Source organism: Phyllobates terribilis, unplaced genomic scaffold (assembly GCF_046119375.1).
Source record: "Phyllobates terribilis strain yellow unplaced genomic scaffold, ASM4611937v1 Scaffold_13__5_contigs__length_258822181, whole genome shotgun sequence".
NCBI classification, from domain to species: Eukaryota; Metazoa; Chordata; class Amphibia; order Anura; family Dendrobatidae; genus Phyllobates; species Phyllobates terribilis.
This window is the reverse complement of record NW_027362773.1, coordinates 94,237,860-94,382,038: the sequence shown is the minus strand read 5'-3', so window position 1 is coordinate 94,382,038 and position 144,179 is coordinate 94,237,860. Positions and strand designations below refer to the sequence as shown.

Sequence of the window (144,179 nt, the reverse complement as noted above, 5' to 3'; positions counted from 1 at the left end):
AACAGGGACCTGAGTTAATCTGCCCAGGGGTGCTCGACCGGTCCGAGATGTGGGACGAGCGAAGCTCTCTGTTGGTGATATATACAGCGCCGAGGTAAGAATAACTGTTATATTCTACCTAAATTATATCACTACATAGAAGAGACTCCCTCACCCCCGAGCGGTCGGCTCCCAGGTAATTCATAGATTGTTGTCTGGCTCAGGTCCCTTTGAACCAGTAGAATCCCCTCAGATAAATTGTCAGTCTTGCCTTCTATCCTTTGGAAAAACTTAAGAATGACAGCATGGGTCCGATGATTGTGTTGTGGGTGTGTATCGGGATCGGTGTTTTTGGTCTGTTTTTCTGGTTGGCGTATAAGTCCTGGAGGGCAAGTAGTGGCGTAGTTCAGAAATCTTTGTGGCCCATTGTCTAAGTGATTGAGAAGTCTATTCTGAGTGAGGAGAACCGAAAGAATGGGGAACCAAAATGCCAAAGAAGGCATTACTGCCAAAGACTTAGTAGTACGCAGAGAAGGGAAACAGGCACTGATTGGAATTGACAAAATATTGTGTAAGGAGGGAATGAATGAAAATGGAGAGATGAACGGAGAGAAATGGAAATCCTTCTTTAACTCCTATCATGGATGGCTGAAAGATAAGGGTCTGTTGGAGACAGTGGATGTATGGATGAATGCATGTGCTCATTTTGAAGGAAGAATTGAAGAATTAGGAAACGGATGTTACAGACTGACAAAAACCGGAATGACAGATTTTCCTCCCTGTCCGCTCCCGACGTCACCCCCACCCCAGTACCAGAATTCCCAGGAACCCAATTGCTGGGTTTGCCCCAGATGTGGACAGCAGAATCCCTTGACTGTAGATATCTGTGTGGCATGCGGAGGACCAAGACCCCACCCAGCTAGACTATTGCCAATGAGGACGGTAGTTGTGCCAGGAGCACGGGGAGCAGCAGCAGCAGTAGGGGACGCAGTTGTTCCAGGTCAAGAAGCCCATACAATGTTAATGTATAGACCATGGAGTCCCTCAGAACAATTGGCGTTGATTTCCCAGTTGCCAGATCCGTCCCTGTCCCCGATGGGTTTTGCCAGAATGCTAAGAACCATACAGGATACGTACAATGCAACTAGGTTGGATTTACAAGGGGTAATTAAGGGAAAATTGGCAGATGAAGCCCGCTATGATAGGTTGACAGACGAAACGTACAAGCAGTATAACAATAGGACCGGACCCGAAGACGCAGAACCCAATAATGCAGCGGCCGGAGTCCTGTTCACAACAGCATTGGTAAAAGCATGTAAAGACAGGCAGGGAGAAAGGCAGGTTACACTAGAAGACCGAGTTCAGGGTAAGGAAGAGGACCCCAAAGACTACTTTTGGGCTCTAAGGAAGACTTGGTCGGAAATGGGGTTCATTCCTGAAAATAAGACTAGTGAGAGGGTATTAGCAAGTGCTTTCATGAACGGACTAAAGAAAGAGATTGCAGAAAAGGTAAAAGCAAGTAGACCAGAGTGGAGATCAGTGAAGGCAGAGGATTTGGCCAGGATAGCTCAGGGGGCACAACATGACATAATGCAGGCAAAGAGAGCTGCCAGAATACATATAGTAGAGACGACCCCCAGAAACAACAGAGGCAGAGGACGGACTACAGGAGGGGGACAGAGACTATGTTACGGATGTAGAAAGCCAGGACATTTTAGAAAGGACTGTAGGACCAACCCGTATCCAGATGCTCAGAATACGGGTCCTCCAGCCAACCAAACAACGCCCCCATAGGATGAGGGTAGCTTGCACATAAACCCCCTCATCTCCTTACCCCCAACTCCCAGTTGTATAGTGCAGGTGAACCTACCAGGGGGACATGAAATCGATTTCCAAGTAGATACGGGGGCCGACAATTCAGTAATTACGCGAGGTGATTGGCCATACACTGACACTGATTTTTCACATCATGTCATTGCCACCCCTTTCAATTCCCCGTCTGTCCTGCTCCCTGTCACTAAAAAAATTCCCCTGCAAATTCAAGGAGCTACTGTACATAGTCAGCTCATGGTATCGCCCCGAGGCCAATGTAATCTTTTGGGAAATTATGTGTTGTCCCAATTACAAGCACATATTGAATATCATCCTGATGGCACCGTCACCATGACCCCAGGTTTAAAACCAAGTACCCTTTGCAAAATAATGTCACTAGATATTGCCAGCATAGAAGAGACAAACGATTTTCCCCTGATATTGGAGCAGGCTGTACCCTACGACTTTTGGGCCTCAGATAACACAGATGTTGGTAGGTTAAGAGTTCAACCAGTAATGGTGAATCTAAAACCAGGAGCCATCTTGCCTCAACAGAAGCAGTATCCCCTTAGCTCGGCTCAGGAGAATGCCATAGCCCAGCAGGTCCAAAAATTACTACACAGGGGAGTCCTAGTCAAAACCCAGTCCCCTTGCAACACTCCCCTGTTCCCATTAAAGAAAAAGAGCATGCCAGGACAACCAGCCGCATATAGAATGGTCCATGACCTCCGGTTGGTTAACAAAGCCACAGAACTTCTAACACCAGTTGTGCCCAACCCGCATACTCTTCTGTCACAGATACCTTCTAACTCTCTTTGTTTTTCAGTGGTCGACTTGGCAAATGCATTTTTCAGTGTACCATTACATCCTGACTGCCAGTACCTGTTTGCTTTCACGTTCCAGGGCAGTCAATATACATGGACAGTGTTGCCACAGGGTGCCCAGAATTCACCCAGAATGTACACTGCAAGTCTGCAGGAAATACTGGAGGGATGGTCTGAACCACATATCGTTGTTCTGCAATATGTCGATGACCTGCTGATTTGTGCCCCCTCTAGGAAACTATGTCATAACGCAACTATATCACTTAAGTTGTTTCTCTATCACGCCAGAGGCTTTCCCGATTGCCAAAGCCACGGCTGCGGCAACCGCAAAGAAACTGCTTGCGGAGGTGGTCTGCAGGTATGGGGTACCAGAGGTAATTGAGAGTGACAGAGGTACACACTTCACGGGTGAAATAATGAATGAAGTCATGTCAGCTCTAGGAATTCAACAAGCATTCCATACCCCATATCACCCACAAAGTAGTGGTAAAGTGGAAAGACTGAATGGGACAATGAAATTAAAAATTCAGAAAGCCATGGCTGAGACAGGAAAACCATGGCCGGATTGTTTACCGCTTGCTCTGTTTTCAGTAAGATACACGCCCATTAAAAAGACTGGACTCTCTCCATATGAGATATTGTTTGGCAAAATTAAAATAATTCAAACGTCTGATTATTCATGAAAAAAAATGGATGAACCATAAGTGTCCCCTATGTGTCCACCCAAAAGTTGGGAGTTATGTACACCTGACCTCATAAGACTGCACCATGGGGGTCCCCAGCCAAGGATGGAGCTGATATAGAGATGGCGGAGAACTCGTTCCATAATATTAAAGTTCAGGTAATTTTTCACTTCACAGCTCAGTTCACGTCGGATTGGTTTGGGGTAAAGTCTCAGAGTCTAAAAGAATTTTTTTTTTCTTTTTAAATTTGCACCCCTAAGAAACAGTGTCGCTAGTGTTGAAGATTCAGGGCAGTGCACATGCCCCAGACGTCTGACCGGGATCTCCAGGTGAACGCCACTTGAACTGTATCATCAACATGACACTAATACAGTTGGATACTGTGGTAGATCCAGGAGCCACCATTCTCCGTCCTGAAGGCTGCAGGCTGCGGTAGACCTATGGTCAACACAACGTCAATGTCCTGGCACAAGCGGCTCCATAACATCACTGCAATGTGCCGTCTGTGCTGGCTGCTCTTTGTGCAGGGAGAAGACCTGCTCGGATTAGGTGAGTATAAAGTTTATTTTTTGCAGGAGGTGGAACACAGATGGAATTGTTTTATTATTACTGCTCTGGGGGGGTGGGAAATACTTACTTGCCCCAGGCGCTGGCAATCCAGGCTATGTCATTGTACAGTAGATTCCTTTAAGGTTCACACTAATACATTATAATACAGAAATAGATAAATAAAGAAAATAATTATATTCTAAATAAAATACATGTGCATATGAGTCTGCCCCCAAAAATCAATGAAGGTGGGCATTGTACAAATATATATATATATATATATATATATATATATATATATATATATATATATATAGTACAGACCAAAAGTTTGGACACACCATTTCATTTAAAGATTTTTCTGTATTTTCATGACTATGAAAATTGTACATTCACACTAAAGGCATCAAAACTATGAATTACCACATGTGGAATTATATACTTAACAAAAAAGTGTGAAACAACTGAAAATATGTCTTATATTCTAGGTTCTTCCAAGTAGCCACCTTTTGCTTTGATGACTGATTTGCACACTCTTGGCATTCTCTTGATGAGCTTCAAGAGGTAGTCACCGGTAATGGTTTTCACTTCACAGGTGTGCCCTGTCAGGTTTAATAAGTGGGATTCCTTGCCTTATAAATGGGGTTGGGACCATCAGTTGTGTTGTGCAGAAGTCTGGTGGATACACAGCTGATAGTCCTACTGAATAGACTGTTAGAATTTGTATTATGGCAAAAAAAAAGCAGCTAAGTAAAGAAAAACGAGTGGCGATCATTACTTTAAGAAATGAAGGTCATTCAGTGCGAAAAATTGGGCAAACTTTGAAAGTGTCCCCAAGTGCAGTTGCAAAAACCATCAAGCGCTACAAAGAAACTGGCTCACATGAGGACCGCCCCAGAAAAGGAAGACCAAGAGTCACCTCTGCTTCTGAGGATAAGTTTATCCGAGTCACCAGCCTCAGAAATCGCAGGTTAACCAAAGCTCAGATTAGAGACCAGGTCAATGCCATAAAGAGTTCTAGCAGCAGACACATCTCTACAACAACTGTTAAGAGGAGACTTTGTGCAGCAGGCCTTCATGGTAAAATAGCTGTTAGGAAACCACTGCTAAGGACAGGCAACAAGCAGAAGAGACTTGTTTGGGCTAAAGAACACAAGGAATGGACATTAGACCAGTGGAAATCTGAGCTTTGGTCTGATTAGTCCAAATTTGAGATCTTTGGTTCCAACCACCGTGTCTTTGTGTGACGCAGAAAAGGTGAACGGATGGACTCTACATGCCTGGTTCCCACCGTGAAGCATGGAGGAGGAGGTGTGATGGTGTTGGGGTGCTTTGCTGGTGACACTGTTGGGGATTTATTCAAAATTGAAGGCATACTGAACCAGCATGGCTACCACAGCATCTTGCAGCGGCATGCTATCCCATCCGGTTTGTGTTTAGTTGGACCATCATTTATTTTTCAACAGGACAATGGCCCCAAACACACCTCCAGGCTGTGTAAGGACTATTTCACCAAGAAGGAGAGTGATGGGGTGCTACGCCAGATGACCTGGCCTCCACAGTCACCAGACCTGAACCCAATCGAGATGGTTTGGGGTGAGCTGGACCGCAGAGTGAAGGCAAAAGGGCCAACAAGTGCTAAGCATCTCTGGGAACTCCTTTAAGATTGTTGGAAGACCATTTCCGGTGACTACCTCTTGAAGCTCATCAAGAGAATGCCAAGAGTGTGCAAAGCAGTTATCAAAGGAAAAGGTGGCTACTTTGAAGAACCTAGAATATAAGACATATTTTCAGTTGTTTCATACTTTTTTGTTAAGTATATAATTCCACATGTGTTAATTCATAGTTTTGATGCCTTCAGAGTGAATGTACAATTTTCATAGTTATGAAAATACAGAAAAATCTTTAAATGAGAAGGTGTGTACTATATATATATATATATATATATATATATATATATATACGCAAGAAGTGGTAATGCCGGCAATAAAAAATTGCTGCAAAAAGTGTTCACACACATATTACTTTCTCTACTGGGATTACGAGGGATTATTTTCAGCAATTATCTCAGCATGGTAAATGGGTAAAACTGCAAAGTTCTTATAAAAAAACAAGTGATATTGCAATTTACTTGTTTCTAAAAATCCTCTTTGTCCTGAGGAACGAAGGGATTTTTAATTTTTTGAGTTACTGCTTGTTGCCTAGATTACCGGCCACCTCTGCAGTCTATCAGCGGTGGCCAGTCTGTTAGACATAAGTGCGGCTTCAGTGTCCCAGGACACGGCCAGCTTCAGTGCCCCAGGACCCAGCCAGCTTCAGTGCCCCATGACCTGGCCAGCTTCAGTGCCCTAGGACCCGGCCAGCTTCAGTGCCCCATGACCCAGCCATCTTCAGTGCCCTAGGACCCGGCCAGCTTCAGTGCCCCATGACCCGGCCAGCTTCAGTGCCCTAGGACCCGGACAGTTTCAGTGCCCCAGCACCCGGCCAGCTTCAGTGCCCCATGACCCGGCCAGCTTCAGTGCCCCAGGACCCGGACAGTTTCAGTGCCCTAGCACCCAGCCAGCTTCAGTGCCCCATGACCCGGCCAGCTTCAGTGCCCTAGGACCTGGCCAGCTTCAGTGCCCCATGACCCGGCCATCTTCAGTGCCCCAGGACCCGGCCAGCTTCAGTGCCCTAGGACCCAGACAGTTTCAGTGCCCTAGGACCTGGCCAGCTTCAATGCCTCATGACCCGGCCAGCTACAGTGCCCTAGTATCCGGCCAGCTTCAGTGCCCCATGACCGGGCCATCTTCAGTGCCCCAGGACCCGGCCAGCTTTAGTGCCCCAGGACCCGGAGAGTTTCAGTGCCCCATGACCCGGCCAGCTTCAGAGCCCTAGGACCCGGCCAGCTTCAATGCCCCATGACCCAGCCAGCTTCAGTGCCCTAGGACCCGGCCAGCTTCAGTGTCCCATGACCCGACCAGCTTCAAAGCCCTAGGACCCAGACAGTTTCAGTGCCCTAGGACCCGGCCAGCTTCAGTGCCCCATGACCTGGCCAGCTTCAGTGTCCTAGGACCCGGCCATCTTCAGTGCCCCATGACGCGGCCATCTTCAGTGCCCTAGGACTCGGCCAGTTTCAGTGCCCCATGACCCGGCCAGCTTCAGTGCCCAGGACCCGGCCAGCTTCAGTGCCCCAGGACCGGGCCACCTTCAGTGCCCCAGGACCCGACCAGCTTCAGTGCACCAGGACCCGACCAGCTTCAGTGCCCCAGGACCCGACTAGCTTCAGTGCCCCTGCATTTCTCCGATGCTGCAGAGGTGATGCTGCCTCATATGGTAGTATTGGAGAGCAGAGAGTTCCGGCCAGCGGCTTAGTCATGGTGCCCACCCAAAATGTCTTCAGAATCGCACTGATCTAATAGTCTAATCTTCTGATCACATTGAAAAAACTTAGAACAGGTGATGGATCCCCTTTGTCAGATCAAAACCTTGTAGATAGTTTAGTACTGGGACATGCCAGGTGGGTGATGCCACCATACTAACCTCCCCAGTCGTCTGGTTATAACGGGTGAAGAAGTTGCAATTTCAACTGGACCCTAATGCCCAAAAACCTTTCCACCAAATATAAGAGCAAAACTATAATCCACCTCTGCACTTATATGTGAAGATACTGGTTTATAATGAACAATCAATGGTGCCAGTAATGTACACAACAACTATAAATGACAAGTAATGGTTGGTAGAGCCGGGCACAGGTTTATCATAAGGGACTCTTTTTGGTTAGAAGTGATCACCATCATCAAACGGGACTTTTCAGGATTATAAACATAGCTGTCTTCTTTCAAAAACAGCGCCACACCTGCCTACAGGTTGTGTCTGGTATTGCAGCCCAGCTCCATTAACCCCTTTACAACCCAAGGTGGTTTGCACGTTAATGACCAGGCCAATTTTTACAATTCTGACCACTGTCACTTTATAACGTAATTACTCTGGAATGCTTCAACGGATCCCCCTGATTCTGAGATCGTTTTTTCGTGACATATTGTACTTCATGATTGTGGTAAAATTTCTTTGATATCACTTGCGTTTGTTTGTGAAAAAAATGGAAATTTGGCAAAAATTTTGAAAATTTAGCAATTTTCAAAATTTGAATTGTTATTCCCTTAAATTAGAGAGATATGTCACACAAAATAGTTAATGAATAACATTTCCCACATGTCTAGTTTACATCAGCACAATTTTGGAACCAAATTTTTTTTTTATTAGGGAGCTATAAGGGTTAAAAGTTGACCAGCGATTTCTCATTTTTACAACAAAATTTACAAAACCATTTTTTTTAGGGACCACATCACATTTGAAGTGACTTTGAGGGGCCTTTATGACAGAAAATACCCAAAAGTGACACCATTCTAAAACTTCACCCCTCAAGGTGCTCAAAACCACATTCAAGAACTTTATTAACCCTTCAGGTGCTTCACCCCAATTAATTGAACGTGAAAGGAAAAAATGAACATTTAACTTTTTTTCACTAACATTTTATTTTAGACCCCATTTTTTTATTTTCACAAGGGTACTAGGAGAAATTGGACCCCAAAAGTTGTTGTGAAATTTCTACTGAGTACGCAGATATCTCATATGTGGGGGTAAGCCATTGTTTGGACACACGGCAGGGCTCGGAAGGGAAGGAGCGCCAATTGACGTTTTCAATGTAAAACTTGCTGGAATTGACAGCGGACCCCATGTCGCGTTTGGAGAGCCCCTGATGTGCCTAAACAGTGGAAACCCCCACAAATGACCCCATTTTGGAAACTAGACCCCTTAAGGAACTTATTTAGATGTGTGGTGAGCACTTTGAACCCTCAAGTGTTTTGCAAAAGTTTATGATGTAGAGTCAAAATCATTTTTTTTCCACAAAAACGATCTTTTAGCCGCAATATTTTTATTTTCACGAGGGTACTAGGAGAAATTGGACTCCAAAAGTTGTTGTGCAATTTCTACTGAGTATGCTGATACCTCATATGTGGGGGTAAACCATTGTTTGGGCACACGGCAGGGCTGAGAAGGGAAGGAGCGCCAATTGAATTTTTCAATGTAAAACTCGCTGGAATTGCCAGCGGACCCCATATTGCACTTGGAGAGCCCCTGATGTGCTTAAACAGTGGAAACCCCCCACAAATGACCCCATTTTGGAAACTAGACCCCTCAGGGAACTTATTTAGATATGTGGTGAGCACTTTGAACCCCCAGGTGTTTTGCAAAGGTTTATGACGTAGAGCCGTGAAAAAAAAAAAATAATTTTTCCACAAAAACGATCTTTTAGCCGCAATATTTTTATTTTCACGAGGGTACTAGGAGAAATTGGACTCCAAAAGTTGTTCTCCAATTTCTCCTGAGTACGCTGATACTTCATATGTGGGGGTAAACCATTGTTTGGGCACACGGCAGGGCTCGGAAGGGAAGGAGCGCCAATTGACATTTTCAATGTAAAACTCGCTGGAATTGCCAGCGGACCCCATGTTGTGTTTGGAGAGCCCCTGATGTGCCTAAACAGTGGAAACCCCCCACAAATGACCCCATTTTGGAAACTAGACCCCTCAGGGAACTTATTTAGATGTGTGGTGAGCACTTTGAACCCCCAAGTGTTTAGCAAAGGTTTATGACGTAGAGCCGTGAAAAAAAAAAAAAATTTCCACAAAAACGATCTTTTAGCCGCAATATTTTTATTTTCACGAGGGTACTAGGAGAAATTGGACTCCAAAAGTTGTTGTGCAATTTCTACTGAGTACGCCGATGCCTCATATGTGGGGGTAAACCATTGTTTGGGTGACGCTTTTGAACGCAGACTTTGATGGAATGGTCTGCGGGCGTCATGTCACGTTCTCAGAACCCCTGATGTGCCTAAACAGTGGAAATGCCCAACAAGTGCCCCATTTTTGGAAACTAGACCCCCAATGAATTTATCTAGATGTGTGGTGAGCCCATTGAACCCCCAGGTGCGTCACAGAAAATTATAATGTTGACTTGTGAAAATAAAAAAAAACATTTTTTCCACAAAAATGCAAAAAAAAATATTTTCACAAGGGTACCAGGAGAAATTGTACCCCATAAGTTGTTGTGCGATTTCTCCTGAGTACGCAGATACCCCATGTGTTGGAGAAAACTACTGTTTGGGCGCATGTCAGGGCTCGGAAGGAAAGTAGTGAGGCTTTAGAATGCAGACTTTGATGGAATGGTCTGCGGGTGTCAAGTCATGTTCTCAGAGCTCCTGATGTGCCTAAACAGTGGAAATGCCCAACAAGTGCCCCCTTTTTAGTAGTGGTAGTTGATTTTTGAATTTTGTAATGTAGTGTTATACGTCAGTTGTGTAGGACAACCTGACGAACACTACAACAACTGACGTATGACAACCTGACGAACACTACGTCAGCTGTGTAGTGTTCGTCAGGTTGTCATACGTCAGAAATTAATTCAATAGTCCATCGAAGTATGTTACCTTTTGAAGCAGTCTTTCATTCACAGGCCAGGTTTGTCAGGGCAGGTGTCACATTGATAAATGGTGTCCTTGCGTATTCCACTTTTATAACACACTCGGCACCTCTTTTGTGACTTTCCTTTTTTTCCGCTGTGAGGGATCTGCCATGGGAAATGCTGGCCTGGTACAATTCTTGGTCCTTCAATTCCGGAAGTACTGGGGCCTGCTCCGTCACCGCTGCCAAATTTAAGGGCCTTGATAACGGTCTCCTGGAAGTGAAGATATGACGTAGAAGTCTGGCCTGCACATTGTGACAGAAGGAAAGCGTTGTGCATTGCCATCTGAACAATGTGCATGGCCAGCTTCTTATACCATATCTTCACCTTTCTCAAAGCACTGTACGGCTGGAGGACTTGATCGGAGAGAACAACTCCCCCCATGTACTTGTTGTACCCCACTACACAGTCTGGTTTGGCGACCTGTGTAGTGGAACCTCTTACAGTGGTGAGAGTGCTGCCATCACCATGTATGGTGGTCAAGACAAGGACATCCCTCTTGTCCTTGTACTTGACCACCAACAGGTGGTCGCTACATTGGGCTCTACTCTCACCCCTTCTGAGCAGCTGCCCAATTAGCGTCTTTGGGAGGCCTTTCTGATTTTTGCGGACAGTACCACAAGCTGCGGTATGTCGTGCAGAGAGGGACTTGAAGAGCGGGATACTTGTATAAAAGTTATCCACGTACAGGTGATAACCTTTATCCAGCAGTGGGTGCACCAAGTCCCACACAATTTTCCCACTCACTCCCAGAACAGGGGGGCATTCAGGGGGTTCAATCCGGGAGTCCTTCCCTTCATAAACTCTAAACTTGTGAGTGTACCCTGAGGTACTCTCACAAAGTTTATACAGCTTGATCCCATACCTGGACCTCTTACTGGGCCGGTACTGCCAGAATCCAAGCCGCCCCTTAAAAGAAATTAAGGACTCATCCACGCAGATGTCCCTTTGGGGCACGTACACTTCACCAAACTTGTTGTTGAAGTGCTCGATGACCAGCCGAACTTTGAAAAGACAATCAAAGTTCGGGTCATCGTGTGCAGGACACCTTGCATTATCTTGGTAATGCAAGAACTTTTAGATGGCCTGAAAGCGTCTCCGGATCATGACCATTCGGAACACTGGAGTGTTATACAAAACGTCAACACTCCAGTATTGCCGAAGCTCGGGCTTTTCAGGATCCCCATAAAAAGGACCAGGCCCCAAAACTTCATCATTTCTACTGTGTCTACAGGAGACCAGTTAGAAAATGATGACGTATAAATTAGTTTGGCCCACCATGAGGTTAACAAAATCCTCAGAGAAAAAGACTTTGAAAAAGTCTATTTCTGTGAGGCCGGTGGTGTCAAACTTGATTCCTGATTCCGCTACGAAATCAGGAATCAGTGGCTCATAATTTTCGGGGGGTGAGGTCCATATGGGATCAGTAGTGGGGAGCGCTGGATCATTGTCTCTCCTGCGACGACGGCGGGGCGGTCCAGCAGAACCGGAGGAAGAGGAGGAGGAAGAATAGGAAGAAGAGGAAGACGACGAGGAGTCGGAAAAATAAAGAAATGTGGGATCCTCGCCCTCACTGTCAGTGTCGGTGGCAAGAATAGCGTATGCCTCCTCCGCTGAATAGCGAGTTTGGGATGAGGGGGACATTGTTTGTTATGTATGTGGTGCGTGTGTGTCAATACTTTATTTAGAGTGTGTGTGTCAATACTTTATTTAGAGTGTGTGGAAAAAGGAAATACTGTATGTGGTGCAAACAGCGAGCACGAATATGGATTGGTGAACTATGTCACCGATCAATACTCGGCGGCTGCTGGATGTGCGCATGGATGTGTGGGGAGTGGGAAGAGGGGAATTGGGGTGGATGAGGGGAGATCAGGGATGACTTACCAAAGTCCTCTCTGTTCTTCTTTCAGGAGCAGGAGCCCGGCGCTGGTGACCGGGAGCCCGGAGCAGGAGACCGGCGCTGGTGACCGGGAGCCCGGAGCAGGAGACCGGGAGCCCGGAGCAGGAGACCAGGAGCCCGGAGCAGGAGACCAGCGCTGATGACCGGGAGCCCGGCGCTGGTGACCGGCGCTGGTGACCGGGAGCCCGGAGCAGGAGACCGGGAGCCCGGAGCAGGAGACCGGTACTGGAGCTGGAGAACAGAACCAAGAGAATTAACAGGGACACTGGGGTGAGGCGGATTGGGGTGGGAAGGGGGGTAAAAAGACAGGGGAGTGGGAAGAGGGGGAATGGGGTGGACGAGGGGAGATCAGAGATGGACTTACCAAAGGGTCAGCAGGACTGGAACAGAAGACCCAGAGCAGGAGACCGGGAGCCCGGAGCAGGAGACCGGGAGCCCGACGCTGGAGACCAGGAGCCCAGAGCAGGAGACCGGGAGCCCAGAGCAGGAGTACGGTACTGGAGCTGGAGACCAGAACCGAGAGAATTAACAGGGACACTGAAGTGAGGGGGATTGGGGTGGGAAGGGGGGTAAAAAGATGGGGGAGTGGGGAGAGGGGGATTGGGGTGGATGAGGGGAGATCAGAGATGGACTTACCAAGGGGTCAGCAGGATCAGCAGCAGGACCGGAACAGGAGACGGAGCCCGGAGCAGGAGACCGGCGCTGGTGACCGGGAGCCCGGAGCAGGAGACCGGGAGCCCGGAGCGAGAGCCCGGCGCTGGTGGCCGGGAGCCCGGCGCAGGAGCCCGGCGCTTGTGACCGGGAGCGGAGCTGGAGACTCGGACCGGAGCCGGAGACCGCTGCAGGACGCAGAAAAAAAAATGGTGGTGGGGGGGGGGGGTAAAAAGAGGGGGGAGGGGGGATTGGGGTGGATGAGGGGAGAACAGACTTACCAAAGTCTTCTCTGCAGGATCAGCAGCAGGATCAGCAGCAGGCTCTGGAGCAGGAACCACAGCAGGTCAGGAGCAGAAGATCCAGGAGCAGCAGCAGCAGCGACTGGAACAGGTGAGAAGATGGTCTTGTGGTGTCACAGAATATCCTGTGGCACTACAAGGCCCAGCACAGTCACATCAGATGTGACCGCTCTGTAGAAATCCTCACCAAGTGTGAGGGTCTGCAGGGCGGTCACAGGGTGATGATGGGGTGGTGACAGGTGGAGGTAGTCAGGTAATCTGATTGGAGCAATCATTGATGACATTGATTGCTCCAATCAGAGTTCCTGAATACAGGTGACCGGGCGGTCACAGGGAGGTGTCACCTCTCTGTGACCCCCTGTGGTGCATGCTGTGCCCCAGCCATCCTACAATGGTTGCACCAATCAGACATGGCTGGAGCAGAGCACGCTCCACAGGGGGTCACAGGGAGGTGACACCTCCTTGTCACCACCCGGTCACCTGTATTCAGGAACTCTGATTGGAGCGATCGATGTCATCATCGATCGATCCAATCACAGCAGTCGGGGGGCTTTGATTACATTACAGGGGGTCATGGGGCAGTGACAGGCAGGTCACAAGCCGGTCACCGACCCATCACCGCGCGGTTGCGCTACGATCGGTGCGATCGATGTGATCGGCGATCGCACCGATCACAGCAGTCTGGGGCCAGGGCTGGGGTGTCCTAGCAACAGCCTAGGATCGGTGCTCTTAGGAGCACCGATCCTAGGCTGCAGATCACTGTTTCCGGCATTCACATTGCCGGAAACAGTGAGAAATGCTGTGATTGGCTGTTCAGATTTGAACAGCCAATCACAGCGATCACTGGTGCGGGGGGGCGGCGACACACCCCGGGATGACGGAGCCATCTACCCAGAGGTAATATGGCACCGGAACTTCAATGCGATCTTCAAAGCCGAACTTCAAAGCCGCATTAAAGATATGACGTACTAATATGGGTCAGGCTCTTAAGTCCCAGGGCACAGACGTGTATTAATTCGTCATGGGCTGTAAAGGGGTTAAAGTCAGAGGGATTGCATTCTGTGGAACCGATGTGGCACTGTTTGGGAAAAAAAACAGCTACTACAATTTTTTTGTGTTCCTGGACAGCCCCTTTTACCTGGTTAGAGGGTATTTTACTGTTTGGACTCCCAACAATTTTCTGCATTTGTAAGGAAACCAACCCCTTCGTAACCTTGGGTTTTGTCGTTTTTGCTTTTTCGTTTTTTGCTCCCCTTGTTCCCAGAGCCATAGCGTTTTTATTTTTTGGACAATATGGCCGTGTGAGGGCTTATTTTTTGCGGGACAAGTTGTACTTTTCAAGGCCATTACTAGTTTTACCATATCGTGTACGGGAAAATGGGAAAAAAATTCCAAGTGCGGTAAACTTGCAAAAAAAGTGCAATACCACAGTTGTTTTTTTATTTTTTTACCACGTTCACTGAATGCTAAAACTCACCTGCCATTCTTATTCTCCAGGTCATTACGAGTTAGTAGACACCAAACATGTATAGGTTATTTTATATTTAAGTGGTGAAAAAAAATTCCAAAATTTGGTAAAAAAAAATAAAAAAAAATAGCCCCATTTTCCGAGACCTGTAGCGTCTCCATTTTTCGTGATCCGTGGCTGGGTGAGGGCTTATTTTTTGCGCGCCGGGCTGACGTTTTTATTGATAACATTTTGGGGTAGATCCGATGTTTTGATCGCCCGTTATTGCATTTTATTGCAATTTTGCGGCGACCAAAAAACGTAATTCTGGCGTTTAGAATTTTTTTCTCGTTACACCGTTTACCGATCGGATTAATTCTTTTTTTATATTGATAGATGGGGCGATTCTGAACACGGCGATACCAAATATGTCTATGTAGGGTTTTTTTTATATATTTTATTTTGAATGGGGCGAAAGGGGGGTGATTTAAACTTTTATATTTTTTTTATTTTTTTTATATTTTTAAAAACTTTTTTTTTCACTTACTGCATGCTTCAATAGTCTCCATAGGAGACTATAAGCAGTTGTCTGATCGTCTCTGCTACATTCAGGGGATCAGCAGATCCCATGCATGCAGCAGAAATGGTCCTGTGCTATGAGAGCCGACCACTAGGTGGCGCTCATAGCGACCAGATCATGACAACCACAGGCGTCAGCTGCAGACCCAGAGTTGTCATGCCCACCCATCGGCGAGCCGCGATCACGTGACGTGGTCGCCGATGGGCGGGGCTTATGACGCGCAACACGGAAGCGCATGTTAAATGCCGTTGTCGGAGATTGACAGCGGCATTTAACATGTTAACAGCCGCGGGTGGATCGCGATTTCACCCGCGGCTGTTGCGGGCACATGTCAGCTGTAAGAATCAGCTGACATGTGCTCGGTTCAGTGAGGGCTCAGCGCAGCAGCCCTCACTGAACGGGCAGTACGCAAATGTGCGTACTAATATGGCAAGGGTTGGAAAGGGGTTAATATCATATGTGAAACACAAGATTACATGGCGTTCAGTGAAACTGATAGATTTTGTGTGTAATGCAATGGATGTGCTGGGTCCTCCAGAGCTAGAAACGCCTGTGGCTAACACAAATGGGCAGTGGCATTCTGTGGGTCGCCCGGGGCAAGGAAAGAAATTTGTGCCCCCTAACTCGTGGACCATTAGCATTCCCTGAGCCCCTTCCACCAGTCCAGAAATGAAGAGGACATGGTGGGTACATGATGGGTTGGGTTTCCGGTACACCTCTACTCTGCTCTTGCAGATTATTGCACCTCGTACCCCAGATATCTTATTTCTGCTCCTCCTTCAGGTTTTGTTGGCCTCGGAGAAAGTCAGCGGACATCACCTCGCAATTAAGATTGTAAAGAAGAGACGGCTATTAAAGGAAAGGAGGATGACAGTGGCAACTAAAGAAAAACTGTTGCTGCAGATTGCAGAGCGGAGCCCCTTCCTTTGCGCCTCATAAGCCACGTTCCAGACATCGGTAAGAGCTCGCGCTTCCATCATTGACTCTTTAACCTCTTAGCCCATTTATATATAATCAGCACAATTCTAGTGTAGTATTATATGATGTAGTATTATGTGATGGACATCACCTGTCCGATATCCGCAGGCTCCGGGATAGAACAGATCTCAGATGTGCAGCAACGTGTTCTCCGTATCAGTGCGGATGAGGAACGGGGACCAGGTTGTACATGGCAGAACTTATCTGCGGCCTCCAGTTCCTCCATTCCAGAGGCATTACACACCGGTAATGAATTCTAGGATATTCTCTTGTAACATAGATCGTTATATAGAGTCTTCATGGGGTATTGTGGGTGGAAGATTTACCTCTTCCCGATGTGTATATATATATATATATATCTATACGACAAAAAAATGATGATTCGCCCTATCGGTGATTCCGGTGATGCATTTTTTAATTTCTTTACACTGTTTTCCATATGGGTTCAATAACTTTATATTTCCATAGGTCAGACATTTCCAGACGCGTCTATTACAAATATATTCATATTTTGCTTAAGCATTTATGGGGGCGGACGGTTCATATAATTATTTTTTTTCAACTTTTCACTTGTGTGATATACAGCAGTACTCCAGGATTGCTGTATATAGTAAAAATCACCATTTCCTATCATGGGAATAGAGAGATGGTAGCAATGGCGGCCGATAGACATAATCAGCAACCTGCAACGCTTGTGAAACTACAACTCCCAGCATGTGCTGACAGCCACAGCAGGCTGAGTGCTACATACAGATACACACCTATATATACAGCAGTACACATACATAAAGATACATTCACAATATTTCTATCAATTTATCCACATTCCTCTTTCTAGTAACTACATTTTCTTCTCTTCCAGAGACCTGAAGCCGTCAAACATTTTTATAGACAGCGACAGCCACGTCAGGATCGGGGACTTTGGCCTCGCGGAAATCAATGTCTATGAGGGTCAGAAAGTTTCTGGATTTGCCGGAACCCGAGCATACATGGCTCCTGAAGTAAGGAACACATCATCATATCACATAGTGATTACTGGATTTCCTATTAATTAATACCAGATCATCAGGTTAAGAACGCAGACGATCCCCCCCCCCCAACCACACTTTATACAGGGGTACTCATACACTGGACACATACCACATACAATGGACACCAGTAGACCCCTACAGTATGCACAGACCCCCACTCTTGCCAGCACACTGCACCCCCTACATTACCTGTAGTACTGGCACCTGTTTGAACTTGTTATCAGTATAAAAGACACCTGTCCGCAACCTCAAACAGTCACACTCCAAACTCCACTATGATGAAGACCAAAGAGCTGTCGAAGGACACCAGAAACAAAATTGTAGCCCTGCACCAGGCTCGGAAGACTGAATCTGCCATAGACAAGCAGCTTGGTGTGAAGAAATCAACTGTGGGAGCAATAATCAGAAAATGGAAGATATACAAGAGCACTTGTAAGGGGGAAGACCGGGGTGTAAGTACTTTCAGAGCAAGGGATCCGGAACTGCCGGGTCCGTACCTCTGGTTGCAGGGGGAAGATAGACTTCCAGCACAGGAGTCAGGTGACTGGGAAGCTGGGGGCGTGTCCAGAGTGAGAGCTGGGAGGTCAGGTGACCAGGGAACTGGTAGCGTGGCTAGAGAGAGGAAGAGACGAGGACTTTGCGCGGAAAAGTGGAGCTGGGTCCTGCTCAGCAGAGCAGTGTGAGAGGGTCCAGGCTCCTGGCTACAGTACTTGGAGCAAGATCCGAGTGCAGTGGACCGGAGGAGTCAAGCTGACTAGAGGGAGAAGAGACGCAGGGTCCGTGGAGCCGAGCATGTGAGGTGCTGTGTTATGGACTAGGGGCTCAGCCGGTAAAACCAGAGACCGCCCGCTGCCGCCAGAAGACGGAGCATTGTTTGGGCGGGGACGCCTGAAAAAATCAACACCGGCATCAGCTGGCAACTGCCTTGTGAGGAGCAAGAGTCAGCTAAGTGAAAAAATTGTCGATTACAACCGGTTCAACTATGCTACATCTAATTAAACTGTGAACTGTCAGTAATAGACTTTTACCTGCTGCTTCCCTTGTTTTTCCCCCCATATTTTCCCCTGTTACTCCCTGCGTGGAGGTTGACCCTGTTATCATAAACCTCCCCTGTTTATTAACCCCGTATTGGCTGCTCTGTGTTTCTGTGTCACAGCATCTAAAGTACCCGTGTTACACACTGATAATCTCCCTCGACCTGGGGCTCCACACAAGATCTCACCCCGTGGGGTCAAAATGATCTCAAGAACGGTGAGCAAAAATCCCAGAACCACACGGGGGGACCTAGTGAATGACCTGCAGAGAGCTGGGACCAACCTTACACAGGCTACTATCAATAACACACTACGCCGCCAGGGACTCAGATCCAGCAGTGCCAGACGTGCCCCCTGCTTAAGCCATTACATGTCTGGGCCCATCTGATGTTTGCTAGAGAGCAAATAGATGATCCAGAAGAGTATTGGGAGAATGTCATATGGTCAGATGAAACCAAAGTTGAACTATTTGGTAGAAACACAACTCGTCGTGTTTGAAGGAGAAAGAATGCTGAGTTGCATCCAAAGAACACCATACCTACTGTGAAGCATGGGGGTGGCAACATAATGCTTTGGGGCTGTTTCTCTGCCAAGGGACCAGGACAACTGATCCGTGTACATGAAAGAATGAATGGGGCCATGTATCGTGAGATTTTGAGTGCAAACCTCCTTCCATCAGCAAGGGCATTGAAGATGAAATGTAGCTGGGTCTTTCAGCATGACAATGATCCCAAGCACACCACCAGGGCAACGAAGGAGTGGCTTTGTAAGAAGCATTTCAAGGTCCTGGAGTGGCCTAGCCAGTCTCCAGATATAAACCCTATAGAAAACCTTTGGAGGGAGTTGAAAGTCCATGTTGCCCAGCGTCAGCCCCAAAACATCACTGCTCTAGAGGAGCTCTGCATGGAGGAATGGGCCAACATACCAGCAACAGTGTGTGCCAACCTTGTGAAGACTTACAGAAAACGTTTGACCTCTGTCATTGCCAACAAAGGACATATAACAAAGTATTGAGATAAACTTATGTAATTGACCAAATACTTATTTTCCACCAAAATTTGAAAAAAATTTCTTTCCAAATCAGACAATGTGATTTTCAGGATTTGTTTTCTCATTTTGTATCTCATAGTTGTGGTCTACCTATGATGTCAATTACAGGCCTCTCTCATCTTTTTAAGTGGGAGAACTTGCACAATTGGTGGCTGACTAAATACTTTTCCCCACTGTAGGAGTAGGGCTTGGGTTAGGGTTCATTAGTATTAGGGCTAAGATTAGATAAAGCATTAGGGCTAGGGTTATGGTTCATTAGTATTAGGGCTAGGATTAGATATAGGATTAGGGCTAGGGTTAGGGTTCATTAGTATTAGAGCTAGGATTAGATATAGTAGTAGGGCTAGGGTTAGGGTTGAATCTGACAAAAGTAATAATAAATTAAAAATCTATGAAAATTAACAAATGAAAGTCAGTCATTGCTTTTCAACCCTGCTTCCACAGATTAAAAAAAAAAAATAACCTCATGAAATAGGCCTGGACAGAAATGATGGTACCCCTGAAAATAATGTGACAAAAGGGACATGTTAAATCAAGTTATGGCCACTAATTAGCATCACAGGTGTCCACAATCTTGTAATCAGTCAGTGGGCCTGTATATAGGGCTACAGATACTCACTGTGCTGTTTGGTGACATGGTGTGTACCACACTCAACATGGACCAGAGGAAGCAAAGGAAAGAGTTGTCTCAGGAGATTAGAAAGAACATTATAGACAAGTATGTTAAAGGTAAAGGTTATAAGACCATTTCCAAGCAGCTTGATGTTCCTGTGACTACAGTTGCACATATTATTCAGAAATTTAAGATCCATGGGACTGTAGCCAACCTCCTTGGACGTGGCTGCAGGAGGAAAATTGATGACAAATCAAAGAGACGGATAATACGAATGGCAACAAAAGAGCCCAGGAAAACTTCTAAGGAGATTAAAGGTGAACTTCAAGCTCAAGGAACATCAGTGTCAGATCGCACCATCCGTCGTTGTTTGATCCAAAGTGGACTTCATGGGAGACGACCAAGGAGAACACCATTGTTGAAAAAAAATAATAAAAAAGCCAGACTGGAATTTTCCAAACTACATGTTTACAAACCACAAAGCTTCTGGGAGAATATCCTATGGACAGATGAGACGAAAATGGAAGTTTTTGGCAAGGCATATCAGCTCTATGTTCACAGATGGAAAAATGAAGCATATCAAGAAAAGAACACTGTCCCTACTGTGAAACATGGAGGAGGCTCTGTTATGTTCTGGGGCTGCTTTGCTGCATCTGGCACAGGGTGTCTTGAATCTGTGCAGGGTACAATGAAATCTCAAGACTATCAAGGGATTCTAGAGAGAAATGTGCTACCCAGTGTCAGAAAGCTTGGTCTCAGTCGCAGGTCATGGATCTTGCAACAGGATAATGACCCAAAACACACAGCTAAAAACACCCAAGAATGGCTATGAGGAAAACATTGGACTATTCTGAAGTGGCCTTCTATGAGCCCTGACCTAAATCCTATTGAGCATCTTTGGAAAGAGCTGAAACATGCCGTCTGGAAAAGGCAACCTTCAAACACGAGACTACTGGAGCAGTTTTCTCATGAGGAGTGGGCCAAAATACCTGTGGAGAGGTGCAGAAGTCTCATTGACAGTTACAGGAATCGTTTGATTGCAGTGATTGCCTCAAAAGGTTGTTCAACAAAATATTAAGTTAAGAAGAACCATCATTTCTGTCCAGGCCGATTTCATGAGGTAAATTTTTTTTTTTTTAATTCTGTGGAAGCAGAGAAGCAATGTCTGACTTTCATTTGTTCATTTTCAAAGATTTTTAATTTATTATTACTTTTGTCAGATTCAAGTTATTTCTGTGACCATTGTGGGTTTTTCTTTCATTAAAAGAGGGGTACCAACAATTTTGACCACGTGTGTAGGATTAGGGCTAGGGTTAGGGTTTATAATTTATTAGGGATAGTATTAGATATAGGATTAGGGCTAGGGTTAGGGTTCATTAGTATTATTTATTTATTTATTTTACTCATTTATATAGCGCCATTAACCCCTTTACCCCAGGCCACTTTCCGTTTTTGCGTTTTCATTTTTTGCTCCCCTTCCTCCCAGAGCCATAGCCTTTTTATTTTTTGGTCAATATGGCCGTGTGAGGGCCTATTTTTTGTGGGACAAGTTGTACTTTTAAACGCCATCACTGGTTTTACCATATCGTGTGCTGGAAAACGGAAAAAAATTTCCAAGTGCGGTGAAATTGCACAAAAAATGCAATTCCACGGTTGTTTTTTTTTGTTTTGTTTTTTTTGCCATGTTCACCGAATGCTAAAACTCACCTGCCATCATTATTCTCCAGGTCATTATGAGTTCGTAGATGCCAGACATGTATAGGTTCTTTTTTACTTAAGTGGTGAAAAAAAAATCCAAAGTTTGCTAAAAAAATTTTTTTTTAAAAATGGCGTACTTTTCTGAGACCCGTAGCGTCTCCATTTTTTTGGATCTGGGGCTGGGTGATGGCTTATTTTTTGAGCGCCGAGCTGACGTTTTTATTGATACTATTTTGGGGTAGATCCAATGCTTTGATCGCCCGTTACTGAATTTTATTGCAATATTGCGACGACCAAAAAAACGTAATTATGGCGTTTAGAATTTTTTCTCGTTACGCCGTTTACCAATTGGATTCATTATTTTTTTATATTGATAGACTGAGCAATTCTGAACACGGAGATACCAAATATGTGTATGTGGGGTTTATTTTTTATTATTTTATTTTGAATGGGGCGAAAGGGGGGTGATTTAAACTTTAAAAAAATATTTTTTTATATTTTTAAAAACATTTTTTTACACTTTCTGCATGATTCAATAGTCTCTATGGGAGACTAGAAGCTGCAGTTATCTGATCTCCTCTTTTCCTCTGCTGCATACAGGCGACGAGCAGATCGCCTGTATGCAGCAGAAATGCTGACTTGCTACCGCTGGGTGGCGCTCATAGCAAACGAGACATGACAACCACAGGGGTCTGCTGCAGACCCTGGGTTGTTATGCCCACCCATTGGTGACCCACGATCACGTGACATGTGCCCGGTTCAGTGTGGGCTCAGCGCCGGAGCCCGTGCTCAACTGGGGGTGATGACCTGGCGCCTACTAGTACGCCCTAGGTCATTAAGGGGTTAATTCCACAGCGCTTTACAGACGTTATGGGCACTGTCCCCATTGGGGCTCACAATCTAGATTCCCTATCAGTATGTCTTTGGAATGAGGAAACCCACGAAAACACGGGGAGAACATACAAACTCTTTGCAGATGTTGTCCTTGGTGGGACTTAGGGCTAAGATTAGATATAGGATTAGAGTTAAAGTTAGGGTTCATTAGTATTAGGGCTAAGATTAGATAGATATAGGATTAGGGCTAGGGTTAGGGTTCATTAGTATTAGGGCTAGGATTAGATATAGGATTAGGGCTAGGGTTAGGGTTCATTAGTATTAGGGCTAGGATTAGATATAGGATTAGGGCTAGGGTTAGGGTTCATTAGTATTAGGGCTAGGATTAGATATAGGATTAGGGCTAGGGTTAGGGTTCATTAGTATTACGGCTAGGATTACATATAGGATTAGGGCTAGGGTTAGGGTTCATTAGTATTACGGCTGGGATTACATATAAGATTAGAGCTAGGGTTAGGGTTGGCAGGGATCAGGGTTCTGTCCAGGATAAGGGTTATAAAAGACCAAAACTCACACAGAAAATAACAAAAACGAAGTATAAAAAATATATAACAATGAAGAATTCTATATTTTTAATTTTATGTCAGATTTCAACAAAAAGCAGAAAAGAACTAGAAAGCCGAAGGGCAAACCATAATAGCATCAGTATTATTTTTAGTTACAGAATGTGTGTGTGTGTAGCGCCCCGAGGGCTCGGTTGCTACAGGGGTATTGCACCTCAACCAGAGGTGTGATATTCCACTCCCAGGTAAGGATGGAGTGTGGACCAGGGCTCAGTTAGCTGCACACACACACTCACCCCATTTCCGGGGGACAGCTCAACGGTGCTCCCAACTGCGGGCACAACTGACCATGTCCCTGGCTGGAGTGGGGAGGGGAGAAGAGAACCCAGTGGTGTAGGAGCAGAAAGGGGGCGGTTTCTGGAGCACAGGAAGGAGCTCATTGGGTGCAGGTCACCTGAGCTCAGAAACAGAGAAGCAGATAAAAGGTGGGAGCCATCTTAGTCGAGGAGTTCGGTTCAGTTCAGTCAGAGTATAAGGGAGAGAGCTGACAGGGAGCGGCGGCTCAGACTGAGCTCAGCTCCACGAGGCAGGCTTAGAGAGAAGGCCAGGGCCAGAGAGGAGAAGAGAAGAAGGAGAAGGAAGGAAGGAGAAGAGACAGAGGAGTGGAAGGGCTCCAGAAACAAGAAGGCAGAAGGGACCCTAAGAGTGCAGAACGGACAGCAACCATTGCATACCCCATTATATCGGGTGGAAGGGTCAGGCTGTGAAAAGGTACCGGATCCCTAAGTTGGTGGAGGCGAATCTACCCTCAGCCAAGAACCGGAGGTTGTGACCATTTATTGGTGCGACTCCCCGCTAAACCTGCTAGGAAGGCACCATATAGGATAGCGGGAAGTGAAGGCCAACGCTTAGCCGACACGGTCCGCGGTAGCCGGACAGAAGTCAGGACACTGGTGGGGCACGAGAGGCCAGAGAAAGGACAGAAGGGGGTCCTGTGCCATACTCCTGAATTGCCTGGGGGTTGACCGAGCTCCTCACCTGGTGGACGCAGCACGGCTCGGGCAGTCCTTGCTGAAAGAAGTGACTTGGATAACAACTGTGAGTAAAGGACCCTGGACTGCATCATTGTGTGATTTCTGCTGCGCCAGCACCATCACCCCCAGCATCCCCTTACACTGCCCTGAGGCTACACTCTTCCCGTGGGGAGTTATCCTACCCCTGTGCTGCACACCAACACCAGCCTCAGCGGTCTGCCTCGCAGCGGCGGTTATCTCTGACCGCAATCCACGGGTGGCGTAGTCGGACATTCACAAATCTATAAATAGACTGCCACAGCATTTGGTCTGACCGCCCTGAGCCACGGGATCGGGTTGCCACTACTACCCCCATCAGCACCGTACACCAGAAGGCCCGGTTCCGGGTACCCCACGGCCCAGGGGGCGAGTCATGTGCCTGGGGGATAAGGGGAGCAATGGACAACCCCTTTTACGACCACTCTTTTAGGCAAAGCCCTTTTGGGTAGCTTATTCATAGATGTGAATTTAACTCTTTCTCTTTACTCTCTATTCTTCATCTCACAGCATTTATTTTCATCCATCTGATCATCCTCCTCCTCATCATCATCCGGATCATCGTAGTTATCATCTGATCATCATCTGAATATTTTTATGGATGAATAGTGCAAACAGATGAAGACCTAAATTTGTCAAACACCTTTGCCCAAATGAAAGGAAGTCCTTCCACCACGCTTTGTAGAGTTTTTCCCCACTGTTTTTTTTTTACTCTACGATGTGCAGAAGGACGAGTCTTCATAATTTGAGGCAAATTATCATCTCCTGTAGATGATTGAGATGTGTCACCCAGGGGGATATAGGGGACTCGGTACCCGGGCCTTTTACCTTGCTTAGGATGTCACGGCAGTCGGCTCTCGGGCCCGTCCTCTGTGGTCTCTCTTGAAAAAGGGATTTTTAGTGTATGGTTTGTTTCGTGACGCCACCTGTGGTTTCTGGTAATAGATGCCAGCGCTGCTGCAGACCTCTGGGGCGGTTGGTAGGGCAGCTGAGTTGGAACGGCTCCCCACATGTGGAGCGGGCCCCAGGGCAGTGATGTATAGATGATGGTGATGCTGGGGCTTGTGGTGCAGGAGAGATGGCGCAGAGGAAATAACTGACGGAGGCAGTGGAGTGCAGTCATCCAAGTTTACTCACAGTTCTGTTCAAGTTCCTCAGGTACACTGTACGGGTGTCAGCCTCCCGCGTCGCACTGCGTCTACCAGATAATGGGTCCAGCACTTTCTCAAGTATATCAGGAGCGCTTGACGGAACCCCGCTTTCTTTATGTTCCTAACTAGACCGACTTCTCACGCCGGGTCTTCTCCCTCCTGCCCTGCGCTTTCCCACACACATTCCCGATCGGGTGCTCTGAAGTCCCTCTGGGCAACCTGGAGTTCCCGGACCTATTTGATGCCCTTCACGGTGACTATAGTGAGACTGTGGCAACTGCACCATTGAAGTGCAGAAGCCTCCGGTTTTCCAGCCGAGACCTGGAGTAACACGGCTGGTCCAGGGACCGGTTCCCTTCTTGCGGCCTGATCCCTCTGACACCTGGCAGATTCGGGCGTACGGGTGCCGTCCTGCACTCACCGTACCCTCTGGGATCCCTTCTGTCGACGGAGCCTTCCTCCTCTGCTCCCCTCCTGGGCCTCTCTTACTAGGCCCCAGTCATGGAGCAGAGCTCCTGAAGAGACTCTGCTCCCCTCCTCTCCTTGCTACTCACTCTCTGTCCTCTGCACTACCCCCTTCGCCATCCTAAGATGGATTCCCTTATATAGACCTATTATGGTGCTCCCCTACTCTACTTCCTCCACCCACACCCACTACTGGTTCCCCCTCTCTTTGGTTCCCCCCACTCCAGCCAGGGACAGGGCTCAGCAGAAACACAGTGCATCTTGCCCTTTCAGCCGGCCTGGAGTAGTGTAGTGTTGAATGTGGGTGTTGGGGTTCCGGGCAGCACTCCCTCCTTACCTGAGAGAAGGAGACACCACACCTCTGTGTGAGGTGCAGTACCTCTGTGGCGACTGAACCCTCAGGGGCGCCACAAATCCATCTGAGGATGCACGTTCAGTTGAAATCTATTGCTGTGCAGGACCCGCTTCCTGGACTTCAATAGGAGCCGCCAGCCAATCAGAGGCCGGCAGCCGAGGTCGGCGCGCACATCGCCGGTGTATGACATCACTGTCATGCGCTGGTTCATCCGCACATCAAATGGTTGAGGAAGAAGACGCCGCTGGACCGCGGCCGGGTAAAGAGTAAGGGGCCATGTTGTCATTAAATTGTGCTGGTGGAACACTGTTGGGGCTTCATATTGTGGTGTGAGGCACTGTGGAGACATCATACTGTGTTGGGGGCACTGCAGGACCATTATACTATGTTGGGGGCACTGCAGGGCCATTATAATGTATTGGGGCCACTGCAAGGCCATTATTCTGTGTTGGGGGCACTGTGGAGACAGCATGCAGTGTTGGGGGCACTGCGGGGGCATTATACTGTGTTGGGGCACTGCGGGGCCATCATACTGTGTTGGGGAACTGTGGGGATATACTGTGTTTAGGGCAATGTTAGGGCATCATACTATATTTGAAGTACTGTAGAGGCATCAAACTATGTTACGTGCACTGGTAGGGCATCTTACTGTCTTGAGGGCACTGTGGGCACGTCATACTGTGTTTAGGCAATGTTGGGGCATTTTAATGGTTTTGGGGGTACTGTAGGGCAACTTTCTGTGTTGGGGCACTTTTGAGGCATCATACTGTGTTGGGGGGCACTATGGTTTCATTATACTGTGTTGTGGGAACATTGTATGGGGCTTCATACTGTGTTGGGGGCACTGTAGAGACATGATACTGTTTTGGAGTCATTGTGGAGGCATCATACTGTGTTGGAGGGAACTGATGGGGCATCGTACTGTGTTGAATTGTAGGGGAATCCTACTGTGATTGGGGGCTGTGTAGGGCAACATACTGTGTTGGGGGCACTGTTGGAGCATCATACTATGTTGCTAGGACTTCAATTATTATTATTTTTTATTGGGGGGGTGGGAGGGACAAATTAGATTTTTGCAATGGCATTATTTCTATATATGCCCCTGATGTGGAAAGTTAAAACGCTGGGGGACCAGGTATGGGGGGCTGTGATATCATCTGTAACGCTCACTTCCTATGCATAACTGAGTAGCACCAGAAAACCCTTTGAAGTGAACCTATGCTCAAAAAGGAGCATTTCATAAACTGTCCACTAGATGGCAGAAAACAATTACAAATAAAAGTTTCCAGCAAACATTTGGGTATTCTCACATGGTTGTCTTGTGCTTATTTTGGCTTGAAAAACATCTTTTCGAAGTGAAAATTGCACAAATAACTTGCCTCATTGTTTTTGCAATTCCAAGTAAACACACATTTAGGAGGTTTATATACAGTTGCAGGTTCAGGTGGAGATCTCACCTCTGGGACTTTTATCTAAGGGGTCTTGTGACCTTTGTTTCACAACTCAGAATGGATGTTTTTCCTATTATAGGTGTCACAATGGTTCCTCTTAATTGAACTCTGTTGGAATTGCAAGTCATACATGGGTGATTGGCTGCAGCGGTAACATGCACTGTATTCATGATGTCAACACTGCAGCCTATCAAAAAAGCACAAGGAAAGCAGCAGAGAGCTTTAGTAAGAGAATAAACCTCAGTTAGTCATTTTTTACCTTTACGCCACGGCCCCACTATCAGTATTTGGTCAGTATTTTTTCCCAGGAGTTGGAGCCCAAACCAGGAGTGGGTGATAAATGCAGAATTGGTGACTTGTTTCTATTATAAGTTTTCTCAGATTGTTCTTCACCTGGTTTTGGCTCCCACTCCTGAGAAAAAATACTGACCGAATACTGACCAAATACTGATAGTGGGGAAGTGGCCTTAGGAGCAATTACATGTTCAATGTGCCTTGCAAAACTAAAAAAAAAGGGGTAAATAACTGTTTAGAAAAAAATTGTTGAAAATATGTAAAAAAAAAAATCAAAAAAATAAATTAATCCACCATCCAAAATTCATCACGTAAAAAATCTAAACAGAAAATAAACATATTTGGTAGTAACAGCCTGAACTAATAAAGCAATTATATAAGTTATCCCACATCATGGTAAACGCCACCCAAAGCCAAAAAATAAAAATGTCAGAATTAAGTTTTTTTGTCGGTCATGTTCCCCAAATAGTATAATAAGAAGCTATCAAAAGTAAATAAAAAAAAATTTGGCATAAGAAAATGGTGACATAAATATATCTTTTTAAGTTTTAAATTTTTTTTAATTAGTAAACGGTTTAAGAAAAAACATACATTCGGTATCAATGTAATCATACTGATCTGCAAAATAAAGTGATCATGTCATCTTGCAAAATGAAAAAAAAAAAAAAACAATATTGGAATTTTTGTTTTGTTTTAGTTACGTCTATTACAAATTTATGTATTGATTTTATTTTCTGTTACATTATATGGGAAATGGTGAAATAAAAAAAATTGACTTGCAAAAAAGAAGCTACAAAGTAAAGTTATTATGGCTCTTGGAAGGAAGGAGGGAATAAAAAAAAAGAATAAAAAATGGCAGCAGCTGGTATTTCCTGTATAAACATCGTCAGTAATAGAGCATCTTAGTGGGGTAAACGTGGCGGGGCGACAGCGCAGATCTGTCATTTTTCCACATTTGCTGCTCTTGGGGGTGACATAAGTCGAGGCTTCATTTCTGGTCTTAGGGACAATTGTAGGTTTGAGCTACAAGATGTAGAGCATAAGATTGTTCCTTCTAAGAACCACTCCCATCATCTCCCATGTAGATCTTGTTACTTGTCTTTATTGTGGTGAATCCATACTGAGAAAATTACAGACTACGCTGCACAGCCTGCCATTAACTTCCGGCTATATATAGTCCATGGTGGCTTATTTCTACATGTGGGCAATCACCAACATATGTGCTGTCAACGGAGCTGTGCTGGCTGCTCACTAACGGATCATACCCCCAATGGAAGCAACCATAGAGAAAAAATCCTAATCAGTGCAGGGGTCCCAACTATGCCCACGATACACGCTATGGCCAGCGATACCAATGGAGTGGATGACAGTTTTCTGCCTATGCACAATGTACTCAGAAAGTTGTCAATCAGTGGTGGGATCTTTAGTGATAGACAGTGCTGGAATTAGCCCGTGACCCAGATAATTCAGCAATAAAACTGCACAAGTTTTTTAAATGTATATTTTGAGCCATTTTTTGAAATATTATGGTCTTGTAAGGGGGGGAAGCTGCCCCTCTAAGTCTGTTCACTCGTCATTCACACCAACCAATGAAACAAATCAATCTTGTACTTTAGCGCAGCTTAAACGGGTTAGTCTATAAAGGACACAAATCATTGCTAGTGGACTCACTGGTTACTAGAATGGGGGTCCAAAGCCCCTTATTTTTCCTGGCTACAGTGAAAAGGAATGTGAATGGTGGTACTGCTCAGGACCCCAATTCCAGTAATAGCAGATTCTTAAAGGGGTGGTCCACTACTCAGACAGCCCCTTCTTAACCCCTTCATGACCTATTATGTATAGGTACATCCTAGGTCATGTCCCTGTATTTGATGCGGGCTCTGGCGCTGAGCCTGCATCTTTCCAGGCACATGACAGCTGATTTGGAGATGAAGATTTCTGCTACACAGGGCTGAAGCCTTGCTATGTGTAGCACAAGTGATTGAATGATAGCAGCTTCAAGTCTCCTAAGGAGAATATTAAAGCAAGTTAAAAGTAGAAAAAAGTGTTAAAAAATATTGAAAAATTTTTTAAAAAATATATAAAAGTTGAAATCACCCCCGTTTTGCCCCTTTCAAAATAAAACGATAAAAAAATACACATATTTGGTATTGCTGCGTTCAAAAATGTCCAATCTATCAAAATGGAAAAAGAATTAATCAGATTGGTAAACGGCGTAATGAGTTTTTTTGGTCGCCACAACATTGCAATAAAATGAAATAACGGGCGATCAAAACATCACAAGTACCCCAAAATGGTATCAATAAAAACGTCAGCTTGGCACGCAAAAAATAAGCCCTCACCCAGCACCAGATCCCAAAAAATGGAGACGCTACGGGTCTCGGAAAATGGCACCATTTTTTTTCTTACAACTTTGGATTTTTTTTTACCATTTAAATAAAAAAGAACCTATATATGTTTAGTATCTACAAACTCGTAATGACCTGGAAAATCCTAGTGCCAGGTCAGTTTTAGCATATAGTGAACATGCTAAAGAAAAAAAAAAAAAAACAATAGTGGAATTGCACTTTTTTTTAGCAATTTCACTGCACTTGGATTTTTTTTCCCCGTTTTCCAGTATGCTATAAAATCAATGGTGTCGTTCAAAAGTACAACTCATCCTGCAAAAAACAAGTCTTCACATGGCCAAAGTAAATGGAAAATAAAAACGTTATTGGTCTGGGAAGAAGGGGAGCAAAAAAAAAAACGCTAAAAATGGAAAATCGCCAGGGGTGAAGGGGTTAAATGCTATGTTCCCCCTTTAACAATAAGAATACCCTATACTCACCCTCTGTACCGACGCCGAAACTACTGAGACATTTCTCCTGCCACGTGAGCCCTGCAGCCAATCAGCGCCTGCGCCTTCAGGCGAATCTCAGACCCTTAGCCATCACTGATTGGCTGCAGCGCTCACGTGGTATATTGTCACACGAACCTGGGTGATGTCACTGGGACGGCGTCGGCACGGGAAAGGAGTATGGGGTATTTTATTTTACAAGGGAGGATTTAGTATTTAGGAAGCTCAGAGTAGTGGACGACCCCTTTAATAAAGGCTGGTTGTGGGATAGCGCCTTTAAAGGAGTTATCCCAGAATTTATTTTATTCTCACTCCCTGTAGTCTAAAGACCCCTCCACAGTAGCCCGGGGGGTCTTCACATCCTCACTAACGGCTAATTTCTGACATGACTTTGTGGCTCCTCCATACCCGAGTCTGACTCCTCACTGTGAAGTGGGCGGTCCTTCAGTGCTACTCATGTGACCATGGTAAGGCTGTGTGCCCACGATGCGTTTTTTAAGCGTCTCCTCAGCGGCAAAAACGCTGCAGAAACGCTTAAAAAACGCATGGTAGAAGGTCTGCCATGTTCTCCAATGATAATCCGCTTGTGCTGTGCACATGCTGCGGAAATTTCCGCTGCGGATTATCATTGCGGAAAATCCACAGCACTACCAATTATTTTGCGGAAGTGCTGTGTTTTCGCCGCCATTGACATGCATTAGATCACATGGATTACGCATCACTGGATAAGCACATGCGGAATACATGCGTTCAATGTGCGGATGGTACTCTGGTTTGGAGAAGAGGAGACTCTCCTCCGGACCCGGGTACCATAGAACCTGTAAAAAAAAGAACAAAATAAAAAATAAAGATTATACTTACCTTCTGATGGCCCCCGCTGCACTCGTCCTTTCAAGCCGGCAGCTCGCGATGGACTGAAGACTCTGCGCTGACGGGTCATGCGACGCTGACATCGGCAGGTCCTTCTGTGTAGCACTGCCGGCAAGGGAGAACGGAGGTAATCAAGACACCGGGGGCCATCAGAGGGTAAGTATAGATTTGTTTTTTTATTTTTTACCATTCTTTCGTTCACAGTATATAAATCCATGCCGGTTGCATGGATTTATATAGTGTGACCAAGTTGACAAGCACTTTCCAGGTGATGCTAAAATCGCTTGGAAAGCGCTTGTCAACCCGCATGCGGAAATGCATGTGAAGAACGCTTCACATCCGAATGTCCCTGGCTGGAAAACGCATGTACAATCCGCATGTACAATCCGCATGTACAATCCGCATGTACAATCCGCATGTACAATCCGCATGCGTTTTTTCTGCCAGGGAGATGCAGAAACGCTCAGGAAAAATCCGGAGCATTTCTGCATCGTGGGCACATAGCCTAACTGTGACTTTATCAGTGGACGTAACCATGGATACCTAAGGTCCTGCGATGCCTGCACATGAGGAAAGAGAGATAGTGAATCAGACAAAATATACTACATTTCTAATTGGAGGTATTTTCTATTATTACTATTATTACACCTACTATATATTGGGATAGGATCTTGGAGATGGGAATACCACTTTAACTTTTATTTTGCAGTGTCGCTTATACTAATAAAGGACTAGTACTGCCTCGGATCTTCTAATTATGCCTCCCTAGGCGAGAGCGGACGCAGAAGAACACTATATGGGCCCTCTGCAAATCTAATAGCTCCTTATAATGCACAATTCCAGCTGCACTGAAGAAAGAAGTGGCCCCCTTATCTCCTGGGCCCCTGTGCAGCTGCCCATGTTGCACCAATGGTATGTCCACCCCTGTCCCTACGCATGATTGACATCCCCATCATAGTAGGACTGCTGAAACATCAGGTGTATGAGATTTCTACCTAGATGGGGATCCCATTGAGAATGCAAGTTTCACTGAGAGAAGATCCGAGGCCGGACTATTCTGCGGGAAGTACTGTTATGGGGTACTCCCCCGTCCACTGGCACATATTCTCACCAGTGAGTGCACTCCAGTTTGGTGAATATTCTGCAGGAAAAGGCACTTCCCTGGACTGATGCCGCTTCACTGGACTCACGCCGCCTCCTCGGACTGACGCCGACTCACCGGACTGAAGCCACCGCCTCGGACTGACGCTACCTCACCGGACTGACGCCGCCTCAACGGACTGACGCCGCCTCACCGGACTGAGGCTAACTCACCAGACTGACGTCACCTCACCGAACTGACGCTACCTCATCGGACTGACGCCGCCTCCTTGGACTGACGCCACCTCATGGAACTGACGCTACCTCACCGGACTGACACCGCTGCCTCGGACAGACGCTACCTCACCGGACTGACACCACCTCAACAGACTGACGGCCCCTCACCGGACTGACGCTACCTAACAGGACTGACGCCGCCTCACCGGACTGACGCCGCCTCCTCGGACTCACGCCACCTCACCGAACTGATACTACCTCATCGGACTGACGCCGCCTCACGGGACTGACGCTACCTCCTCGGACTGACGCCGCCTCACCGGACTGACGCCGCCTCCTCGGACTGACGCCAACTCACCGAACTGACGCTACCTCATCGGACTGACACAGCCTCACGGGACTGACGCTACCTCATCGGACTGACGCCGCCTCACCGGACTGACACTACCTCACCGGACTGACGCTACCTCCTCGGACTGATGCCACCTCACCGAACTGACGCTACCTCATCGGACTGACGCTACCTCATCGGACTGACGCTGTCTAAAAGGGCTAACGCTGTCTAACTGGATTGACGCTAGCTCTCCGGATTGACACCTCCGCCTTGGACTGACCCAACCTCACCGGACTGACGCCGCCTCACCGGACTGACACCGCCTCCTCGGACTGACGCCGCCTCACCGGACTGACGCCGCCTCCTCGGACTGACGCCGCCTCATCAGACTGATTCCGCCTCACGGGACTGACGCTACCTCATCGGACTGACGCAGCCTCACCGGACTGACGCTACCTCACCGGACTGACGCCGCCTCAGACTGACGCCACCTCGCCGAACTGACGCTACCTCATCGGACTGACGCCGCCTCACCGAACTGACGCTACCTCATCGGACTGACGCCGCCTCACCGGACTGACGCTGCCTTACCGGACTGACGCCGCCTCACCGGACTGACGCCGCCTCCTCGGACTGACGCCACCTCACCGAACTGACGCTACCTCATCGGACTGACGCTGCCTCCTCAAACTGACGCCACCTCACCGAACTGACGCTACCTCATCGGACTGACGCCGCTTCATCGGACTGACGAAGCCTCCTTGGACTGACGCCGCCTCCTCGAATTGACGCCGCCTCACCGGACTGATGCCACCTCCTCGGACTGACGCCACCTCACCGAACTGACGCTACCTCATCGGACTGACACCGCCTCACGGGACTGATGCTACCTCATCGGACTGACGCTATCTAAAAGGACTAACGCTGCCTAACCGGATTGACGCTAGCTCTCCGGATTGACGCAGCCTCTTCGGACTGACGCAGCATCTCCGAACTGATACCACCTCCTTCGACTGATGCTGCCTCCCTGGACTGATGCTAGCTCACCAAACTGACGCTGCCTCACCTGACTAATGATAGCTCTCCAGATTGATGCTGCCTGTGAGCAGAAGGAAGGTGGAGGATGGGGGGAGTAGTCTAATACATACAGAAGGTGGAGGATGGGGGGAGTAGTCTAATATATACAGAAGGTGGAGGATGGGGGAGTAGTCTAATATATACAGAAGGTGGAGGATGGGGGAGTAGTCTAATATATACAGAAGGTGGAGGACGGGGGAGTAGTCTAATATATACAGAAGGTAGAGGATGGGGGGAGTAGTCTAATATATACAGAAGGTGGAGGATGGGGGAGTAGTCTTATATATACAGAAGGTGGAGGATGGGGGGTAGTCTAATATATACAGAAGGTGGAGGATGGGGGGAGTAGTCTAATATATACAGAAGGTGGAGGATGGGGGGAGTAGTCTAATATATACAGAAGGTGGAGGATGGGGGAGTAGTCTAATATATACAGAAGGTGGAGGATGGGGGAGTAGTCTAATATATACAGAAGGTGGAGGACGGGGGAGTAGTCTAATATATACAGAAGGTGGAGGATGGGGGGAGTAGTCTAATATATACAGAAGGTGGAGGATGGGGGAGTAGTCTAATATATACAGAAGGTGGAGGATGGGGGAGTAGTCTAATATATACAGAAGGTGGAGGACGGGGGAGTAGTCTAATATATACAGAAGGTGGAGGACGGGGGAGTAGTCTAATGTATACAGAAGGTGGAGGACGGGGGAGTAGTCTAATATATACAGAAGGTGGAGGACGGGGGAGTAGTCTAATATATACAGAAGGTGGAGGATGGGGGGAGTAGTCTAATATATACAGAAGGTGGAGGATGGGGGAGTAGTCTTATATATACAGAAGGTGGAGGATGGGGGGAGTAGTCTAATATATACAGAAGGTGGAGGATGGGGGGAGTAGTCTAATATATACAGAAGGTGGAGGATGGGGGAGTAGTCTAATATATACAGAAGGTGGAGGATGGGGGAGTAGTCTAATATATACAGAAGGTGGAGGACGGGGGAGTAGTCTAATATATACAGAAGGTGGAGGACGGGGGAGTAGTCTAATATATACAGAAGGTGGAGGATGGGGGAGTAGTCTTATATATACAGAAGGTGGAGGATGGGGGGGTAGTCTAATATATACAGAAGGTGGAGGATGGGGGGAGTAGTCTCACATAGGAGGGGAAGGATAGGGGAGTAGTCTAATATATACAGAAGGTGAAGGCAGGGGGGAGTAGTCTCATACTCAGGAGGCGGAGGATGGGGGGAGTAGTCTCATACTCAGGAGGCGGAGGATGGGGGGAGTAGTCTCATACTCAGGAGGCGGAGGATGGGGGTAGTTTCTTGGAGGAGGAGCTGTGCTGGAGGCCGTCAGTCCTGGTTATAGCCGCCGCTCGCTGTCGGTCTCCCCGTGTTGTGGCAGCGCAGACTTTCTCTTTCTTGTCCCGGCGATAGAGCTGAGAGAAGCCGGGAACCATGAACCGCAACGGGAAGAAGAAGGAGGAGGAGACGCTGATAGAGATGTCTGGGGCTGTGGACGGTGAGTCTGCGGGAAGGGGCGGCGGGGACCCTGCTCGGGTCTGGGGGGTGATCGGTCCCGGGTGACGCACGCTCGGGGTTTCCGGGTGACTCATGTCTGGAATGTCTCCTCCGCTCCGGGATCCCTCCTGTGTCTATACAAGGAGCAGTGTCTGCAGCAGACATAGATTATGTGTTGTGTGCAAGGAGTCCACACCAGAGATCCAGTACATACAGCACTTCATATAAGGCCTCATTCACACTTGGGTTTGAACACTTACCTGAAAAAAAAAAATGGTACTGTGTCATTAGTTTTTTGGGTCAGTGGGTCCGGCGTGGCCGCCTGTACGGTCCGGCGTGGCCGCCTGTACGGTCCGGCGTGGCCGCCTGTACGGTCCGGCGTGGCCGCCTGAATAGCACCATAGACAACAATGTGTACATGAAAATGATGGATAGAACACGGACGTACAACACAGACGTCTGAATGCGGCCTAAGGCCGTGATCTGTCCGTACTCAACATTGCAAAGCATCAGACAAGCTGGGTAACTTATTTATCCATCCGTGAAGAACACTGATTGTAAAAAGCAAAAAACAAACAAAAAAAAACACACTGATGACACCGGCACCATTTTTATTCACAGACTTGTGAGTGAGCCTAAGGCCTCATTCAGACGTCCCTTTTTTCCTGTACATATTCTGTCCGTGGTCTTCGCATATAGAACACACGCTGTGAAAAATCCAAACAGCGCACAGGTGTCGTCAGTGTGTCATCCATGATCACCGTTGCAGAACAGGGCTCAGAAATGCCCACGTGGGCCGTTGCTTCATTCATTGTCCCATAGAAAATGATTCTAGGGTCTTAGACCCCCATTCTCTTGATCGGTGGATGCCCCAGGATTTGGACCCCACTGATCAGATAGGTAATTTGCTATTTTAGGAATAACCCTTCATACTAGCAACCGCACATGGCAATGGAAACTGTGTAACCATTTTGATAATATCCCAGGAGGCAGAACTGCTCAGACAAGTCCACACGTGACCATAATAGTCCTCTGCTGAACTGTGACAAAGTTCGCAACGGGATCGTCCCATGCGGGTTTGCAGCAGACTTCACCCTTTGCATTGTTATCCTCGTTAAAATCTCATCCACTTTGCAGCTTCTGTAATGCTCTGCAGCTAATATATCCCACCTTCTGTAATGCTCTGCAGAGATCCCACCTTCTAAGGCGCACGTACGAGCATTCGGGATAATCGTGCAGGCTAAACAGGCTGCTGATCAAAAGATAATCACTCTCGGCAGCACATCGTCTGGTGTAAATAGGATCTGTGCTGCCGAGAGCGATGGCCGCCTGTGTGCACTGAACGATCGATTACTGATCATGCGGCTCTGAAGAGTAGTCTGTGTAAATAGTATATTCCATGACCGCCGGTTAGCAGTCGCTTAATGCTGCACACCCTATGTGACTGCAGACTTGTAAATCCTCACAGTGCACACATTGCACGCTGTCAGGATTCTCTGGTGGCGAGACCGAGCTATCATGTAACCGTGGCTGACTAGACGTGTGTGGTCTCACTCAATACAAGTGAATTGAGAGAGGCCACACACGTCTAGATGGAATGTGCCTTGACATTTTGTTTATCGCATACTTGGCTCACATGGACACCCAATCTTGCCACCAGCATCGGAGAATCCTGACAGTGCACACTGTGATAATTCACAATTCTGCGGTCACATAGAGCGACTGCAGACTTTAGTGATAAGCCTGAAAACTCCTTTTAAATGTGTATATTTCTATCTTTTTTTTTCCATGTCATTATCTACTAAAAATCCGTAATCTTGTAATTTTCACACTGGCCTTTTTTCAGGAAACAACACATGTACATAGCCACAATGGTCAGACCCTGACCCTAGCTGTTGTAAGGAAAAGCAGGGTCACCTCTGACATTGCCTATTCTGGTTGATGGAGCCTGTGTTATCAGCTGTGTATAGAGAGAGGTGTTACCTGTCATTGTAATCCTGCCTCTGATGATAAGGAGTGTGCTGAAAACTCTTCCTGAAAGGACATGAAGTAAGTGTTAAAAAAAAATAAATAAAAAACCCCAGTGGTCACTGAAAATTACAGAATTACTATTTTTTTAATGTAGATCCTGATATGAAAATAAAAATTTGCCAAAGTGGAAGAAAAAATGGAGCACAATAAGCCATTTCCTGATGATGACTTCCCTCTTACTGCTTTGGTGGACCAGATTTGGGTTGGTTAATTACACTTTACCTGGCGCACCATGTACTGATGCGATGGAAACCTCTGTATGACGCAGCTCAGTGCAGTAATAATAGGAGAAAGTGAGGGTTGTCATGTCGTGCCTCACCTGCCGGTAAATATACCCCGGGGCGGTGATAACTGATGTCACCTGGGCAGGTTTCATAACTTCCTGACTGCCGCAGAACTAACAGTACGTACAGTGGGAGTTGTTTGCTGTAGTTTGTTTAATGGGAAAACTCTCAAATTCCCTGTAAGATCAGTGAAGCAACCATATTGGTGATTACCCAGCTTTCCTAGGATCAGATATGACGTGACTGTGTGCATACTGGGGAGTCCCTGAAAATTGCACAAGGTAATGATTCTTTTTCAGAGTTTTAGTTTTCCAGGCTGAGAACTGGAGATTTTGTTCTGAGCCGTAGTTTGTGGAGATGAAACTTTGCTGTCATTTTCCTCTGACTCTTTGTATCTGAGTTGTATCCTCAGGTTTTGTATTGGTTCCTGTTGCAACTCACATTAGATACAATGTATCCCTTCTTAAAGGAGTAGCACACCTTATATAATATAATTTTTTTTTTTTTTTTTATATTATATATGGTGTGCTACTCCTTTTAAGAACGGATACATTGTATCTAATTTGAGTTAATATATTAATCTATCCCCTGACTGACAATTGCCAGCCGATAATTGAGTGGAGTAATGTTTCTCTGCTATGGTTATTAAAGTGGGCTACTTTAGGCTGGTTGTACGGACCAGAACTGGCCGTAGGGCTTCGGACTCAAATGTGACAGCCATATGGCTTTGTGCTTTGGTAGTCCAGCACGTGACAGACATATGGCTATGATAAGAGACCCAGGGCCGGTCCTGACTTTTGGCCTAACTTTATAGTGAATACTACTTCTTCCATTTTTTAAATATTCTTTTTCACCCTTTCTAAAAACTCAGAATCCATGTGTGCTTTAAAGGGAAAGAAAGAGTCTTCAAAAATTAAGATTGTTTCATGTTAAACATGTTTTTGGAAATTCTGGTATCATTTTTTTATTACTATTTGTAAACATCCTGAAATCTTGCAGTTTTCACTGACTACAGAGCTCCATAATAGTCTGATAGTTCCTGTTCAGTAGAGATCCCTTCTCAGCAGTCTCATTATCATCATAGACAGTGAATGGCATCACCTATATATTGACAATTGAAGTACAATACAGAATGTGTTATAATAGGGACCAGAAGTGAAATTTGAGTAATGGGGGCTGCCTTTTTAAGTAGGACAGCACTGGGGTTTTCTATGGTCCTGTGGCCTATCTGCTGTCCTCCCGTCTCGTGATGTCTATGTGACATCTGGTGCTGAGCCGTCCAGGGCGGAGGTTATCCACATACCACTGTCTGTTATTTTGGGCTTGTGGGCGTGCGAGGATTGGTGGTCTCCCTGCACATTAGGCCCCTTCTGCTTTTATAGTTATTTTCTCTATAATTGAAAGTCTGGACTGAGTTGTTCTCCTGTAATTTTGGGTCAGGGTGGAGTTCCTCGCCATAAATAGAGCTCTTCTTGCTTTAAATGAGGGGTGTTCTAGATGGTGGCACAAGGCTGATAGAGATTTTGGGAATTCAATTTATGTTTAAAAAAAACCTATCGGCGCCTATTGATCATCCTCCAGTTTAGTCTCTGTTCACATCATTCTTTGTGAACCTGTTTTCCTATATACCAAGAGTCCTTAGTGCAGTACACCTGATGGAAGCCAAAAAAAAGTTTCTTTCTTGCCTCTGCTTGCATAACTTTTTAGGGAAACAAAGGTTTAACCACTAACAGATGCCAGTGTTAGAATTTTAGTCGAGGGAATACTCACAGCATTTACTTCTGACATTTTAGACTTCCAACAAATTTGAACAGGAACCTAAAGATCCTGTTTTTCTGAAATGTGTTCCTCCAATCCTTCCCATACACCTGCACACCTAGCTTTACCAAGCGTGCATGTGTTCTTAATAGGGAAAGTGGAGCGATCTGCTGTCAGACAGCTTATATCCCATGAGAACAGAATAATTGGGCATATTAAAATTCAACATGCCCTACCCTCCCTTTCTCTTGATATCTGCCATCTTGGAAGGGTTGGGTCTCCTTATACATCAGATGGTTGATGCTGTTTAAAATTGGTAAATCCATCTGCATTAATCTAATGGGGATGGTCTCACCATGATACTTATATAAAATTTACCTCCTATTAAATATCATCTCTTAATTCTACATTTTACTGCTCCTTGCCAAGTTTTCCAGACAAGGAGGTGAGCGCTTGCAAGCTTTATAGTAAAGAGTTTGTAAGTGCTAATCTGGATCTAGCCAGCTTCAGTGCCACTGCCTTCCTCCGATACGACAGAGGCAAAGCGTACTTCCCACTATTGTGAATTGTTCGTTATTAGAGCATTGAAATATAACATTCTCCATCCTTTGCCCTGATATCCTCTATCAAGAGCGTCAGATTGACCCCTATGATCAGTCTGTTCTACTGAAAGCTGACATGTAAAATCCTATACTTTTTATGGTATTGCAGGAGCTGTCCCATATTGATCATACGAGGCTCAGATCAGCAGTATCCGGACGGTACTGATAAGTATAGATAATGGGTGTGTAGGTTATGGGGCTGGAATTATTGAAAAACTAAAAATTGGTAAATTGACATCGCAACTTTTATAATAAATGTGATATGTCCCAGAAGACTTATGATGACCTCTCAAGGGTCTTCTGGTTGTGCAGAGTGAAGTAACATTATGGCCCCCGCCAGACAAACATATCTAGAGCATGAGGCACAGAAAAGCATCCTTATTGCTGAAGACATCATCTATTAATCTGTGAAGAAATATATTTGCAAATAGATTAAATTCCTTGCTGCTCTTCTGACCTATGTATCTTCATGGTCACATGCTGTAAATGTCATCTAAAGCCTTGCATCTTGTGGAATGGGGCACAAAAAGTGACTTTAAACTACTATATTTTGCACCAAATTTAAAGGGAACCTGTCATGTGTACATTCCCTCTGATCTGTGGTATAGAGTAGAATAATATATAGGTTTATTGAGAGAGATTCAGTACCATTTGTATCTTATTCACTGAAATCTCATGTCTGTATAGGTGAGTCCAGTGGGCGGTGCTGCTCTGTGATTGACAGGTATTTCTGCATGTAAGAATGTCAGCCACTGAATAGCACCGCCCACTGGACTCCTATTCTTACAAACGCCAGGGATTTCAGTGGGTAAAATGCAATTTTTCATTAATCTTTTTCCATAAAAAATGTATCAGTCTGACCAGCTCCTCCTGCAGGTCAGATACAATTTTCAACATGACCTTTTCCCTTTAAGTCTAGGTACAAACATGTTCCTAATTCTGCCCCTATTTTTTACGAAGGGCGGTCAAGATTTCCTCTGTCACGAGCAAACCTATATTTTAGTCCATGATCTGGTGGGGAGGGAATGGGAAGCGAAAAACAGAAGTGTAATCTCCGAATCCAGCCGTCTTGTTACGTTCCCTGTGAATGGGTGGATTGTTTCTTTAGTCATTTTCTAAAACTTTTTCTGCAAAAAAAAAAAAAAAGTTACATATGATTGCAAAATAAATGTGTGAAAACCCCCAACTACAAGATGTACTGAGAGTTAATTTTTTTTATCATCCGGAAGGGAACGCCCTTTTGCTGTGTAACGGTTGTATTTTTAGAATTGGGGGCGTTGTGATAATGGAGCCCTCACTGCTGGGTGACCCGGGGTTAAAGTTTATTCCTACAGGAGCTGTGAGCCACTATTGCGCTGTGCATAGACCTTCAGTAGTAGTTAGTACGACGACTAGTCAGTGAAGATGATAGTGGTAGTAGTTAGTTGTCTGCTGGACGCAGTTTTCTTTCTGAGCTTGTGCAGACAGCTGTCTGGAAGGAAGAATTTCTTGCCAATAAACATTCCAGAAATAGAAATTGTTGCCATTCTCCAGCAAAGAGGAGACCGGGACATGTTACTTTTTTTTTTTATTTTGTATTTATTATTTGTCTTAAAACTGAAAAATATTTAACTTTTATAAGAGGGTGGAAAAATAAAAATATATATTTATCAGTGGTGAATAAATATGGAGAGTGAAGCAGCAATCCAGGGAAACTAACCTTTTATTAACCCAAGCGACTTTTCGGCTCCAGAGATCTTTTCTCAAGCACGGAGCGGAAACAATGCATGGGTTAATATATGGTTCCCATCACTGGACCTGCGGCCTCACCCTCCATATTGGTTGATTGTTGGTGACTGCTGGATCAGAGGCGTGCACACGTTCTTTTACATTGCCAACGCTGCTGCTTTCCTTTTTAGTTATCATTATTTGTGGATACTGGAATTTAATATTGTATGAAATAAAGTTAAAAAATCATGTTTTCAGGATTTTTTTTTTTTTTTTTTACATTGCCTAGTTTTAGGCTATGTTCACACATTGCGTTTTTTTTTCTGCAGCAAAACCTGATCTCTTGCCAGGAAGGTTTGTTCAGGATTTTGCTTTTTGTGCTGCGTTTTTTCACTGTCCCTTTGTCTCTTTATGAATGTACATAAAGTTCAGTGAAGGAAAAAAAAAAAAAAAAAAAAAAATTCTATTTCCGCAGGTTTTGGCACAAAAAAACATTGAAAAACCTGACACCTGCGGTTTTTTTTTTTTCTGCATTTTTTCACCACCTATTACTTCCAATGGGTGAAAAGCGCTGAAAGAAGTGACATGGTCTATTCTGCAAAAAACATGCGAAGCATAAAATACTGATAAAACAAAAACCAATGTGTGTGCATGAGATTTCTGGAATCTCATAAACTTTGCCGGTACTGTAAAATGCAGCAGAAAATGTGCATTACAAAAATGCATCAAAAAAACGCAATGTGTGAACATAGCCTTAAAGTGTGTGCACATATTGCATATTTTCAGCAAATTTGCAGCAGAAAAGACCAAAGCGTCAGCAGGGAAAAAAAATCGTCTTTAAATACACACGTGTTTTTTGCTTGCGTCTTTTTTTTCCTTAAAAAAAAAACTTCAGGTGAACATGGTTTTGGGGAGATACTTGAGGACTGGAGTTGAGCAACAGTGCCATAGTGAATGAATGAGGAGGCCGTGCTGCACCGCCGCTCCACTCATTTAGGGTCCAGAAGTCCCCCATTGTGGGGATAGGTGGGGTCTGATCCAATCACCGTGTAGCCTGTGGTTAGGTGATAACTTCATTTTTACCAGAATACCCCTTTTTTACCTAACCTCAGGCGAAGAGATGATGGCCAGAACGAGGGTCCCCAATTTGAATGGAGCGGCAATGGAACTTGCGCAGTGCCGCTACTTTCATTCTCTTCAGGAATGACCCAAGATGGGTCGTACGGTGCCCGGCTATTTCCAGCTGCCCCATAGAGTGAATGGCGCAGCAGTGCACACATCTAACCTCCTCTCCATTTAAATGGGGATAGGAGGGGCAAAAGTCCCCAATTTTGGCAATATATGAGTGCCCATTAGAGCAGTTATTGCTTGACTTTTGGATAGGCGTTTTTCTTCCTACCAGAATCCCCCTTTAAAAGATAAAGTCGGTCTTGTACTGTGCCATCACCTTCATTTATTATAGTTTTCATGTAGCCAAAGCCAGAATGGTCTCCATGGTTACATGGAAATGATACATAGTTACATCTGTCTTGTCTGTTTCCTCCCCCCTCAAGGTTATTTTTGTTAACTCTTCATTGTAATGCTGAAACCTAATAACCGCACTTCTGTACTACTAATGTGCCGCGGAGCTGACCTGCATTTCCCACACTTCTGGGCCCTGATCCCTGTGTATTATGGATTGTGACTTGTAAGAACAGGTTCAGGATCTGTATTCATGACTACTGGAGCGCTGTGTAACCTGGGCAAACATAGCGCGGGGTGGAGGAGGGTCAGTGCACCCGTGGGTGCTGTATATGCAGTATTACATTGGCGATTTCATATTGTGGAGCAGTAATGGAAAGTAAAATCCTGTTCTGCTGGGCCTTCATGGATCCCGGCACATTCTCGGGTAATGCATGATGATCTCTGACAACCATGTTGTTCCCACACTTGGTTAGATACCGCCTGACATCTGTGTAATCTGTATGTTATGTGTGCGCCATGATCACTTGGTAACGCAGCCCCCAGGTATGTGACTAGTGAGCGGCCATAGAATAAATCTCCAGCTGGTGTGTGTGTATATACACTGCTCAAAAGGGAACACGCAAATAACACATAGCCCTCCATGTGCTCGCCAGAGGTAGCCTGACTGCCATTAGGTACCGAGATGAGATCCTCAGACCCCTTGTGAGACCATATGCTGGTGCGGTTGGCCCTGGGTTCCTCCTAATACAGGACAATGCCAGACCTCATGTGGCTGGAGAGTGTCAGCAGTTCCTGCAAGATGAAGGCATTGAAGCTATGGACTGGCCCGCCCGTTCCCCAGACCTGAATCCGATTGAGCACATCTGGGACATCATGTCTCGCTCCATCCACCAACGTCACGTTGCACCACCGACTGTCCAGGAGTTGGCGGATGCTTTATTCCAGGTCTGGGAGGAGATCCCACAGGAGACCATCCGCAACCTCATCAGGAGCATGCCCAGGCGTTGTAGGGAGGTCATACAGGCACGTGGAGGCCACACACAATACTGAGCCTCATTTTGACTTGTTTTAAGGACATTACATCAAAGTTGGATCAGCCTGTAGTGTGTTTTTCCACTTTAATTTTGGGGGTGACTCCAAATCCAGGCCTCCATTGGTTAATAAATGTGATTTCCATTGATGATTTTTGTGTGATTTTGTTGTCAGCACATTCAACTTTGTACAGAACAAAGTATTCAATGAGAATATTTCATTCATTCAGATCTAGGATGTGTTATTTGAGTGTTCCCTTTATTTTTTTGAGCAGTGTATTATAGATAGAATATATATGCGTGTTTAGAGGGTCACCATATTCATGCAACCTTAATAGCCCATCCAATCATTTTTATAAGTTTCCATGTGGTTTCTTCGCCATAAATATTAGATCATCAAAAATAAGTTGCCAAGTGAGATGGGGATGATAAAGGCAGCTTGGAGCCGGCTAAGAGGTAGGTTAAGGCCACGGCCCCACTATCAGTATTTGGTCAGTATTTTTTCTCAGGAGTGGGAGCCAAAACCAGGTGAGGAACAATCAGAGAAAAGGTATAATAGAAACAAGCCACCAATTCTGCATTTATCACCCACTCCTGGTTTTGGCTCCCACTCCTGAGAAAAAATACTGACCAAATACTGATAGTGGGGCCGTGGCCTAAACTGCATTATGGGAAGGAAACAGCAACACAGAGTATTTCAGGTGATTAGTGTTCAGATCTTGTGTGAACAAGTGACTGCTGTAACTCAGATTTACGCTAGGGTCACACAACCGATTCCCCCCCCCCCCCCCCCTCCCCCCATTTATTTTAATTGGTAGTGTTTAATGGTGTGTGTTTTTTGTTTTTCATTTGGAGCTAAAAATCATTTTTGCAATTGGGCTGTCAATAAAAATGTTACGGCTCTTTGTTTCTCTGCGTATTTAATATTCATTTGGTTGTAAAATAGCAAAGAAGACCTCAGAAAAAGACAGATATTGGAGTCAGAACGAGCTCCATGACGGATTCTCCGTTCTCATTCTGGACCCAACCTATACAAATTAGAGCCTTCACACAAATGTATTAAGTATATACTGTACATGTTACACATTTTGAACACCATAGGACAATATATGTAAAATAAATACTTTTGTTTTTTATAATATAAATTTAAAAAGCCAAGATCACATTGAGGGCTCATCCACACAGAAACATGATCCGTGCATGGATACGTGGTGATACATAGTAAATAATTAATCTACACCCACAGGTATATTATAAACAGTGTGACGTAAAGCCCAGCAAAGAGCAGGAAGTGTCAAAATACCTAAAATATACATGAAATAGCTAATAAGAATAGAAATCATTGCAAAATGGTAAATGTAAACCAAGAGATGTGACAGAACCCCAAAATAAGCCATAGATGAGTAATAATGTACAGGAGTGCATATGGGGTTAATAGATGCCCCCAAACTTCTACTACTTTACACTGCACACAGGGCTGTAAACCAAAACTGCAAGGAGTGTGACACCGCCCAAAGTACACAACAAATAGCCGGCAAACACAAAACGCAACGCACAAAGGTAAATACAAACCTCAAAATGCTGCACAACGCCGACATGGCTCACCCATAGGGTTCAATTCCCATACACCTGCCTCCTGCATTACAGGTTCTTCCCCTTTTTTAGCTTGTTGTTTTTTTTTTGTTTTGTTTTTTTTTTTTGCAAACTTGTCTCCTGAAAAGGAATCGTCTTTTACGTCACACTGCCTTCTATAATATACCTGTCAGTGTAGAGTAACTATTTACAGTACAGACCAAAAGTTTGGACACATCTTCTCATTTAAAGATTTTTCTGTATTTTCATGACTATGAAAATTGTACATTCACACTGAAGGCATCAAAACTATGAATTAACACATGTGAAATTATATACTTAACAAAAAAGTGTGAAACAACTGAAAATATGTCTTATATGCTAGGTTCTTCAAAGTAGCCACCTTTTGCTTTGATGACTGCTTTGCACACTCTTGGCATTCTCTTGATGAGCTTCAAGAGGTAGTCACTGGAAATGGTTTTCACTTCACAGGTGTGCCCTGTCTGGTTTAATAAGTTGAATTTCTTGCCTTATAAATGGGGTTGGGACCATCATTTGTGTTGAGCAGAAGTCTGGTGGATACACAGCTGATAGTCCTACTGAATAGACTGTTAGCTGCTTTTTTCTTGCCATAATACAAATTCTAAGTAAAGAAAAACGAGCGGCCATCATTACTTTAAGAAATGAAGGTCAGTCAGTCTGAAAAATTGGGCAAACTTTGAAAGTGTCCCCAAGTGCAGTTGCAAAAACCATCAAGCGCTACAAAGAAACTGGCTCACATGAGGACCGCCCCAGGAAAGGAAGACCAAGAGTCACCTCTGCTTCTGAGGATAAGTTTATCCGAGTCACCAGCCTCAGAAATCGCAGGTTAACAGCAGCTCAGATTAGAGACCAGGTCAATGCCACACAGAGTTCTAGCAGCAGACACATCTCTTCAACAACTGTTAAGAGGAGACTTTGTGCAGCAGGCCTTCATGGTAAAATAGCTGCTAGGAAACCACTGCTAAGGACAGGCAACAAGCAGAAGAGACTTGTTTGGGTTAAAGAACACAAGGAATGGACATTAGACCAGTGGAAATCTGTGCTTTGGTCTGATGAGTCCAAATTTGAGATCTTTGGTTCCAACCACCGTGTCTTTGTGCGACGCAGAAAAGGTGAACGGATGGACTGTACATGCCTGGTTCCCACCGTGAAGCATGGAGGAGTAGGTGTGATGGTGTGGGGGTGCTTTGCTGGTGACACTGTTGGGGATTTATTCAAAATTGAAGGCATACTGAACCAGCATGGCTACCACAGCATCTTGCAGCGGCATGCTATTCCATCCGGTTTGCGTTTAGTTGGACCATTATTTATTTTTCAACAGGACAATGACCCCAAACTCGCCTCCAGGCTGTGTAAGGGCTTTCTGACCAAGAAGGAGAGTGATGGGGGGCTGCCCCAGATGACCTGGCCTCCACAGTCACCAGACCTGAACCCAATTGAGATGGTTTGGGGTGAGCTGGACCGCAGAGTGAAGGCAAAAGGGTCAACAAGTGCTAAGCATCTCTGGGAACTCCTTCAAGATTGTTGGAAGACCATTTCCGGTGACTACCTCTTGAAGCTCATCAAGAGAATGGCAAGAGTGTGCAAAGCAGTCATCAAAGCAAAGCAGTCATGAAGAACCTAGAATATAAGACATATTTTCAGTTGTTTCACACTTTTTTGTTAAGTATATAATTCCACATGTGTTAATTCATAGTTTGATGCCTTCAGTGTGAATGTACAATTTTCAAAGTCATGAAAATACAGAAAAATCTTTAAATGAGAAGGTGTGTCCAAACTTTTGGTCTGTACTGTATGTGCTGTGTATCTCTACTATTCGATGTCGTTTGCAGCTTATGATTCCTAGTCATCTGATCTCCTCATTATCGTGTGTTTATTATAATATTTAAAAAAACAAAGTTTATTTTACATTTACTGTTATGGCGAGCAATATCTGTAGGTGTTTATCATTCTGCAGCCAGGAATAGTCAGTGTAAGGGCTCATTCACATGACTGTATCATTCAATATAGCAGTGCAGATGATAGATATAATATATTATTATATTGGCCTTCCGGCAGCTTCACCTTTTACAAACGCCACTCCAATCCCGCAGCGCCATCTTGTGAGCGCAGCTTCTGTCTGGCCGGAAGTCAGTAGTTGCGTCACAAGAGCTCAATACAAGTCTATGAGAACGAGGCTCTCGTAGAGTCGTATTTTAAAGTGACCTCCGGCGCGCTCCATGAAACACTGGACCTATGGGAGCGACGCTGGAAAAGGATCAAGGCAGAGGCAGGTGAGTATCGGGCAAGAGACTTAAATTTAAAGCACCACTCCAGTGTTGCAATAAAAAAAACCAAAATGCTGGAGTGGTGTAAAAAAAAAAAAAAAAAAAAAAAAAAAAGGGAAAAAAAATGTTCTCCTCCCATGTCATTCCACGTCACTCCTGGTTTAGTCTATAGCAGCTCATCATATACTGCAGGTTTACACACGTTCCTAGATTTTCAGGAATCTCCCTGTTTGTGAGGTTGTCAGGGGGCGGAGAACATAGTTTTTCTGTAGAACTTGTCAGGCGGAGTCCTGGTCCCGTTTTTCGTGTTTTGCAGTGAGATAAAGAATGAGAACGTGCGAGTGTTGCTCCTCTGTGATTATGTACCTGTCAATGGAGGGAGCAGGTGAAATGTAAGAAGACGTAGAGATCATTGTGCTACATAAAAAGTGCGAGCAGCGCATGTTCTGTATGAGGCATATTTGGCAGTATTTAAAGGGGTTGTCCAGGATTTAAAGATTGATGGTGTATAGTTTTAGGTTAGTTAATCAATATCCGATCTTGGGTGTCCGACGACCCCACCAATCAGCTGTTGTTAGCATGCCCTCCGGCTGCCAGAAGTACGCAATATGCGGAGCCAGAACAGCTCGGCTTAGTACACCGTATAGTGGCCGTTCTTTATTGCAGATCACATTCACTTCAATAGGAGCTGAACCGATTTTTTTTGTTTGTTTTTTCAATCTGCAAAAAAAAAAATGGCCCCGCTCCCCTTCTTGTGTACATTTCTATAACCGATACATGAAAAATGGCTGATATATGGATAATGTTCACATGTCCTACTTTTTTGGTTTTGAGCACCAATTGAGTTCAATAGACAGGTCTCCCCTGCAGATTGGTGCATATTTGTCTGCATGGTACCATTGTTGGTCTGCGTCCATTCGCGGTCTGTTTACGCACAAAGATGCATTTGAACATCCACTTTAGGTCCAGAAATATTTGGACATTGACAAAAGTTTGGCATTTTAGCTGTTTATCAAAAACATTTTCAAAACTCAGTTTTATAATCCATATGGGCTTAAAGTGCCGAACATTGGCTTTAATTTGAGCGTATTCACATCCAAATTGGAGGAAGAGTTTAGGAATTACAGCTCTTTAATATGGAGATGCCTCTTTTTAAAGGGACCAAAAGTAATTGGACAATTATTTCAGAAGCTCTTTAATGAGCTGCATGGGCTATATCATTAATTAAGCGGGTAAAAGATCTGGAGCTAATTCCAGGTGTGGTATTTGCATTTCGAAGCTGTTGCTGTGAACCCACAACATGCAGTCAAAGGAGCTCTCAATGGAAAAACAGACCATCATTAGGCTGAAAAAAAAGAAGAAATCCTTCAGAGAGAGAAGAAATGTTACTAGTGGCCAAATCAACAGTTTGGTTCATTCTTCAAAAAAAATTGTATTCTGAGTAGTTACTTTATATCAATTATTCAAATGACTCCTTTTACTGGAGGGAATAATTAGGATAATGGAGTAAGGCAAACGAGAGGAAATAGTTAGGGACCTTAAGCAAAATACATAAATCTTTTTCATTAATAGTACAGTTATAGGGGTCGTCCTGCCAAGTACATCTACTTTATTGTGAGCACCACCCTCGTGATGGATTGATCTGCAGAGATCTGTCAGCGTCGGCTGATGACGTCGCAGTCAGCTGCTTGTTTCCTGTGTTACTACAGTAGAATGGAAATATATGCTGACCATTCTGGTGAATGGCCGCCTGGAGCCAGAGCTGCTTCTTGTTGCCCTGGTTAATGGAGACGTTCCATAGCAGGGCATATCAGAAGGGGAGCTGATGAAACAACCTTCTTAAAGGATAATTGCACTTTTAGAAAACTTTTGACATGACATAAGTTTTGAATTCTGAGGGTCTGAGTGCTGAGATCCCCACTAGAGAGAAGCGGAGAAGTGACTTGGGGTCCCAATACCGATTAGTCAGTTTATCCCTCCAATTTCTGACAAGGCTTTGTACTATCTGATGTGTATGGGTCTCCCTATCAGGCAATCTGAACTCCTATTATTTTATTTATTTTTTGTTTTCCTAAAGTATAAGCTGCTACTGATAAATTCTGGATAGGGGAGAACTGAAGGGCATCAGGAAAAAAAGGGGTCTTGCCTTACCAAACTGTATGCTGTCTGTTTTTCTCTTCTGATAGAGATCAATCTCTCCTCCGAAAAATCTAGATTTAGTAACTATAGCTCAGTCCTGTTGTCTTTTGGAGGCTAAGGTCCTCTAAAAACCACCTTGCTTTACACTGCAGCTCCTGTTTTGGCTGTCCTCTGTTTTGTATTATTTTAATGTGACGTTCTCTTAACACATACACTGTGTAATAGTAAGCATTTTTGAGACGTGCATTTTCGCTTGCTCATATCTGGCCCTGTTTTCCCTAACCAGTTGTCTGGAACATTTCATAAAGTTTCTAGTGAAACCTCTGCTGTCATTTATCCAAGTGAAATCATTGTATGTCCATCCGTATTATAAGGACTTTACGAAGCAGAAAGCGAGGTGTGGTCCCCTCCTGTGTCAGTGACTGCGGCAGAAAGGAGGACAATAAAAATAATCGTCTTTACCAAGCAAACCCATAAATCCCAGTATTGTAGTTAATGTTTTACATAAATCTATTTGCAGGATTAGCAGATTATGTAATGTTGTTCTGCCATAATACATTTTACTGCCTGTAATATTTGGAACCTGATTCATTCCTGGACAAAGAATAATCTGCAGAATTGTAATACTGTAAAATACCACATATAATGTAGTGAATAATATTGCATCTTTATAAAAGAATATAGCTATAATACTGCTCCTGTGTACAAGAATATAACTACTATAATACTGCCCTCTATGTACAAGAACATAACTACTATAATACTGCCCCTATGTACAAGAATATAACTATAATACTGCTCCTATGTACAAGAATATAACTACTATAATACTGCTCCTATGTACAAGAATATAACTACTATAATACTGCCCCTATGTACAGAATATAACTACTATAATACTGCCCCCTATGTACAAGAATATAACTACTATAATACTGCTCCTATGTACAAGAATATAACTACTATAATACTGCTCCTATGTACAAGAATATAACTACTATAATACTGCTCCTATGTACAAGAATATAACTACTATAATACTGCTCCTATGTACAAGAATATAACTACTATAATACTGCCCCTATGTACAAGAATATAACTATTATAATACTGCTCCTATGTACAAGAATATAACTACTATAATACTGCCCCTATGTACAAGAATATAACTATAATACTGCTCCTATGTACAAGAATATAACTACTATAATACTGCTCCTATGTACAAGAATATAACTACTATAATACTGCCCCTATGTACAGAATATAACTACTATAATACTGCCCCCTATGTACAAGAATATAACTACTATAATACTGCTCCTATGTACAAGAATATAACTACTATAATACTGCTCCTATGTACAAGAATATAACTACTATAATACTGCTCCTATGTACAAGAATATAACTACTATAATACTGCTCCTATGTACAAGAATATAACTACTATAATACTGCCCCTATGTACAAGAATATAACTATTATAATACTGCTCCTATGTACAAGAATATAACTACTATAATACTGCCCCTATGTACAAGAATATAACTACTATAATACTGCTCCTATGTACAAGAATATAACTACTATAATACTGCCCCTATGTACAAGAATATAACTACTATAATACTGCTCCTATGTACAAGAATATAAGGACTATAAAACTGCTCTCTATACACAGAAATATAACTACTACAATACTGCCCCTATGTACAAGAATATAACTACTATATAATATAGCTCTAATGTCTGTAATGTATGAGAATGTTCTTATCTTTAGGGATTGCTCAGCAAGGTAAAGTGTGTTGTTTTTTTTTCTGGGATTTCTTGAGAGAGCGTTTATTTCATCACATGGTATAGATAAATACTGTAGAGATAAGAAGCTTGGTCCTTATTCCCGCTTTTATCTTACTGTAATCTGTCGTGTGACGAGACTATCAGTGACTTTTACTGACCTTTGGATGTTGGAACTGGTCATCATATCCCTAAAAACCTTATGACTCTGCAGAATCCATAATGCCGCCATAGTCTGACTGATACACGTTTGTAATGCAGAAAAATCATATATAAATATTTGTCACTTATACTTTTTTCATACTTTATCATTTTCCTATTTATTTTTTTGCTTTGTTCTATAATGTCCCTGCTTATTTACCAGCGATATCCATATCCATGTGATACTGTCAGAATCCTATCTTCAATTTATCTCTTCTTGATTGGAGTTATTCATTTGCTGGAGACTAATTACAGTGTAGCAGAGAGATCGATACATTGTTGCTTATTCATACCAGAAGGGCTGCCAGGGATTTTGCTCTTTCAGATGCAGAAGAACAGGTTCTCAGTTTATGCTGCATAAATTTGGCATTTTGTTGTGGAGTTGTCACCACTTCTTCCTCCAAGATATAAATTTATAAAAGTATACAGCTCCTGTAAGTAAGTCTGGGGTCCTTTTTCAGGGCTGTGGAGTCGGTAAGCCAAACTTCCGACTCCTCAATTTCCATGACACCGACTCCACGACTCCCTCATACACGGCTCATGTTTAAGTGATAAATTCACTGTAGCACAGATTCATCTCAGCTAAAAGTCCAGACCCTTAGATCAGGAATAGGACAGACATTTATAGGACATTTCATAACTTTCCCAAATTCTTATGAAAAAATATTCCCCACAAACTGCATTGAACTATTGTACCCAATTTATTATATATTTTAGAAGTCTGAGTCGGTCCATTTTATACCGACTGCAACTGACTCCACCAAAATGGACACAGACTCCACAGCCCTGATTTTTATACCAATATCTTTCCTGTTGCCAATGCAAAATATCTGTGCAGAAATCCAGTGCTTGCCATGTTTAATAATGGGAAACTTGGTGACTTGTGGACTTGCAACAATTGGAGGAAAAAAAATGTAAATATTGCCAATGTCTTTAAGACTGACAGTCTGTATCAGTGGGAGCGCCTCCTAGTTTTACTGATGCAGGCAGTGGAGACTGGGTATTGTTACATCGGTTGAACAAAACATGAAGACGTTTAGAAAAAGTACTCTTTTAAACTTGAGTTTTATGGATTATAAATTAGCCTGATTTCTTTTATGTGCACACCATGGTTTTTTTTTTTTTTTTCCCAAGCGCTTCTACTCCACCTGGAAAATAATGAACATTTCTATGTCTGAACAACGAGTCCCCTTTTCTTTTTTTCCACCTCGTTAAAAAGTCATGTGCACCCACCCCCGAATAGTGTGTTAGATAGGATCCTTAAAGGCCTCCATACACGTTAGATATGTTAATACCTGTCTGATTCTTTGGGATCGACTGACCATGTGATGTGTATGGCGGCCTCCCGACTGTCTACAGATTGTCAGGGGACAAAAGATCTGAACGATTGAACTCTAAACACCCAATCCATTGCCGAATACTTCTGATTGGCAGTGAGAGAAGCTGCTGCCAGATGATTTTGGCAGTGGATCTTTCATAGAAAACACAGGAGCTCTCAGCCAAGCTATGCATTCCTGTTTATGGGGTTGTCAGGAGAGATTTGATGTCAACCAATAGCTATCTTTAATTTGTATGGCCAGGTGTAAACTGAATTGTAAACATACAACTTTTATGGGATTTGAGAGAGATCGTTCATACTTCTATCCTGCATGCTAATAATTTGCCAAGGGGGCAGTCCTTAGCAGGGCTGTGGAGTCAGTAAGCCAAACCTCCCAACTCCTCAATTTCCCTGACTCCAACTCCATGACTCTGACTCCACAGCCCTGGTCACTACTGAGCATGGACATGAAGTGCAGCACAGATTCATCTCCACTAAAAGCCGAGATCCTTAGATCAGGAACAGAACAGACATTTATAGGACATTTTATAACTTTCCCAAATTATTATGAAAACATTTACAGCACATCCTACATTGTACTACTGTGTCCAATGTATTATATATTTTAGGAGTCGGTCCATTTTATACTGACTCCAACTCCACCAAAATCGGCTCCGACTCCACAGTCCTGGTCCTGACCGAGCAAGTGCTCAGTTCTTCTATGCAATCTCCACTCCTGCTCATTTCACTGCTTCATCCTTCTCTTCACTAAACGGCACACTGCTGTTTTCGTTGTGGGCACCGTAGTCAGTGATGCTTCATGTGCTGTACACCCTTAGAGGGAATCTGTCAGGTAATTTTTTTTGCTACCCTACTAATAGTATCCTGAAATAGTGCTTGATCAGCCCTTTCAGGATATGCAGCCCTGTGCACCGGCATCCCTGATTGTGAGCAGTCAGCCATGTTACTCACCCGAGGATCGCATCACAATGCTCGGACTGGCCGTCTGCTCTTCTGACCTGAAAGGAACAGCTGCATAGAAATAGATGCTGTCACGCTCAGGTCAGGAGAGCCGCCGGCCAGTCCGAGGATTGCGATGCGATCCTCGGGCGAGTAACTCAGTAGTCTACCTGAATCAGTGACGCCGGCACAGAGGGGTGGGTGGGATTATGGGCGGGGGAAGGGGTGAACATTCATTTGGCATTTACATATGCTTCACTTGCTGGCGCACGACAATACGTTTTCCGGGGCTTACAGCAACACAACAGGGCAACGTACAAAAATAAGTTGCTTATCCTGAAAGGGCTGCCCAAGCCCTATTTCAGGATACCATTATTAGGGTAGGTAAAAATGACCCGACAGATTCCCTTTAAGATAGTTCTGTAACTGCACAAGATTTCAGCTCTAAACAGGGTGACTAACACAGGAGCAGTCAATCCAAACCATGTGGCAGGGCTTACTGATCACTTGCTGTGCCTGGTACTGCCAACCGTGCTCTTGCAGTTTTGGAACTTTTTAGATTTCTCTCTCGCCACAATGTTCTGATGAAGCCCCCTACTCAGCTCTACTATTACATTATTAAGCAGAGAGGAGCTGACAGACTTCATTTAACACCTGGAACTTTGAGAGGACCCCCTCCCACCCTTTTTAAAGGGGTTCTCTTGTTTTGAAACTCTGGAGATCATAGAAAAAAGGACCCCCTTAGAGTTATATTTGACACAGAACTTTCCTTTACTCCCCATATCCGATCACTCACTCGCTCTAGTCACCTGCATCTTAATAACATCTCAAGAATCCGACGTTTTCTCACCATTGAAACTGCTAAAACTCTTACTGTCGCTCTTATTCACTCTCGTCTGGACTACTGCTACTCTGTTCTGATCGGTCTCCCTCTTACCAAACTTTCTCCTCTCCAATCCGTCCTGAATGCGGCAGCCAGGGTCGTATTTCGGATTTCTGTCCAGCCACTTCACAGATTCCTCCATCTTGTGCCAGTCATTACACTGGTTACCCATTCGCTACAGGTTCCAATATAAACTCATCGCTCTCGCCCACAAAGCTCTCCACAGTTCTGCACCGCCTTATATCTCCTCTCTCATCTCTGTCTATCGCCTACACGTGCCCTCCGTTCTACAAATGACCTAAGGCTAACATCCCCCATAATCCAAACCTCGCAACTCCGTCTCTAAGACTTCTCTCGTGCTGCTCTAATTCTCTGGAATGCTCTACCCCACACTATCCGACTGATGCCTAGCCCCAATGTCTTAAAGCGCGCTTTAAAAAAACATTTCTTTAAACAAGCCTACCACCTTAACTACTCGGTGAACTAACTTTCCCCTGTTCCCTCCTTCTAAATATTATTCAGAATCTGCTCCCTCCTTCCTCTTCATCTGTCTTCACACCCTCCATGCACACGATAACTGCACTACATATTTGATAATTGCACTTTAAACATACTGACTGACGACCGGATCATGCAGCTTTATATGAAAATTCCTATTTATTATAATTGGAACCGAAAGAGGGTCAGGGCAACAATATTCATTGTGGATCAAGACTCATATTATATAACTAACCTACAACGCACCAAATAAGAGTCATAGAAAGATCCAAAAGTCAATCAATTATTAGACAAAATTCATACAAATACAGTAAAAGAGCTGGGTTCAGATGAACACCAGAACAGGAGAACAGTGCCTCCATACAGTTAAAACGAGGTCCAGATATAGGCTTCAAAAAAAATATTGCAGTGCAACTCGCATATCTGTGCATAAGAGAAGAGGGAGTAAGACCAGAATTGCTGGACCTTTAATAGCAAGCACTTTTCACCCATTGTGTCCCCCCTATTTCCTTGTAGATTGTAAGCTTGCGAGCAGGACCCTCAGGGTACGTGCACACGGTCAGGAATGGCTGCGGTTTGGACGCAGTGCATCTTCGCTGCGTGCAATCCGCTTCGTCCAGATGTTACAGCATAGTGGATGGGATTTCAAGAAATCCCATGTCCACTATGCGTCTTCGTGCTCCTGCGGATCACCCGCGGAGACGGACATGTGGCACGTCTTCACAGACCTCCGCGCGTCAATTTCTCTTGCAGAGACGCTAGTCTCCGCAAGAGAAATTCTATCAGTTCAATGTATAGGATGCCTTGAATCCATGATGAAGCATAATGTTTACTGCGTTCAAAGCGCTGCCAGAAAGGATCGTGTGCACAAACCCGCACTCCTAATGTCACTGTTTAAACTGTCTTACCTAATATTGAATTTATTGTCTGTACATGTCCCCACTAAATTTTTTATTTATTTAGCGGCATCATATTCCACAGCACTTTACAATTATTATTTTGATTGTTACCCCCACCCCCCTTCCCCTTGATTGTTACCCCCGCGTCATCACTCTGTATGAACTTGCATTGTGCAATCACCAGCACTGACCCATATTCACTCTTTCCATATAGTGTGAAGCCCATTGATCTAGTCCTAGGTCTTTCATGTGACCTGTAATCTCCGGTGTCCTCTGCTTGTGTAGCGCTGCCTGGGTCATAGAGGCCTCCTAGTATAAACTAAGATAAGAAGCAGTAACATTAAGTTTTATTGGCCTCTCGATAGACTGTACTTGAAGTTTATGACCCATATTACGCATGGTGAGGTTCAGCAATTCATACAGTCTATGCTCTTCACTACTGTGCGGGTTGTTAAAGAGACCGTAATCTGCAGTGATTCCCTATTGGCAGTATTATTCTACACAGTTTGGCAGTATAGGCAATACCCCATCTACTGGATTGAGGGATTGTGCCTAATGTACACTTTAATTAGGAGCGTTGAGGTTGATGGTCGTCAGCCAAAAGCACCATTTAGCTGAGTGTTTCAAGCTGAGATGGTGGAGCCAAGTGGCCGGACCCTCGCCCTCTTTCCCTTATGTAATGAAGCCCTTTTATTCCCTAGTGTATCAGGACCTCCCAATGTAATCGATCACATTTGGGGTGTACTTTTCAAAGAAGTCTAGAATGTTTTAGGAGGAACCTGGAAGAAAAGCATAGAAAGAGCATAATGGCCCTTGGCTGGATATGAAACCACGACTTCAAGTGCTTAGAGACGATCATGCTAACCATTAAGCCTCTTTATTCTACTTAGTGATTTTCCACTACTTCGATATTGGGATAGGTGGACAATATCCGATTGGTGGGGGTCCGACACCCCTATCGATCAGCTGCTAGCCGCTGTTGGATGTTAACATGTGACGAAGATGAACATCATTTCGCAGCACCCGAGAGTGGAGTGACGGAGCTGTGGTGGTCCGCACGGTCACATCGGTTACATCCGGCCACTGCTGAACCTCTCCCCTCTGCATTGTCTTCAGCACCACCCCCTTGGCTAAGAGAACAGGGCTTCTGTCCACTAGCTAAGGATGGATCTGATCCACAGGAGATTAACCCCTGTGTTCCCTATAGGATTGCTACAAGACTGACTGTTTCAGGATCATGCAGAAAATACTGCAGACAAATTAGAAGTGCAGTTGGCATCTTTGCTTGTGAATAGGATCACGCTTTTCTAGGTTCAATGTTCCTTTAAGAGGTTCACTTTAATAAGATGAGATCAGCCCGTGGGTTGGATGCCATAGCATACTGTAAAGGCTGCATCTTAAGTGACTCTTCCCAGAAGCCTGTGCAGGATATCGAGCGGCTAATAGACTCCAGAAATAGATGGTCTCTGGCCTCAGCAGTAATCACAACGGCGAGCAGGGCCGGCTCCTCATCGAGACGTTCATTTTATGGACTGTGGCTGTTGTGAAGGCTTCCTGGCCTCACTAGATAACATTGTGATGTGTGCAGGAATTAGGGTCACTGTGTCTTGTCGGGCGTCTCTATTCTTCTCCTTCTGCTCGGTGACTAAGTCAATAAATTCAACATCTCGATGGAGACGACTTATCCGCTGCACAGTGACCGTAAATCCCAGGGAGACGAGAACAGAAGGAACGCGGTTTGACCCACATAATCCAATCAGATGTTCAGTTCTCATGTTGTTAATGTCACTGATACAAATATTTATGAAATTCTATCCTAATTTGTAAACGTTATTAGATGTACAATGTATCCCAAGATAGAAAATACTGTTAAATGAAACATTTCTGAAATTTTAAAGGTAAACTCAACATTTTGCATAAAAACCTCTTAACACTTTGCCACGTCAATACCCCAGAAACCGGTCGCGCGTCGTTGGGGAATGGGGCTGTTGGCTTTGGCACGGCTGGGTGACCGGGTTACATTCTGTCTACATGCTTCCATATCCATGTAGACCACTGTGGATGCTCTATATCGGCTGTACAAAATCTGTGAGCCCCATGTCTATCCCTCCTTAGCCAACCTACTGACTGTCTCTTTGTGAGCCCTGTCTTATATTGCGCCCCCTGCCCGTTTTGTTGCTCCCTGCATCTACTTCTATTTCTAAGAATAATAAATAAAATAAAAAAACCTTTAGGTTTTTTTTTTTGCTTGCTGCTTTTGTTGCTAACTATTCTAACGCTCTAAATTTACCGTTTTGTTTAAAGACGACATTTCTGTGCTTACCGAAATCAAGACTCCCGATTCTCCAGGTATCGTACTAACCCGCACTGACTCGTCTTCTGTGTCTTGGCTCTTTTCTATAATAAATATTTTCTTGTCTGTCTGTAACATTCATAAAACTGTCATAATTGAACAACTCTTTCCCATAGATGTCCCTAAGACGGCACTAAGGGTGTATGACCCTTGACCTCTAGGGACTCCAAAACGCAGAGTGGTTAAAGGGCTCACCCCAGCAATGTCGCCCATGCTTTCCAGACTTGTCTTCCCTATTGGGAGACTTTTAAGTTCATTTACATGGGATCATTTATGCTGGCATAAAGATCATCCTTGTTGGAAGCAGCGGATCGTCCTGAGTAATCAGGGATGTGCTGCAGACAAGCGGGGGACTAGCCGGTCCAAATAATGATTATTCTGCCCCCATATAGATTTATTAGGCTGTGTGAATTGACCACCTTGTGCATATAGTCAATCAGTTCTTGTTTATGGGCTGAAATCTTCCTGTATAATTGGACCATTTGAAGGGATTGTACCAAGTTCAAAAACTATCCCCTTGATAGAGGATAACTTCAGTTTCTGAAGGTCCGCTGGGACCCCGACCGATCTCAAAAACCAGGCTCTTGTGACTACTTGAGCGATGGTTGATCATGCGCACCTCTGCTCCATTATTCATTCTTAAAGACCAGCCAAGTGCTGCGCTCGGTTAGCTCCAGTGGCCCCATGGAGAATGAGTGGAGGTGCGGATGATTGACTCCTGCTCCATTCAAGATTCCCGGTACATAGGACCAGTAGGGGTTCCAGCGGTCGGACCCCCAGAGATCGTGAAGTTATCCCCTATCCCTTTTAAGGGTAATGTCCCCTTGTGGCCAGGCAACCAGATCTTCTAGATACAGATAAATGCAGCATAAAAATCTAAAGATGCCCATAAACCTTAGATGACTCACGGCCAAGCAAGTGTTATCTCCTCCGACTCCCCCCATAGATATGAATGCTCAGCCGAGTGTCCAAGTGGTCTCTACGGCAAAGGCAGAGTAAACCGAATTCTACCACATTGTGCTGTCCGTCTGATCATTTGCTTTGTGCGATCATTCCGCTTTTACCTTACAGGTACTTTTGTGAAGTCTTCCCCCTTTGTCTTTGTGTCATTCTTTGTGTCTTCATGTCGTACTTTTTTGCTTTCTTTGGAATTCAGATCATTAATTCACAAAAGTGTCTAAAGATTTGATCGCGGGATGGAACAGCGGGATCTTGTATATAAATCTGCCACCTAACTCTGTTCTGTACCTTGTTCTAGGCGAAGACCTCAGTGGACCGCTGTACGAGATCAACTCTAATGCTGATTCCGAGATTGTTCCCAGTAACTCCGAGGTGAGTGCACTTTTACATTTGTTTTTATTTTTTTTCGTGTGTTTTGGAGTTTTTAAACTGTCCCGCAAATGCAGATGGAGACCTGTAATGTATGTACAGAGTGACTCCACCAGCAGAATAGTGAGTGCAGCTCTGGAGTATAATACAGGATGTAACTCAGGATCAGTAATGTAATGTATATACACAGTGACTGCACCAGCAGAATAGTGAGTGCAGCTCTGGAGGACAATACAGGATGTAACTCAGGATCAGTGCAGGATCAGTAATGTAATGTATGTACATAGTGACTGCACCAGCAGAATAGTGAGTGCAGCTCTGGAGTATAATAAGATACACATAACCAGAAAAATCCCATTAATTATCTGGTTTTCTATGGGTCTTCCTTACGCACTGACTGATGTCTTTTAGAAAGCTCTGGGTCTGGACGGCCTCCAAACATGATAGCTGTAGTTATTACCTACCTGGGAGGCTCTTCAGACTGATGGCAATGATTTATAATTGCGGCCTCCGTTCAGTAACCACAGAGTTATGACACTACCGACCAGTGATATCCGATCGGGGACGGCAGTGTTACCGTCTGCACTACCGATGTTTGTGCTTGTGTGTCTGTGGTGCTGAGAGGGTTAACGGTGGGGGCAGGATGTCCGCTGCGTGTGATGACTGTGTTTTTATTTCCCTGTGATCAGCAATTGTGAACGTTTTCTACTACAGACGAAATGTTTGAAGTTTTTGCAAATATTGACCCAAAGTGTTTTGTTTTTGTTTACATCTTCGCTACAACCACAAACCTTTCCCTTTCTGATCGCTCCAGCACCCAGGTGTCTATAAGTTCTGTCTGCTATTTGTTCTGTACACGATAATTGGATTAGTAACTCAGATCAGATTGAGGTTTATTACAAATTTTTAATTGCTTTCCAAAATCCGGCCGTGGATTGTAGATCGTTCTCTGCACTTTGCACCGGATCTGATCCCCAATTATTAAGGATTCCCTAGCCTTCCCTTATCAAAAAGTAGCAAATGTTGTCAGAAGGGGCTTTTACCTGTGTAATACACCACCCTGGAGATATGGGGTGCCAGAGGTGAGTGGAGCAAACACATATGTGTATAGCGGTCTGAACTCTGCCTGTCCTGTCTCATAGGTGAATATGAGCAGGTTTCTAGCCTAAGGCTCCATTCTTCAACCGCTATTTATTAAGCTGGTGCAAAACTACAACTCCCAACATGCTGTGAGTTCTAGTTTTTGCAAACAGCTGGAGAGTCACTGCTTAAAGATCACTCGTCTAAGGAATCTTGTGCCTGTTCTTGGCTATTGGGAGCTGCTTCTAAGCACCATATCCTCCACCAAAAAAGAAAAAAACAAGTTTCTCTCCTAATTCAAGCGACAGTCCTGATGCAGTAGAAATGGGGGCTCATCAGGGATCTAGGGCACCTCAACCCTCCATGTAATGTCATGTTAGGATATCCTGTCCCTCATGACTGCAAATCTAAAGTCCCTGCAGGAAAACTTTGAGATCTACATATAGGACACGAGAACGTAATCTGCCTCCATGGCGTTGGTGCAGAATCCACAGCAAGAATCCTCTAATTCTGCCCCAGCTGATCGTATCTGGCTCGGATACCAATGACCTGTAGCCACTCTATAATGCTCAGTGTGGATTTGATGTCGATGGTTTTTGCACTTTTAGGATAACACTCTAATGATTTTTGCATGACCTTGTTTTTATGCATCTTCCCCAATAATGTGCTTGTCCAGCATGTACACATGACTCTACTCCGATGCTTTATGTCCTGGGGTGAGAGCAGATTTCTTGCAGAATGTAGCTGCGTGGACTTTTACAGGCTTCATTCAGTTTCCCCAATTTCTGCACGAAGTCTGCCCATCGTTAAAGGGGTTGTGCCATGAGCAAAAGTTCATTTTAATCAATAGATCTTGGAATAATAATAATTTACACAATTGGATGTTTTATAAGATTATCTCAGCACAGGAAAACTTTTTTTAATGTGCCCCTGCTGTGTACTGTGTAATGGCTGTGTCTGACCGTGCAGGAACATAGTCTGATCCTCCCAAATCTCCTGGGCAGGGGGAGGAAGCAAAAGAGTATACAGACAGGACAGCAGGGGATCACAAATAATTTTTTTTTTTTTTTTTAAGGTACAACATTTTTTAAAAACAGGCAGGGAAATGCTTTACTTCACAAAAAGAATCAGCTGTAATCACCTGCTGTGCTGTCTGTATACTCTCTTTTGCTTCCTCCCCTGCCTAGGAGATGTGGTATGATCATGTTCCTGTACGGTCAGACATTACACAGTACACAGCAGGGGCTCATTTATAAGATTATCTCAGCACAGGAACATTTTATTTAAACACATCCAATTGTGGAAATTATTATTATTCCAAGATCTATTGATTAAAATCAACTTTTTGTTTGTGGGAAACCCCCTTTTAATTCTGCAAGTTCAGATGACCCTGCATAACTCTAAAAATCTTGGAAGAAAAATGTTAACTATTAAACCATCATCCTTGTGGTGCACAGCTAATCTCGCAAGGATTGTAAGCAATTCATTGACCGGCCTCCTGCTATTGCAGTCTCCTTCTTCACTTGTTATGAAAAGTTCTGTGACTTTCCAATATCCTTCATGTATCAGTTGTCTATCAGTCGGGTTATAAGATCCCTTCTTGCTGTCGTTGAATAGTCCTGGTCATACCATCACAGAGGCGCACTGACTTGCACATGACCAGGACAGATTCCCATCTTTTTGGAAGTAACCAATAAATATTTCCATCCAATGACGGCGAGAAGAGATCTTTTAAAATCTAATATTGATAAACCAAGGATATTAGAAAAGCAGAACTTTTCCTGCACGTATTTTCAGGAAGGTAGAGAATTCTGCTTTGTACGCGTTTCTGTAACGACCCCATCAGCTTCTCATCCTCTAACCTGTTTTTTATTGCGTATGCTTTAATTTGTGCACCGTTACTAACCGCATTATATTTTTCCCATGATGCCACTCTCAGGGCCTCAGCAGCACAGAGAGTACGTTCCTCATCACCAATCATCAGAGGGTAAGCGGCCGCAGCCCCCCCGTGCATGGACTGGTGTTCAGCTGGAATCGTTGGTGTCTAGTTGGGCAGAGAACACATTCCAGTCCCTATCTGCCATATGTCTCCATCCCTCTAGTGATCCTTCGATCACTGGGTCATTAAGGTCCTTGAGTCATCATTTTTTATATGTTCTATTATATTATTTCCTTATGAAAATCCCTTAAATCTCTGGCATTTTTGGGTGAACCCACCTTCCCTGGTTGTCTGGTAAGGTGGATGCCAGGTCATGCTAATGGAGAGGTGGTTCTGAATCTCCAGTCTCCCGATATCAGAGAGATGGGACATCCCGTGTCTGTGTGTAAAGTAGGAAAAAATCCTTGGAAAGTTTTTCGTTTTCCCCTCCCCCGTGGGCTCCGATACCTTCGGTATATGGCAGGTAATATTGGAATGTGTTTTTCGGCATTTGGCGAAGGGACTGTGGCTTGTGGTGTAGTGTCATGGTGTTTGGTGTTAACCTACTAACTTTTTTTTTCTTGTACTAACTATTGTAACTTTTTTCATAGGAGTTTTCCACTTTCCAAAAAAAGTAGTTCTCAAATGATTGTATACTGAAAACAACAAACCGAGATGGTTCTTGCTCTTCTTGGGTCCAGTGGTAGTTTGCCGCTGCTCCGGTCACTGTGTTTTGTCACGACTACAGCGCACATCATCCCGGAGATGAGTGGCTCTGCTGTAGACTGCAGAAGGTGCTGAGCTCAATGATTGGCTGCAGCGGTTATGCATCGCCATACAGCCAAAACTCAGAGTCCAAAACTGCAGCAGAGAACCAACGTTGGATGAAGGGAGCGTGAGTACGATCTGGGTTTTTTGTGTTTTTTTTTTTTTGGTTTTTTTATTAATAGTATCCAATCATTTGAGGACCATTTTTTGGAAATGTAAAACCCCTTTAAACTGCCCATACACAGTACAATAAAAGTTTACTGCCCTGAACCAACCAAGATCCTAGAAGGTTGGACATCTCCTTACAGGATCTCTGCAGACATAGGACAGACCATACAACGTACAGTAATCAGCATCTGCTCATAAATCCATGGGTAAAAGGGTCCAGATTAACCAATTCTTATCTGTCATGTATGGGCACTACTAAAGAGGATCTGTTCGCTCTTCGGTCTGTTTTATGTTTTAATAAATACTGTATGAGATGTTATGTCATGGCAGAAACAAATAAATCTGTGTCGTTCTGTTCCTGTGTTTTTACTCCTGAAAATGTTTCCATAAATTGACATCTGGGTGTTCGGCTCTGTTCACATGTCCACTTGGGATCTATTGGCAACGGAGCCAGCGGAAAGAAAAACGGACTTGTAAGAAAATTAATTCAGAAAGATACTAAACCAAATTTAAGTTTCCATTTTTTATACGGATCCATCAAACTGATCTGATTAGAAACGAGACATTTGGTTTCCATTTGTATCCGGTTTGTTTGTTTGGTTTTGTTTTCCCATTTTGAATGGATCCATTTTTGCTAAAGGCGTCTCTGAATACCTCCTAGTTTTCTGACCATGCGCTAGTGCCCAATAAAAACCCCAAAAAACTAAATTGGATACATGAAATGTTTTGCAGCTCAGAAAAAGGTTCCGTCACTTATTCTAAGAATGGGGTTGAGTTGGGACCGTCCCTTTAAGTAAACGTGTTTACAATGGTCCCTTATAAATCAGGACTGTTCAGAAATCCATATTCCAAACTCTGAAATTGGAGGCAGGAATGTTTATCCCGTCTTCTGAAAAATAATGAAAAGTTAATATTTCTGCTGAGACGTTAGGACTTTCTGATCTCTTGATCACTGTGACAGCGCTGGTATATGTTATCCCCCGCGAGCCGTCGGATCTTGGACCAATATATCCACTGTGGGACTTCCGGAAACAGCTGTTATCTGCAGTGGTCTGTGGCTTCCCCACAACTTCTCTGAACCATCAATCTAGAAATAGAATTTTTTTTTTCTCACCAGCTGGCGAAGTACAAGAACTTTACTCGGAGGCAAAAGGCTTAATGTTTGCACTTAAAGTCGTGGTTCTTGGCGGTTACAATTTTGGCTCATATATTACATATAGTCCAACTTATGGCAACATGTGAGACCCTGATGGGATTTGACAGTAGTCTCTCTTGTTTTCAACACTGGAGGTATGGTTCATCTAATTCACGGTTTCAGTATTTAGGATGCAACCCCGGTACACCGCACAGCGATAAAGAACAGTACCTGCCGATAATGCTCTTCTTTAAGTAACTGGCAGCTTTCTTCTCCAATCAGCGTTTGAGTTTATCACAATTTCTGTGTTTTTTTTCGTTTGTCCTCCTGCTTTTTGAGGATTGACGACAGGTTCTTAATGGGATTGAGATCTGGGGAGTTTCCTGGTCATGGACCCAAAATTTCACTGTTTTGTTTGTTGAGCCACTTAGTTCTCGCTTTTGCCTTGTGGCATTGTCTCCATCATGCTGGAAAAAAGGATTGTTCATTCCAAATTGCTCCTGGGAGAAGTTGCTCTTGGAGGATGCTTAGATCCCATTCTTTATTCAGGGCGGTGGTGTTAGGCAAAATTATGAGTGAGCCCCCTCTATGGAGGAAAAGCCCCCAGACAGCTTTTCCAGGAGCCCCAAAGTATATTTTATCATAGCACTTGCTATGTGGTAACATTGTAACCGCTAATTACATCCGATTTGTCCTGGTTTTACTCCCAATCCTCCTCGATCGCTCCCTCTTCTCATTGTGGCTTAGCATTATCTGCATCCTGGAGTTTTGTATTCAGCGTCTGCATTGGATCCTTTCTATCAGACGAGGCTGAATTGTGCTGACGAGGGGGAAGCACCAAAGCTGCAATTTTTCTTAGCAATCTGTAAGGCTCAAGTACATGGAGTCCGAGGCCGGAGGGCTTGTGGTTGGCTCGGCGCTCGATATTTTCTAGGATTCGGACACTGGATGTTTTGTAATGATATTTCCAGAGATGGAAGATAAATGTTTAGCTACAGCCACGAGCACATTCGTGGGGTAGAATCCTGAAAGAACTTTAAAGGGGCATTCCCATCTCCAAGATCCTATCCCAATATGTAGTAGGTGTAATATCAGTAGTAATATTAGCAAATAACTCCAATTAAAAATGTAGTATAGTTCTACTGATTCGCTATGTCTCTTACCCCATGTGCAGGGCATTGCAATAGCTTGGGTATCCATGGTTATGACCACTCCTATAGTGACAGTTAGCTAGTTGTTAGTGTTTGTATCCATGGATACATAATCTCCTACAGTGTCCTACATATGAGGCAAGAGACATAGTGAATCTGAAGAACTATACTACATTAGATACACCTATTAGATATTAAAATATCATCTTGGAGATGGGAATACCGCTTTTTAAGCTTTTTTTTTTTTTTCGCTTCTCTCTAATGTCCGCTTGTAGTTAGTAGATGGAAAAATTCTCATAAACACCCAGAATCTGCACAGTGTACACGTAAAGCTGAAGGTTTGTTACAATGTATCCAACAATCCAGAATGGGGGAGAGATTTGTGCGATGTATTTTAGCTCCGAGATGAATGCAGCTCGATTTTTACTCTCTGTATGTAAACGAGAAGGTTTCCATTCACTGACGGCAAACACATTTCACAAATAATCAATTCTATTCATTGGGGAATTAATCCAGGGCTCGCTACGCCTCTACAGTGGCTTAAAATAAATCCCTAATCATAAACTGATGCGCCCCACACAGGAAGATGAGATTAAAAAAAAATTCTATGGATTCAAAGAAAAGTCTGGTGATACCTTTTGCATGACCAGTCCATCCCTCCGTTAATAATCAGTGTTTGAATTGATAAAGAAATGAGACTGAAGAGCTATGGTAGATCTGAAGCCTCTGCCACTCCGGCTCTATTCCCCACCACCTACTGCTTGACTGTCGGCGCCTTTGCCTGAAATCGCACAGCAGAGAGGCCAACGTCAGGCAGGAGGCGAGGAGGTGGCGGTGGGCTGGTAAAGGAGCCGGAGTGGCAGAGGCTTCAGATCTACCACAGTCCTTCAGCCACATCTGCATATCAATACAAACACTGATTTCTCTGTTATGGAGGAATAGACTGGTCATGTACAGGTATTGCTGTATTTGTCCTTGGAAGAGCTGCATGTGCATATGATTAGTCCAGGGGAGGGAATCCTGCTGACAGATTCCCTTTAATTGCAATAAATTGCTGGGTGCTGTAAATAAGAGTTTATTTTCTCTACCTTTTATATTAGCAAGCCTCAGACATTTTAGCATCAAGTAAAGAGAGTGAAGTAATAAAATGACACGGCAAAGCACATACAGTATATGTACCAGCATGCAAGCTGCACCCAATGCCCGTTTCGCTAAACGCTTTGTCATGGGAGTATGGCTTAAAATAGTTACATATTCTGGTGTGCAATGTTTTTGAACAAAAGATCGACACTTTTTTTTTTTTCACTTCCAAAAAGATTTCAGAAAGGGGTGGGCACAATTTGATCTATCTACTATACTTTATGCTAGATAGTGGCCTAACTTATCGAGCAAATTATGGCACACAACAGGGAAAGACTAACAAAGCTAAAACCACTGTTTTCGGGATCTGAAGTTTTATTGTATGGGCTCAGAGAAGAAAATGTTACTTTGTCGTCTTTTCAATTTTTGGACTTCCCAGGGGTTCTCTGAAACTTGAGTTGTGTTATTGCCTATTTTTCTCGCACGCCCTCCGCCGCATTGCGCGCCCGCACACTCTGGCACGCCCTCCGCCGCATTGCGCGCCCGCGCACTCTGGCACGCCCTCTGCCGCATTGCGCGCCCGCGCACTCTGGCACGCCCTCCGCCGCACTGCGCGCCCGCGCACTCTGGCACGCCCTCCGCCGCATTGCGCACTCTTGCACGCCCATTACGTGCATGCAGCTTCTTTACCTCGAGAACAAATATTCTAGGAATGCTGAGATCCTCGCTCAGGCCTCCGCTGCTCTTGGTGATACCATTTCTTGTTGCTACTCGCAGACACGTGGTGGATATGTCACTGATTAACAGGAAGGATCTGACTTAACGTTGAGTCTTAATTTCTTATCCTAAATCCTTTAGGCTGAAGATCTAAATTGGATCTAAAATGATCACTACTAGGCAGACTGCTCTATATGCCGCCTCGTACACAGCGAACGTATAGTTGTTACTCTCTAGTAATGAAGAAGACAAGATTATTGCATATAATTTTCATGGCTCAGCCGCATCCATAATTGGCACAATCTTCGGTCACTTCTTGATGCCGCTTTGGACACTAGTGGCTCAAAGGTTTGGAGGATATCTTTTATGCCATCTTTATCTTTTTCTGTCCCATTTATGTTCAGGTTTAGATGTTCTCCCAGATTTAAGGTGCTCTGGTGACTATATTTCCCCCCATACACAGGACGGCTTGGCTCTGATGAGCTCCCGTGTATATGGAGAAAGCAGAGTAAGATTCCTCCACCCATCAATCTGCCTGGAGAGCTGAAGGATTGAACTGCCTGATCCTTACTCTCCAGACATCATCTGTGGGGAAATAATCAGGCGGCCCCCATACACATCAGACGATCAGCTAATCCTGACTAAATATGCAGGTTTGGCCAATTTTTAAGTTAAAGGGGTATTTCGATCTCCAAGATCCTATCCCAATATGTAGTAAGTGTAATGATAATATTAGCAAATGCCTCTAATTAAAACTGTAGTATAGTCCTTCTGATTAGCTATGTCACTTACCCCATGTGCTGGGCATTGCAGTAGCTTGGGTATCCCTGGATACGACCACTGCTATAGTGACAGTTGTTAGTGGTTGGAACCATGGATACCTAAGCTACTGCAATGCCCTGCACATGGGGTAAGCGACATGGCGAATCAGAAGAACTATACTACATTTCTAATATTATTATTACACCTAGTACATTTTGGGATAGGATCCTGGAGATGGGAATACCCCGTTTAATGTTTATGGTGGACCTTTTTAGGCCAGGTACACGCACAAGTGTATTTCACAAAGCTTTATACAGGACTGACTGCTGGACACATATGAGGCTGTAAGTTTGTCTGGAGACTTGGGGTCAGTCTGTACATTGCAGTCTGTATACAGAACTGTGATACGTGCCCTTGTGTACCTGGCCCTAGAGTGAACCTTTTAAAAGAACATTTCCTCCCAAAAAAATTAAAGAAACCCTGTGGAAATTAGTTTTTACATGCTAAACCCAGTGTTGGGCTGGGGGCGACCGAGCATGACCCAGGGATTCCAAGAACTGGAGTCACTTTTATTTTAGTCTGCCCTCGCCCCCACTAGGTATATTGCTTTGTTTCAGTCTGTCTTGGATTAACCCTTTAAGGCCACAGCCCCACTATCAGTATTTGATCAGTATTCGGTCAGTATTTTTTCTCAGGAGTGGGAGATAAAACCAGGTGAGGATCAATCAGAGAAAAGGTATAAAAGAAACAAGTCACCAATTCTGCATTTATCACCCACTCCTGGTTTTGTGTCCTACACCTGAGGAAAAAATACTGATCGAACACTGATAGTGGGTCCATGGCCTCAATATCAGTCCCTGAGTCTTCTTCATATAAGTTTTAGGCAGTGGTCGTTGGCCTTCAGTGCTACGTTTTTGTATGAGCCACTACGCCATTTTTTTTCTTGCTGAAGTTGTCTCAGCCATTACTATTTAATAATAGTTGCTGACCCTTAAAACCGCTCCAGCTCCTCTATATCCTCGGAGTCCAAAGCTGAATCCCATATTCTAGATGTGCCCTTACAAGGGATTTATAGAAGGGTAATAATACATTGCTATCACATTTTGCACTTTTTTTTTTATACACCTCGAAATCTTATTTGCTTTCGCTGCTGCTGCCTGACATTGAGCCTGCTCAGCTCATTAGTAACCAGTAATCCTGAATCCTTCTGTCCGGAGATTTATTCCATTATTTATGATATTGATGCGGTTATGGAAGCCTCAGTGCATGACTTTATCAATAATAAGATTTCTCTTCCATTTTTTTCGCCCATTTTATTATATACCGGTTTCCAAATCCTTTTGATTTTCAATAGAATTTGAGGAAAAGGGTTTTTTGTCCATGGGGGGGCTGGGCACAGAGTCCTCCATCACTCGTCACCATGTGTAATGTTACCCATCAGCTCCTTTCTTTCGCCCCAGAATGAGAGAGGTAAGCATTGGAAGATATTGTATCTCATAGGTCGAAATTCTGATATTTCTAATTGCTCCACAGAAATGGCACAAGCAGGGTCTATTCCTGAAGAGTCGACTTCGGGTAAAAAATATAAAAATTGGTTTTATTTGGTGAGGTGTGAAATGAAACCTAAAATGTGTGGTGTGAACAGCTTGTAGGGAAGATTCATCCTCTGGGAACTCTCCAATTCCCAGAACGTTACTGAGATGCCTGTTTGCTTGGAGTGGTGGCCGTGACCCTCCGCTCCTTTCATTTGGGAAGGTTGTGCACTGGACCTGACTCTTTCCAGCTGTCCCTTTAAGAATGAATGGAGCAGTGGTGCACATGCTCGGCATTTTGATTGTCAGCTCCTGTGTAAAAATGCATGTAAACCGAGGAGTCCAAAATACAACCAGAGTCCTCTCTGCTTTTACCCAGTGCATTTTTCTTGGTTGTTTGATCCATAATTTCTGCTGTATTTATCTGTACTAATAGTGTGCTTAAAGGGATTTGGATAGGTAGTCACTGGTGTGGGTCTGACCCCTGGCGGTCACAGACAGAAGGGGACCCCTGTGCAAGAACAGTACATGGACCCTTTATATACCAATATCTCATCATAGTGCACAATGCCACCAGATTTGGCGCTTGATGTGGCCCTCTTAGCAGCCGCAGGTTGCACCAATGATATGTTCACCCCTGGGTCTGACCTCTATCAAAGCTGAAAATGAAGTGCTTGTTCCCTGCACTATGGCCCGTTCATCTGTACTGTATACAGAGAGTTTCTTCGGAATGGAAAACTTCTTTAAGCACAGAGCACTACTGTCCTGAAGACCGGCTCACTAGAAGGCCTGACATTGTCTTCAGTCTCGTAAGAGCAGCGCTCAAGTGATGTGATTGATTTGCATATGCACTAGTGATGATCGAACACTAACGTGCTCAAGTACTCGAATTCAGCAGGTTGTATGCTCAGACAGGCTCGACTCAAGTACCGAATGTAATGAAAGTCAATGGGAAACGCGAGCATCTTTCCGGAAAACTCTAACAGGAGGGCTGGGGAGGCAGAAGGGAAAAAAAAATCTCCCTCTGTCTCTCCCTCTGTCTCTCCCTCTGTCTCTCCCTCTGTCTCTCCCTCTGTCTCTCCCTCTGTCTCTCCCTCTGTCTCTCCCTCTGTCTCTCCCTCTGTCTCTCCCTCTGTCTCTCCCTCTGTCTCTCCCTCTGTCTCTCCCTCTGTCTCTCCCTCTGTCTCTCCCGCAGTGCCAAGCATGCTCGCTCATTACTAATATGCACCTTTTGTTTTTAGCCATCGGTGGGGGTCTCTGCATCCTGACACCCACCAAAAAGCCATCTGACATGTTTTCTAAAAGTGCAGTGACTCCTTACATCACGGGACGTGACTCGGTTAACTCCATCATGGAACAGTCCAGTAAAAGCGAATGGAGAAAGTTTAGGTTCTATTGGAGTCCCAAGTAAATCTGCACAGAAGTTACATTGTGAGCTTCCCCGAACGTCTGACTTGTTGCTGTAATTTCTATTTAGTCTCAGCCTCGGTGAACAGTTTCCAACAAGCGGCTTTTCTTTTTACACTTACTTTGCATTTCTTTTGGCTACTGTGCTTGGAAACTTTAGTCTGGTAGTCTGGTCTTAGCAGGATAACTCTTTCATTTTTTGGGGTTGGGTGTGCGGATATGTTGACTTATATATTAAGTGTTCTTTTTTTTTTTCTCCTATTGCTCTTTACGTAACGTAACGGCCCGATCCTCTGGCGCGGCGCCCCAGCAGTTATCAGGCAGCTCATTATTTACCGGTGTCGCTGGCAGGTCCAAGGTGTTACCTTACAGGTAGTGGCTGGAGCTCTGCCCGGCTCTGCGATATCTGAGGATCGGGTGTTGGTAGTGATGCCTGTATAGCAGTCTGCAGATCAAAAGAGCAATAGATCATCCTTAAAGGGAATTTGTCACTTCCCAATAATATGTAATATATATTTTTTTCTTATTCTGCTGTAAATGCCGCTGTTCTCCTGAATCCGGCTTTGTTTTTCTTCTGTTCCTGCATCTCTCCATCCCTGAGATATGGCCGCTTCTTCCCTGCATATAAATCTAGACTTGTTAGACAAGTGGGCGTGGGCTCAAGGAGGCACCCACATCGAAGGTTTGATGACCACGCCCATGTGGCTATGTAGACTAGCATTATATACAGGGAATAGGAGGCCATATCTCAGGAACAGAGAGGCTCAGGAACAAAAGAAAAATAGCACCGGATTCAGGAGAAAGGCGACATTTACACTAGTGAGAAAAAAAATCCATATTTATGGTAAGTGACAGATTCTCGCTAAAGGAAAACTCCACCTTTTTTGGCTGTACGATTTGACAGTGTAAAAGATGTATATATTTTATTTTTCCTGCCAGGAAACAGTCAGCAAGTAGGCCTGTTTTACTGTAGATGTATTTAGCACATTAGCCACTGCTGTAGAGTCTAGTTTGGCAAATCCATTGAATGGTACAGCTGTAAAATTACAAAATTCTGGATGTCTGCTGTCACCACTAGGGGGCGCTCCTTGCCAGTGGATTTCTAAAGCTCCCATGAACTCCAATGAATCCACTCAGTAGGTTCCCAGTCACCCTACACCTCATCGCTTGCCCATCGGCGGCGGGGGCATTGGTCACCCGTATGAAGAGGACTGCTGTAAGCCAAGTCACGCCATCTTCCTTTCCGCCATCTGTACTTATTGCCTGTGTGTTTTGTGCAGGATCGCTGCATGCTCCTCCATAGGACAGTATAACCTCTGGTTTCCTTGCAGTGCGGTTTCACTTTGCTGTGCGTCCAGGGGTCTCGTCGCCCACCCCGCTCGCTTCGTCCAGTTTGTGACTTTGCCTTTTATCCCCACAGATAGATAAGCATCTCCACAGTAAAGATTCCGTCTTCTTCCGCGATGGCGTCCGGAGAATCGATTTTGTTCTTTCTTATGTTGATGAAACAACCAAAGATCTGGACCGGCGGAAAGCTGTAAGTAAAAAAAAAAAAAAAAAAGCCAATGTTGGACCCCACAAATCTGATACTGGTGACCTATCTCACCAATTTAAGTTGTTGTCTACTTCTCTGTCTGTCGTGCATATGATCTCTGCTTCCGGTATACAGTACAGACCAAAATTTTGGACACACCTTCTCATTTAAAGATTTTTCTGTATTTTCATGACTATGAAAAATATACATTCACACTGAAGGCATCAAAACTATGAATTCACACATGTGGAATTATATACTCAACAAAAAAGTGTGAAACAACTGAAAATATGTCTTATATTCTAGGTTCTTCAAAGTAGCCACCTTTTGCTTTGATGACTGCTTTGCACACTCTTGGCATTCTCTTGTTGAGCTTCAAGAGGTAGTCACCGGAAATGGTCTTCCAACAATCTTGAAGGAGTTCCCAGAGATGCTTAGCACTTGTTGGCCCTTTTGCCTTCACTCTGCGGTCCAGCTCACCCCAAACCATCTCCATTGGGTTCAGGTCTGGTGACTGTGGAGGTCAGGTCATCTGGCGTAGCACCCCATCACTCTCCTTCTTGGTCAGAAAGCCCTTACACAGCCTGGAGGTGTGTTTGGGGTCATTGTCCTGTTGAAAAATAAATGATGGTCCAACTAAACGCAAACCGCGTGACAATGACCCCAAACACACCTCCAGGCTGTGTAAGGGCTTTCTGACCAAGAAGGAGAGTGATGGGGGGCTGCCCCAGATGACCTGACCTCCACAGTCACCAGACCTGAACCCAATCGAGATGGTTTGGGGTGAGCTGGACCGCAGAGTGAAGGCAAAAGGGCCAACAAGTGCTAAGCATCTCTGGGAACTCCTTCAAGATTGTTGGAAGACCATTTCCGGTGACTACCTCTTGAAGCTCAACAAGAGAATGCCAAGAGTGTGCAAAGCAGTCATCAAAGCAAAAGGTGGCTACTTTGAAGAACCTAGAATATAAGACATATTTTCAGTTGTTTCACACTTTTTTGTTAAGTATATAATTCCACATGTGTGAATTCATAGTTTTGATGCCTTCAGTGTGAATGTATATTTTTCATAGTCATGAAAATACAGAAAAATCTTTAAATGAGAAGGTGTGTCCAAACTTTTGGTCAGTACTGTATCTAGAAGCCAGGACAGTCGAATAATACCAAGTGACCTCTGATACTATGGATTAGAATTCAGGATTATTGGATGCCGGGTTAAAGGAATATTGCCTTATTATACACCGTGCCTTATAATCTCCGTTATTACTGACCTGTAATAGTCTCTGATCTCAGTCCTTCCTCCCATCGTCCTCAGTTCCTTGTCGCTGGCTCTTGGCTGGCTGCCACGCTGCATAACGGCAGAGATGGGCGGCTCCCGGCTGATTGTAGCAACAGATGACCCTAAAGGAGGTTCGCGGTCTGTTCACTTCTATGTGACTTACATCATCACTCTTATTCTCCCAGATTTTGGTTCAGATTTTAGCTCCCAATATTGCGCTCACTTTCTCGTGAAACTACAATCCTCAGCATTCCATGATTGCTGCTGTAGGTTATCAAGGCGAGGCAGAGCGAGTGGTGTGAAGGCGGCCATACACATTGGTGGAATATTGGCTGATCCCTTTAACTTCTGGACAACTAATAATGTATCTTATGTCCTTTTCTGAAGGATTGGACATATTGGGATTCAACATGTCTGATTGTTTGTTCTATGGGAGATAAGCTACCACCATCAGAAGTATCTGACAGTCCAATTCTCCAGTCCGTGCACACTCGAGCATCCATGTACAGTGCCTACAAGTAGTATTCAACCCCCTGCAGATTTAGCTGGTTGACACATGCGGAATTAACTTGGCATTGTGACATTTGTACTGTAGATCAGCCTGGAAGGGGGAAATGCACTGCAGCAAATTTTGTTTTTGTTTTTTTTTTATTTATTTTTTTAAAACGTAAAAAGTTAATTCAGAGTGTCATTTATTATTCAACCCCTCAAACCACAAGAATTCTGTTTGGTCCCCCTAAAGTATTAAGAAGTAGTTCAGGCACCAAGAATAATGAGCTTCACATGTGTGGATTAAAGATCTCTTTTGCCAGCCTTTTCTGACTATTTAAGACCCTCCCCAAACTTGTGAACAGCACTCAGACATGGTCAACATGGGAAAGACAAAGGAGCATTCCAAGGCCATCAGAGACAAGATCGTGGAGGGGTACAAAACCCTTTCCAAGGAGTTGGGCCTACCTGTCTCCACTGTTGGGAGCATCATCCGTAAGTGGAAGGCTTATGGAACTACTGTTAGCCTTCCACGGCCAGGACAGCCTTTGAAAGTGTCCTCCCGTGCCGAGGCCAGGCTTGTCCGAAGAGTCAAGGCTAACCCAAGGACAACAAGGAAGGAGCTCCGGGAAGATCTCATGGCAGTGGGGACATTGGTTTCAGTCAATACCATAAGTAACGTACTCCACCGCAATGGTCTCCGTTCCAGACGAGCCCGTAAGGTACCTTTACTTTCAAAGCGTCATGTCAAGGCTCGTCTACAGTTTGCTCATAATCACTTGGAGGACTCTGAGACAGACTGGTTCAAGGTTCTATGGTCTGATGAGACCAAGATCGAGATCTTTGGTGCCAACCACACACGTGACGTTTGGAGACTGGATGGCACTGCATACGACCCCAAGAATACCATCCCTACAGTCAAGCATGGTGGTGGCAGCATCATGCTGTGGGGCTGTTTCTCTGCCAAGGGGCCTGGCCATCTGGTCCGCATCCATGGGAAGATGGATAGCACGGCCTACCTGGAGATTTTGGCCAAGAACCTCCGCTCCTCCATCAAGGATCTTAAGATGGGTCGTAATTTCATCTTCCAACAAGACAACGACCCAAAGCACACAGCCAAGAAAACCAAGGCCTGGTTCAATAGGGAAAAAGTCAAGGTGTTGGAGTGGCCTAGTCAGTCTCCTGACCTTAACCCAATTGAAAACTTGTGGAAGGAGCTCAAGAATAAAGTCCACATGAGACACCCAAAGAACCTAGATAGCTTGGAGGAGTGGGCCAAGATAACTCCACAGACCTGTGCCGGCCTGATCAGGTCTTATAAAAGACGATTATTAGCTGTAATTGCAAACCAGGGTTATTCCACAAAATATTAAACATAGGGGTTGTATAATAATTGACCCACACTTTTATGTTTAAAATTTAATAAAATTCAACTGAGCAACATAACTTTTTGGTTTGTAAGATTTATGCTTCTGTTCATAAAACCTACTCTCGTTTGTAGTTTGAAGGCTCTAACTTATTTGCATCTTATCAAACCAGCTAAATCTGCAGGGGGTTGAATACTACTTGTAGGCACTGTATATGGGGGTTGAATGGATATCTGGCGCTACTGAAGGTGTATGGCAGCCTTAGGCTGGGGCTACATGTGAACCTTGACCGTGACACAGGTCACTCTGATAAAGATTATCATGTGCCAATTCTAATACTGATGAATGGGGTCACATTGCTCCCCCTAGAGTACCCCATCTGCAAAATGCAAGTCGGACCCATTCTGATTTTAGTGACTTTCTTGTCCCGAAGGACTTTTATGTGACCCTATTCACCTGTATTATGCTGAGCTGTAGCAGCGGTATACCGCGATCTTTGGTGTAGCCACAGTCACCATGTTGTCCCAGCCTTATCCTTAACAGTAGCATCCAACTAATCTCAGTGTTTATAAGGAGACACCTAGATCTGCATAGGAGCTGTATACACAAAACGGGTAGTGATTTGTAATCGCTGTTTGATAAGCTGCTTCAATTGATGTGTTAGATGCTATGGGACAATAAAAACAAAGTTGGTTGCCAAAGTGTATAAACCTTCGGTCACCATTAATTACTACATATAAGGCAGACTTTTAAAGTCGACATTCAAAAGCGATAAGTTGTCTAGTAGAAATGTGTGTTGTTTTTTTTCTTTCTTTCTGATTGGACTTTGCCTAGTTTAGAGCGGATTCCACCAGGAATTTTCTGTAATGCAAATCTACTTTAAAATAAAAAAAGCAAATCCCTCCTTGTGCACATAACCCAACTGTGCCGTCACCCATCAGGTTTTATGTGACTGGTGTCTGTTTCCTGCAGCAGAGATCTCTATACACCCCGCACACCGGTGACATAAACCACAGGAAGTTCCCGACCCTGCGATATCTGTGTATTATGTTTTGTCTCTGGGTCGGGAACTTCCTGTGGTTTATTTCGCTGCCGTGCGGAGTCACCAGAGTCGGCGTTTGGTATCTACCAGCGCTGGCAGTCCCTTTCCCTCGTCCTTGGGGTGGTGTCCGATGACTTCTCGCGTCTTATTGCTGGGCTGCACCCAGTGACCACGGACCTCCGAGATTACACAAGGATCACATGGCCGCATTGCAAGTAATGAGTGAAAATCGGAAGTGACTTTTCCAGCATATTGTAACATTTTTGTCCATTTATTGTCACATAGATGTTGCAAATCTTAAATTGTAAGTAACGTGATGCCATATTTACTGGGGGGAAAAAAAAACAGCATTATTTATCCCATCAAAATAACAACCCCTCAACTATAAATCCTATAGTGGATCCCGCACACTGTCATGGATTACCCTATAAACCAAAACCATATTACAGACAAATAAAGCCAATGTCTGATATTCCTAAGACAAATGTGGCCGAATATATGGGGGAGATGCTCGGCATTGGTTTTTGCTGCTCTGCTGCCACCTGGTGGGGATCATTGTAACAAGGGAACACCACCCAAAATGCATCACAGTCCTATGACTTGGCAATAATGGGGATAATGTTTCACATGAATAAAGAAGTTGTCACATATTACAATTTCTTGCAATGGTCAGAAGTTGTCCACAACTTTTTCCCTCTAGAGAAACTTTTCATTAGTTACTTTGTTGCAGCCATCACATGATCGAGAGCCTCCGGGGAGGTCGGGGTATCTTTTAGCGTTAATAGAACCGGATAAAATCTTAAAGATTTTTATTTTTTTATTTTTCCCAGGACAGAAGACGAGAATTTGAACTGAGTTTACAGAAAGCGGGTCTGGAGCTAGAAACCGAGGACAAGAAGGTGAGCGCAAGCCACAGCGGAGTCCTGCTCACTTCTCGTAAAGATCATATAGGGAGACTTAGACTTGGGCTACACCACAATTTTGGCCGTGACACCTCTTGGGCTACCAAAGTTTGCATTCTGACGTTGCTACATCGCAGTGCCATATAAGTTAATGGGGTTTCATTGTCACCCCCAAGGGTACCGCGACAAAGTCAACTGCGTCGAATTGTTTGCGACTTGGTTGTTGCAGTCTCTGTACCCCGGTCACTTTTATGGTGCTGCGATGTAGGGAGGAGGAAGCACGGTTACTGCTCCCAGCTCTGTATACAGCAATCAGGAAAGCCGAGATGGTAATAAACCATCTCTGCCTTCTCTGTGGAGGGCCTGGAGCTGTGTCTGCGCCTATAAGGACTAGCTTTAGATTAGAGATGACCCTATTTTCCTATGTGAACATTCCTAGTGGTTGACTTTAGCCCTGAATCCTGCTCCCCGTCTGCTCGCAGTAATCTGTATCGGTGAATTAATCTGATCATTTAAGTGTCGATTATTTATATTTCTCCCTGCAGGAATCTGAAAATGGAAAAATTTACTTTGTCAAGATCCACGCTCCCTGGGAAGTCCTCACCACCTACGCGGAGGTGCTGAATATCAAGGTGCCCATAAAGTTTAATGATCTGACGGAGGCGAAGGAAAACCCTCTAAACTGCTTCCTGCGACTCTTCAAACTGCCGCACGAAGTCATGAACCCGGAGCCGGACTACTTCACCGCCCCGTTCAGCAAGCAGAGGCAGGAGCTGTTCCTCATCGACGACCAGAACACGTTCTTCTCACCGGCCACCAGGAACAGGATAGTAAGTGCCCTGACCAGTTCAGATGTAGGAGACTTTTCTGACCGGACAACCCCTTTTAAGGGATAAAAATACCGTATGATGTACAATGAAATTTTATTCACAAAACGGTTTAAAGAAAATCCAAGCGACAAAATTTTCTGTAAGAAATAAAACAAAGTAATAAAATAATACATAATTAGAAAAAACAGAATCCATAATAAAAAAAAAAAAAAAAAAATTTTTCTTGTTCCAATTTTAGGAATAGAGGCCAATATTTTTTGTTTCTCGTTATTTTTTTAAATCCGTATTTCTAAAAAAAACACTACGTTTTTTTGACTCTGTCAGTAATTGACAGCAGCATGTAAGTTGTTAAATGGAAGCGATTGGTGGTCGATGCTGCTGAGTCGGATGCGGTCTGTTTAACACAGTTGGCGCCAACTGTGTATACATTAGGCTCAGCTTCTGAGTGTGCGCATACATCTGCACCCAACCAGGACGAAAAACCCCTAAAACCTTATCCTATTATACTGAAGTTTTTTTGCCCATTAATGATTTATTTTTCAATTCCAGGTCTATTACATTTTGTCTCGCTGCCCCTATGGGGTTGGGGAGGAGAAGAGAAAGTTTGGCATTAAGAGGCTATTAACTAACGGGACGTACTCAGCCGCCTTCCCCATCCATGATGTAAGTAATGACCGACGTGAGTCCAGGAGTAAGTAAATATTCTGTATAGAAGCCATGACAGCTCCCATGCTGAAATGATGAAAATGACGAAAAAGCAGCCGCCATATTGGTTGTCACCCAGCTTTCCCAGGGAGGGATTGAAGCTCTCATCTCTTGTCATTAGAGGACGTCTTTACATATTTCTATTAATGATCGTCTTTTCCAGTCGGATTATCACATTGTTAATGTGCCTTCTCCTCCGCAGTGCCAGTACTGGAAGAAGTCCCAGGACGAGAAGTGCGAGAGCGAGCGATACACGTTGTATAAGCAGTGGGCCAAATTTGGAAAGTTTTACAAGGAGCAGCCGCTTGATCTGATTAGGTGCGTGCGGGAGAAAGTCCAGATCGACAATGGTCTCTAAATCAGTCATGAGATCTTAAGATATAGACGCCTTCTAGGGCAATTTATTTTTCTAAAATGCATGCATTTTGGCCTAAAAATAAGTTTTACAATTGGGTTTCTTTAAAACAGTGGTGAACTATTTATTGCTGGCTGCAGAACGAGTTAATTAAGAGCCAGTCAGTGACCTCTTTCTGTTCATTCTCTTTGGCGTGTTTTTTTTTTTTTTAAGTGCTTTTTGAGGCAGATTCCAGGCGCCCCATGGGGGAAGGGTGGTCAGGAGAAAAAAAAAATACTCCAATGCATCATTACTAACATAACGGACTGAGTGCATGTCCTGCCTAACAGGTCCACATCCACTGACAATTCTGTGGTTTATTTCTCTTTCCAGGAAATACTACGGGGAGAAGATTGGCATCTACTTTGCTTGGCTCGGCTTCTATACGGAAATGTTATTTTTTGCTGCTATTGTTGGATTTTTTTGCTTCCTATACGGGTGGATAACAATGGATGAAAGCATCAGTAGGTAAGATTATATAAACCGTCCTGACGGCCCGATGTACGACCTTGAAAACTGCAGGCAGTTTATTTAAGCCCTTGGTACTGCTCTGCCTCCCACCGTCCATACACCTTATTAGACATTTGCTAAAACTCAGTATATTTTGGGCCTTATTGTTTATATGCAAATTTTTTTTTGTCTGCACAAACTTTAAAAAAAATGTTCTTTATTTTTGTCTCTAACCTTTTTTGCGTCTTGTTAGCATACAAATTTGCATGTTCCGTTAAATTGTCATCACTGTGGCGGGGAAGGGGGGCTCGACTACATTTGCACAAAAATTTTGCAGCTGGAAAGCAAAAACCATTTCCACAATTGCGAACTAAGAGGAAAAAAAAAGACACAGTTAAACAAGTTGAAAATAAACTTTAAAATAGTTGCAACGTAAAAAAAGAATATGGACTGGAAAAAAAAAAATAGCGAACGTGTATAATGGGCTACAAAAAAAAATGGCATAAGTTTGGTGCAAATCAAAAACGGGCTTAAAACGCCAAAAACAGGCGCAAATGCAATAATGAATCTGGGCCATAGTGTCCAGCTGACAAAGGTGCGTAGGGCACATTGCAGTAGTGTGGATGCACTGTAACAAGCCCCGCAGCGGTACCGCCTGATCCAAATAGTTCTGGAGAGGTATGTATCAGATTGGGTTCGAATTGGCTTTATGAATGGATGTAGACTTTTTATATATATATGTATTTTTGTGTATGTGTGTGTATATAGATTGCGTTCATGTTACTGTCTCCGTTGTTGTTGTTGTTGTTTTTTATATTTATTCCTTTTTTTTTCAGTAAGGAAATATGTGATAAGGACATAGGTGGTCAGATTATCATGTGCCCCCTGTGTGACCAGCGCTGTGAGTTTTGGAGGTTAAACTCCACTTGTCAACCCTCTCAGGTAAGTTTCCTCTTCCTCTCTGCACACAGACTCTGCATGTGATCCCTAACTTCCATACTGATCCTCTGCTCCTCTCTGCAGTATTCACACTTGTTTGACAATGTGGCGACCCTCTTCTTCGCTATCTTCATGGGAATATGGGGTAAGTGGCCCAACTCATCACATCTACAAAATAGATGCATTTACGATAGAAATCATGTAATTGGGGCTCTCATGGATTCGCCGTGAGAATGAAAAATTGCATGTCCTCTAGAGGCCTCTGATGACCCTTTTGGGTACCAAAAAATATGTTCATACAAAAGTGGGAAAAAATCTGAAACCCCCCCAAAAAAATCAACAAAATTGCCACCATAGGTACACTGTATATGTTAATGTATGGAAAAAACTGAAATTAATTAAGATTTTTTTTTATTATTTTTAAGGCTACCATTCTATTGTGTCTGCCTTTTTAAAAGAAAAGAAAAAAAGACGGACATTGCAAGAAAATAGGCCAGATGTAGAATAAAAGTGACTGGCCAATTATAGTGAATGGCCCTGTTGATGGTTCTGTCTGAATCCTAATTTTGGGCTATTTAGATGGGAACCCCTGACACTGTGCTCAGCATAGAGCACAGGATAAATGTGCACCTGGGCTTACTGGGAATAAAAGGGGTAACAAAAAGAAACTGTCACAAAAACAATTGGCTTAAAAAAAAATTTTCCGTAGCCCAACGAATTAAAATAAAAACTTTAGGGCCGTTTACCCACCATATGTATGAAATCAGTAGTGTCTGGTCATTGGGAGATTAAATTATTATAAATTGTATTCATTTTTCCTTTGTCAAAATCTTTACGTTTTTGGGATAGCGGAAACCCAATGGACCGATTCAGTATTTTTAATTTTTTTTTTTTTTTCGTTTGTCTTGCGCCGTTTAGCTTTTCTTTTGCACCAATTTTCTTTTCTATAATGGCACATGTAGTTTGTGAATTTGGCATAAAATAAAAAGAAAAAGTCCCATGTTCTATTAGAATGTCGCAAAAATTACATTTCCATTTCACACGTACATAGAATCATTGTAGGAGGGCTATACTGGAGGACATTTGCATAAAATTTTTTGCACAATTGATGAATTGGCTGAAAATATCTAAAAAACCATAACCTCCTCTGCAATGACTAGCCAAAAGACAGATGAAAAAGGGCAGAAATGCAATATGAATCAGGCGCTTTCTCTGCCCGGAGAGGTTTATGCTGCGAGTTCACCGCTGTTGTAGAGGAGACTGACCCGCTCTCCTTGCAGTGACCTTATTCCTGGAGTTCTGGAAGCGCAGGCAGGCGCGGCTCGAGTACGAGTGGGACTTGGTGGACTTTGAAGAAGAGCAACAACAACTTCAGCTGAGACCAGAATATGAGGCCAAATGTACCCAAAAAAAGAAAAATCCCGTCACTCAGGTACATTTGGGGTCCTAAATTAGGCAAAGCAGTATTTATCTGCCGCGGTCATCATAGGTCCTGATTAATGATTTTGCTCCCCCCCCCCCACACTCTCATAATGGCTGCCACCAGAATTTAAAGGCTGACCGACAATTTTTTTTAATATTGTTATATATATCGGAATTATTAATATTAAAGTAAAAATCCCTTTAATTTTTAATTTGTGAATGGATGTCTGAGTATCAAATACTCTGGACTATAGGATGGTCAGAGGAAAGTATCTACACTTTTCAGGATAGAAACCTACAATAACAAAGATAAAATCCTGACATTATGTAATCTGTTCTTGTTCTAGTTTTGTCCTGGATTATCTGAATTTCTAGATTATTCAGTGTCAAATTAAAGGGATCAGTCCATATATTTTGTATTTAAGGTGACATTTTTGTGTTGTTGTGCAGCACATAATACAGTTGAACGTTCTCCTGATGTCGTTTGTGTTTATAATCCGCACTTAAAGGGGTTGTCTAGGATTAGACACCTATTTATAGGTTGTGTGTGGTATCGCAGCTTCCGTGTAGCTGAGCTGCTGTTCCACACACAAGCTATTGACCGGTTGTTTCTGGAAAGAAGCAGCCATGTTTTACTCATCGTGGTTTATTTATCCTGTGTATAAGTAAAAGACTGTTACCCATAGCAACCAATCACGGCGCAGCTTTCATTTTACCAGAGCGATTTATGAAATGAAAGCTGAGCTGTGATTGGTTGATATGGGCAACAAAGCCTGTTTTGATAAATGAGGCCTAGTCATAGTGTTAATCCTATTGGGGAGGCATTTTAATTGAACCAATATTGCTGGCCCCGTGAAGTTGTTGTTGCCAATCCATTAAATTAACTTTTTTTTTTCTTATTTGCAGCATTAATTAATTGTATCTTGAGCAGAGTGTCGCCTCATACAGTATTTTAACAGTATTAACCATTTTGTCCTGACACTACAGAGGCAGCCATCTTGTGTTCAGATGTTACAGGACGCGCATCCTGTAAAGACAACCCGTCACTCGCCATAAACATGTAATTGTTTTACCTGGCGGAAATGGCGCCGTTCTCCCTAATTCATAGTCGTTTGTTTTTCGTTCCTGCGCCTCTCCATTACTGAGATATGGCCTCCTCTTCCTTTTATATAAATCTAATCTTGTTGGCCAAGTGGATGTGGCCCACAGAGTTGAAGACCACGCCCCCTTGGCTAACAAGACTAGATTTATATACAGAGAAAGGGGGACCATATCTCAGGAACGGAGAGGCGCAGGAACAAAAGAAAAACATCGCTGGATTCAGGAGAACAGCGGCATTTACACCAGGTAAAACGATTACATATTTATGGCGAGTGACAGGTCGCCTTTAAATCACCTTTAAAGAGTATCTCAAATTCCAAACAATTTCTTTTGGGCACTAAAATTAATTATTTTCCTTTTTTTTCGATTTAGGCATTGCTAAGTTATCCATCTTTGAGAGAGTTTGGAAATGGCCAACATGGCTGCCATTACGGCTCCATGAAGGCTTTCTTTGACCTCCAAATGGCAGATCTTCATTGCTATGTCTGGGAAAGCTGGGTTACAGATTCATACTCCTAAGAAAGCTGCATTACACTCTATCTGCCTAGTTGTGGTAACATACAGGATAGATTTCTGTGCACTACATTTCATCTGGCCATTCTGGGGCTTTGGCTAGTTAGGTGGCACCCTGCGTAGTAGTTGTAGAGGTGGCCTTATTCATTTTTGCAATGCTCTCCCAAAAACTGACATACAAGATTTATTCCCATGGGAGAACGGTAACAGCAGGCATATTGGTTGTATCCCAGCTTTCTCTTAAAGGGGTTCTCCACCTTTTGGAGTCTCTATTTTTCTTTAATGCAAGTATTTTTGGCTACAAATCATTTTTGTAATTGGGTTTCATTAAAAGTTTTGCAAAGTTTTTCTTCTGTAGCTTTTGTGTTTCACGGTCTTTTCTTGGCTACAGAATGAGGTAACTGAGAATCTATCAGTAAGCTTGTTCTGAGGGTCCAATGAAAGTTTTTAACGCTCTGCTGTCTTTTTTATTTATTTATTTATTTTTTATATAAATCTTCTCAGCTGGTTTATGACCACAGACCACATCAAAGATGAATGTGCAGGAAAATAAACAACCTGTAAAATCAAAAACGTGCAAAATTTTTAATGAAACTCAATTGCAAAAATGATTTTTAGCCCCAAATACATGCATACATTTTAAGTTTTAATGAAGAAAAAAAGTGACCCCAAAGGTGATCATTTTCTAAAAATAAGCCCTAGGGCCTTGAAAATAAAATTTACAACCTTGTTGTATTATTCCTGTGCTCGGTGGACCGTCTCTGATCCGATGTTCTGGTTTGTTACACATTCAGCCTTTCTACATTTGTAGGAAATAGAACTGGTTTTAAAGCGAAGTCCGGCTGACCTCTTGGGGAAACTGTTCTTGTGCTGGTCGTCCATTGTGTTCTTGGTAAGAGGGAGACTCCGAGATCTCAGCCTCTCGAAAACCGACACTAACCACAATTAACTTTTTTTCTCGGATGGTTTTGCTACAGAAAAAAATGGGTTTCTGCACTGGTGTTCATGTCTGGTGATGTGCGGGATGGCAGAGGGAGGTGACGGAAACCATCTTGTTTCATCGTAGGATATAAACTTGGGGACAAATGCAAAAATTAGCAGATAATACTAAAGCAAAAGTATTGGCGCCAACAATGGTGAAAATTATGCCTCTAACGGTGTGACTGCTGATGGCGACCTCTGCTAATTTTGGGAAAAAGTCCAACTTTTTAAATTAGAATTCATTTGCTTTGACATTAGACATTATGGGTAATCTGCCAATGCTAGAGATGAGCGAATCCATCTGTAACACATCGAGTTTTTATGGAATTCTCAAATATGTCAGATTCCAGCAAATTTGTAATTTTTAAGATTCAATTTGCTCAAATAGTGCAGAATGGTGGCCAACCGACTGCTTCTCACTGTTTTTGTTTTATTATTTAAACCCCATTCCAACCCTCAAGAAAACACTTCTTCATACTCGCCCGTCCTGGGGGCCCCCCCTCGCCCTTCCTGGGGGGCCCCCCCTTTCCTGTCCTCGGCCCCTGCCTCTGCAGCTCTTAGACCCAGAAGAGCAGAGGACCAAAGACTACTCATTGGCCTCTAATGATCACTTGGGCAAAGTCACGGGCCAACCAGTATACAGAATAATGGGCCCCACATAGTCCTCCCATACGGCATAATGGGCCCCACATAGTCCCCCCATATGGAATAATGGACCCCACATAGTCCTCCCATACGGCATAATGGGCCTCACATAGGCCTCCCATACGGAATAATGGCCCCCCGCATAGGCCTCCCATACGGAATAATGGCCCCCCGCATAGGCCTCCCATACGGAATAATGGCCCCCCGCATAGGCCTCCCATACGGAATAATGGCCCCCCGCATAGGCCTCCCATACGGAATAATGGCCCCCCGAATAGGCCTCCCATACGGAATAATGGCCCCCCGCATAGGCCTCCCATACGGAATAATGGCCCCCCGCATAGGCCTCCCATACGGAATAATGGCCCCCCGCATAGGCCTCCCATACGGAATAATGGCCCCCCGCATAGGCCTCCCATACGGAATAATGGCCCCCCGCATAGGCCTCCCATACGGAATAATGGCCCCCCGCATAGGCCTCCCATACGGAATAATGGCCCCCCGCATAGGCCTCCCATACGGAATAATGGCCCCCCGCATAGGCCTCCCATACGGAATAATGGCCCCCCGCATAGGCCTCCCATACGGAATAATGGCCCCCCGCATAGGCCTCCCATACGGAATAATGGCCCCCCGCATAGGCCTCCCATACGGAATAATGGCCCCCCGCATAGGCCTCCCATACGGAATAATGGCCCCCCGCATAGGCCTCCCATACGGAATAATGGCCCCCCGCATAGGCCTCCCATACGGAATAATGGGCCCCCGCATAGGCCTCCCATACGGAATAATGGGCCCCACATAGGGGTGGTGGTTCTGGTATCGCAGGCCAAATAAAACCACCCTGAGGGCCAGAGTTTGGCACGTGTATCCTAAGGACTGTAGTGAACACTGAGTATAATAAACGTCTTTTCGCGGCAATCGGAAATAATTTATTTGGACCGCATCTAATCTTCCACCAAATTGAGCAAATCTGCATAAAACAAATTTCGGAACATTCGCTCATCTCTGGCCAAGACTCATGAACACTAGATAAATTAGTGAAATACAAATATAGATATATATAACCGTATATGACGCTCCTCTATTACTCATTGAGCCAAAGTCTCTTGAGCAATAGACACACTGCTTTCTGATGAAATCCTGGAGAATCAGGGGAAATAAATGACATTTAGGATTGGGACTATTATTACTTTATATTGGAGGGTCCTCCTAGTAACACAGATGGAGCAGATCCGGTGAGGCTTTGGACTCAGGAGCAGGATAGTTTCTCTGCCACTTTTGCCTCCGCACATCACTTGCCGGCGTCTTGTTTTCTCCTTATTTGGGGTGTGAGCTTCTTTACTTGATGGTGAATCGTGGCCTTGCTTGCTTTGACTGTTTCAGGAAATGGAGCCTTTCTTGCCGTTAACTAGCAAGGCGGCCCGGTTCTGCTTCTCTGGAACCACAGTGCTCTTCTGGGTGAGCATCTTTATATCTCTAATACTTAACATCGCTCTGTGGTGCTGTCTCTCACATTTTCTCTTCTCCCTCTGTGGACTCATCTTCTCTGTATCCTAAATTCAGAATTATATTTCTAAGCCAATCACAGATATGTTTGGTGACCCGGTATAAACACATTGGCCCAGTTTGTGCTGTCGTTGGGGCCCCATATGCAATACTGTCTGTGCCATAGACTCTAAACTGAGCGGCACGGCTGTGGCTTGAACCACGCTTTATTTAAACTCCTCGAAACTGCAGTCAGGCGAGAAAAACTGTTCCATCATTTTGACTGGAGGCTCCAATACAGCTTCAGTGGAATGGCTGGAGTGCCCCTTTAAGTCTCATACACGGCATGTGTATATACTGAGCCTCCATCATAGCCGCAGTATTCATATTGGAGCTGTTGGTGCCGCTGTGGAGCCACCATTCTGGTTACAAGAGCTCCATAGTGGTTGCACACAGTCCTTTGGCGACAATAGGTAAATAGTAGCACAGTGCATCCACCCCCAGTGACTTTACCCTAATCATGCCCCATACCTGCACTGCGCCCCCTACTGGTAGGAAGGTACAAGCATTAGCCTGGAGTTTTCTGTTCTTCATTCATCAGTAGTAACATCATTAGATTAGTTCACATGCAGCAGAACATCTCCACTGAGGATCTCGTCACAAATCCTTGCTGATTGTGTTGCAAAATTTGCAGCTGAATGAGCTGTGGATTAAAAATCCGCAACGTGCTGGTTTTCATTTTAATTTTTTTTTCCTCCCATATCACGCGGTTGAGGTTTTGCCCTGTCAGCCGTGGCAGTCATCACTTCTGGAGCCGGCTTCTTGGGCGCCACTGGCTTTTGCAAGGCTTGGTGACTGTATGACGTAGGGCCGAGGATGCCGGCCGCAGAAGTAATGGCTGCCCTGGTCTAGCTGCCACATACGACCAGACGTCCGACCAGGACAAGCCAAATCTTTTTGCTCTACAGCACTTTTAACCCATAGACAGACTAGTCACCTTTTACATTGCAGGGGTCAAAAATGACTCTTTCCTAGGGCAACTGATACAGCATGGCTAATGCATCATTTTTTTCTAGCCAGCGAGCTGCCATATTGTTTATCCTGGGTCCCAATACATTGTGGTGTCTGTATAGAATACATTGCCAGGATGATGATGAGGGTTATGATCTTGACTATGTATTGGAATGAATTTGTGAAAATAACCATTTAACCTCCAGACCAATCCAATCTGGACATAGATGATTGTGCTGAAATTCTTCATAATTCTCCAAATTTGTAATGTCAGACACACAAGTTTATGCATATATCACTGATCTATCTTTCTATCTGTTTTATATCTATTTATTCAGATCAAATGCCCCGAGGCCTATAATGCCTATGACAAACCTAAAATGTCTCGCCCACGTGAGCCTGGACTGACCACCGCCACTCCAGCTCTGCAGTTTTATTCCTGTATGACAGCCATGCTGCAGCCTTGTACTGGCAGTAGACGTTTGCTACCTTGTGTTGTCAATATGATCTGTCACTAGATGTATTAATGGGGTTCTCCGCTCAGATGTTAATTCTGGAGTGGAAACCATAATAGAAGCGATTCTCACCCCTGTACTCCGCTCCCTGCTCCAGCGCTGCCGCACTGATGGGAAGCAATGATGTTATTGCCCACGAGTGAACTGATCGCTGCAACCACTGATTGCAGATACTTCGCAGTCAGGTCGCTGGTGATAGATGACATAATCACTTCTGGTTTCGCCGTGCTGCAGCAGGGGGTAAGTATCGTTTCACCAGGATAGCTTATTCAGGGGGCCCTTGCTTTCTGTACCCGCCTGTACATATGCTGGGGTGTTGGTGACAGATGTTTAACCACTGATCTACTGAGCACCCAGATAAAATAATTGCCACACTCTCACCTAGCCCACCCGTACTAAAATATATCTCAAGCAATACAGGGCATAACACTAGTGCAGGGCTGCAGAGGTGGTGGTCCCTCCTTCCCGGTCAGTCCTCCAGCTATTGGCTGTATTCTGGGGTCCATTCAGTAAAATGTCTGTCCAGGCTCTGACTGTTGGTTCCCCATCAGTGATAGATTTTGCTCAGTTGTCCAGCTAGCATGAGCAAATCTAAGGAATTGCTATTTAAGTAATTCCCCGATATATTCTGCACTGCATTTCCTTCTTTTGTCACCATAAACTTTCTATCTCGTGTCCTCTGCAGATTTCTTTAATCATTGCCAGCATGATCGCAGTTATAGTCTATCGGTTGGCGGTCTATGCCGCATTCGCCAGTGTCATGGAGAACAATCACACATTGGAGCCTATCAGCGGGCTGCTGACGCCACAGCTGGCCACCTCGGTGACTGCCTCCTGCCTGAACTTCATCATGATTATGATCCTGAACTTCTTGTATGAGCGGGTGGCTGTCTGGATCACTGACATGGGTAAGAGCCGAGGGCATTGGCCATCATAGCTGACCCACACACACACACGGCCAGTCGGGTGATGGATTTTTACAGCCTTCTCTGACATCTTTATCATAGTCTGCTACATTTTACCTTCCGCTGAGAATTAGTCGTGGGTCAGTGTTAGAATCTGTGGCATGAGCGTCTGTCTGCATCTGGCAACACCGGAGAAGGCCTGAGACGGAGCAAGTTCCTGGGGTCCTATGATAAGATTGCAGATTCCTTCACACTGACACATAATCTCCTGCTCTTCTGAATATATCAAGATTTCAGATTTTAATTCAACTTTTTTATTATTCCATTCTTCTACTAATATACCTTAGGTAGAAAACTGAACTCACAAGTGAGGAAAGCCTCATAGTCCTGCACCCCCTGTACATATCCGCACTTTCCAATATGTATGGACAGGCATAAAACGCCCCTACACCTTTTAGATGGCTGTCTGACAATGGTTCAAATATTTTCTGTGGGGAGAGAGCAGTAAATGCACCCATACATATTAGATGAAAGTCAGACACACCTGACTATTTTGACAGGATTGGTCGACCATTTTATATGTATTGGGGCCTGTTGTCTGTCCTTCCTTCCCCCTCCCCAGGTCTCTCTGTCTTTCCTCCCCCAATCCCACATGTCTAGACTCCTCTATCCTTCTTCCTTCCCACCCTCCCCCTCCTCCAGGTCCCTCTGTCCTTCCATCCCCACCCACCAACTCTAGGCTCCTGTTCTCCCTCCTCCTCACCTCTATGCTTGTCTGTCTTTCTTTTCTGACCTCCCAGGACCTTCTGTCCTTCCTTTCGTCCCCACTTCCCAGGCCCTTCCTTCCTTCCGTCCGTCCTTCCTTTTGTCCCCACCTTCCAGGTCCGTCCTTCCTTTCATCCGTCTGACCTCCCCAGGATCTTTCGTCCTTCCTTTCGTTCTTGCCTCCCCAGGACCTTTTGCCCTTCCTTTCATCCTTGCCTCCCCAGGATCTTTTGTCCTTCCTTTCATCCACACCCCCCAGGACCGTCCGTCCGTCCTTCCTTTCGTCCCCACCTCCCAGGACCGTCCGTCCGTTCTTCCTTTCGTCCCCACCTCCTAGGATCTGCCGTCCCTCCCTCTGTCCTCCTAGGGGAGGGGGGACCAAAAGGATCTGTTTTAATGCAAATAGTGCATTCCTTATCTCATCTGCTGGGGAAAACTCAAGAGGCCCCATGCACATTCGATGATCAACAATCCAAATAGGCTCATCTGACTTTGTATGTATCTCGGGCTCAATTAGGCCACCAGCATACACATGTACATGTAATTGCTGATACCGATGTGATGATGATGCCTTGATGCTAAGGTTCCTGATGAGCCCAAGGGCACTTTGGATCATAGGGGTGCTCCAATACTGAAGTGCATGCCAGTGGTCTAATCCCTCTGTGTACTGCCCCCTTCTTCGAGAAGACTGAAATTTTGACGTATGTGAATATTTACGCCAGGGCACCTGTACCAACGTGCTGCGATATGATATGTGTATGTATGACCATGTAGATCTAAACCGCCAATGTGTGCAGTTTCCAATTATCCAGCAACACAATAGTCACAAAATTGCCCAATTATTGCCTTCGTTCTGTAACATGAAGCTGACGTCGAAAGAAGTAGCTGATAGTTTTCATTTAAGATGCATTATTCTTTTATTTATTTTTTAACTAGAAATCCCCAGAACTCACCTGGAGTACGAGAACCGGCTAACCATGAAGATGTTCCTCTTCCAGTTCGTTAACTACTACTCCTCGTGTTTCTACGTGGCTTTCTTCAAGGGGAAGTTTGTTGGCTATCCCGGCGACTACACCTATATGTTCAGTCGCTGGCGCAACGAGGAGGTGGGTTACGTGACAATTCCTACCGTCAACCAGAGTTGGGCAGATCTTTTGTAAACCCCTTTAACGGTGCCCAAAGGTCCTACTGAAAACTTAAGTAACATACATACATCCACATATGGATGCCCACAAATTTAAAAGGGGTTAAACGGTTTACACCAAGCTGTTAAGCTATCAATCCTCCATAGTTCACTGATCACTGAGACAAGTACCCCCTGAGAGATGGATCTTCTGCCCTCTTGGTGGTGCTGCCTTGAAGATTTTTCATTGGGGCTCACAAGATTCAACAGTGCTCACCAATCCCACGTCTTTAATAGTACTGGTCATCTCATATGGGCACCCAGTAAAATTTTGCCCCTGGCAGTCCCATTGAATGGAGCATTAGTGTCCATGATCAACCTTCACCCCAGTCAGACGGACATCTGCAGAGCCCTCGGTCTCAGGTTCAACCCTTTACGATCAGTACGTTAATATTTACCAGAATGGGTCATAGCCTTTGTTATAGCAAATTCCATAAAGTTATTGATCATCCCATTTTGGAATGCGGTCATATCCTTGATTGATAGGGTGTATGGAGTGAAATTGTTAACAGATCCCCGTAAATGTATATTGGGATTATTTGAAGATGGAGTGGATCCCGACTTTCCCCTATTCGTAGGTATCTCTCATATCTTATTTCAAGCACACAAACTTCTTGCATTTAACTGGTTAGACGCACAACCTCCATCTATGGGAGAACTACAACAAAGGATAAATAATATAGTCTGGTTGGAAAGAGGAGTCTATCATAACCGTAACTCTATTCGCAAATTCAAAAAGATATGGAGTCCTTGGTTGGATACTCCAGGGCTGCCCCCAAATCTTCTAATTAGAGATAGCATCGTTAATATTCTATCTCTTTGTTAGCCTGTGTGCCCACGATACATTTTAAATGTTTTTGCAGCGGCAATTCCGCTGCAGAAACGCTTAAACGCATGGTAGAAGGCCTGTCATGTTCCCCAATGATAATCCGCATGTGCTGTGCACATGCTGCGGAAATTTCCGCTGCTTGTTATCATTGCGGAAAAATACGCAGCACTACCAATTATTTTGTGGAAGCCCGGTGTTTTCGCCGCCATTGACTGGCATAGGAACGCTTGGATTCCGCATCACTGCATCTGTACATGCGGAATCCAAACGTTTCAATGTGCGGATGGTACCCGGGTGTGGAGGACAGAAGACTCTCCTCCAGACCCGGGTATCATAGTACCTGTAAAAAAAAGAATAAAATAAAAAATATATATCTATTATATTTACCTACTGATGGCCCGCGGTGCGCTTGTCTTCACTTGCCAGCAGATCGCGGTGTACTTAAGGACCTGCGCTGACGTCATTTAGTCATGTGACCGGTCACGCGACCGCTGACGTCGGCGCATCGAATAAAGACTCCGGGGGCCATCCATCAGAAGGTAAGTATATATTTATTTTTTTATTATTCTTTACCATTCTTTTGGTCACACTATATAAATCCATGCCATTTGCATGGATTTATATAGTGTGACCAAGTTGTCAAGCACTTTCCAAGTGATGCTAAAATCGCTTGGAAAGCGTTTGATAACCCGCATGCAGAAATGCATGTGAAGAACGCTTCACATCCGCATGTCCCTGGCAGGAAAACGCATGTACAATCCACATGTGTTTTTTTCTGCTAGTGAGATGCAGAAATGCTCAGGAAAAAATCCGGAGCATTTCTGCATCGTGGGCACATAGCCTTCCTCACTTTTTTTCAAAAAGTATAACACTACTTCTAGGAATGTTATACTCCGTTATTCTAGATCTGCTGTGAAAATTATCCTCTGGAGTGTAGGGATTTGGGTTTAGTGTGGGTTAGGGAATTGAAGTTGAGATACTTTGTTTGAGATACTTTGTTCATGTTTTATACTGTGGAACTTATGTTATTTGAAAGATGGAAAATTTGTAATTGGAGTTTTTCAATAAAAAATTATATGATTAAAAAAGTAAGTTGTGATCATGGGGATCTTGACTGGTGAAACCCCCAGTGATCCCTGTGATACAGGAACATCTTCTCAGCACCCTGCTGCATGTGTCATGAGAATCCACCCTTATTGTGTAATGAGCGGGACCCCCACACTAAACCAGTAATGAGTTGGGGGTTCCTTGTGTGATGCTCCAAATAAATTGTCTGTCGTTTTTTTTTTCCCAATTCTTAGTGTGACCCGGCCGGCTGTCTGATAGAACTCACGACGCAGCTCACTATAGTTATGGCTGGAAAACAAATCTGGGGAAATATACAGGAAGCCTTCGTTCCGTGAGTAAATCCTCAGGGAATCTGTATACTGTAAAGTTTCCTTTAATTTGGTATCAATGGCGCTGATTAATACAGAAATATAGATCATGGTTTCCTCTTTATAGTGCCAGAATTTTTCCTACATCCTTAAGTCTTTGTTTTCTAGGTGGATCCAGAATTGGTGGAGAAGCAGAAAAGCGAGAAACAGTCCAGAGAATTTGTACAGCCGATGGGAGCAGGATTTTGACCTTCAGGTCTTTGGACCACTGGGACTTTTTTATGAATATCTTGAAATGGGTAAGAGACAAAAAGGAAAAGCAAGTCTGTAGTTAGGCTATGTTCACATGCAGCCTTTGTGCAGGTTTTTTTTTTTTTTTCATGCACATAAGACGCTGTGTTTTACAGTACCAGCAAAAGCCATGAGGTTTCAGAAATCTTATGCACATGCATAGATAGATAGATCTATATCTGCTATAATACTGCCTCCTATGTACATGAATATAACTACTACTAGATGGTGGCCCGATTCTAACGCATCGGGTATTCTAGAATACGTATGCGGCCGACTGGGCGCAATCAGCAGAGCGGTATTTAAATTTGGCGCCAAAATCGCTGATTGGTCGAGGCCGGCAACCGCGACCAATTAGCAAAGCTGTGTTAAAATTTGGCGCCTATATCGCAGATTTGTCACGGCCAGCGAACGCGACCAATCAGCAGAGCGTTATTTAAATTTGGCGCCATTAATGGTGATTGGTCACGGCCGCGACTAATCAGCAGAGCGGTGTTTAAATTTGTCGCCAATAATGCTGGTTATTCGTGACCGGTAACCGCGACCAATGAGCAGAGCGTTGTTTAAATTTGGCGCCAATCTCGCTGATTGGTCGCTGACGTCAGACGCGACCAATAAGCAGAGCGGCGTTTAAATTTGCCGCCCATCTCGCTGATTGGTCGCGGCCGGCCACTGCGACCAATCAGCGTCGTATTAGTGTGGGCCCGGGAGCGGCGCTGCTTGTGCGGCTCCGTATTAGCGAGGACCGGGGAGCGGCGCTGCCTGTGCGGCTCCTTCTGCTGCGAGAAGCCGGGAAATGATCGACTGCTCGCAGCAGAAGCATCCCGACCGGCGGCGCCGCTCCCCGGTCCTCCGTTCACACTTGCTGTCGGGAGATCAGCGGGCCAAGCCCCTGATCTTCCGACGTTAGCCGCATGGAGGTCAGCGGCGCCGGTCGGGGTAGTTGTGCTGCTAGCGCCGCTCATCTCCCCGCTGCATCGCCGCTGACCTCCGTCCGCCAGATGAGCCGCTAACGGCCGCCATCTTTTTTCAGAAATCCCGCGGCGCTGATTGGCCGCTGCCGGACCAATGAGCGACGCGGGATTTCCAAGACAGACAGACAGACAGACAGACAGACAATTATATAGTAGATAATACTGCCCCCTATGTACAAGAATATAACTACTATAATACTGCTCCCTATGTACAAGAATATAACTACTATAATACTGTACTATCCCTGTGTACAAGAATATACCTACTATAATACTGCTCCTGTGTACAAGAATATAACTACTATAATACTGCCCCCTATGTACAAGAATATAACTACTATAATACTGCTCCCTATGTACAAGAATATAACTACTATGATACTGCCCCCTATGTTCTAACACGTGTAGGGAAATCTATAAGTTACTCTATTGAACTAACACTGGATGCTTTTTCTTCTCTAGTTATCCAATTTGGGTTTATCACCTTATTTGTGGCCTCCTTTCCTCTGGCTCCGCTCCTCGCTCTCCTAAACAACATCCTTGAGATTCGTGTTGACTCGTGGAAATTGACCACGCAGTTTAGACGTCCATTTGCAGCGAAGGCTCACAGCATTGGGGTGTGGCAGGAGATCCTGAATGCCATGGCCATATTATCGGTGGTGACAAACGTGAGTATACGTGGCTGGTGTTTGTTCTGGGGGAGGACATAAGCCACTGCCAAGAAGGGCTTCACTTGTGTACAATTACCCCGGACCACTTTGTGTGCTCCTATTGCACTGACTACATGGAAATGCGTGTAGGAAAGTTTTGGTCGCGGTCTTGTGCAAATATGATGAGCTCCTTCATGAATGTCATGTAGTTGTCTTTTTCCAATGGAATTTGCCACAGATGTGATCTAATCTGAGCACCTGGATGTAAGGAAGGATGTTTCCACTCACTGGCAGCCGTCACTATGGTCAAACCCTTATGCCCTTATTTTCTATAATAATGTTTCCTTGCTTCTCTGTTCCAGGCTTTTATTGTGGCTTTCACCTCTGACATGATCCCGCGCTTGGTCTACTCTTACGCCTACTTTAAAAACCCGGACTCCCCCATGTCGGGATACATTAACAGCAGCCTCTCGGAGTTTAACGTTTCCGATTTTAGGAATATCAGCATGCCGCTGGAAAACCAAATGAACGTCCTAACTTGCAGGTTGGTTGTCTTACTTCTGCATGATTTGCTGAAATCCCAACAAGTGGGTCATTTCTCTTTTTATTTTTCGGATCGTAGGCACGGTTATGCGACTCATTCTCTTATGTCCACATCACCAAAACTTTTAAACTTTTCACCCATGTACCCTATGTCAGGCCATGCCTAGTGCCCATCCTTTTATGCTTCCACCATGCCACCTGAATGTCCTGTTCAGTGCTGCAGGAGCCTCCCAAAACCTGCTGTCCAGCAGGCCCTTGACACTCATCCAAAATTCCAGGTCTACCGCTTTTTTCAGAAGTAGGCAAGAATGCTGTCAGATTTTCCAACTTGTGTACACGGCTACATGGGGCGAGACCTTTATAGTCATTGATCGAGAGGATCAAAAGCATTGCAGGAGCCCCTAGTTCAGCGGCTATGTCAATAATCCGTGGTCGCCTGACCCTCTTCCTACTGACGGAATACCCAGCGCCTCCTCCGATTCATATTCCTAGTGTCATAGTTGCAGCATGGAGTCGTGTCAGGCCAACTAATCGGAAGGGGTAATGGGGATGTTACAGGTAGGAGACACTTTGATGGCCACTGGTCCACCAACATGGCCACTGGATCAGGGTCCTGCAAATTATATTGACCAATGTATAGACCTCACCATCAGCTGGTTAGTCACTTAGGATTGAACTCCTATGTTCGGTGTCGCTGCTTTAACCTCCAATTTTTGTCTTCATTATAATTCTATGTTCACAGGTACAGAGATTATCGTTACCCTCCAGACCACGCGTATAGATACGTTCACACCATGCAGTTCTGGCACATACTGGCAGCAAAAATGGCCTTTATCATCATTATGGAGGTATGATGGGTGTTATCAGTAGCACTTCTGCCAATAATAGAAAAGTTTTATATAAATTCCCCAACAATCGATGCATGAACTAAAAAACATATTAGTACAGAAAGCTGGGACTTACAGTAATCTGCGAGGGTTTTGCTTGGTGAAACCACGCAAAGGATATGAGGTTGTTATGCAATGAAGTCTACACAAAAGTCTACAAAATGTACAAAAAAAGTTTTAACAATGTGTTTGGGTTTGTGATGTTGTTTCACTCATTTTGATATGTATTATAATTTTTTTTTTTTAAATGACAACTTGATCTATCACCATTCTCTGCAACTTTTAATTTTATTTTTCCACCAATGGAGCCATGTGAGGGCTTAATTTTTGCATGCTGAGCTGTAGTTTTTTTCTTTTTTCCTTTTCTTCTTGATCCCATAGGTGTACGTATAATGTTTTTATTGTTTGATAGCTTTTTGGGGGAGTGTAGTGACAGAAAAACTACAAGTCTGAGCTATAGATTTTTATATATACAGTACAGACCAAAAGTTTGGACACACCTTCTCATTTAAAGATTTTTCTGTATTTTCATGACTATGAAAATTGTACATTCACACTGAAGGCATCAAAACTATGAATTAACACATGTGGAATTATATACTTAACAAAAAAGTGTGAAACAACTGAAAATATGTCTTATGTGCTAGGCTCTTCAAAGTAGCCACCTTTTGCTTTGATGACTGCTTTGCACACTCTTGGCATTCTCTTGATGAGCTTCAAGAGGTAGTCACCGGAAATGGTCTTCCAACAATCTTGAAGGAGTTCCCAGAGATGCTTAGCACTTGTTGGCCCTTTTGTCTTCACTCTGCGGTCCAGCTCACCCCAAACCATCTCGATTGGGTTCAGGTCTGGTGACTGTGGAGGCCAGGTCATCTGGCGTAGCACCCCATCACTCTCCTTCTTGGTTAAATAGCCCTTACACAGCCTGGAGGTGTGTTTGGGGTCATTGCCCTGTTGAAAAATAAATGATGGTCCAACTAAACGCAAACCGGATGGGATAGCATGCCGCTGCAAGATGCTGTGGTAGCCATGCTGGTTCAATATGCCTTCAATTTTGAATGAATCCCCAACAGTGTCACCAGCAAAGCACCCCCACACCATCACACCTCCTCCTCCATGCTTCATGGTGGGAACCAGGCATGTAGAGTCTATCCGTTCACCTTTTCTGCGTCGCACAAAGACATGGTGGTTGGAACCAAAGATCTCAAATTTGGACTCATCAGACCAAAGCACAGATTTCCACTGGTCTAATGTCCATTCCTTGTGTTCTTTAGCCCAAACAAGTCTCTTCTGCTTGTTGCCTGTACTTAGCAGTGGTTTCCTAGCAGCTATTTTACATGAAGGCCTGCTGCACAAAGTCTCCTCTTAACAGTTGTTGTAGAGATGTGTCTGCTGCTAGAACTCTGTGTGGCATTGACCTGGTCTCTAATCTGAGCTGCTGTTAACCTGCGATTTCTGAGGCTGGTGACTCGGATAAACTTATCCTCAGAAGCAGAGGTGACTCTTGGTCTTCCTTTCCTGGGGCGGTCCTCATGTGAGCCAGTTTCTTTGTAGCACTTAATGGTTTTTGCAACTGCACTTGGGGACACTTTCAAAGTTTTCCCAATTTTTCAGACTGACTGACCTTCATTTCTTAAAGTAATGATGGCCACTCGTTTTTCTTTACTTAGCTGCTTTTTTCTTGCCATAATACAAATTCTAACAGTCTATTCAGTAGGACTATCAGCTGTGTATCCACCAGAATTCTGCACAACACAACTGATGGTCCCAACCCCATTTATAAGGCAAGAAATCCCACTTATTAAACCTGACTGGGCACACCTGTGAAGTGAAAACCATTTCCGGTGACTACCTCTTGAAGCTCATCAAGAGAATGCCAAGAGTGCGCAAAGCAGTCATCAAAGCAAAAGGTGGCTACTTTGAAGAGCCTAGCATATAAGACATATTTTCAGTTGTTTCACACTTTTTTGTTAAGTATATAATTCCACATGTGTTAATTCATAGTTTTGATGCCTTCAGTGTGAATGTACAATTTTCTTAGTCATGAAAATACAGAAAAAATCTTTAAATGAGAAGGTGTGTCCAAACTTTTGGTCTGTACTGTACTGTACTGTATGTGTGTGTATATACTTGTTGCTGAGCAAAACAGTTTAGATCTAATATTTTCATTGTTAAGACGTATCTTGGCCATATGGAGTGCTGCTGCGATAGATAGATATAGATTATGTATGTATTTTTTTTATTATTTATTTATTTTACTCACTTGTATAGCGCCATTAATTACACAGCGCTTTGCAGACATTATATCCACTGTCCCCATTGGGACTCACAATCTAGATTCCACTCTTTGGAGTGTGGGATGTCTTTGGAGCGTTTAGCATACTGTTGAAATAGTTTTTATATTTTAATCGATCAGACTTTTACGGACATAATACCAAGTATAACATATTTTATTTTTTTTACATTATTCTTTAGTTTCTCCGGGGAATCTGAACCTGCAGTCATTTTGATTTCTTATGCTGTAGAAGTTAAATTACGTGCCCTGGGATTATTTTTGGGCTCAACACAATGGATAATTCTTTGACACCTCCCCCTATTTCCTCATTCTCCCTGTGTGTTTGTCTGTCAGTCCTTGGTTATGTTATAGATTGAACATGGCTAATAGGATCCAGTATTAAGTTGATTGCTTATGTTATGGGTTTGCTGAGATTTTGCCGGTAGCTGTCTGCTGTATCTCGGCTGTTTATTCACTCCTATAGATAAGTTTCATTGAGTTTTTTACTCTGCTGCACAAACTTCATGTGAATATTGTTTCTACATACATGTTAGTTGTAATTTTTCAAAAATCTCTAAAAAAAATTAGTTTAAAAAAAAAAGTTAAATGACAGTATATAGTTAAATTTTATATTTGAACAGGCAATACATAGCATGTCCACGACTTCCATATTAACCAAACGGCAACTGAGGGGGTGGTGAAAGCGACAGGATGGGAGCCGGTTATGGCGCCATTTAAATGCCACGGTCAGTAATTGACAGCCACTTTTAAATGGCTCAGCAGCAATCGGAGCAAGCTCCAGTCCTCGCTGTTACAGGCAGATGTTGGCTGTGTAACACAGCTGACGTTGCCCAGTATGGAGCAGGTTCAGATCCCGAGACCGCTCCATACTCATGAGTCATGTGTTAGGGTGCGCAAAGGGATTATGGCATGACCTTCACAGGAGGTAAAATTTAGAAAACTCCCACGGTCACTTTCTTCCACTTTGAGGTTTATACCTGTATCTAGTTCCCCCCTTTAAAACTGCATTTAACCCAAAATGTGACTTAATCTCTTTCAGCACGTCGTGTTCGTCGTCAAGTTCTTTGTGGCTTGGCTGATCCCAGACGTGCCATCTGAGGTGAAAGCCAGAATCAAACGGGAGAAGTACCTGACCCAAAAGATCCTCCACGAGTACGAACTAGAGAAGTTACGGGAAAGGTTGTGCGAGAGGGATTCCTGCTCCGCGATGGCGAAGGAGGTCATAGCCACGGAAGGGAAGGTGCAGCTCTCCGCCGCTATGTAGCGGCTTCTCTGCTGCAACCTCGGACACTCTGCTCGCTCAGGCCGTGCTATAAAGCCACGTTCTTCAAGACGCTGCTGTGAATGTCGGCGTAGCGGGCAGGATGGAGCCAAGAGCGCCTGGTCCTGGTTTGCTCGGAGCTCTGCAAGACTCGTCCACCACGGCTGCTTCCAGTTCTGGGACTTCGGATGATTCCAGGGACCCCAGTCCTGCTGTTATATCACACTGCATTACATGAGTCCTCATCTTGATCTACTTGCCCGGTAGCTGGATTTAGACAATAGGTATGAGGCCCCTGAACATCCACCGGCACAGGAAGAAGTTGTTTTTTTTAAACTTATTTATCTTTTTTTTTTATTATTATTTGTGTTTTAATCAAGACATATCTGCATCTTTTTATGTGAGTCACTTTATGTTCCGCACTTTGCCGGCACCTTAATTTGCACTTTTATAAATGGGTGCAGGCAGTGCTGTTAGGGTTCAGCATAAATCTATTGAAAGCCATGTAAAGGAGGATGCTCCTTCTTTTTTTACTCCCTTTTAATCTTTTATGTGTACTTATTAATATGAAAATGACACTGATCATCAACTATATTTTAGCTCTGTTAAAAGAGCAAAGTATTACAAGAAAATTGGAGAGTTTTGATAGATTTTCCCCCTAAATCCAAATATCTCCTGTTTACCGTGAACCCTGCTTATCTTGACTCAGGCATTAATTTATTGTTTACAATGATTAAAATGACATTGCTAGACATACTTTAAATTTCTTTTTTGTTGTTGTTAAAAACATCACTTTGATGGCAGCGTCTCTTCATATTCTGTGCCATAAATAATATTCTTTCAAATAATTTTTTTTTTTTTTTTTTTATAGCTTTATTCTGAAAAAAAATTTTTAATCACCTATCCATAGGATGGGGTATAACTTGCTGATCATTGGGTGTGATTTCCGGGACCCCCAGTTATCCTGAAATCAGGACTCTGGAAGCCAAAGTGTTGTACTTGGCTTTCTCCGACAGTCCCATAGACAGTGATTGGAGCGGAGGTTGATCATGCCCACCTCTGCTCCATTGAGGATAGGGGTCCCAGCAGTCAGGAAAGTTATCCCCTCTCCTTAGATTAGGGAATAACTTCTTTTTTTTTTTTTTTTTCTTTTCTGGTGTGGGAGGGAGTAACCCTTTAACACCCTTTTTAATGGCAGTTCTTCTTGCAAACTGTAGGTGTCTCTGTGATCTATCAAAATCAACAGCGGAATCTTCATTATAACGTTATCTCTACATCACACAGTACAAAGTATTTTTATTTAGTTTTTTTAAGTGCTCATGAATGAACTTTATGGTGATTTTTCAGGGAATATTCACTGTAGGTCTCCAGGTTTTCTTGTTCACATATCATTATTCGTAGCAGTGAGTGTTGGGTATAGAGATCTGATGACGAACATTTCCGTACCGCGACTCATAGACCACAGTGTAAGTCGTGGCGCACCGTCTGTACGTAGAGCCCAGAGCGCGGTTCTGGTGCTGGACCCGCTGTGATTTCACGCTGTACCCGAGCCTACCTCTCAGAAGTGCTTTATTATCATTTCCTACTTCGATTATTATGAAGAATCTGACTATTTGCATGAAACAATTCTGTTTTATTAAATGTAATTTTTTTTTTTTAATTTTGTATGTTTTTTTTTTTTTTTAAGTTTATGCCAACACCACTACTTGTGATGTGCCTTGTTTGCGACCCTCGTTCAGTCCCGTAAGGAAGTGATAATTTCTGTTATATATCGTGCAGATTCATAACCTTAAGAGAAGACATGAGGACGGCCTGAGCCGAATGGCGCAGCAGCATGAATGGCCGCGCTCTTGGAAGAAGGAGTAGTCAGCGTGATAAGGGGTTGACCCATAAGCCTGACATACAGTATATAGATAAATGTATGATCCAGGGAACTGAGGTCCAAAATCAGTACTGAGCATGTGCGACCACTGCTCCATTCACTGTCTATAGAAGCGGTGGTCGCACATGCTCAGTACTGCTCTTTTAACACCGTGGACTTTTAGAGCTCCCATTTTTAGGATCAGTGTGAGCTCCAGCAGCCGGATTCCCTGCGATCAAACATTTATCACCTATCCTATGGATATTTGATAGATATTAATAATGGAGCAGCCCCTTTAAGTTCCTATGGCCGCACCATCGGCTATCTAGAAGAATAGGAAGGGTCTTGTGGAAATGTCTGTGCTCATAAATGTTAGACCCTCTAATTTCTCTGATCACTAGTGGGATTGATCATGCCCCATCTGGCTGGTTCCAGCGAGCCTCCCGCTATCTCTTCTATTAACTCCACATTGCCTAGTATGACGTATGAAAAGTAACGCAGCCCGTATAATAGGCAGCATGCCTACTGTTCAGTATTTATTCACATGTCTTGCACATAAAAGTATTTCAATAATCATGCATGATGTTTATAGCGCCCACGTGTGGCGGCAAGGGGAATTGCAGCCAATGTTCCTATGTATTCTTGGAGCTCGTACAGCATGACCAATGTTGTCTTCTGAAGCTGATTTTGATGTATATCCCAAAAAGTGCCTTTTGATGACTGTTTCCTTTTTTTGTGCACTGTTCCCAAAGACTCCTTTAATGGCTGTAGAGGTTTTCTGAGGGTTAATTTATTGGGTCCTAACGAGTTAATGGAGGACCCCAAATTAGACTTTGTCCAATAGTTTAAAACGGTGGAGACGGCTTCTCTCTGGAGGACGAGGCGGAGATATAATCACAGTCTCATGAGCCACAACGAGAGCCAGGGTGGCCATCTTGAACCCCGATGATGATGATGTGTCCTTGTTTCTTCTCGTGTTCGTTTTGACTCAGAAGACGTCTCCTTCCACTTTCTCCAGTCAGTTCCTTCCTAAAATACTTGTTTTATAGATTTATTACTTCCAGATCATTGTATATTCATGAAGATCCCTACAGGATGGAATAGGCCTTGTAGGACTTTGGTTTCCAACCTGTTAGTGTAAAACTATAACTCCCATCATGTCCTAGTAGCTGGAGAGTCACAGGTTTACAGTTGTCATTTTGTCTCGACATTTGGGACATTTTGGTGCATATCTGTTTTTTGACACTTTTTGCAGGTTTTTCCAGCGAGGGGGTAGAGAATAGGGCATCAAAATTTAGGTGCAAAATTAACTTTAGCCATCCAGTAGGCGTTGTAAAGTGCCGAAAGATGCCCCAAATGGAACACATTTTAGGAAAATGCTGCAAATCCTCTGTACAAAAACCAGCCTGTTGCCTGCGATATTTCAGGACGTATAATTTTATTACCCCCTTTAGTGATTTTCATAGCCTGTGCAGGCGCTCTTCCGCTTTCTTTTGTTATTTTTTTTCTATGTATATTGCAATTCTTCTATATTGCTGTCCTGCCATAAACCTTGTGGTCCTGCAGTCATATCCTAACCCTGAGGGCCGCTGCCCTGTGCTCCCTGAGCCCTGACTGTTTGTATCAATACGCATTGAGAATATGAAGGAAATTTTATTGGGACGCGATCTTATTTTCTATTGATTTTATGTTGTTCTGTATTTCTACGTTAACTTGTGAATAATTTGTAAAATCTGCATTTTTACCGGTTATTTTAGTACATTTCTCTGCCAGTTCAGCGCTGGCTTCTCGGTTTTATATTGTGTTTCACGCTGCTTGAACTTGGAAAAAAAATAAACTTCACTTTAAAGGGTTTTCGGTGTTGTTTGTGCATTTTTACTGCTATACTAGAGACTGCCTCTCCAGACTGGTTTCATAAATTTCAAATGCAGAAATAATGCTGCTAGAGGTGAAAAGCGCAGCGGTCTGACCAGTGGTCCTGCTTTTTTTTCCGGGCCATTTGAGCAAAGCGGCTTTGACCTTTTGGCTGATTCACACATGGACGTAACACTATGACCAGCCCCTCATACAACAGATCCAACCAGTCAAAGCTGGAGCCCACTGAATGTGCTATACTTGCTGTCAAAAGTGCCAAAAATCCAAAATTTACTTTTTTTTTTTACCTTTTTAGAAAGGTGTCGAAACGCGTTGGGACAATAAAGAACCATATTGGAAAACAAAAGAGTGCTCATTTACCACAGTGGTCCTACTGTACTAAAAATCCGATAACTGGCTACATACATACATACGTACACCACATAGACACATAGATACATGCAGACATATACATACATGGATATGTACATAGACATGTATGTAACATCCCTGGCGGCATGCTGGCATGGCTTACCACCTCCCACCATGCAAGACCGCCATCTTACCTATCAATCTAGGCTGCACACTTTGCTCCAGTACCTGCTGTGTCTCTTGTCTGATTGCTTAGGGCGGCGGCGCGGCTACTGCCTGATTCTTCTAGTTACTGAATGCGCACTCCTAATGCCTCCCTAGCCTATTGCTGTGAGTCACTGGATACTTAAACCCCCTCCACCCAGTAGGGGGTGCCTGAGCAACACTTTCATTCAGGGTGTTCTGTGCAACTGAGTTGTCAGGTCCTGTCCTGTATCTTGTCTGTTTCTGCCCCTGGGGGCTGTATACCCAGGCCTGTTACTTGTATCTGTGACTTCTAGTCTGTCTCCGCCGCCCTGGGGGCTGAGTTCCCAGGCTCGTTCTTGTATCTTGTTCCTGGTTCAGTCCCTGTCTGAACTGTGTCCTGGCCCGTTACCTGTTTCTCTCTATGTGCGAGCCTTCCCTTTTCCTGCGGTGTCTGAACCTGCACCTAACTCCAACTCGTTGTCTCTGAATTTCTGTTTGTGAGTTTTGTGTACACTCGCTACTTCAATGTAAGTACCTTGTGTGTATCTGGTTCTGCTTCTTTACCGCACCTGCGGTTTTGCTCTGCTCTGCTTGTTCACCGCACCTGCGGTTTTGCTCTGCTTGTTCACCGCACCTGCGGTTTTGCTCTGCTTGTTCACCTCACCTGCGGTTTCGCTTTGCTCTGCTTGTTCACCGCACCTGCGGTTTCGCTTTGCTCTGCTTGTTCACCGCACCTGCGGTTTCCCTTTACTCTGCTTGTTCACCGCACCTGCGGTTTCCCTTTACTCTGCTTGTTCACCGCACCTGCGGTTTCGCTCTGCTTCTTCACCGCACATGCGGTTTCGCTCTGCTCTGCTTGTTCACCGCACCTGCGGTTTCGCTCTGCTCTGCTTGTTCACCGCACCTGCGGGTTCGCTCGGCTCTGCTTGTTCACCGCACCTGCGGGTTCGCTCGGCTCTGCTTGTTCACCGCACCTGCGGGTTCGCTCGGCTCTGCTTGTTCACCGCACCTGCGGGTTCGCTCGGCTCTGCTTGTTCACCGCACCTGCGGGTTCGCTCGGCTCTGCTTGTTCACCGCACCTGCGGGTTCGCTCGGCTCTGCTTGTTCACCGCACCTGCGGGTTCGCTCGGCTCTGCTTGTTCACCGCACCTGTGGGTTCGCTCGGCTCTGCTTGTTCACCGCACCTGCGGGTTCGCTCTGCTTGTTCACCGCACCTGCGGGTTTTGCTCTGCTCTGCTCGTCTGCCGCACTTGCGGCTCTGTTCCTGTATCCCAGTCTGTACTGGTCCCTATCCTGCCAGTACCCGCCTGTCTGCATGCCGGACGTGCCTGCCTGTGCCCACCTGTCTGCATACCAGCCATGCCTGCCTGTGCCCAGTGTGCATGCCAGCCGTGCCTGCCAATGCCCACTTGTCTATATGCCAGTCTATCCTGCCTGTTCCTGCATTCCCCGCTGTGGGTCAACAGCTGTGACCGGGGTCTGACCTGGAGTAGCACCTGGTCCCTCTGCTCGGTTCCTCCTTGGTTCACGGAGTCGACTGAGCCGCCGTGCGACCTTGGTCGGATCGGGTTGATACTTAGTTACGCCCCTCCAGGCACTCCTCGGTTCATGGTCCAGTGGGATCACTAATCATGCTCACGCCAGTCAGTCCGGGCGTGTGCGTAACAGTTTGCTCAGGCCATGGTTCCCGTTGAGCCCCACGGCCCTTCGCTCTCAGAGACATTTGAATTCTTGTCTGGTGAATACGTGCACCAAGGAAAAAAAATTTTTCTCAAGCTGAGGTCCAGGCAATTTACGCACCAGCCCAAATGGAGCTATCAGCACTCGTTCCTGCGGATCCACCACGGTACTATGGGGATCCAAAACAAAGCTGTGCGTTTGTGGAGCAATGTATGCTGCATTTCAAATTCTATGCTCACTATTTTCCCAGTGATCGGGTTAAAGTAGCATTCATGATGTCCTACTTAGCGGGTGATGCCTTGAATTGGATCACCCCCCCCCCCCCCCCATGGGAAGCATGGGATCTTATCATCTCTGACCTGCAGGCCTTCCTGGTGGCCTTTCTAATGGTCTTCGATGACCCTAATCCTGAAGCTTCTGCTAAAGCTTCCCTTCCCAATATCCCGGAGCAGCCCCGATGGGTGATGCGTGTAGGTAGCCCAGCAGCTCTCCAGCTTGAAGAGACTGCTGCCCACACAGAATTCGCACAGGATGACAATGCTCCACAGAATACTTCTCTTCCCAACCTCAAGAGGCAGTCCAGACATGCAAGGCGTAGAGGTAAACCGTCACGCCCGGTTCTGTCCTCCCAAATACCTCCTGTTCCCCAGCCTGTAGAGGCAGCTACCCGCACAGAATCCATCAAGGATGACCATGTTCCTCAGGCAAAGCAGAGGCCGGAACTCGGTCACAAAATCGGATTGCGGTCCTGCTGCGGTTGTTTGTAACACCCTGACGGTCTCTGTCCAGCGAAAGCTGGAGAATCCCAAGACATTAGGCCTGTAGGAGAGGCTGCCCTTGGCGTTAGTGTTTCCTCTCCACAGATGACCATGACTGTCTCCGTGGCAAGTGAAAGCCTCGGATTAACAGGAAGTTTCGGGCATCAAGCCTTGAAGAGTCTGTGTCTGATTCCCGTCCGACAACTCCAGAATCCAGTTTGGGCATTGTCAGCGGAAGGACGAGCCCTACTTAGAAACAGTCAAAATATGTCTGTAAAAATTAAGCTCCAGATTGGAGCATTACACATTCCAGGTGCTGTCTGGTTTACCCACAGGTCGTCCAGAGCTGAGATATCTAGTGCTCGCGCAGGTCTGGAGATCCTGCATGGTGTTTCCTGGGGGACTGCTGAGGTGCAAGGGGGGGTGTCCAGTCCCCATATCTTCAGGACAGTCAGCAGTTTCTTCTTCTTCTTCACCAGATCTGCTAGTCGCTGACTCGCTGTATGCTGAAGTCTCCGAAGGAAGGGAAGCGGAGGCATTGTCCCCACACAGTATCGACGATTGTACCAATGATCTGGCTTTAGGCACCGCCCCGCCTCGCAGACGTGTCATCTCAGAAACCAGACTGAAGTTGGTCCCTAATCAAGGATCCTCCATCTCTAACGAATCTGGCAATAAGTCCATCAAGGCGGTGGCTACCTCCAAGTCTCTGCACCCCTCCAACCACGCTGAGGACCTCCAGTTGCCTCCTGAATCCTCCGGGGTGCTACCTGATAACAAATGGAAAGAGACTTTTCTGCACCCTGAACCTGGTGCTTCGCCCACTTCATCCCGTAAGCTTGGCAAAGTGTACATCAAGGCGGTGGTTACCCCCGAGTCTCTGCACCCCTCCAACCCGGTGGAGGATCTCCAGTTGTCCCGTGAATCCTTTGGGGTGCTACCCGATATTAACAAATGTGGAGAGACTTTCCTGTGTCTTGTTCTTGGTACTTAACTCCCTTCATCTGTTGCTGAGGATGGCTCGATGGGAGGAAGCATCCTAGTCACCAAGATGGTGAGACCAGTTTTGTTCCCTCTAGTGGACAGAAGAGGTAATCTTCTTGAAGAGAAGGATCGGCCTCCAAATTCTCTGCAGAAAATCCTTGCAGGCTTGAAGAGGGGGCGTAAAGGGGTGGGTACTGTAACATCCCTGGCGGCGTGCTGGCATGGCTTACCACCTCCCACCATGCAAGACCGCCATCTTATCTATCAATCCAGGCTGCACACTTTTCTCCAGTACCTGCTGTGTCTCTTGTCTGATTGCTTAGGGCGGCGGCACGGCTACTGCCTGATTCTTATAGTTACTGTGTGCGCACTCCTAATGCCTCCCTAGCCTATTGCTGTGAGTCACTGGATACTTAAACCCCTGCGGGTTTTGCTCTGCTCGTCTACCGCACATGCGGGTTTTGCTCTGCTCTGCTTGTCTACCGCACCTGCGGCTCCGTTTCTGTATCCCAGTCTGTACTGGTCCCTATCCTGCCTGCGTTCCTACCTGCAAGTACCCTCCTGTCTGCATGCCAGCCGTGCCTGCCAGTGCCCACCTGTCTGCATGCCAGCCGTGCCTGCCAGTGCCCACCTGTCTGCATACCAGCTGTGCCTGCCAATACCCTCATGTCTGCATACCAGCCGTGCCTGCCCGTACCCACCTGTCTATATGCCAGTCTAACCTGTCTGTTCCTGCATTCCCCGGTGTGGGTCAACAGCTGTGACCGGGGTCTGACCTGGAGTAGCACCTGGTCCCTCTGCTCGGTTCCTCCCTGGTTCACGGAGTCGACTGAGCCGCCGTGCGACCTTGGTCGGACTGGGTTGATACTTAGTTACGCCCCTCCAGGCACTCCTCTGTTCATGGTCCAGTGGGATCACTACTCATGCTCACGCCAGTCAGTCCGGGCGTGTGCGTAACAATGTATAGATATATACACATAGATACATACACATATAGATAGACAGATACTTTTCGTACCCACTGTATGTGTGTATTTAGACCCCTTAAAGAGTGAAAAATTTAGTTTCATTGCAGCCACTTGGTAAATTCTAAAAAGTTCATTTTTTTTTCTCATTAAAGTACACTCTGCACCCCATCTTGACTGAAAAAAAAACAGAAATGTAGAAATTTTTGCAAATTTATTAAAAAAGAAAAACTGAAATGTCACATGGCCATAAGTATTCAGACCCTTTGCTCAGACACTCCTATTTAAGTCACATGCTGTCCATTTCCTTGTGATCCTCCTTGAGATGGTTCTACTCCTTCATTGGAGTCCAGCTGTGTTTAATTAAACTGATAGGACTTGATTTGGAAAGGCACACACCTGTCTATATAAGACCTCACAGCTCACAGTGCATGTCAGACCAAATGAGAAGCATGAGATCAAAGGAACTGCCCAAGGAGCTCAGAGACAGAATTGTGGCAAGGCACAGATCTGGCAAAGGTTACAGAAGAATTTCTGCATTACTCAAGGTTCCTAAGATCACAGTGGCCTCCATAATCCTTAAATGGAAGAAGTTTGGGACCACCAGAAGTCTTCCTAGACTTGGCCATCCAGCCAAACTGAGCAATCGTGGGAGAAGAGCCTTGGTGAGAGAGGTAAAGAAGAACTCCAAGATCACTGTGGCTGAGCTCCAGAGATGCAGTAGGGAGATGGGAGAAAGTTCTACAAAGTCAACTATCACCGCAGCCCTCCACCAGTCGGGTCTTTATGGCAGAGTGGCCCGACAGAAACCTCTCCTCGGTGCAAGACATATGAAAGCCCGCATAGAGTTTGCTCAAAAACACATGAAGCACTCCCAGACTCTGAGAAATAAGATTCTCTGGTCTGATGAGACGAAGATAGATCTTTTTGGTGATAATTCTAAGCGGTATGTGTGGAGAAAACCAGGCACTGCTCATCACCTGCCCAATACAATCCCAACAGTGAAACATGGTGGTGGCAGCATCATGCTATGGGGGTGTTTTTCAGCTGCTGGGACAGGACGACTGGTTGCAATTGAAGGAAACATGAATGCGGCCAAGTACAGAGATATCCTGGATGAAAACCTCTTACAGAGTGCTCTGGACCTCAGACTTGGCCAAAGGTTCACCTTCCAACAAGACAATGACCCTAAGCACACAGCTCAAACAAAGGAGTGGCTTCAGAACAACTGTGTGACCATTCTTGACTGGCCCAGCCAGAGCCCTGACCTAAACCCAATTGAGCATCTCTGGAGAGACCTGAAAATGGCTGTCCACCAACGTTCACCCTCCAACCTGAGGGAACTAGAGAGGATCTGCAAGGAAGAATGGCAGAGGATCCCCAAATCCAGGTGTGAAAAACTTGTTGCATCATTCCCAAGAAGACTCATGGCTGTACTAACTCAAAAGGGGGCTTCTACTCAATACTGAGCAAAGGGTCTGAATACTTATGACCATGTGATATTTCAGTTTTTCTTTTTTAATAAACTTGCAAAAATTTCTACATTTCTGTTTTTTTTCCAGTCAATATGGGGTGCAGAGTGTACTTTAATGAGAAAAAAAATGATCTTTTTAGAATTTACCAAATGGCTGCAATGAAACAAAGAGTGAAAAATTTAAAGGGGTCTGAATACTTTCCGTACCCACTGTACATACACATAGATATATACACATAGATACAGACATACATACACAGATACAGTACATACATATAGACAGATACATACAGACAGATATACACATGGATAAATAGATGCATACATATAGATAGATACACTCATACAGATACATACACATATATATATATACATACATGCATAGACACATACATACAGATGCATAGAGATATATATTTACATACATGCATGCATACACAATAGATGTTTCCTAGTAACACGGTGGCATCCCGAGTGCCAAAGCTAACACAAACCTATGAACAGAAGGGGCAGAATCACAAAACTGGATGCAGCCCCCCTCAGATTCATGGGATTAGTGTATAGTAGTGTTGAGCCACCCCCGTAGTGTTCGAGTTCGGTTCGGTTCGTCGAACACCCGTGTGTTCGCCGAACTGTTCGTCGAACACCTTCGAACACCGTTAAAACCAATGGCAGGCAAACAAAAACACATAGAAACACATAGAAAACACCTTCAAAGGTGTCCAAAAGCTGACAAACTGCTCAGAAGACACAACTAACACATGGAAAAGTGACAAGTACATATAGTCATGCGAAAAGAAAAGAGGTGGAGGAGTAAAAGGAGGGGGAGACACAGATATAGGCATGTCATGCCCTTCTAAAATCCAAAATGTGAGAAGCCGAGACGGCCAGTCCGCTCCTGCCCGTGCCACCTCCGTGTCGCCGGGTTTGTGCCAGAGCCGCGGTGAACCCTGACGGCCAGCCCCCCTCTCCCAATACTGGTGCCTGTCCGCTGGTGGGTCGAGAGAGCCCCCCTGTGGTGGAGGCAGCTCTAAGCTTTTTAATTTAAATTGTCCCTCTAATTTGAATGAATACACTTTAAATCCATTTACAAGGATCTATTGGAGGGCAAGTCTCATGCCAGCAGCCGCGTAATTCCAGCTCCAGTAGCGTCCACTAAAGCTGCTGCAGTTAAAAAGCTTTTATAAGGATCGAGCTCGGCTGTCCACCGCAAGGCATCCTAGTGCCAGTCCCAGCCCCTATGCCTTGGGGTGCCTCCTGATGCTCTTCACTAAGTATCCCGTGGTCCCGAAGCATTTCCTTTGAAAAAATTAAGTGTCCAAACTACAGGTGGTGTAGCTTGCTTAACAGCCGGGATAATCCGCTGACTAGCAGACACTGCTACTAGGCACAAAGTATTTCCTGGGCTAGATGCAGTTAAAAATTTGTAAGTAGATACTCTCGTTGGATGCTGAGAAAGCATTCCATAGAGTCTCCTGGCACGCCATATATGATTCTCTTAAAAAGCTTGGGGTAGGGGTCTAGGGGACCCTTTTATAGCCAAAATCACGGCCCTGTATCACAATACGTCACCTAGGCTGAAGATAAATGGAACTGTAGCACCGAGGGCTCGGTTGCTACAGACGTATTGCACCTCACCCAGAGGTGTGATATCTCACTCTCAGATAAGGATGGAGTGTGGATCAGGACCCGACACCTGCATGCATTACACCACATTGCCGTGGGGCAGGGCGACCAATATGCCCCTGAGATGGGCACGACAGTCCCTGTCCCTGGCTGGAGTGGGGGGAGGGAACACTGAGGAAGGGGAACCCTGCAGTGCAGGAGCAGGGAGGAAGCAGTTCCTGGGTGCATTGAGAAGGGAGTATAAAAGGTGGGCACCATCTTAGTTCAGTGCAGAGAAGTCTGAGCAGAAGTGGCAGGGAGCAGGGGCTCTGCATGAGCTCTGCTCCGGAGGCGGGCCTAGTAACAGAGGCCCAGGCCTGCAAGAGGGAGAAGGAAGGAAGAGGAGCGGAGAAGGCTCCAGGAACGAGGAATGAAGGGATCCCAGGGGTGCGGACGGGCGAGTCGCCACCGCACGCCCGAATCCACTTGCGTGGAGGGGTCAGGCCAAAGGGGGAGACCGGTCCCCGAACTAGTGGAGGCAGGAAACGACCCTCAGCTAGAAACCGGAGGCTCTGACATTTTATGTGGCGCAGCCCCTTGCTCCACCCGCTAGGAAGGCACCACATAGGGTCAGGGAAACTGGCGCCAAGTTTACCAAGAGGAGGCCCGAGGCAGCCGGACAGAAGTGTTGGTAAGAAAGGCCAGACAAAGGACACACAAAGGGGGTCCTGTGAAGCGCTCCAAAGTTATCTGGGAGTTGTCTGAGCCCCTCACCTGGTGAGCACAGTACGACGTGGGCAGCCGTTACCTGCAGACGTGGTCTGGATAATAAGAACTGTGAGTAAAGGCCCTGAACTGCATCACTGACTCCGTGTCGTTACTGCTGCTGCCCTGCACCATCACCCCCATCCTCCGCATACACTGCCCTGAGGCTATACTCCTCCCGTGGGGAGTTATGCTACGCTCTGCTGCACCCACAACACCAGCCTTAGCGGTCTGCCCTGTAGCGGCGGTTCACTCTGACCGCAATCCACGGGTGGCGTAGTCGGACATTTAAACATCAAAACCACATAAATAGTTCCGCCACTGGTTTGACCGCCCTGAGCCACGGAACCGGATCGCCGCCACGAAGACTACAACCACCAGCATCCACCAAAAAGGGTCCGGCTCCGGGTGTCCCAAGGCCCAGGGGGTGCGTCAGAACATTTTCATCACCTTTCACAATCACCAATGGGACAAGGCAGGGATGTCCTCTGTCCCCTCTCTTATACATCCTAGTGACGGAGCACCTGCTCTCATCAATTCGCCATAACCCCAATATTAGGTGGATTGAGGTGGGAGGCACCGAGTACAAGTGCTCTCTATTTGCTGATGATGTCCTAGTATATATCACTCAATCACATATATCCATCCCTGCTGTTATGGCTGAAATAGATCACTTTGTTACATGGTAAAATTTTAAAATCAATGCAGCGAAGTCTGAGGCCCTCGATGTCTCCCTCCCTAAATCCATATAGGATTCCATCCAGTCCAACTTTCCCTTTGCCTGGCCCTCACAGGGTATCAAATACTTAGGAATTCCTATTCATAGAGACCTCTCCCATCTATGTTATCTTAATTTTGGGCCCTTTATTGAACAATTCCATACAGACCACGGTTGGCAAGTTGGAACTGTGAGATTCACTACGTGCACCACTGGTGTTTTGTGGAAAAGCACATGTACACCGCGTTCCAAATTATTATGCAAAAAGTGTTTAGGAGTGATAAGGGAAGAATTTGTTTGTTTGTCAGTTAAACTCATTGATGGTGATGTGTGTCAGGGCTCTTTATATCACTGTAAGCAATTGCAGACACCTGTGCTAATTAGTTTGGCAGGTGTGTCCAATGAAAGGCAAGACTACTTAAGAAGGCTCTCTCACATTATTAAGCAGCCTACATTTTCTGCCAAAATGGGAAAGAAAAAGGATGTGTCGGCTGCTGAGAAGCAACAAATTGTGGAGTGTTTAGGTCAAGGCATGACTACAATCAACATTGTGCGATGATCAGGATGAAGTGTCTTGGCAATCAAGAAGTATGTAGCTGATTCACAGTACACACGTGTGCGTGCTGATAAGGGCAAATTGAGGACTCTTTCCTACAGGCAATTACGTCAGGTTGAAAGAGCAGCGGCAAAAAAGCCTTGTCATAGCAGCAGACAAGTTTTTGAAGCTGCTTGTGCCTCCAACGTCCCCCGAACAACAAGATGCAGGGTCCTTCAGAGGTTTGCATCTGTGCATACGCCATCCTGTCGACCTCCTCTATCCACTTCACACAAGCAGAAACGGCTCCAGTGGGCCAAACATTACATGAAGACTGATTTCAAAACTGTTTTGTTCACGGATGAGTGCCGTGCAGCGCTCGATGGTCCAGATGAATGGAGTGGAGGATGGCTGGTTGATGGACACCCCACGCAAACACGGCTACAGCGCCAACAAGGAGGAGGTGGAGTAATGTTTTGGGCTGGAATCATGGGGAGAGAGATTGTCGGCCCCTTTAGGATCCCTGAAGGCGCTAAAGATGAACTCCATAATGTATGTGGATTTTCTCAAACAGCACTTCCTGCCATGGTTCAAGAAGAAGAACCGTGTATTTCACAGCAAGATCATTTTTCTGCATGATAATGCACCATCTCATGCTGCACATAAAACATCTGCATCTCTGGCTGATATGGGCATAAAAGGGGACAAACTTATGGTGTGACCCCCATGCTCCCCTGACCTCTACCCCATTCAGAACCTTTGGAGCATCATTAAAAGGAGTGTCTATGATGGCGGGAGGCAGTTCACATCTAAGCAACAGCTCTGGGAGGGTATTCTGTCCTCATGCAAAACAATTGAAGCAGAAACCATCCAAAACCTGACAAATTCAATGGACGAGAGAGTTCAGAAGCTCCTTTCGAACAAGGGGTCCTATGTGAAAATGTAACATCACCTAGAATAAAGTTTTGAGTTGAAAACTGTTTGATTTCAGTTTCTAACAACCTGCTAATGCTTATAATTTCAAAAATGACCATTTTTTTGGTCTTTATTAAAATGAAAAGGTTGATCGAAAAGTTTGGGGGATCTAAGAGTGTGGCAACCCAGTAGTCATGATTACTTCGAATTCTGACAATATGAGGGTCATGCTGCAGGTAGTGCAGCAAGAAGGCACTTATGTGTCTTGCGCATCTCGGAGCCCCAAAATTATTTTCCGGGCTAGATGCAGCTAAAAATTATTTTTAATTTTAAATCTGGTGAAGCTTATTATAGATGGCCTAATAGGATCAGTGCTGCACACTGCTACAAAGCCCAAATTATTTTCCAGTCAAGATACAGATAAACATGATTAGTAATTTGAAAGCTTAAAACGGTTGGTAGGGTGATTTTAACCAATCATCAAGCTTTTACTCTCCCCAGGATGACACAGGGGTAGAAAAGTCGTTTCGGATCCATGATTTGTTCATCTTTATGAACGTGAGTCTGTCTACATTATCAGTGGAGAGCCGAGTGCGCTTATCTGTCAGCACACCACCAGCAGCGCTGAACACACGTTCAGACAGAACGCTGGCTGCGGGGCATGACAAGATCTCCAAGGCGTAAGTGGCTAGCTCCGGCCATTTATCCAGATTGGAAGCCCAAAAAGAGCAAGGGTCCAGTGACACAGTCGTGGCTTCAATGTTTACTTGGAGATACTCCTGTACCATCGTCTCTAGGCGTTGACTATGTGTCAGACTTCTTGTCTCCTGTGGCCTTGCAAAGGATGGGCTAAAAAAGTGGTGAAATGATTCCGCAAAATTGATGTTACCAGCAGATACTGTGGTTCTGTTACGGTTTGAGTGCTGAACACTTGACGGTCCCACGGTTGGCAAGTTGGAACTGTGAGATTCACTACGTGCACCACTGGTATTTTGTGGAAAAGCACATGTAAGATTCTGCAACAGTCTCTGCTGATACTCCTGCATGCGTGCATCCCTTTCTATGGCAGGAATAATTTCTGAAAATTTACTTTTGTACCGGGGATCTAACAGTGTGGCAACCCAGTAGTCAGGATTATTTCTAATTCTCACAATTCGAGGGTCATGTTGCAGGTAGTGCAGCAAGAAGGCACTCATGTGTGTTGCGCATCCAGGAGCACCAAGTCCCTGTTGTGTTGGTGGCGAGGTAACAATCATGCTTCCTTCCTCTGTCCTCTCCCCCCAACCTCGCACAACAGAAATGTGATCAAGGTCTCCCTCATCTGATGAGTCTTCCATCAGTTCGTCCTCCACTTCTTCCTGGGCTCCTGCACCTTCCTCACTAGTTTGGCTGCTACCATGCGCCCTGGTAAAATCATCTCCCCCACCCTCACATGCCTGCCGCCTTGGTGCTGCCGACCGTCTGGACCTTGCAGATGTTAGCCCTTCCGCATACAACTCCTCCTCCTCTACTTCCTCCACCTCCTCTTGTGCCACCACCTGACTCCGAATTCTGTTTAACATGTGCTCCAGCATGTAAATCACCGGAATAGTCATGCTGATAATGGCATCGTCAGCACTAAACATCTTCGTCGCCATTTCAAAACTGTGCAGAAGGGTGCATAGGTCCCTGATCTGAGACCACTCCTCCAGCGTGATTTGCCCCACCTCTGAATCTCGTTGGCCCAGGCTATACGTCAGAACGTATTGCACCAGGGCTTGTCGGTGCTGCCACAGTCGCTGCAACATGTGCAGAGTTGAATTCCACCGGGTAGGCACATCGCATTTTAGCCGGTGAAGTGGCAGGCCCAACGACTTCTGTAAAGATGTAAGTCGCTGAGCTGCGGGATGCGAACGGCGGAAGTGAGCACACAGCGACCGTGCCCTCTGCAGAAGGCCATCTAGTCTGGGATAGTGGGCTAAAAATTGCTGGACAACCAGGTTCAACACGTGAGCCATACAAGGCACGTGTGTGACATTGCCCCGGCGAAGGGCCGCACCCAGGTTTGCAGCATTGTCGCACACGGCCTTCCCTGGTTTCAGGTCCAGTGGAGACAACCATTCATGAAATTGGTTCTCCAGAGCTGACCACAACTCCTCAGCTGTGTGACTCACATTTCCCAGACATTTCAATGTAAAAACCGCCTGATGACGTTGAGCCCTACTGCCAGCATAGTAAGGAGGTGTGCAGGATCCCTTCTGCGCAGTTAGAAAGCTTGTGGCATGACCAGACAGGCTTTGGGTGCAGGTGGATGACCGAGAGGAGGTTGAGGAGGCAGAAGCAGTGGAGGAAAAATGACATAAAGAGGATTGACGCACAACTCGTGGGGACGGCAAGACTTGGACAGCAGCCCCTTGTCCTGCTGTCACCATAGTTACCCAGTGCCCAGTCAGCGACATGTAACGCCCCTGTCCATGCCTACTCGTCCAAGTGTCTGTGGTGAAATGCACCCTGTCACACACAGAGTTTCTCAAAGAAGCGGTGATGTTGTGTGCGACATGCTGGTGGAGCGCAGGCACACCTTTCTTTGAGAAGTAGTGCCGACTGGGCATCTGGTACTGGGGCACTGCGACGGACATAAGGTCTCGAAAATCCTCTGTGTCCACCAGGCGGAAAGGCAGCATTTCTGTAGCCAAGAGCTTGCAGATGGTGAAATTCAACCTCTTAGCTTTCTCATGGCTAGGAGGAAATGGTCTTTTACTTGTCCACATCTGAGGGACCGAGGGCTGGCTATTGTGCTTAGACGGGGTTGATAAGGGTGTCCCCGGCAAACTGCCGGTCTGTGAGGAAGATGCAGGCGGACATGTTAGGTTGCCTTGATCCAAAGGTGGTGCTATCGATGTCGGACAGCGCTCAAGACCAGCTGGTGTTACCACCTCCAAAGAAAATGATGACCTGCCAATCACGCTGGCTGTTGCGGGTAAAGAGGTGGCAGGTCTGCGCCCCAAAACAGGTGTGACTGCTGTCCCCCCAGTCACAGAGGATGAAGAGGCCGCGGATGCACAAGATATGGCAGACGGTGGTTGGCCCGGCCGGCTAGACCGCATTGTAGCACACTGAGCTTCCCACTGCAACTTATGCTTCATGTCCATGTGCCGGTTCATGCATGAAGTACTCAAACTATGTATTTTTTGGCCTCTACTTAGCTTTTGCTGACAAATGTTACAGATAACACGAGTTGGGTCATCTTTATCGATCTGAAAAAATGCCCAGGCTATGCAAGGCTTAGCACCCATGCGACCTGAAGAGCCACCACGACTTGTGGTGAGAGGCAGAGTTGTGTTTGAGGATGCAGTTGTTGACGTGCTTCCAGTACTACGTCTCTGTCCAGGAAGGCGCAACCTGACCTCGTCGTCACTAGCATCTTCCTCCACCTCCTCTGCTGACCTCATCTCTTGGCTGACTGTGGGTTGACAGTAAGTGGGATCTCCGACCTCATCATCATCACCCTGTGCGTTATCACACCCGTCGTCCTCAGAGCCAACCTGTTCCTGCCCTGACAAAAAACTAAAGTTGTCGCTCCAATCAGGTATTTGAGTCTTATCATCGTCTTTCTCATTGTCTCCACCAACAGGAGTTACAGTTTGGGAATGAGGGTCTACATTATGGTCAGAACCTTCTGCGTCTGGTCCTGGATCCGAATCATAAAGATTCTGGGCATCAGTGCAGATCATTTCCTCGTCTGGATTCACAGAAGCGCTGGAGTCGACCTCTGATTCCCAGGCTATAGTATGAGTAAACAGCTCTGCAGACTCAACCATCTGTTCTACCTCATACTCAGACGGGCAGCTGGAGATTTGGGAGCTGTGAGGAAGCAAGTGCGATTTGGGTGACACCTTTGAGGACTGGAGTATTTGTGATGTTGAAGTTGATGTGGAGGAGAGCCCACTTAAAGGAGCACTTGATATCCGTTGAAGCACCTGCTGTTTTTGTGCCTCATCTGGAATTTGCAGCGATTGGCGTGGCCGTAAGAAAGGGATCTTATCACATTGTCCGCTAAAAGAAGTAGACATTTTAGTTTGGCTGGAAGATGGTCTTTCTTCTGCAGATGTTACTGTTGCTTTAACACCTACCCCACGGACACAACCTTTTTTCCCCTTCCCAACACGCCTATTCCCCTTTCCACCAGCAGCAGGCCTTTTTCCACTCATTTTGGTGGTTAACTAATTCACAACTCTGGAGTTGTTTGCACAAAAAAACAATGGATGGTAACCGAGCAGAGCTGAGTGGCCAAACTGTGGTATTAGGCCAAAACTATTGGCTGGGTTAGATGCAGAAAAAAATTATTTTGAATTTGCAACCTGATGGAGGTCAGTATAGATGGACTAATACAAATAGTCCCACACACAGCTAGAAGCCCAAATATTTTTTCAGAGGTACTGTAGATGCAGATAAAAATTATTTTTAATTTGCAACCTGATGGAGGTCAGTATAGATGGACTAATAGACCAAGTCCCACACACTGCTAGAAGCCCAACTATTTTTTCAGAGCTAGATGCAGAAAAAAATTATATTCAATTTGCAACCTGCTGGAGGTCAGTATAGAAGGACTAATAGAACAAGTCCCACACACTGCTAGAAGCCCAAATATTTTTTCAGAGCTAAATGAAGAAAAAAATTATTTTTAATTTGCAACCTGATGGAGGTCAGTATAGATGGACTAATAGAATGATGCTATGCCCAAAAGATTTTACTTCACTAGGTGCAGTAAAAAAATTGGTATTCTATACACAGGTGTTATATCTTGCAACACAGATAGGCTACTCCACTGACTAACACACTCTGCAATAGGCCAAAAAGGATTAGCTTTGCTAGATTCAGCCAAATGCTGTGAAAAAAACTTGCACAGCACTGGCACAGACCTGCCTGGCAAAAACTGATAGGAACTCATGTAACCTAGTCCTGAAAAGGACTCCAATTACAATTAGTCTTTACTCCCACAACCTATCTATTTAAGAGCACAGACCTCCCTGATAAAAGTCGTAGGAAATGCTGTAACCTAGTCCTTAAAAGGACTGCAATCACAACTATTCCCTACTCCCAAGCTATCTGTATATTTGTGCGAAAATTGGCTTGAAATTAACAAGGTATAGCGCACACAGCAACAGCGGTGCCGTCTAACACGCAGCTGCAGCAGTGAGAAAATGGTGGCGACGGGGAAAATGGCTTGGTCTTATAGGGCAAGGACATGTGACATACACTGCCAATGACACATGCCCTTGCTTGTGTGAAAAGAAGCACTTCGCTCCGTGTGTGCGCTGCTGATAGGCTGACAGATTGCACCTCCCCACTGCAAATGCGGGAAAGAGAAAAAAAAATGGAGATCTTCATTGTTCCTGCAGAGATCCATCCCCTGCCCCTCCCCCCACCCCGCTGTACACTCAAACTGCGTATTAACATTAATTTTCATCATTACTGAGAAAAAATCCAGTTATGATTTTGGTGCACGAACAGTTATCGAACATAACCTCGAACAGCCGAATTTTTCTCAAATTGTTCGTGTTCGCTGAACGGCTCGAACACCGCCCAAAACAGCTCGAATTTGAGATTGGCGAACAGTTCGAGTAGAACAACGCTCAACTCTAGTGTATAGTTTCTATTGAGCCATCTTCAGTCTCAGAAGAGACCATCAATGGCGTAACTTAAAGCTCGAGGGCCCTAATGGAAAACCAATGCACCCACTATAGTTACACCCCTGATCACTGGGCTATGCTCTCCTGTCCTTTTTGTTTCAGCGATTTATGGAGATGTCAATCAAACTTCTGATGTCTCTTATCACAGTGCAGCTAATTATCACAGGACACAGATGAGCTGCAGATCATTGCGTTCTTGTTTGCATCCAGAAGTTGAAGATCTGTAGAGATCCAGGGATGGACAGATCATTGGTGCAACCTACAGGGATAGATAAAGGGGCCACTACCATCTCCAAACCAGGTGAAATTGTGCATTATGAGGAGAAATTAGACTGCGAAGGTCCCATATACTGTTCTTGCGTCCACCAGTGCACAGACCTAATACTTCTGAGGTTTTGGTGCAGGTGTAACCAGTTTAGAAAGTTCTCTGTGACCTAAGCACATCAGCACCAGTACAAATCTGTTCTTTGCTGATACATTTGATCTGATCTGATCTAATACATTGTATCTGACATAGGTCAAAATTTGTCTAGACTGCATACACTTATAACAAATCTCAGCTGTGAGAAGTACTAGGTCTCTACGGCTCAGTCGTCCCATGTAAGCAGGAATGAGTCCTCTTATTGCTGCTCATGCAGACTCCAGTCCTCTGTGTAAACATCAGCACAAATATCACTCCTAATCTGGTTCGCTACAATGTATCCGTGCAGGTAACCTGGATAAATCCAGACTAGAGAATAACCGTGGTCGCCATACAGGAGCCCGCCCGGCATCCCTGGCACTCCTTCTGATTAGTGGGCCCTGTGCGGTGTCATCATTGATGCGATGTCACACTGAACCTACTAATCTAAAGAGGCGCTGGGGAAGGAGCCTCTTATGTGGCCACCGGACCACGTTTCCTGTGAATAGATTCGCTCATCTCTAGTCTAGACTGCTTCGCTTACAGATTTCTCTTATGTACAACTTGCAAATTGTCTTTTCAGAGAGGAAGAGGACTAGTGCCACCTAAAAGTCAGTATCTACTCTTTTAACGAGCCTTGCAATATGATTTAGGATAAAAGCCAAACCAGAATCTCAATTTGCAGACACAGTTGTTTCAGCGGGTTGCCACTCATCAGTGCACAGTATCTGATTTGGCTTAATTTCGCAGACGAGCATGCATGGCTTGTAAGTCTCCTCACTCTGACATGCCAGACTTGGCTTGTCACTCTCCACAAGTAGCAATGTTACCCCTTAGACTGAAGTCCAGAGCCTCTCACCTAGCCAAATCACATCTCATACTTAGCACTGATGAGGGGTAATACCCCGAAACACCATGTCTGCAAAGTGATCTTCTGGTTTAGCTTTCAAGTCATATTGCAAGACTCATTAAAAAGTTGATATTGACTTTTAGGATTGCTGCTTCCAATAGGTGGCGCTAGAGTTCTAGTCCTCTTCCTCTCTGAACAGGCAATTTGCATATTTAATCTCCCAGAGGAGCATTGCGGCTTATAAGTTTCCTCACTGTGACATGCCAGGCTTGGCTTCTCACTCTCCACAATGAGAAACGTTACTCCTTAGACCCTCCCCCCTTCTACGTACAATAAAATTGTAACAAGCCCCTAGCTATAAGGATAGAGATTCAGATGAACTATAAACAAGAATGATCCCCCCAAATCTTACCGATGCACATCTGAGGGTTTGTTACATTTGTGTCCAGGCTGTGCAATCCCCTATGGGCTAAGTGCAGCAGTACAAATCACTCTCCTGCCCTGACTTTTTTGTTTCAATGTGTCAGTCTTGAATCCATGCATTGTCTGAGCTGGATACAACTGTAACAAATCCTCTGCTGTGAAGTATATTGAGCCTTTTTAGGTGTTCTAGCTCTGCTTGTTGTCAGTGAATAGAAAGAGTCTTGTTAACATCCAAAGATCTTGGTAAGCGGTGAAGAATGAAAATGCGGAGATTTACTAAGTAAAGTAGCGCAAAATATTGTTTTATCTGTACGGTGAGAACAGAACGAAGAAGTTGTGCCAAATCCATCAGATGACGTGCGGCGCTTTGTAACGATTTCTCTTCTACGAGATTCTAGAATGATCCGGACATTTCAGAGTCTCGTTCCTCTCCGCTGCTGACGTGACGAGCTCTGCAGGGCGACCTCTCCTGATGGTGGCAGTGGAACAGATTTGTACATGAGCGCTCTATAGAGACGGCAGGGTCGGGAGAAATGCTCTGCGGCTGGACATTGCTGACTCTCCAGGCGTTGCCTTAGTACACGTCCGACAGGAACAAACACTTTTTTAAAAGCATTTCATACCCCCGAGAGGAAAACAGAAGGCGGCAAGAACCCGAGGATGGAACTACGCTCCGAGCAGGTGAGCGACGTTATCAGTATAAGAGATGGTGAGAATCCAGGTAGGAAAACTACAATTCTACCCTGAAGATGTAGCAGAGCTAAGCCGGTCCCTGGGGGATGCATGAGGTTTTCCTACAGACTCTAATGACTTCATGAGATTTATCTGGTTTGTGAAAACTTCAGCGCTGCAGCCACAACTTTGACTTTTGGGATTTGTCTGCCGTTAGGACAGTCTAGACTACGACCTGTCACACAGTAAAGGGGGCACAGCAGTGTAATGAGGGGTGTACAGTAGGACATTTAGAGGACCATTCTGCATTATTGGATCTCTCCTATAGTTTTTAACCCCTTAAGGATGCAGCCAATTTTAATTTTTGAGGTTTGTTTTTTTTTCTCCCTTCAGAGAGCCATAAGTCTTTTTTTTATTATTATTTTTCTCGTTTTTTTGACAGATGAGTTTGTTTTATTTATTTTTTGGGGGGGGGGGGGTTGGGATCCAAGTGAAATTTTGAAGGGTTTTTTTTTTTGCTTTGTTTTAGTTTTTATAGCATTTATCATGCAGTAAAAAGGACATGGCAATATGATTCTTTAGGTCAGTATAGTTACAGTGATGCCAAACTTTTATAGGGAAATCACAATATGGTGGCATTTAAGGGGAGTTAATAGCAATGATCGAAATGATGGTGGCTGTATAACACAGCAGGCAATCGCCCTGTTTGGAGAGGGCTAAGCTCCTCAAAAATAGGACATGTGAATGTGGCCTAAGGGCGCAGTCAGATGGCCCTATAAATCGGACCGCAGTGCACAGACTGGCCGGCGGCTCTCCTGACCCAAGTGTGACAGCTTCATGTATTTCTATACAGCTGTCACTCTTGGGTTGGGAGAGCCGCGGCCAGTCCGAGCATTGCGGTCCGATTTATACTGCACCCTAATATTACGAAAGTTTGGATACTAGGGAGTGCAGGCGGCTGATGAGACTGCCTTTTAGTTTCTGGGGTCATTGGAAAATCTACCTTAATGGAACGAAGTTGCAGTACCATAACTACCCATGGTCAGGGGCGGTGCTGTTTCTGAAAGTAGCAACCATGTTTTTTTCTTATCCTGTTTAATCCCTTTAAAGCTTTAGAGGTAAGGGAATAAATGTATCAACTCCATGTGTCCGCTTTACTGAGCACACATCTGGTACAATAGATTGATACAAACGTTGCAATATGTTGTCCTACTTCTTTTGCTTGTTTCTTTATAGAGAGTCGAGTCTGACTTTTGCGAGAAACCGGATACCTTCCTGGGCACCATCCAGACGATAATCTTCCCCATCACCTTCCTCTTTATTCTTGTGGTTGGCTTGTCCCTTAACCTCTCTGTGATGTGGATTCTGGTGTCCCGGATCAAGCGCTGGAGTCGGAGCACCATCTTCCTCTTCAACCTGGTCTTGGCAGACATCACTTGGATACTTTGCCTTCCATTTCTCATCCATTATCACTTTAACCAGCTCCATTGGATATTCGGAGATGGCATCTGCAAGCTGACCCGGACTGTCTACCATTCCTGCTATTACTGTAGCATCTACTTTGTCACGTGTTTGAGCATCGATCGTTACCTGGCCATCGTGCATCCTCTCAAGTCTCTGAGACTTCTCAAGAAGCACCAGTCTCTGATAATTTGCTTGACCATTTGGGCAGGCACGTTTTTATGTAGTATACCCGTTCCCTTCTTGGCTGGAACTGAGATCTGTGAAAACAACAAAACCATCTGCTCCAACTACGTGTTTTCTCCAGAAACTCGTGTGACTCTTCCGTACTCGTTGCTCTCCACCGCCGTAGGTTGTCTCTTGCCCTTCGCTTCTCTATGTTACTGCTACTGTAGCAGCGTGGGGCAGCTGAGGAGGGTGGAGATGCACCGGTTGAGGAGGAGAGACCTGTTGACCAAGCTCATGTGCTCCGCCCTGGTGATCTTCGCTGTCCTCTATCTGCCTTATCATGCCTCCAGGAACACTTGTATCTTATTAAGGACCTTTGGGCCATATGTCCCCCTGGTTATCCAGCGGGCAGATGCCCTGTTCTTCATTGAGATGGCCGTGTGCAGCCTAAATAGTTGTATCAATCCCTTGTTTTGTTTCCTAGCTGGGGGGGATTTCCGAGAACAGGTCTGCAAAATTGCTCATTCAGTGCCACCTTTCAAGAGGTGCAGCAAAAAAGCAGCCGTCTGCCCCATCTGACGGGAACTGGGCTATCATTAAATGGCAACACTGAGGCAGGATGGACTTATTTGGTATGTGTATGGGCTTATCTTAGGGAATATCTCAGCAGGTTGTGCTATGTAATCCAACAGCAGAAGGATGCAGGGCAGAGACCCAGAGTCCAGCGATGTGTCACTTACTGCTGCTGTTTCAATACAATCAGTGTTTTATAAGCAGGAGATTATCACTTCAGGACTAGGTGTCTTTTGTCTCCTGGTCCAACCACCACCCCCAGCACTGATTTGCAGCTTTCTATCAATATACAGTGTACACAGAAAGCAGCCAATCAGTGGTGTGGGCGGGGTTATACACAGCTGCCAATCAGTGGTGTGGGTGTGGTTATACACAGCTGCCAATCAGTGGTGTGGGCGGGATTATACACAGCTGCCAATCAGTGGTGTGGGTGGGGTTATACACAGCTCAGCATTCAGAGATCTGCAGCAGAAAAAACTGTGATTTTATCAAAATTACATCATACAGACCAACAAGTGATACATCACTGGAATCGAGGTCTCAGCCCCTACATCATGCTGCTTTCAGATAACATAGCAAAAACCTGCTGACCGATTCCATTTATACTATAACTCCAAACTTAAACCTATTTCTATAGATTCAGTCTACAGAACATAATGAGCAACTTTGCAAATACTTGTCTTTACTTTTCTTGCACTTATTTATACTCCAGTCACATCCAAACCTGCACTTAAACAAGCTGCTTCCGCTAGGAAATAGACAAACTTCTACAAGACAACGACTAAATCTTCAGCACCAGCTGGCGGTGGCTGTGGGGCAGTCACAATTATATGATTTAACAATTCAAAAAAAAAACATTTCCTCCATAGACAATGCGAATCTTCTGCAAATTTTGGGCTCTTTCCTCTTTTCTTTTTTTTGCTATGTAACATTTTGATTTCCCTATGATCCATTGTAGTTACCATAGAGCATTGCGTTCATGTATGGAGAACAATATCTGCTGCCTGCTGCAAACACTAAGGGCTCCGTTCATTATTTGCTTCTTTTTTTTTTTTGCACTGAATTTTGCACAAAGTATTAAATTATTATTTTTTTAAATCTTTTTTCGACTTGTTAGTGCAAAAATATGCACATTTTGCAGAGTGATGCCAACATTTCTGACTTACATAGACTCACTCCAGCGTAGGATTGATATACATTCGTGACAAATTTTGCGACTTTTTGAAAAGTCACAAATGATAAATCAGATGAAAACATCTGGGAATACCCACTGTGGTGCTAAAATAAAAGCACATATAAAATAGACTTTAAAAAAAGCACAAATAGAAAGATGAATTTGGTGCAAGTGAAAAAAGCTCAAAACACCAAAAGCTAAAAAAAAAAAAATTAAAAAAATCAGGTGCAAATGAATCGGTTCCTAATTCTCTAATAATAAAGCACAGCAGTCAAAGAAAATGGGAAATCCTAATCTTTTCTGCAGCTCTGTATGTGACTGGAGTAAAGGATTGATGCAACTCCAGATCAGGTCAATAAATGTACACAGCAGCTCCGCATTGTATTGTTCCAATTTGTTTATTTTCCGCTATTTTGTATCCTTATAAAAACTTTTTGTTTGTTTGTATATGATCTACATTGTTTGTCTCATGTAGGAAGCAGAAGAAAACAGACAAGTCAAATACAGCCTTATTATAGAGGAACAATTACGCCCCTAGATTGGTGTCAATGGGTAACAATAGGTTTCAAAGGGCATCATGTAATGCAGGACCCTGTGGTCTTTTTGTTGTTGCCCTTTAAATGGTCCTTGTTTTTGATTTTATTTAATAGATACAATCTGCAAATCATTTTATTTGAAATTATGATGTCTTAACCCTGAAAAATCACTTTAAAGTTCCAGCCACCATAAGGTGTTTCTTTTCTTTGTAGCTTGCTGTCTATTGCAAGTGTAATCTGTCTCTGTAGCCAGAAATGATTAGACTGTAAGTAGAGGGCAGGTCTTTGCCTCTCTGCCCTTGCTGTCTTGTCTGGAAATCCATATACAGGTATAAAAGAGAGTCAGGTTTTCAGTTCCAGGGAATGAAAGTTCCTGCACCTATAGTGCTGGCAGATACAGGTGCATCTCACAAAATTAAAATATCATCAAAAAGTTTATTTATTTCAGTTGTTCAATACAAAAAGTGAAACTCATATGTTATATAGAGTCATTACAAACAGAGTGATCTATTTCAAGTGTTTATTTCTGTTAATGTTGATGATTATGGCTTACAGCCAATGAAAACACAAGTCACTATCTCAGTAAATTAGAATACTTTATAACAACAGCTTAAAAAATGATTTTAAAATCCGAAATGTTGTCCTACTGAAATGTACACTGCTCAAAAAAATAAAGGGAACACTCAAATAACACATCCTAGATCTGAATGAATGAAATATTCTCATTGAATACTTTGTTCTGTATAAAGTTGAATGTGCTGTCAACAAAATCACACAAAAATCATCAATGGAAATCACATTTATTAACCAATGGAGGTCTGGATTTGGAGTCACCCCCAAAATTAAAGTGGAAAAACACACTACAGGCTGATCCAACTTTGATGTAATGTCCTTAAAACAAGTCAAAATGAGGCTCAGTATTGTGTGTGGCCTCCACGTGCCTGTATGACCTCCCTACAACGCCTGGGCATGCTCCTGATGAGGTTGCGGATGGTCTCCTGTGGGATCTCCTCCCAGACCTGGAATAAAGCATCCGCCAACTCCTGGATAGTCGGTGGTGCAACGTGACGTTGGTGGATGGAGCGAGACATGATGTCCCAGATGTGCTCAATCGGATTCAGGTCTGGGGAACGGGCGGGCCAGTCCATAGCTTCAATGCCTTCATCTTGCAGGAACTGCTGACACACTCCAGCCACATGAGGTCTGGCATTGTCCTGCATTAGGAGGAACCCAGGGCCAACCGCACCAGCATATGGTCTCACAAGGGGTCTGAGGATCTCATCTCGGTACCTAATGGCAGTCAGGCTATCTCTGGCGAGCACATGGAGGGCTGTGCGGCCCTCCAAAGAAATGCCACTGAACACCAGGATTGGCAAAGTCGCCACTGGCGCCCTGTGATCTTCACAGATGAAAGCAGGTTCACACTGAGCACATGTGACAGACGTGACCGAGTCTGGAGACGCTGTGGAGAGAGATCTGCTGCCTGCAACATCCTTCAGCATGACCGGTTTGGCAGTGGGTCAGTAATGGTGTGGGGTGGCATTTCTTTGGAGGGCCGCACAGCCCTCCATGTGCTCGCCAGAGGTAGCCTGACTGCCATTAGGTACCGAGATGAGATCCTCAGACCCCTTGTGAGACCATATGCTGGTGTGGTTGGCCCTGGGTTCCTCCTAATGCAGGGCAATGCCAGACCTCATGTGACTGGAGTGTGTCAGCAGTTCCTGGAAGGTGAAGGCATTGAAGCTATGGACTGGCCGCCCGTTCCCCAGACCTGAATCCGATTGAGCACATCTGGGACATCATGTCTCGCTCCATCCACCAACAGACTGTCCAGGAGTTGGCGGATGCTTTATTCCAGGTCTGGGAGGAGATCCCACAGGAGACCATCCGCAACCTCATCAGGAGCATGCCCAGGCGTTGTAGGGAGGTCATACAGGCACGTGGAGGCCACACACAATACTGAGCCTCATTTTGACTTGTTTTAAGGACATTACATCAAAATTGGATCTGCCTGTAGTGTGTTTTTCCACTTTAATTTTAGGGGTGACTCCAAATCCAGGCCTCCATTGGTTAATAAATTTGATTTCCATTGATGATTTTTGTGTGATTTTGTTGTCAGCACATTCAACTTTGTACAGAACAAAGTATTCAATGAGAATATTTCAATCATTCAGATCTAAGATGTTATTTGAGTGTTCCCTTTATTTTTTTGAGCAGTGTATGTTCAGTAAATGCCCTCAATACTTGGTCGGGCTCCTTTTGTATCAATTACTGCATCAATGTGGCAATGTGGCATGGAGGCGATCAGCCTGTGGCACTGCTGAGGTGTTATGGAAGCCCAGGTTGCTTTGATAGCAGCCTTCAGCTCGTCTGCATTGTTGGGTCTGGTGTCTCTCATCTTCCTCTTGACAATACTCCATAGATTCTCTAGAATAGATTCTCTATGGGGTTAAGGTCAGGCGAGTTTGCTGGCCAATCAAGCACAGTGATACTGTTGTGTGTAAACCAGGTATTGGTACTTTTGGCAGTGTGGACAGGTGCCAAGTCCTGCTGGAGAATGACATTTCCATCTCCAAAAAGCTTGTCGGCAGAGGGAAGCATGAAGTGCTCTAAAATGTCCTGGTAGACGGCTGCGCTGACTATGGTGTTGACAAAACACAGTGAACCTACACCAGCAGATGACATGGCTCCCCAGACCATCACTGATTGTGGAAACTTCACACTAGACCTCAATCAGCTTGGATTGTGGCCTCTCCACTCTTCCTCCAGACTCTGGGACCTTGATTTTCAAATGAAATACAAAATTTACTTTGCATTTACTTAGGGTCAATGACTGCCTTTTGGACATCTGTCAAGTCAGCAGTCTTCCCCATGATTGTGGAGCCTACGGAAACAGACTAAGGGACCTTTTTAAATGCATAGGAAGCCTTTGCAGGTGTTTTTTGTTAATTATTTTAATTTACTGAGATAATGACTTTTGTGTTTTCATTGGCTGTAAGCCATAATCATCAACATTAACAGAAATGAACACTTGAAATAGATCACTCTGTTTGTAATGACTCTATATAATATATGAGTTTCACTTTTTGTATTGAAGAACTGAAATAAATTAACTTTTTGATATTCGAATTTTGTGAGATGCACCTTGTAACATTCCTGGCGGCGTGCTTGCATGGTGCACCACCTCCCACCATGCAAGACCGCAGTCTTACCTGTCTGTCCATGCTGCACTCTTTGTTTCAGTTCCTGCTGTGTCCATGTCTCTTGTCTGATTGCTTAGGGCGTCAGCTCGGCTTTCTGCTTGTTTCCTATAGCTACCGTGTGCACAGTCCTAATGCGTCCCCAACCTAGTGCTGTGAGTCACTGGATACTTAAACCCCCTCCACCCAGTAGGAGGTGCCTGAGCAACACCTTCACTCAGTTTGTTTTTGCAAACTGAGTTGCCAGGTCCTGTCCTGTATCTTGTCTGTTTCTGCCACCCTGGGGGCTGTATTCCCAGGCCTGTTACCTGTACTTTTGACTTTAGTCAGTTTCCGCCACCCTGGGGGCTGAGTTCCCAGGCTCATTCCTGTATCTTGTTCCTGGTTCAGATCCTGTCTGAACAGTGTCCTAGTCTGTTACCTGTTTGTCTCTATGTCTGTACCTTTCCCTTTTCCTGCAGTATCTGAACCTGCACCTAACTCCAACTCGTTGTCTCTGTACTTCTGTTTGTGAGTTTTGTGTCCACTCGCTACTTCATTGCAAGTACTCTGTGTGTATCTGGTTCTGCTCGCTCTGTTTCCCTGCCTCTGTATCTAACTCCTGTGTTCCAGCTATCTTCTTGTGTTCTCCAGTCTGTTCCATGTGAACAGAGCCCTGTCCTGTCCACCGCATCTGCGGGTTTTGCTTTGCTCTGCTTGCTCACCGCACCTGCTTTTTTGCTCTGCTTTGCTTGTTCACTGCATCTGCGGGTTTGGCTCTGCTTTGCTTGTCTACCGCATCTGCGGGTTTTGCTCTGCTTTGCTTGTTCACCGCATCTGCGGTTTTGCTCTGCTTTGCTTGTTCACTGCATCTGCGGGTTTTGCTCTGCTTTGCTTGTACACCGCATCTGTGGGTTTTGCTCTCGTTTGCTTGTTCATCGCATCTGCGGTTTTGCTCTGCTTTGCTTGTTCACCGCATCTGCGAGTTTTGCTCTGCTTTGCTTGTTCACTGCATCTACGGGTTTTGCTCTGCTTTGCTTGTTCACCGCATCTGCGGGTTTTGCTCTGCTTTGCTTGTCTACCGCATCTGCGGGTTTTGCTTTGCTCTGCTTGCTCACCGCACCTGCGGTTTTGCTCTGCTTTGCTTGTTCACTGCATCTGCGGGTTTTGCTCTGCTTTGCTTGTCTACCGCATCTGCGGGTTTTGCTCTGCCTTGCTTGTTCACCATATCTGCGGTTTTGCTTTGCTTTGCTTGTTCACCGTATCTGCGGGTTTTGCTCTGCCTTGCTTGTTCACCGCATCTGCGGGTTTTGCTCTGCTTTTCTTGTACACCGTATCTGCGGGTTTTGCTCCGCTCTGCTTGTCTACTGCACCTGCAGCTCCGTTTCTGTATCCCAGTCTGTACTGGTCCCTATCCTGCCTGCATTTCTACCTGCCAGTATCCGCCTCTCTGCATGTCAGCCGTGCCTGCCTGTGCCCACCTGTCTGCACACCAGCCGTGCCTGCCAGTGCCCGCCTGTCTGCATACCAGCTGTGCCTGGCAATATCCGCCTGTCTGCATGCCAGCCGTGTTTGCCAGTACTCACCTGTCTACATGCCAGTCTAACCTGCCTGTTGCTGCATTCCCCGGTGTGGGTCAACAGCTGTGACAGGGGTCTGACCTGGAGTAGCACCTGGTCCCTCTGCTCGGTTCCTCCCTGGTTCACGAAGTCGACTGAGCCGCCGTGCTACCTTAGTCAGATCGGGTTAATACTTAGTTACGCCCCTCCAGGCACTCCTCGGTTCATGGTACAGTGGGATCACTAATCACACTCACACCAGCCAGTCCGGGCGCTAGCGTAACAGTTTGCTCAGGCCATGGTTCCCGTTGAGCCCCACGGCCCTTCGCTCTCAGAGACATTTTGAACCCTTGTCTGGCGAATACGTTCACCAAGAAAAAAATTTTTTCTCAAGCTGTGACCCAGGCGATTTACGCACCAGCCCAAATGGAGCTATCAGCACTCGTTCCTGCGGATCCGCCACGGTACTATGGGGATCCAAAACGAAGCCATGCATTTGTGGAGCAATGCATGCTGAATTTCAAATTCTATGCTCACTATTTTCCTACTGATCGGGTTAAAGTAGCATTCATGATGTCCTACCTAGCGGGTGATGCCTTGAAATGGATCACCCCCTTATGGGAAGCATGGGATCCTATCGTCTCTGACCTGCAGGCCTTCCTGGTGGCCTTTCTAATGGTCTTCGATTACCCTAATCCTGAAGCTTCTGCTAAAGGTTCCCTTCCCAGTATCCTGGAGCAGCCCCAATGGGTGATGTGTGTAGGTAGCCCACCAGCTCTCCAGCCTGAAGAGACTGCTGCCCACACAGAATCCACACAGGATAACAATGCTCCACAGAATACTTTCCTTCCCAACCTCAAGAGGCAGTCCAGATGTGCAAGGCATAGAGGTAAACCGTCACGCCAGGTTCTGTCCTCCCAAAGACCTCCTGTTCCCCAGCCTGTAGAGGCAGCTCTCCGCACAGAATCCATGAAGGATGCCTATGTTCGTCAGGCAAAGCAGAGGCCAGAACTCAGTCACAAAATCGCATTGCGGCCCTGCTGCGGTTGTTTGGGACCCCCTGACGGTCTTTGTCCAGCAAAGGTTGGAGAATCCCAAGACATTAGGCCTGTAGGAGAGGCTGCCCTTGGCGTTAATGTTTCCTCTCCACAGATGACCATGACTGTCTCCGTGGCAAGTGAAGTCCTCGGATTAACCGGAAGTTTCGGGCTTAATGCCTTGAAGAGTCGGTGTCTGATTCCCGTCCGACAACTCCAGAAGCCGGTTTGGGCATTGTCAGCAGAAGGACGAGCCCTACTCAGAAACAGTCAAAATATGTCTGTACAAATTAAGCTCCAGATTGGAGCATTACACATGAAGAAGTTGACATTCCAGGTGCTGTCTAGTTTACCCACAGGTCGTCAGGAGCTGAGAGATCTAGTGTCCGCTCAGGTCTGGAGATCCTGCTTGGTGTTTCCTGGGGGACTGCTGAGGTGCAAGAGGGGTCCAGTCCCCATATCTTCAGGACAGTCAGCAGTTTCTTCTTCTTCTTCACCAGATCTGCTAGTCGCTGACTCGCTGTGCGCTGAAATCTCCGAAGGAAGTGAAGCGGAGGCATTGTCCCCACACAGTCTCGATGATTCTACCAATGATCTGGCTTTAGGCACCGCCCCGCCTCGCAGATGTGTCATTTCAGAAACCAGACTGAAGTTGGTCCCTAATCAAGGATCCTCCATCTCTAACAAATCTGGCAATAAGTCCATCAAGGCGGTGGTTACCTCCAAGTCTCTGCACCCCTCCAACCAGGCGGAGGACCTCCAGTTGCCTCCTGAATCCTCCAGGGTGCTATCTGATAACAAATGGAGAGAGACTTTTCTGCACCCTGAACCTGGTCCTTCGCCCACTTCTTTCAGTAAGCTTGGCAAAGTGTACGTCAAGGCGGTGGTTACCCCCGAGTCTCTGCACCCCTCCAACCAGGCGGAGGACTTCTAGTTGTCTCCTGAATCCCCTGGGGTGCTACCTGATAACAAATTGAGAGAAACTTTTCTGCACCCTGTACCTGGTGCTTCGCCCACTTCATCCAATAAGCTTGGCAAAGTGTACGTCAAAGCAGTGGTTAACCCCGAGTCTCTGCACCCCTCCAACCTGGTGGAGGACCTCCAGTTGTCCCGTGAATCCTTTGGGGTACTTCCCGATGATAACAAATGGAAAGAGACTTTTCTGCACTCTGTACCTGGTACTTCGCCCACTTCATCCAGTAAGCTGGGCAAAGTGCACGTCAAGGCGGTGGTTTCCCCCGAGTCGTTGCACCCCTCCAACCCGGTGGAGGATTTCCAGTTGTCCTGTGAATCCTTTGGGGTGCTACCCGCTATTAATAAGTGAAGAGAGACTTTCCTGTGTCCTGTTCCTGGTACCTCGCCCACTTCATCTGTTGCTGAGGATGGCCCAATGGAAGGAAACATCCTAGTTACCAAGGTGATGAGACCAGCTTTGTTCCCTCTAGTGGACAGAAGAGGAAATCTTCTTGAGGAGAAGGATCGGCCTCCAAATTCTTTGCAGAAAATCCTTGCTGGCTGGAGGAAGAGGGGGCGTAAAGGGGGGGGACTGTAACATTCCTGGCGGCATGCTTGCATGGTGCACCACCTACCACCATGCAAGACCGCAATCTTACCTGTCAGTCCATGCTGCACTCTTTGTTTCAGTTCCTGCTGTGTCCATGTCTCTTGTCTGATTGCTTAGGGCGTCGGCGCGGCTTTCTGCTTGTTTCTTATAGCTACCCTGTGCACAGTCCTAATGTGTCCCCAGCCTATTGCTGTGAGTCACTGGATACTTAAACCCCCTCCACCCAGTAGGAGGTGCCTGAGCAACACCTTCACTCAGTTTGTTTTTGCAAACTGAGTTGCCAGGTCCTGTCCTGTATCTAGTCTGTTTCAGCCACCCTGGGGGCTGTATACCCAGGCCTGTTACCTGCAAGACAGAGATTCCAGTTTGTCAGGGAGCGCTTCCAGGTGATTCATTACTTACTCCAAATCTTTCAGGAATAATCCAGTTTATTTTTATACAAACAAGGCGTTTCGGCTATACATAAAATTAGCCTTCATTAGGTAAAATCATAATTGTCTTTTAAGAATACATTTATATAGAATAAAAAGAGGAGGAGGAACTAATCCCACCCCTCAATCAATTTTCATCAATTTAAATTCTAAATCAATATAGAGTTCACTTTTAATTAACTGCTTAATACCTTCTAGAAGTGCACATTTGTTTTAAATTGATGAAAATTGATTGAGGAAACTGGAAACTCTGTCTTGCACTTTCTGACGAGTCTCCTCCAAGGGAGCTTGTTTTACCTGTTTTTGAGCTGCATGCCAGCATAGCCAGATGACTACTCCACTCCCTAAAGACAGGGTTACATGCTGGATAACAAGACACCACAAAGGTGAGAGCAATTTTTAATTCAAATTCGATATTACTAAAATACTATAGTTAGATCTGCGCCCCCCTTTCTTTTCTCCTTTTTCTTTTTTTATTCATCCAGGCCTGTTACCTGTACTTTTGACTTTAGTTAGTTTCCGCCACCCTGGGGGCTGAGTTCCCAGGCTCGTTCCTGTATCTTGTTCCTGGTTCAGATCCTGTCTGAACAGTGTCCTAGTCCGTTACCTGTTTGTCTCTATGTCTGTACCTTTCCCTTTTCCTGCAGTATCTGAACCTGCACCTAACTCCAACTCGTTGTCTCTGTACTTCTGTTTGTGAGTTTTGTGTCCACTCGCTACTTCATTGCAAGTACTCTGTGTGTATCTGGTTCTGCTCATTCTGTTTCCCTGCCTCTGTATCTAACTCCTGTGTTCCAGCTATCTTCTTGTGTTCTCCAGTCTGTTCCATGTGAACAGAGCCCTGTCCTGTCCACCGCATCTGCGGGTTTTGCTTTGCTCTGCTTGCTCACCGCACCTGCGGTTTTGCTCTGCTTTGCTTGTTCACCGCATCTGTGGGTTTTGCTCTGCTTTGCTTGTATACCGCATCTGCGGGTTTTGCTTTGCTCTGCTTGTTCACCGCACCTGCGGTTTTGCTCTGCTTTGCTTGTTCACTGCATCTGCGGGTTTTGTTCTGCTTTGCTTGTTCACCGTATCTGCGATTTTGCTCTGCTTTGCTTGTTCACCGCATCTGCGGGTATTACTCTGATCTGCTTGTCTACCACATCTGGGGGTTTTGCTCTGCTTTGCTTGTTCACCGCATCTGCAGTTTTGCTCTGGTTTGCTTGTTCACCGCATCTGCGGGTTTTGCTCTGCCTTGCTTGTTCACCTCATCTGCGGTTTTGCTCTGCTTTGCTTGTTCACCGCATCTGCGGGTTTTGCTCTGCTTTGCTTGTTCACTGCATCTGCGGGTTTTGCTCTGCTTAGCTTGTTCACCGCATCTGCGGGTTTTGCTCCGCTCTGCTTGTCTAGCGCACCTGCGGCTCCGTTTCTGTATCCCAGTCTGTACTGGTCCCTATCCTGCCTGCGTTTCTACCTGCCAGTACCCGCCTCTCTGCATGTCAGCTGTGCCTGCCTGTGCCCACCTGTCTGCACGCCAGCCGTGCCTGCCAGTGCCCGCCTGTCTGCATACCAGCTGTGCCTGTCAATATCCGCCTGTTTGCATGCCAGCTGTGTTTGCCAGTACTCACCTGTCTATATGCCAGTCTAACCTGCCTGTTGCTGCATTCCCCGGTGTGGGTCAACAGCTGTGACCGGGGTCTGACCTGGAGTAGCACCTGGTCCCTCTGCTCGGTTCCTCCCTGGTTCACGGAGTTGACTGAGCCGCCGTGCAACCTTAGTCGGATTGGGTTAATACTTAGTTACGCCCCTCCAGGCACTCCTCGGTTCATGGTACAGTGGGATCACTAATCACGCTCACGCCAGTCAGTCCGGGCGCGAATGTAACACACCTGTATGTGATGAAGGGGAGCCCACACTATGAAGGAGTAGATTTCAAGTTACAGAGCCTAAGAATCAGAACACTTCCATAGAATTTAGTATGTCATACTGTACATACAACTTTTTTCCACCCATCAATTCAACCCCTGTCTCATCTTAAGTAAAGTGGTCAAAAGGCCCCAATTCTCTGGATATGTCTATACTAATATATGTCCTTAAAGGAAGTGCCAGTGTTAGGACTTGCATCTATCTATGTGGAGGAGCGGGGTCCTCTGAAACTTTCATAGGTAGCTCGTCATGCTTTTTCCATCCATCTCTCCGGTCGTACTCTTCCTGGATATGGCAGCCAACCGCAGTAGATGGGGATATGGGTATGCAAAAAATTTCCAAGGAATTCCCTTTTAAATCGTTTCACCAAACTTTGCATAATCAATAGTGAAAGTGAATAGTTAGAGAAATCTGCCTCTTCCTCCACTTATGAGCCCCTTATCATCCACAAAAAAAAAAAAAAAAAGAACAGCTCAAATCAGTATTGGTAGAAGTAAAATGGAGTGCCAGCGCAGTGAAGTGTCAGGTTCCTCCTCCAATTATATCCTATGGAGAGGAGAGAAGTGCTGAGGAGCACAGTGAGAGACCAGGCAGATCCAAGCAACTGTTCTACTCACTTCAGCCCTGGATTCACAGTTACACAGATCAGTGTTGCTATTTAATGTCTTCTAGGCTGCTGTTGCTTCTGTCTGTCTACTACAGAGACTAGAAAGTGTGTATGGGACATATGACAGCAGATAGTCTCCATCCACCAGCTCAGAGACAACTGAAAGTTGAAGTTGGAGTCTGCAGAGGAGAAAACTGTTGAAAAATGCAGAATACAAGTCATATAATGGCCCGAAATAGTGTTATTCTTCGTGTACACAGATGACCACTAATCCTTAAAGGGATTGTCCACTACTCGGACAACCCCTTCTCAACCCTTTTAAAATAACACAGCAGTGTGGGCACTGTTTCTCGCGTAACAGTGTGACATCATGCAAACGCTGTGGCCAAAAAGGGGGAAACATACGGATCGAGAAGGGGCTGTCCGAGCAGAGGACAACCCCTTTAAGCAGTGATGAATCCCCCCATTGCCTCTTTAACGACATATAACATCCCTTGTAACAAAATACTGTATGTAACCGAATCAAGTAGCGAAAAGTAGCTATTGGTTGTAAAAGTCTGCTGCAAAAAAAGAAATGAACTCTCAAGCTAAAGTGTGAGAACAGATATGGCTGCCCTTACAGATCCTACCCAACTTTCCCAAAGTCCTGACTGGTAAAATTTGGCAAATTCACAAACTCTATTATCCTCCTTTTCAATTTGATGACCTCCCCAGACACATTTGTAATGGAGGATCTCAGGAAAGCTGAGTGACAGCCCCTGCGATCAAAATAAGGAAAATAAGCGTTGGGGCAGTGGAAGCAATTTTGCTGATGTTTTTGTTTCTTCTGACGTATGACGTCCTCCTGTGCCCTCACCTTTTATGTCCTCCTATTCCGCCTCCCTAATAAAAAACCGCCGCGGTGTTGGTGGCTTGTGAGCGCAAATAAATAAACGCAAACCTAATAAGTTTATCGCAGGTATCACTTCCTCGTGTATAATGAGGCTAATTAATCACATCTGGTTTATTCATGTTATCAGCCCGTAATTCGGAAACACAGATCCTGACACCTGTTTTGCTGCAGGAAAGGTCATATGTTTTATAGATCTGTTTGTGTAACGTGATACGAGCGCGGGGGGTGGGGTAAGAACACGTTCACCTAGTGGGTGCTGCAGCAACTCTTGGGGTCTAATTTGGAGGTTGCGTCTCTTTAAGACCAAGTGACATTAAACTGTTTTTTGTTCGCCTGACACAACTCATGGCAATATAGTAATATATAGTGGCAGATGATGCAGCCAGCCCATTGCAGAGGGTCCCCAGTGCTGCACCATGAGCCAATAGATACAAATATTGTTCTTAGCTGGTTTCAAACACAAATCTTAATTTATAAGAAATTAGAATATAAGTTGATTGAAACAAGTACAATAAGATGTCTGTGATCAATGTCGGAGACCTGTCCCACAGAAAGGAGTGGTCAAGACACACAGAAGTGTTATTTTCTGCAGAAGCCACTAGGGGAGCTCTTTACATAATGATTTATGCAGCTTTCATTATGAATCTAACAGCGGTGAGCTCCCCCTAGTGGTGGCTGCAGTTATCCAGTTTTTCGGCTCACCTGCAGGGGCACTAAGCCTAAGGTCTGGATGATCATCTTAGATCAGAGGTGTTGATGCAGCGAGAAAGAGTGGGCTTGGATAGTTAGGACAGCACATGGAACAGCAGAGCTGGATTAGCAGGCTGGCACCTGGAGCAGAGTAGAACCGCAGAGCTAGATATGTTGGATCAGGGAGGACACTGACTGCTTGGGGCCCTGTGCAAGAAGTGTGGCTGGGTTCCCCCACCTTTTATGGCGACAAAGCTACAGATGTATATATAGCCACACACACATATATACCTCTTACATAGCCTCCTTTATTATGTATATTGCTGTCTCTTATTACACAGTGCCATATCTTATTATGTACAGCACCGTCCCTTACATATTGGATTATTTATAGCCCCCTGTCTTTATTACATACCATCTTCTCTTGTTAGATATATAATGCATTGATGGCTGATGGAGCATGGGAAAGCTTTTTTTCTAATGGAAGAGCTGATGGACTGGTCTTCTGGTCACCGGCTGCTTTATCAGCAGTAATTTTATATCTAACAAGTGAGGACTATTTAATAAAGAGAGGGCGCTGTGACTGACAAAAATAACAAGAATACGCTATGTAAGGGACCGCACTGTACATAACAGCAGAGGAAGCTATATAATAAGAGACGGCACCATATATAACTAGAGAGGATGGTATGTAATACGAGAGGGTGTTATACATAATAAAAGATGAAACTATATAACTAAGGATGGCGCTATACATAATAAGTGAGTACACTACATACTAAGGCAGTATGCTATACATAATATGGCTACATTCCTGCATTTGTGTGCAGTGTCAGTGTGCTGCCCTGTTTTACAGGCACATTGAGCATGTCCTATTCTGATCCTCAAAATCAGATCAGAACAGGACATTCTCTGACCCGCACAGATCTCATTCTCAGATCCGTGATTTTAGTGGATGTGTGAATGGATCTATAAAACGTCCGTGGACCTTCCCATAAAAAAATCTGACAGCACATGGACATGTGAGAATGTGACCTAAGGGATTTTACAGATAACGTTATCACTCCAAGTCACACAGTGCAGATACAGAATAATATTTACATCCAGGCACTTACCGCTGAAGTCTCATCTGATCAGTCAGTTTCTGCTGTTTCTTCTCCATCTGGTCAGACCTTCATGTCGACATCTCCCAGCCACGACTCGTCTTGTCACAATGATCTCCAGCCTAGAAAATAACAGGGTCACATATATTGTATATATACATGTGTCTCCCCCACACTGCGTTCTTGACTACCACCGGCCAATAATATATATTAATCAGTCTCTGTGACTCTCCCCAATTAACTGTAAGGCTATGTGCACACGGAAAATATAGAAAGCTTTACAGTACAAGCAAAGTGAAACCCCCATCGTTGCTCTCTCCCTGCACCCCCATCATTGCTCTCTCCTAGCAACCCCCGTCATTGCTCTCCCCAGCACCATCATTGCTCTCCCCATGCCCACCATCCCCATCATTGCTCTCTCCCAGCACCCCCATCATTGCTCTCTCCCAGCAACCCCTGTCATTGCTCTCCCCAGCCTCATCAATGCTCTCACCATCCCCACCATCCTCATCATTGCTCTCCCCATCCCCACCATCCCCATCATTGCTCTCTCCCTGCACCCCCATCATTGCTCTCTCCCTGCACCCCCATCATTGCTCTCTCCCAGCACCCCACCATTGCTCTCTCCCAGCACCCCACCATTGCTCTCTCCTAGCAACCCCTGTCTTTGCTCTCCCCATCCTCATCATTGCTCTCCCCATCCCCATCATTGCTCTCCCTATTCTCATCATTGCTCTCCTCATCCCCGTCATTGCTCTCTCTCAGCACCCTCATCATTGCTCTCCCCACACCACCTCCATCATTGCTCTCTCCGAGCAACCCCGTCTTTGCTCTCCCCAGCCCCATAAATGCTCTCCCCATCCCCACCATCCTCATCATTGCTCTCCCCATACCCACCATCCCCATCATTGCTCTCCCCATTCCCATCATCCCCATCATTTCTCTCCCCATCTCCACCATCCCCATCATTGCTCTCCCCATCCTCATCATTGCTCTCCCCATCCTCATCATTACTCTCCCTATCCCCATCATTGCTCTCCCCATCCCCATCATTGCTCTTTCCATCCCCATCATTGCTTTCTCCATCCCCATCATTGCTCTCCCCAGCCCCATCATTGCTTTCCCCAGCCCTACCATTGCTCTCCCCATACCCACCATTGCTCTCCCCAGCCCCACCATTGCTCTCCCCAGCCCCATCATTGCTCTCCCCATCGCCACCATTGCTCTCCCCCACCTCCCCTCATTCTCCTGTACCTCTCCTCAGTGTTTCAATATAAAAAAAAAAAACACAACTTACCTCTCAGCCCGCTCCCCTGCAACAGCATCCTCCTCATTGCCGGAAACTTTCGCTCTGACCCATGCTCACGCTGCATGATGATGTCATCAAGCAGCGCGGGCTTGTGTCAGGGAGGAAGCACCTGTCAGGAAGCAGGGGAGAGGATGGATCCCTCCAGCTCGGCTGCCATTTTCCTCCTGTCAGCAGCGGAGCTAGAGGGATCGCTCCCTGCCCGCCGCATATGATGAGTGCAATCTGGCCATGGGCCCCCCGGAGCCTGGGGCTCCGAGAAGCAGGCCAGATTGCCCTCAATATTAACCGCCCGGCAAGGGAGCCCCAGCACTGCTGGGCCCCGGTGCACTTGCACCGGCATTAGGTCCGCCCCTGTGTTGGATGACGGGAGGAAGAGTGGAGCTGGATATGCAGACAACCACCTTGATACAGCAGAGACAGCTATGCAGACAGGCACATAGTTACAGCAAAACCTTGTCTGTGGACAACACCTCAGAGCAGTAGAGCCAGGTATGCAGACAGACACTTTGATACAGCAGAGCCGAGTGTGCAGACAGCACCTGTCACGGGGATACCGCGACAGAGACGGGCCAGAAGATCGCAGGGTCTGGTTACACAAACCCCTGCACGTATTAGATCAGCTTCACCATCCTATTAAACAGTGCAGGTTTTCCTTGCTCTGTAATAGGAAGGGTTAATCAGTTCTGTCTATCCCCTGGAGCTCTCCATCCTGAATTGTCTCAGCAGTTCCGTGTTGGCCACTCCTGTTAGATATATTTGCTCACCTCTTGCACTAGGGAATTGCTGGTGATAGTCACAACTTCCTGGTTTGATGGTGAAGGAGAGTTCTGAATTAGTAGCGGTCGGTTATAGTGATGAGCGAGCATGAACTCGGGTCCCCTCCCTGCATGTTTGGCGCTCTTTAGAGAGCCAATGAACATGCAGGGATTGCCTGCCATGCACAGTAATGCTGTAGCCATGTTAGTTGTGGGCATTACAGTGATTGGCTGGCCGCACAGCGTCATCAGGTCTATATCAGACCTGGCGTCGCCATGCTCGTCACAGTCACTCCGGATCAGACAGTGTAGGGAGAGCTGCTGCTGCGTCAGGGACAGATTTGATTGAATATTATGT

At 45.1% G+C, this 144,179-nt stretch overlaps 2 protein-coding genes across 6 annotated transcripts; both read left to right on the top strand.

The window, feature by feature from the left end:
* The first annotated feature begins 35,516 nt into the window (after positions 1-35,516).
* Positions 35,517-105,890, top strand: ANO5 (anoctamin 5). Of its 5 annotated transcripts, none has more exons than XM_073658219.1 (22): positions 35,517-35,773; positions 59,530-59,574; positions 60,837-60,910; positions 63,927-63,974; positions 74,046-74,162; positions 79,164-79,232; positions 79,781-80,065; positions 80,615-80,728; positions 80,973-81,088; positions 81,498-81,632; positions 82,451-82,556; positions 82,638-82,698; positions 83,834-83,985; positions 86,401-86,481; positions 90,915-91,137; positions 92,836-93,005; positions 95,213-95,310; positions 95,456-95,586; positions 97,015-97,220; positions 97,565-97,746; positions 98,488-98,593; positions 101,968-105,890. In XM_073658219.1, the coding sequence occupies exons 1-22, from the start codon at positions 35,710-35,712 to the stop codon at positions 102,190-102,192; spliced, it is 2,808 nt and encodes a 935-aa protein (XP_073514320.1). In that variant the 5' UTR covers positions 35,517-35,709; the 3' UTR covers positions 102,193-105,890. The 5 variants fall into 5 exon arrangements, with proteins under 5 accessions (XP_073514320.1, XP_073514323.1, XP_073514321.1 ...); XM_073658220.1 differs by lacking the exon at positions 86,401-86,481 and adding an exon at positions 88,602-88,676 and having other exon boundaries at positions 35,518-35,773; XM_073658222.1 differs by lacking the exon at positions 63,927-63,974.
* An 18,956-nt stretch (positions 105,891-124,846) lies between these two features.
* On the top strand, positions 124,847-127,385 carry LOC141174529 (P2Y purinoceptor 1-like). The gene is made up of 2 exons (XM_073659467.1): positions 124,847-124,887; positions 126,115-127,385. Exons 1-2 carry the CDS (start codon positions 124,867-124,869, stop codon positions 127,084-127,086), a joined length of 993 nt encoding a protein of 330 aa, XP_073515568.1. The 5' UTR covers positions 124,847-124,866; the 3' UTR covers positions 127,087-127,385.
* Positions 127,386-144,179: the final 16,794 nt, after the last annotated feature.

Coding starts and splice junctions, on each gene's coding strand:
- ANO5 (XM_073658219.1), top strand. CDS start 35,710: ATGAACCGCAACGGGAAGAAGAAGGAGGAGGAGACGCTGATAGAGATG. Junction 74,163..79,163: donor ATCTGGACCGGCGGAAAGCT/GTAAGTAAAAAA, acceptor TATTTTTCCCAG/GACAGAAGACGAGAATTTGA. Junction 97,221..97,564: donor TATTATCGGTGGTGACAAAC/GTGAGTATACGT, acceptor TCTCTGTTCCAG/GCTTTTATTGTGGCTTTCAC.
- LOC141174529 (XM_073659467.1), top strand. CDS start 124,867: ATGGAACTACGCTCCGAGCAG. Junction 124,888..126,114: donor TGGAACTACGCTCCGAGCAG/GTGAGCGACGTT, acceptor GTTTCTTTATAG/AGAGTCGAGTCTGACTTTTG.